The 144,179-nt window shown below is 46.7% G+C and overlaps 1 protein-coding gene and 1 pseudogene across 1 annotated transcript; both read right to left on the bottom strand.

Moving 5' to 3' along the window:
- Positions 1-28,699: 28,699 nt before the first annotated feature.
- ANKRD55 (ankyrin repeat domain 55) lies at positions 28,700-115,436 on the bottom strand. Its single transcript, XM_062212081.1, has 10 exons — positions 115,316-115,436; positions 99,266-99,396; positions 94,043-94,152; positions 84,907-84,967; positions 71,494-71,622; positions 53,067-53,251; positions 45,531-45,698; positions 40,339-41,003; positions 31,154-31,246; positions 28,700-28,821 (listed from the first exon to the last, which is right to left on the bottom strand). Exons 1-10 carry the CDS (start codon positions 115,407-115,409, stop codon positions 28,700-28,702), a joined length of 1,758 nt encoding a protein of 585 aa, XP_062068065.1. The 5' UTR covers positions 115,410-115,436.
- On the bottom strand, positions 36,754-37,748 carry LOC133774156 (small ribosomal subunit protein uS2B-like; annotated as a pseudogene).
- Positions 115,437-144,179: the final 28,743 nt, after the last annotated feature.

Consider the following 144,179-nt stretch of genomic DNA (forward strand, 5'->3'; position numbering starts at 1 on the left):
TAAGTGCAGGTCCTCCTGATGCACACTCGGTCTGAGTTACATGCGCTTACAGAGGTGCCATGGTCTTCCAGGTGGACCCCCCGCCCCCCTGTAGAGCCACAGGGGCATGTGCGTCTGCGAAATAACTTTAGCCTTCTGGGAAGGTGTTATGACGCCAGCTAAGTAACAAGAAATAATCACTTGGGCTTCTAAGATTCTTGAAATCGGTGAATATAGAAACTGGTATAAAGAATCCTAAGAAAATTAAGAGACAGAAAGAGTGGAGAGAAAGAGAGAGAGACAGAGAGACAGAGAGAACTAGTTGTTACGCTCAGGTTCTGGTTAACGGGCTGCGGCATGGACTGTAGGACGCTGACTGATAGACTGGGATGGATGGCACTGGCTCTTTCTGGACTTGTACTGTTAGGTTCTTTTTTTTTCTTTCCTTTTTCTTCATTTCCGCCTCTCTGACACCTGCATCCACTTCTTCAATGATCCTTTCCTGGGCTTCAGAAAACTTCTTTTACTGTCCTTCCCCTGGCTTTTCAGTAAATAACAACTCACTGAGCACCCAGGAGTCATGCCTGTGCTCGCAGGTGGCACCCAACTTGCACCCACAGCTGTGGCAATCCCCGTCCTGCTCACTGGACCGCCGCAAAAGCACCTTCTGGGGCCACAGTGCGGGGCCAGGAGTTAAGCCCCACCTGCTACAGGAAGGAAAGACAATGCTCTAATGACAAGTTCTGATTCTACTCATGAGTGAAACCATAATAATCATTTCAAAATGTGTGGTTGTCAAGTTGGTGCCTATACTTAAACAACAACAACAACAACAACAGTCTTCCGCTAGGAAATTCTTCCTGTACTTTATAAGAGAAAATAAAAGCCACCAAGTAGGAACTCTGTTAAATTCTTGCCAACAGAGGTATTTCTTCCTCTTCCTTCTTAGCAGCCGCAGCCGTTGCTCACTGAGAAGGCTGGTTACCAGGCTCTAACTCCCTCTTGCAGTCGAGTCTTTGCTCTACTGTAGGCTCCTTCATTTGTCCGCTCCTTCCCTTGCTACGATGTCTTCCCCATCCGCATTGGGAGAAGCCCAAGTTTCTTCCACCCATAACATGCTTGCTTTCCCATGCCTCTCCACGGACTCCTTATCTGACTTGTTTTGGCTACAGTCAGGTTTATGACACAGATGTCTAACTCACCGCACAGCCGCCTGTCTCTCACTTTAAAATGCTTTCCGAAGCCTGGCGGCTACCCAAGTATTCGTCTGACACTGTCCCTGCCAAGATCATTAATAATCTTGTTGCTAAATTTTAGGGCTGGTTTCCCAGCATTATCTGATTTGAGGTCAAAGTAGCATCTGATACTGGTGATGATGGGCTTCTAGAAACCATCTTCCTCTGATGCAGTAGCATCTATCTCTTCACCACAAATTCATAGAATCCCGTGTGTGTGTGTGTGTGTGTGTTGTTAATATGTTGATTGTTAAGTCCATAGAAAATTGAATAGTTCATCAACACCATATAGAAACCTTGCCAGTATTTAGAATAGGCACACCCTAAATTTAACTCATCATCTCCATGCCCAAGCCTCCTCCCCAACTGTAAGTACTTTCTCAGTGAACGATGCATCAAATCTTGAGTTGCTTTGTTGGGCCCCTCAGTAGTAGAGATGCCCACTTGCTCGAGAGGACGCCCAAAAACCCAGACTCCAAACCAGCTGATGCAAAAAGCATGAGGTATTTATTGTACGTTTGCGCAAACGGGCCCCTCACCTCAGGCAGTGAGGAGCCCCGAGCGGCAGTTTTACACAGGTTATATAGGCAACGAATTAGCATATTCCTAACGCATGTATAGGATTGGTCAGTTCAGAGGGACCGTTAGCATATGGGAGAATGCTGGCGAAGAATGCTGGTGGAGAGTGCTGGTATAAAATGCAGAGGTGGCACGGGATTGGTTGGTTCGGAGGGACAATTAGCATACCGGAGAATGCTGAGGGAGAGTGCTAAGGTGTTACAGGATTGGCCGGTCGCAGTGACATCATAAGTGTGCGCCTAGAGACCCTCCGAAGGGAGGGGCAGCTCTGCTCTGGGGCGCGCCCAGAGGTTTCCTGGAGGGGAGGGGCAGTTCTGCTCTGGGTAGCATCTAACCTCTTAAGAAGCCCCTGATATTTGCCCAGGCCTAGTTTCCTGTCCCTCTTCCCCATAAGGGTCCTTTATTCCCTCCTTTTCTCTTTGCACAGATTTTAATCCTAAAATCTATTGGACCTCGGAGATCTTTGAAGCTTGACACTGGTACTGTTGAGTCAGCACCCGGGTTTGGAGTTAAACTTGCCAAGCTAGGCGAAAGGGTGGCTGGCAAAAGGGGTGGTCTGGGGAGAGCCTGCCTCACTGGAGGGAGGGAACTCTGTTCTTGCTGGACTGGGTTGAGTCCCACTGACTGGGGACTGGGAGCCATACACGCCCCAATAGTTAAGACTATTTTTAGGGATTTTTGTCAAATTATTTTGGTCAGGTACATCCCAGGTATCTAACCCAGTAACCAGTTGACATACGTTCGGGTATAAGGTGGGCCACCATGCCCTGGGGGTATGTAACCACTAACAGACCAGGCCACCCGTCCTGTGGGGGAAATTACTTCCCACGTTAACAATTGTGGAGCATGGGGATTGGAAAAACAATGGGGAAAGGCCAGGAACATCACAAATATTAAACAGTTTTTGAAAGTCTTAGCTTGAGCGGGTTCTGAGTGCGCTGGAGCTTCCATTTGGCTGGTCTATCCGGATCCTCGGGGCCCTGGGGAGGTGGTGCTCGCTTCACGTGTGAGGCGTGGACCCACGCAGCGATTCCGTCGACCTTGAGAGCGGTGGGAGTTGTCAACAGCACAGTGAAAGGGCCTTGCCACCGGGGCTCTAGAGTTTTAGATTCGGACATACACGGCATCACCGATTTGGAAAGGATGTGGGATAGTTGTCGTCTTGGTTTGGTAGGCTGCTGCAAGAGGTTTCCAGACCTGGTTCTGGATGATCTGGAGCGCTCTCATCCGGGCCTGTAACCTAGGGGCATCGGCAACGGAGTCACTGGCAAGGTCAAGCAAGCCTGCTATTGGTGGGGGCCCTCCACAAAGGACCTCGCATGGTGTCAGTCCGCAATGAGAGGGCGTGTTTCGGACCCGGAACAACACCATAGGGAGGAGTTGGACCCAGTCTTTAACGCCAGTCTCCAACGCTAATTTGGTCAAGGCGCCAGATGTTGGGTCTTAGTCCACCCGTACAAGGATGGACTGGGTCCGAGGAAAGGTAAGCGCGCCGCTCGCCCGTTCCCCAGCCTCCTGGTCCCGGAGACCATTAGACGCAGTGGGGAGCCAAGTCTAGTAAGGACTCAGTCACCTTCTGCATAATAGTACCTTTTATAACACAAAACTGCAGAGTCATTGGGGCAGGGCTAAGGACCAACCAATTACTTAAAAAACACCTTGGGGGGGGGGATTTCTATAGGACTAGCCCTATGTTTATACACTTGTTACTAGTTTTGTTACCTCCCTTGTTGTTATGCAGCCACTTAGTTTTAGTGGTAAACAACTTTGGATTCCGCCCATCTTACTTGGCTCCAGCTCAGGCGGGGGCACCCGGGCCTGGCCTGGCCTGGCCAGGCTCATGCCCCACAGATTCCCCCTTTTTGTTTTAGCACGCGATCCCTGTCTTAGGTTGCCCCCAGCCGTCCTTGCCCTTACCCGTCATTGGTAACCCAGGCAGCTTGGCCATGAGCCCTGTCTTAGGTTGGTGCAGGACGCTGGGTGCTTTACCCGTCTTGGGGTGTCGCGTGACTTGTAATTATGGGGGCGTGGTGAGCTTTCTCCACCGCCTGTCTTAGGTTGTTCCGGTCCATCCGGAATCTTACCCGTCATTGGCAATGTGGAGAGCACCGGGGGCGCTTCCCCAGCTCAGGGGATCATAGCCCTCTGTGGCTAGCAGCCTCTGGTAATGAACCTCAACCTGTCTTACCCTAGTTGCCTCTATGTGCTGTTGTATAAACTGTATAAGCCTATTCGTTATGCATGGGCCAATGGCAAGGATTAAAAGCAGGGCAAGAAGCAGTCCAAGAAGAGAGAAGAGGTAGGGAAAGAGTCCATTAAGGCTCATCCAAAAGAGGCTTTTTTGGAGTACACACTAGATTACCTTGGAAACCAGAAATAAACACCTTGAACATAAGAGTTAGCACACAAAATCCGCACATAACTTAGAACTATTTAACAGAGCTAAAAAGAGCTTACATGACCTAACTTTAGAAATGGCAGAGTAACCCACTAAGCAGACACTGTTAAAAAGAGACACTATAGTTTTTGCAAAAGCAGATCTGTAAAAGAAACAAGTTTAAAGCATATTAAGGACATATAAAAACTTGTAAGACCACCTTAGCTGGAAAGCAAAAACACGAATACAACATAGGTCCGACATCATTTACAATATTTTAATACATTTTACATAATCTGAATTGACTTAAGCAGCTGTTACTTTAACAAATTTTAGAGTCTCATCCTTTGAGAGTTCCAGGGATCCGACTGGAAGCCCAAAGTTGGAAGACTCGGTTTAGAATTTAAGCTGTCAGAGTCAAGCGGTTTAGCCAACAACTAGTACGTATAACCTGAGTATTTTAACCAAAGCTGTGGGGTAGATCTGATCAGAGTTAGGTAATCACTCAAACATTAAAGACAGACAAATCCAATAAAACACGAAACCCTCAAGACATGTGCAAACTCTTAGATAAGTTAACTACAGCAGCACAGAAAAGAGCTGGTCATCAGCATGGGAGCCCATTGCTTAGAACAGGGAAACACATCTGAAACAAAGCGGCAGGAAATGAGAGGCTTCCGTAGTGCTGGAGAAAAAGTTTTATTAACTGCAAATAAAGACTCATTAAGTTGGAAAGGGTTAATGGATGAAGGTTTTTGTTTCTTTAGGTAAGGCCAGTGGTAGCCAAAGGCATTTTTTCTTCCCCCTCCTAGTGAGGACAGCATTGAATTGTAAATGGAGAGGAAAAAAGCAGCCCAAGGACTAGTCTCCCTAGAGTATCTGGCTGTGGCCTGCAAGGGTGCAACAGGCTACACTGACTGGAAGAGAATGCAGAGAAAGGCCATGGTCCCCCATTTACAGGGAAGACTGTGCACGCCGGGGCCTAGCAGGACTGGCCATGGGGTTGGGTAGGCACGCTGTTTACAAGATGGCGGCGGGCGATTTAAGGGAGGGGAATAACCAAAAAGGGGTGGCCACATGGGCGGAATTGGAGGCGCAGTGCCTTGAGGCAGTGTTGGGCTTTTAGGGGTTGCTGCCACACCTGAAGGCTCCACCTTAGTTTTAACTGCCTCTGGGGATTTACGAGCCTCCCTCAGGCCAGTGCAGGCCTTCCCTTTCCTCCTGCTCCTTGTGGATCCTTTTTGTTGTAAATCCTTTTTGTCTCCTTTATTAAATCTTGTATAGTATATCCCTGAAGCCCCTCTAGCCGCTGCAATTTATTGCGGATGTCCGGCGCTGACTGTCCTATAAAGGACATGATTACATCTCCCTGCCGGTCCTCTGCCAGGGGGTCAAACGGGGTGTACATACGGTAGGCTTCCATTAATCTTTTTAGGAAGCCTGCCGGCGTTTCCTCAGCCCCCTGCACTACTGCACGTACCTTGGCCAAATTGGTGGGGCGCTTTCCAGCCCCTCTGAGACCCGCAAGGAGAACCTGGCGGTAAAGACGAAGTCGCTCCCTACCAGCAACGGTGGTGTAGTCCCAATCAGGACGGGTTAAGGGAAACGCCTCCTCGATTTCGTTTGGCAGTAGGGTCGGTCGGCCATCTGCTCCAGGGACGTTTTTCCGTGCCTCGAGGTAGACGCGCTGCTTTTCCTCAGTAGTGAGGAGGGTCTGCAGAAGCTGCTGACAATCATCCCAGGTGGGCTGATGAGTCAATAAAATTGACTCGATCAGCCCAGTCAGAGCCTAGGGGTCTTGAGAGAAAGAGGGGTTATGGGTTTTCCAATTGTAAAGATCGGAAGCAGAGAATGGCCAGTACTGCATCTGGCCAGCCACCGAGCGAAGAGGAAAAGCCTGCGAAGTCCAGACGCTTCCCGAGCCCCCTGCCTGCCCCCGACGGAGGCGCAGGCGGCTGGAGGGCGGGGAAGGCGCTGAGGCTTCTTCCCCTGCCCTCGTGGAATCGCGCGCGTTCTCGAACGTCCTTCCAGTGATCTAGAGTGAGACTTAAAGGGGTGGTTATTTGTTGACCCATGGGTGCAAAGATTTCAGCCCAAACAAAAAGAACAGCCAATGCACAGACATATACAGTAAGCAAGACAAAACACATGGCTAGGACAAATCGAACGCTATTGCGCTATTTTTGGGAGCGGCTGCCTGACCAGCCCTCCCCGGGAAGGAGGGAGACTTAGTCTCCGACCCACCTCCAGACCACCCCGAGTGCGTCTTCCGGGGGAACAGACCGAGGGTTTCCCCTCATAACCCGGAGCGTCCTCCGGGTAACGGGCCAGGGGTTGCTGGGCACGCCTGCCTCCCCCACTGGTCCCACAGAGTCAGGTCAGATACTGGCCAGTCAGAATACTCAAGACGAAGACAACAACAGACAGAAAACACTTAATTATACCTCCAACTGGTCCGCAGAGAATGGGTCTGAGGGCGACCTCGAGCCCCACGTTGGGCGCCAAATGTTGGGCCCCTCAGTAGTAGAGATGCCCACTTGCTCGAGAGGACGCCCAAAAACCCAGACTCCAAACCAGCTGATGCAAAAAGCATGAGGTATTTATTGTACGTTTGCGCAAACGGGCCCCTCACCTCAGGCAGTGAGGAGCCCCGAGCGGCAGTTTTACACAGGTTATATAGGCAACGAATTAGCATATTCCTAACGCATGTATAGGATTGGTCAGTTCAGAGGGACCGTTAGCATATGGGAGAATGCTGGCGAAGAATGCTGGTGGAGAGTGCTGGTATAAAATGCAGAGGTGGCACGGGATTGGTTGGTTCGGAGGGACAATTAGCATACCGGAGAATGCTGAGGGAGAGTGCTAAGGTGTTACAGGATTGGCCGGTCGCAGTGACATCATAAGTGTGCGCCTAGAGACCCTCCGAAGGGAGGGGCAGCTCTGCTCTGGGGCGCGCCCAGAGGTTTCCTGGAGGGGAGGGGCAGTTCTGCTCTGGGTAGCATCTAACCTCTTAAGAAGCCCCTGATATTTGCCCAGGCCTAGTTTCCTGTCCCTCTTCCCCATAAGGGTCCTTTAGCTTAAGTCAAGGATCCTGACATCTCCCTGAACCATGAGGGAGACCCGGCAGAAGCTCCTGGCTCCTGGCTTGAGATCTGCCCAGTTCTGGCCGTTGTGGCCATTTGGGGAGTGAACTGGCGAACAGAAGATCTCTCGCTCTGTCTCTCCCTCTTTGTAACTCTGCCTCTCAAATAAATAAATTTTTTTTTTTTAAATTTTTGACAGGTAGAGTGGATAGTCAGAGAGGGAGAGAAAGAGAAAAGTCTTTCTTTGCCGTTGGTTCACCCTCCAATGGCCGCTGCAGCTGGCGCACTGCGCTGATCCGAAGCCAGGAGCCAGGTGCTTCTCCTGGTCTCCCATGGGGTGCAGGGCCCAAGGACTTGGGCCATCCTCCACTGCCTTCCCGGGCCATAGCAGAGAGCTGGCCTGGAAGAGGGGCAACCGGGACAGAATCCGGCGCCCCAACCGGGACTAGAACCCGGTGTGCCGGCGCCGCTAGACGGAGGATTAGCCTGTTAAGCCGGCCAAATAAATAAAATCTTAAAAAAAAAATCCTGACATCATGCTTGACATCTCCCTCTGCCATGTTCCTCCTCGTGTCCAGCCAACAGCAAAGGCCCATTTGAATCTCTCCAAACCCCTTTACCTTTTCCCATTCCCATTGCCCCTGGGTTGGTCCAGTTCTTGTCTCTCTTCACTGAGCTGATGCACCAATCTCCTAATCAGTCTTGCTGAGCCCACCTCTCCCCTTCCATTCATTGTCTCAGCCAGTGTATTTGCTAATCTTTCCCATTTGAGCACATCACAGCATCCACCCCTCATTTACATAAACCCTTGATGGAGGGCAGCTCTCGGGACAAAGTCTAAATTTCTCAACATGGTTTTCAAAGATCTCCATTGTGTGTGCTTCTTTGTCTCATTTGTCTTTTCTGCGTTAGCCTCATTGCGCCCGGTTCAGCCCGACTGAACTGTTTCCAGTAGGCCGAACATCCTTTCTCATTCCCAGCCTTTGTATGGAGGATTTCTGAAATTTTTCTGTATTAATTTTCCCAGCTAACCCAAACTTCTCTCTTGGATCCCTGGTTAGAGAAAAGCCTTTCCTGAGTCATGGGAGCTCCCGCAGCCAGTGGGGCACGCCCACAGAAGTCTCACCACACTCTATCCTTTGTTTCCCCGGCAGTTGTAAGCACCGCAACCTTCCCCCTTCCACGTTGACTTGTTCCACTTCCACACACTGCACAGTGCTGCCACAAATACTTGTGGATTCCAACCGGTGCTTGTGAGCAAAAGCCGTGCAGGGACGTGTGGCTTGTTCTGAGAACACGAAAGTGTCTGTGCCTGTGCGCCTTTCCCCATCAAGAATACTATTCACTGAGCACTGGCTGGGGGTCACGCTGTTTCCCAGGGGCAGGGAAAGCAGCCAAACCACTTCCTTGATTTCTCCCGTTGAAATGGTATGTAAATAAAGTCACTTTCTTTGTGTTTACTTTTATTTCAGTGGTGATTACAACTGAGATCACTCTCCTACTAAGGTGGAAGCCTAAACGCCCCCAGGACTAATCACTGACATTAAGCGACAGGGTCCTCAGGGCAATAGACTTCCTGGTCACTCTTGATGTCTGTTGACCAATTGAGCCATTCAGTAGCTGTGCAGAAGAGTTAAGGCCCAGTTAACACCACTGAGCAGGGTGCTTGTTTCTGGATTGTTTTTTAAACTTGTGGAGCTGGACCACTTGTTGCCCATTTCTAATAATTCAATGACTAATCGAGCCATGAGCTGTCCTTTGTTTTGCTTCTAGGAATGCAATTGCTGATATGTCCTGGGTAAAAGGAGGTCATTGTGAGGGCCAGTGAAGTCATTATTTGTGAGTTAATGGAGTTTTTGATGGCTTCCCAGAACAAATAGGCATTTACACGGTGGAGATTTGGAGCATATCTGGGGGCTGTAACTAATAGTGCATCTTACTTAGCTGTTTTTCAGTCGCCGTTTTGGATGCGCCTTCCCCATTTGTCACAGGACAGTTCGCAGAGACTTAACAGGAACAGGAAGGCTTCCCGGATTAAGTCGCTCTGTATCCGAACTTCACGGAGAGAAAACTGTCCCAATTACGGCTTCTTTAAGCCGCCACTCAGAGCAGCAAAAGTGTCAACAAGGACAGTGCTATATCAGGACCTGAACTGAACCAGGAACTAGAAGCTGGCTCACCAAGATTAATTTCCAGAGCCGACTCAAAATGTTATTTTTGTTATGTTTTCTTTCACTAGATCTTGGTCACATTTTAATTCTTCAACCAAAAAAAAAAAAAAAAAAATGGAATGGTGGGGTAGACTCAGAATTGAATTGTTAAGCTTATTTTTCCCTGTAAATGTTTGAATTGGAATAAAATTGAAATATTCAGATGTTTCTCAAATAGAGCTGGAGCCTGAGAGTTGTTTTGTGTGAAAGCTAGGTTATTACTGAAGACAAGTGATGCTTTAGGAATGGTAATAGCCTCTAATGCTCACCAGCCTGTGAATTTGGCCAAGAACAGAAGAGTGGGTGTTGAAGTGACAGCCTGACCGTAGGGACTCCATTTTAGAGCATCTGAGACTTTATCTTGAGAAAACACGCTCACCATGAAACTATAGTCTGAAACTATCGTCTAAAACTAAGACAACAGCAGTACACCTCATCCTGCTCGGCAAAACATAGAAGTCCCCTAGCATGGGCGCTCAAGCTTAAAACAGATAGGCTGCACCTGGCTTAGTGTCAAGATCGTAACTGGTGTTGTCGAGATTGTAATTGATATTAGTTTTACATATGCAGTAGGTCAGCTTGACCCTAGTAATCACGAATTCCCCTGAGCCTAGCAACCGTGTGTTCTCCCTCCCCTCCTGATGGTTTTTGCCTTTATAAACCCTGTTGCTATGAGCTTCGGGGTTGAGTGTTCTTCATTCTAAATTCTCATTGTGTGGCGTTTCTCTGTGACTTGCTTTGGTTACAACAGTGTCAACTGTCCCCTCACCCAAAATTGAGGTGTGGGAGCCCCCAGGTAGGATGTTCTAGGAGTTGTGGACTGATTTGGACAGAATTATCCCTTCAGGGCTTCCCAGGAATGGGTTGCGAGGTTAGAAAGTTGGAATTCTTACAGCTGGAGAGAACACCCTTGGAGAACGTTGTGTTGCTGAGGGCTCCTCCCCTTCTCTCCATGAAGAAGACTGGGAAGTGCCTCCCTTGACCTCAAGAAGCAAGAAAAAGCATCCAAAGACCTGCAAACAACAAACAAACAAAATCGAATATTCCAACGGGAAAGACCAGCTCGTGTGCAAAGATGGTGTCTTAACACGGTGACACAGCAACCAGTATCATCATTTTTTTTTTTTTAAGATTTATTTACTTATTTGAGAGGTAGAGTTACAGACAGGGAGAGGGAGAGACAGAGAGAAAGGTCTTTCATCTGTTGGTTCACTCCCCCAAATGGCCACAATAGCCAGAGCTGGGCCGATCGGAAGCCAGGAGCCAGGAGCTTCATCTGGGTCTCCCAAGTGAGTGCAGGGGCCCAAGCACTTGGGCCATCTTCCACTGCTTTCCCAGGCCATAGCAGAGAGCTGGATCGGAAGTGGAGTAGCCAGGACACCAACCGGTGCACATATGGGATGCCAGCACTGCAGGTGGAGGCTTAGCCTATGACACCACAGCGCCGGCCCCACCAGTATCATCTTGATGCAGATCTTGCCCAGGAGAACTTCCTAAACCAGAGAAGGGCCCTTGGGGAAGGGGCCATGGGAGACCCAGGCAAAATGGAGGAAGCGTCCCCAGGGAGGGAGACTGAGATGATCTTTAGGAAGTCCGCTTGGAGGACTTCCCAGCTGGCGCCTGGAGGGCACTGAGGCCAGAAGCCAGCTTTCCCAGCCTTGCAAGACCACCTTTGTCCCTCAGGCTCTCTTGTCCTGGGCTGGTCCTGAGTGGACTGAAACATTTGCTATAGATAAAGGAGGAGGGAAGCCAAAGACATTCATTCCTCCACTGTGGGTTCCAATCCCAAACAGACCCAAGCTACAAGTGCAGTCAAGAATAAGGTTGGAGTTTTCATAGAAATTCTTCTGAACTTTTAAAAGGAGAAGCACTTCTGGGGCCTAGAAAAGCTAAGGGACCAGCCTGAGACTTTAGCCTGGAAAAACAGTCCCCACAGTGAGCTTCCCATGGAAGGGTAGGCAAGATTAAAACTACTTTTATACTTATACGCTGCTGGGACTAACTTCAACAAATGGATCACATATATACTTTGGAATGTTTACTTTTTTAAATAAATGTTTAAAATTTTCTATTTTTTTCTTTTTCTTTTCTTTTTTTTTTTTTTTACTTTTTGACAGGCAGAGTGGCTAGTGAGAGAGAGAGGCAGAGAGAAAGGTCTTCCTTTTGCCATTGGTTCACCCTCCAATGGCCGCCGCGGTTGGCGCGCTGCTGCCGGTGCACCGCGCTGTTCCGAAGGCAGGATTCAGTTGCTTCTCCTGGTCTCCCATGGGGTGCAGGACCCAACCACTTGGGCCATCCTCCACTGCACTCCTGGGCCACAGCAGAGAGCTGGCCTGGAAGAGTGGCAACCGGGACAGAATCCGGCGCCCCAACCGGGACTAGAACCCGGTGTGCCGGCGCCACTAGGCGGAGGATTAGCCTGTTTAGCCACGGCAACGGCCTAAAATTGATTTTCATCTATTTGAAAGGCAGAGTGACACACACACAGAACAGGGATCTTCCATCCATTGGTTCATTTCCCAAATGCCTGCAATTGCCAAGTCTGTGTCAGGCTGAAGTGGGTCTCCCACATGAGTGGCAGGGACCCAAGCACTTGGACCATCTTCTGCTGCTTCCCAGGGTGCATAGCAGGGAGCTGGATCAGAAGTGACGTGGGGTAGCCAGGACTCAAAGCGGCACTCTGATATGGGATGCGGGTGTCCCAGGCTACTGCTTAACCCACTGCGTTAAGAATGTTCACTTCAGAAGCAGTGCGGCTTGATACTTTATGGTTTCTTTTTCTGCACATTATGTGTCATGTGCACGCACAGGTGCTCATATCATGTATACACGATCAGAGACTTTTACAGCTGGAGGGATATTTGGAGATGTTCTAGTCCAACATTCATTTTGTAAATGAGGAAAGTGAGGCTTCATTGGCTCTGAGTTCTAAAGCTCTATGATTTTATAGTATTGATAGTATTGATAAAGCTACTCACAGAGGATATTAAAATAATCATACTTTTTCTCCTGCGGGTGAACGTTAAACCATCTGAAAACAGAGCCAAGAAACCCTGCTGCCAAGGAAGCTTGAGTTTTGCTGGGCACACATGGAAAACTGCCCTTTAAAAAACTGGCTTGGGGACCTGCCAGTCTAAATAACGGCAGGGCTTGACCAAGAGCCAAGCCTGGGAGGCTAAACACAGAGAGTTCAAAGATTGCCCTCACTGCAGACAAGATCATTTCTATTCACCTTCAGAGAACACTTGGGTCCTGTCCTGTGCTGGGACTGAAGCTCGCTGGCTTCTAAGATCTCAGTCTTCTCACAGAGATCTTTCAAGGTTTTTCGGGCAGGAGAATGGAGGATTATTGGCCACATTCCATTCATCTCCTCTCCTCCTTCTTCTTCTTTCTCAAAGTTATATATATTTATTTAAGGGGCACTGAGATGGGAAGAGGGATCTCCACACACTGGTTCATTCCACAAATGCCCACAATGGCAGGGGCTGGGCCAGGTGGAAGCCATGAGTCAGGAACTCAGTCCAGGTCTCCCATGTGGGAGGCAGGACCCCAATTACTTGAGCCACTACTACGGCCTCCCAGGGTCTGCATTAGCAGGGAGCTGGAGCCAGGAGCTGGACCTGGCTATCTGATATGGGAAGTGAGTATCTTAACTGCTAAGCCAAACGCCTGCCTTTCTCTTTTCCTTCTGAGCTCTCCATTTAATATCACCCAGTTGCCTTTCCTTTACAACCCACAAGTCAAATAGCACATAAAGGATGGTGACCAAGGGGTGGGAAGAAGGGGCTCTCTCCCAGAGCATCAGAGCAAGCAGTCCATGGCGGATGGGGCACCAAAGACCTTAATGAGGCCTGATCCCACATCTCTCCCCTTCCTATGCCTCCCACGGCCACGGCCCTCGGGAGCAGCAGTGGCTGAGTGGTTCAAATATCAAAGTAAACAGGCAATTGTCTGGGGCGGCGAGCGTGCCAGGGCCGGGGATATTCCAGCAAGCACTGCGAGCCTTGAGGAGTGTGTGGAACTTGGCCTGAGAACTCTCTTGGGCAATATGCACAGATAGGGCCTGGGAGTCCTGCCTCGGCCTGACCCCTCTGCACCATGGAGACTGAGGAGAAGGCGGGATCACAGAGATGTCTGTTTCAGCCCGGGGGAGTCCAGGGGAGCCCCCAGCACACTTCCAGGTTGACTGTTGACTCACCCTCGGGCCGACCCTGGGTCAGTCTCTGCAGTCTTCAGGGGTGTGCAGGTGGCTGCTCCCCAGGTGTGCTGAGCAAATGTTAGCTCCGCAGCCACAGCCACAGGTACCGGCCCTCAGCTGTGCTCTGAGAGTCTCCTACACCCTCCCAGATGACTGCGGCGTAGTGGGCTAAGCCTCTGCCTGCAGTGCCGGCATCCCATACGGGTGCTCCATTTCCGACCCAGCTCTCTGCTACCGCCTGGGAAAGCAGCGGAAGGTGGCCCAAGTGCTTGGGCCCCTGCACCTGCACGGGAGACCTGGAAGCAGCTCCTGGCTCCTGGCTTCGGATCGGCGCAGCTCCGGCCATTGCGGCCAATTGGGGAGTGAACCAGCGGGTAGAAGACCGTTCTCTCGGTCTCTCCCTCTCTGTCTATAACTCTGCCTCTGAAATAAATAAATAAATAAAATCTTTATTTTTTTTTTAAATGGAGCTTTTCCAGGAAAAATAAAAAAGGAAGTCTTAACAGCAGGCGAATCCTCTGCTCAGGATGTGACAGGATGCAATGATGACATGCGACAGTGACACCTGGGTGCCCTTTTTCACGGCACTCTGATCATCTCCCGTTTTAACTCTTATTCCTTGCCTTCTTTTGCTTTAAAGCCTGTGAGCAAAAATCACCTTTTAATAGAACTGCTATCGACTTTAGTTACTCATTGGTCAGGCAAATGAAAACTACTGTAATAAGTCCCAAGTCTCAGTGGTTACATTCTCAGTTCACTTGCTATTTATTTGACAGGTAGATAGAGGGACAGAGAGCTCCTATCCACTGGTTCCAGGGCTGTGCTAAGCCAAAGTCAGGAGCCCGGATCCAGTTCAGGTCTCCCCTGGGAGTGTTAGGAACCCAAGTACTTGGGCCATCACCTGCTGCCTCCCGGGGAGGGGGCTGTGAATTAGCAGGAAGCTGGAACTGGGAGCAGAGCTGGGACTGGAACTTAGGCACTCCAGCATAGGATGCAGGCACCCCAATTGGTGTCTTAATGCTTACCCTGCATCCCTACCTTTAAAAATTTTCTTATTTAATGGTTTAATAGTAGACAAGCTATTATTGGAAGTGATGAAGTTCAAGTGGGCTGGACTCCCACAGCACCAGTGTAGTAGCTCTGCCCTCCCCTAGGGTCTCAGAATCCCCCACTGGCTCTCTGTGTCTGCCTCCTGGCCATGGCTGGGAGGTGAGCACATCACAGCCTCACTCATTCAGAATCAGCCCAGGACCCATCTCATAGCAAGGGGCCAGGAGACACAGCGCTGCCACAGGAGGCTCCCGCAGTGTGGGAGAAATGGCTGTGATGGAGGCAGGTTGTGTAGGGATTCCAAGAGCAGGGTCTAGAGCCAGACTACCGGAACTGGCATGCTGGCCCTGCCCTGTGCTAGCGGTGGGCACAGCACTACTCTTGTAGGGTTATTGGGAGGGTCCAACAGGGTCCAACACTGCTGTAAGCCCTGGCCTGGTAACCGTGGCTGCACGTATGAAACTCCTGAGAGTCCCCGTTTGTGATGCGCTGAGATAGGTCTGACCCAGGACAACATCAGCCACTATGGTCACTTCTTCCCTTATCTATGACTCCAACTAAAGTGGTCAGGGGCTGGCCTGCGAAGCCTGTGTCCCATATGAGCTCCTGTTGGAGTCCCAGCTGTTCTGCTTCCTATCCAACTCCCTGCTAATGCACCTGGGGAAGCAGCAGAAGATGGCTCAACTGCTTGAGCCCCTGCCTCCCACCTGTAAGACCAGGATGGAGCTCCTGGCCCCTGGCTTTAGGCAGGCCAGCAGAGTGAACCAGGATGGAAGATCTCTCTCTCTCTCTCTCTCTCTCTCTCTCTCTCTCTCTCTCTCTCTCTCTCCCTCCTCTCTGTAAGTCTGCCTTTCAAATAAATAAATAAATCTTTAAAGAAAAACAAAGTAAAAATGTTCTTTCCTAGTGTTCAAAGTCCTCCAGCGGTTTCCATCTGCTTCTCCTCTCTTTCCTGTTCTGGTCTTTGTTGCCAGTTTGGATGTCTGTTTCCGTTCCTGATTTTTATTTCTCTCTTCTCCATCGCACAGCTGCTGGCTCTAAAATCTCCTGTGTTCACGCTCTACCCTGTGGCCTCCAGTTTCCTCCCCTCCCTCAAATACCTCCTGAAAACCTCCTCTTAATAAAACCTCTGCTCAGTGCATATTGAAAGAACCTTTCTAAATGAAATGGACCACTTCCCTCTGATTTTCTACTTTTCCCGGTACACTGCATGAATTCTCCGAGGACATAAAACCCAGAGGGAATCGGGACTACGAGCAGCAGCAGCAACAATCCTGGTCATTGGGAATTGGATTTTATAGAATTGCTGCGGTACTGAACCCAAGACAATGAACAGTTTTTATAATTACTCTCTCTGTACAAATGCAAGCTGGGGAATTTTGGTTGGCATCCTCATAGACAAGGAACATTAGCAGAGCACACACTTTTGTTTTATTCATAACTCTAGTTACCACACCTAGAACAGTGTGCATAAGAGATGTTTACAACTTTTAAATTTTTAAAGATTGTTTAGTTTATTTTTATTTATTTGGAAGGCAGAGTCAGAGAAGAGCAGGTATCTTCCATCTGCTGGTTCACTCCAGAAATGCTCCTAGCAGCTAGGGCTGGGCCTGGAAGAAGGCAGCAGGCAGGAGCGGGAAACTCCATCCTGGTCTCTCACGTCAGTGGCAAGGGACCCGAGCGCTTGAGTCACCTGCTGCCTCCAAGGATGCATTAGCAGGAAGCTGGATCTGAAGAGCGGCTGGGTCCCCAACGGGCACTATGACGTGGGATGCAGGAGTCCAAGCTGCAGCTTAACCTGCTGTGCCAAAATGCTTGTCCCACAACTGTTTTCCTGAATAATTAAAATTCACTTGGAGAAAGGAGAATTAGCAACAGAAGGGACTGGAAAATGAGAACAGGTTTACTAAAGATAGCTTAAATAGTTGCTTATGATATCTTCCACCACTTCTTTTTATTGTATTTTTAATTCAAGGACCAGAGTCATCATTTTAAGTATTTTTCCTTACAAAGACACTAGCCGTGTTGAAAGAGCTGGCAGATCTTATCAAAACATTTGCCTGCAGTATCTAAATGGTCATTCGTCTTTACATTATTCATTTCACTCTTTAAAAGTTGTCAAGAGGACACATTTTCCCAATTAGGTTTAATTGAGTAATGGCAATTAGTCATATGTTCATGTTGGTGAGATATTAAATTTACAAGGGAAAGAGCAAAGCATTACTTCTTTTCAATCAATTCTGATTTTAAAATGGTCTGTAAAATTCATCTGCAAATGTTGAAGATAGCACATCAAAGGAGAACGCTTGAAAAGCTTGAAAAGCTGTGTATGCTGCTTCTCTTATCCGAACTGGAATTCCACTGAGGACACAGCAAGAGAGGGATCGTTTCTACTGATGCCCCCACGTCTCTGTGAACACGTGAATTCCAGTCCGGGCCACACACAGCCCATTCAGCATCAGCAGGGGCTGCTCTCCCAAGCCTCTCCCTCCTTCTGCCCTGCCAGCGTCCATGAGCACACACACCCACAGGATGGGCGAATCATACAGAAAGATGAGGACATCAAAATCAGTTCGTGTTGGGCTGGGCTTTGTTGTCGCAGTGCCTGCGACACTGGCATCCCATATCGGACCCCTGGCCCGAGTTCCAGTCCAGCTCCCTGCTCATGGGCCTGGGAAGGCAACGGAAGATGACCCACGTACTTGGACTCCTGCACCTACATGGGAAACCTGGGTGGACTTCCAGGCTCCTGGCTTCAGCGTGGCCCAGCTCTGACAGTCACAGCCATGTGGGGAGTGAACCAGTGGATGGAAGATCTCTCACTCTCTCTGTTTTCCTCTCTCTCTTTGTCACTCTGTGTTTCAAATAAATAAAATAAACCTTTTTTAAAAACCAATCCTGTGAGCAGTTGTGTTAAAAAAGTTTGAGTGAACAGAGGGAGAAAGTGATGGATAATCCAATGAAGAGCTGTGCCTCAGAAATCCCTACATGCCTCTATATCTGCTTGGGTGACTGCCATAAAGGAGAGCTGAGATCCTCACGCCCTGCCTCTCCCCCCAAGGAAAACTCACCTGTGCTCCTGGGCTGTGCCGAGAACAGCTCTGCCCAGGCCTGGGAGCGGCTGGTGAAAGGATTGGCCCCTGAGGAGCCCCGTTCTCCTCCTACAGAGTCTCTGAGATCTATGGGGAGGAAATGAGGGCAGGTGAGCGTGACCTATCATTTCGAGAAAGAAACTGTCAGGGTGACAACTCTCAGGAGATGAGGTTGACAAATATGTTAAGATTTCTGTCTAACCAGTGAGGACCAGGACCGAGAGCATCATACTCTGAACTTAGACCAGTTACAAAAAGACTCTTTGAGCTTGAAGACCACAAGGAGGTACAATGTCAACACTTTGGATTATGTTTTCAGTTTTTTAAAGTTCTACTTATTTACTTTTATTGTTTGAAAGTCAGAGACAGAGAGAGATCTTTTTTAAAATTTGTAAATTATTTATTTATTTGAAAGGCAGAGTTACAGAGGGAGAGGAAGAGATAGAGAGAGATCTTCCATCTGTTAGTTCACTCCTCAAATGGCCACAAGCCAGGAGCCTGGAGCTTCATCCAGGACTCTTGTGTGGATAGAGGGGCCTAAGCACTTGGGCCATCTTCTGCTGCTTTCCCAGGCTGTTAGCAGGGAGCTAGATCGGAAGTAGAGCAGGCAGGACTTGAACTAGTGCCCATAAAGGATGCCAGCACTGCAGGTGGAGGCTTACCCACTGGGCCATACCACCGGCCCCAAGAAAGATCTCTTCCAGCTTGTTCACTCTCCGAATGCTCCAATGGCTGGGGCTGGGCCAGGCTGAAGCCAGGAGTTAGCAACTAAATCCGAGTCTCCCACATGGGTAGCAGGGACCAAGGACTTGAGCCGTCACTGCTGCCCCCCAGGGTGCACATTAGTAGGAAGCTGGAATTGGAAGAGGGGCTGGGAATCGAACTTAGGCACTTTGATATGGATGTGGGCTTCCCAAGCAGCATTGTAACCACTGCACTAGATGTCCACTGCTATCATTTCATTTTTATTCAAGTTTGCTCATATTTGGAGTCTTTAAAATATTTTTAAGGTTCTGAGACTGTGACTCTGGTACCATAGTTTTGAGTAGAAGAATAAAAGCAGAGAAATAATTCTGAGACTTCATACTTTTTATAGAGGATAACTTGTTGGCTTCAGAGTTTAAACAAAGCACCTAAACAGAGGATATACAGTTCAAATAATGACTTTATTTTCTAGTACGTCTAGGAAAATCCTCATCACTTGACCTCATATAAATTTGCTTTATCTTCTGTCTATAGTCTCCCTATAGAACCCACCACAGCACAGTCAGTAACTATTGGTTGAAAGAATGAATGAACGTATAATTATCCATGTGAGCCCAGATTATCTAGATCAAGAGCAGAGAATCGGTGGTGGAGAAGGAGGGAATTCCAGATCTCCATACTCTGGCTCCTCGCCAGCCCGTCCTGCCCGACTCAGCAACGCCATGTGATGTGCACTAGCTTTTCTCTTTGCCAACAAATGGAGACGGGGTCACCAAGTAGCCCAGGAGTCTGGAGCCCACATACATCTTCTTTCTGCACTAAAGAGCTGTGCTTTGCTCGGCTGTCCATCTCTTGCTGATCCCCTTCTTTCTAGAAGAGCCGGCTGAAGGAACAGCACCCATTTCCTGCAGACTTGAGCTCCTTACCAGGGTTGCCATTTATTTCTTAGCCACAAGGAGAGTTGAAGGGGGCTCACAGGCAGACCCTGCAGGTTCATAGGGTGTGGGGGTGGTAACAAGATCAGATGGGGGCCGGCGCCACGGCTCAATAGGCTAATCCTCTGCCCTGCGGCGCCGGCACACCAGGTTCTAGTCCTGGTTGGGGTGCCGGATTCTGTCCCGGTTGCCCCTCTTCCAGGCCAGCTCTCTGCTATGGCCCGGGAAGGCAGTGGAGGATGGCCCAGGTCCTTGGGTCCTGTACCCGCAAGGGAGACCAGGAGAAGCTCCTGGCTCCTGGCTTCGGATCAGTGAGATGCGCCGGCCGCAGCGGCCATTGGAGGGTGAACCAGTGGCAAAAAGGAAGACCTTTCTCTCTGTCTCTCTCTCTCTCTCTCACTATTCACTCTGTCAAAAAAAAAAAAAAAAAAAAAAATCAGATGGGAACCCACAGAAAGTGCTGCCTTCTTAAGTATTTTAAAAATTATTTTTACAAAGATGTACTTATTTGTTTGATAGAGTTGTGACCGGGCTACCTACCTTGCCAGCAAAACAGACAAAAGTGAGCTGCTGACGGTAACAGGCTCACAAGGTACCAGGGACAAGCAGTGGTCTCACGTGAGCGCTCAGGAAGGTTGACTGGGCCCGTGAGGAGCTCTGAGGGGAAATCCCAGCTTGGGTGCAGCGCTGACTCACACATGCATACATTATATGGGTTTCAGGGTTTCAGGAGCTCTCAGTCTGGAGACCGGGCCTGAGTCCTGTTCTCCAACATCACCGTAACTTTAAAAGAATTATTAAGTGTTCTTAATTCAGAAAGATCCTCCCCCCCCAAATTATACCCAATAATCTACCTGATCTTTTTTTTTTTTTTTTTTTTTGACAGGCAGAGTGGACAGTGAGAGAGAGAGAGACAGAGAGAAAGGTCTTCCTTTGCCGTTGGTTCACCCTCCAATGGCCGCCGCGGTAGGCGCGCTGCGGTCGGTACACCACGCTGATATGAAGGCGGGATCCAGGTGCTTCTCCTGGTCTCCCATGGGGTGCAGGGCCCAAGGACTTGGGCCATCCTCCACTGCACTCCCGGGCCACAGCAGAGAGCTGGCCTGGAAGAGGGGCAACCAGGACAGAATCCGGTGCCCCAACCGGGACTAGAACCCGGTGTGCCAGCACTGCAAGGCGGAGGATTAGCCTATTGAGCCACGGTGCCGGCCCTACTGGATCTTAAGGAAGGAAGGAAGGAAAGTAGAGAGGGAGGAAAAAAAAAGAAAAAAGAAGAAAGTGTCCTGTTTGCTGATTGCCATGGGGTAAATTTTCCCATAATGGCTGATTTCAAGCTACTAATGATGAGACAACAAGTTCACAAAATTCCTGAATATTGAGATCCCAGTGGAAAGAACGGGGCCGTCAAAGAAGGAGGTACCCTTCTCCGAAGGGGGGAGAGAACCTCCACTTTGAGTATGACCCTATCGGAATAAGATCAAAGTCAGGGAACTCTAAAGGCTTCCATAGCCCTGGCAACTCATGACTAGAGCCTAGGGAGATTACTGACGCCATGAACAGGAGTGTCAAATTGTTAAGTCAGCAACAGGAGTCACTGTGTACTTACACCCCATGTGGGATCTGTCCCTAATGTGTCGTCTAAAGCCAAGTGATGTTATGACTGGTACTGAAACAGTATTTTTATACTTTGCGTTTCTGTGAGGGCACAGACTGATGAGGTCTTTGCTAATTATATACTGAATTGATCTACTGTATATAAAGAGAATTGGAAATGAAAAAAAAAAAAACAACCTGGTGTTAAAATGGAAATGGCATAGAAAATTAATTAATTTGAAAAAAAATTATGTAGGATCTCTGTCTTTAATGTGCTGTACATTGCTATTCAATGCTATAATTAGTAATCCAATGGTAGTTTTTTCACTCGATGTTGCTTTATGGGCAAAATGTTGAAATCTTTACCTAATATACACGAAACTGATCTTCTGTAAAAAAAAAAAAATTCCTGAATATTGGGTTTAATAATCAGCTCTTAAAAGCTGCTAAGAGCTGACTTCTGCATATATCTGGTATGACACAGAAGGCTTTATTGCTTTTTTTTTTTTTAAGACTTATTTATTTGCGAGGCAGATTACAGAGACAGAGAGAGAGAGGGAAAGAGAGATCTTGCATCCACTACATGCTCCAGATGGCTGCAATAGCTATGGCTGGGTCAGGCTGAAGCTAGAGTCTCCCATGTGTGCGGCTGGGGCTTGAGTACTTGGGCCATCTTCTGCTGCTTTCCCAGGTGCATTAGCAGCTAGATGGATGGGAAGTGGAGCAGCTGGGACTCCAAGCAGTGTTCATCTGGGATGCAGGCGTTGCAGGTGGCGTCATGACCTGCTGCGCCACACAACCTGTGTGCCCCTACCCGGAGGGTTTCTGATGGGCACAGGGGAAGCGGTGCTGGGGCAACACTCCCTACCAAGGCGATTTCATGGTGACTCTCAGGGGCTAGAGATTCAAGGGAGGAGAGATTCCTTGTGCCTTTTCAATTTGTTTTCTCTTTCTTTCTCCCCCAAAATTGCTTGTGCAGAGAAAATTGGCATAGGTTCCTAAAGCGAGCTACCTAGACTCATGAGAGCATTGCCTTGGTTTATGGCTTTTCTTAAATCTAAAAGCTCACTTGGCTTTGTCATGGATAGCTGAGAAAACTCCCCCAGTGGCTTCACTCTAACTGTAAAATAGAATGCTGGTTGGCCTCACCTCCTGCTCTTGGTTATTTCCCTACATTCTTCCAGAATCCCTGCTTTTCTCATCTGGCTTAGAAGCTTAAGTGTTTTCAAAAACAGTTAGCGTAGGGCCCAGTCGTAATGCATCTAAAGTTCATTTTGAGGGTCTTGAGCTTCTTTTAAAATTTTTTCTTCATGTGTTTAGCATATGTGCTGCCGAAGTGAGCACTCTTCATGTTTTTGAAAGGCAGAGAGATAGAGAGATAAGCGGGGGGGGGGGGGGGGGGGGAGGGGGGAGGGGGAGATCTCCCATCTACCAGTTTACTACTTAAGTGCTCATAAGTCAGGACTGGGCCAGGCCAAAGCCAGGAGCCTGGAATTCAATCCCAGTCTCCCATGTGGGCAGCAGAGACCCAAGTACACTTGGATCATCACGCGCTGCCTTCCAGGGTGTGCATTAGCAGGAAGTTGGATCGGAAGCAAAGGAGCTGGCACTCAAGCCAGGCACTGTGATATGGGGTACAGCATTTCAAGTAGCATCCCCACTGCTGTTAGGCCAAATGCCTGTGTCTGGAGCTTCTTCAACCTAATGTAGGAGGAGCCCAGTACTTGTGGCCCTGTATCTCACTGATGGGTGGCTTTGGCTTCAACCTCACTATGAAGTCTCTGAAGCACGCAAGCTGCCGTGGGTGTCTCCTAGAAGGTCTGTGAGTGAGGTCTTGAGTATGGGTCAGGGGAAAAGGCAGCTCCTCCTTCCAGGGCAGAGGCCAGGCCTGGGCTTACTCATGGCAGGGAGTGATTCTCTGCTATGATGGGGCTTTGCTCCCTCCTAACCTGTCTTTTTATTATCAGGGCCTAAATCAGCAGTAAGTGCAAGTGGCTTCTCTTCAAAGCCTTTCCGGGATCATTTCATGTCAGAAGAATAGAGGCATTGGAGATGATAATTTCCTTCCTTCAATCTTGATGTCATTTACTATGATGTCTCTGGCCCAAGTTCAGTTTCAGTGCACCAAAGGTGGTGTTTATGGTCCTCTGCTTGTATCTGGGTTCCATCCCAGAAGCCATTCTCACTGGGGCCAGTTAGAGTTTCCCCCAATCCTCCATGCCACCTTCCCACCCTACAGCAAGCCCAGACCTCCAAAAACTTCAGTTTCCTATGTTTAATGTCAACCAGTGTCTGCCTTGTCCTCCTTGGGGAACTGACAGCTTTTTTTTTTCTCTCCTGGTCTGTAGACCATTAGCGATTGAAAGGTATTTTACCCTTCACCATTAATAACAATTTTAGGACAGACTTAATAAGCAACAAGTCATTTCCTGTTTTTCACGCATCCATGTGAAAACTACCTTTATACCTCTCGTGACAGTCGTGCTAGAGTAACCTGCTGCCCGGAAACTCTTCAGCTTTCAATAACATTTACTCACTGACTGCTCAGATCTGACCTCGGGACTGTTTTGGAACTTGTTCAGCTGCCCCCCCCCCCCACCCCCTGAATCAGGATTGGACTATAACAGATGGGAGAACAGGAAAGTATTTGTTTTGAAAGACTATAATTTTTTATTGATTTATTTTGAATTTATTTGAAAAGGAGAGAGAGAGAGAGATCTTCCATCTGATGGTTTCCTCTCCAAATGCCCTCAACAGCTTGGGTTGAGCCAAACAAAACCCTAGAGCCCAGAACTTAACCCAAGTCTCCCACATGGGTGGCAGGAGCCCAATTACTTGAGCCATCAACTGCTGAAGCTGGAATGGACAATGGGCTATGACTTGAGCGCAGGCATTCTGATATAGGATGTGGGCATCCAACGTGGTGACCTGACCTCTGTGCCAAATGCTTGCCTGTGAAAATGTCTAGTTTTGATAGAAATATCTAATTGGTTGACAGTCTCCATCTACCAGTATTAACATTTCCAAAGTCTAGGAAAATGTGATTCAATTTTCCGCTGAAGGCATTAGAAGAGAACTGTTGTTATGGCCCTCTATTAATTTAATTTTTGGCTTGGATACTATATTTTATGCTAAGGTCAAACATTAGCTACCCCACTTAAACCTACGGTGGATTCCAAAGGGTTGTTTTTAGAAGATTTCCTTTAAAGTGCCAGAATGCATTTGCTTAGTGAAATACATTGGTAGATTTGAAAGAATAGGGGCAAAAGCAAAACTGATGGGTATACTTGTCTTTCTGGAAGGCACTGCGTTTCCAGTCAGTCGCTTGGTGGGGCTTTCTAAAATCATATTGAGTGTCAAGCTGTGCTCTGATGGTGTTGGAAGGAATAATAAACCAGAGTCTCAGAAATCTGTTTATCTTGGCTTCATTCCAGGAAGATGAGAGCGCTGGAGTTAAGTGTTTACAGGAAAAAAATAACACCTGTGTTAAACCAGGTGATTACAGAAGGAACAAAAAAAAAGGGGGGTGGGGTGGGAATCAACACCCCTGACTTCTAATTGGTTTAGCCCAGAGTACTGAGTTGGTGGGCACTTTCCACAACGAGTAACAACTCTAATTCGCTTGTATCAATGTATACATCAGTTCTGAAAGCAAGCTTTGCCAAAGGTACTTGACACTGTGACATTCGAATGAATTTTCTGGAATAAAAAGTGAGCATGGAGGATTATGCATAGGGAATATGGGAATAGAGAGGCCTCCCTTCTAAGCTGTCTCTGCTGTTCTTTAGCTGTGTGGTTGGGGGCAAATTGCTTCTCTCTCTGCCTCGGGTTGCTTATCTGCAGGCGGAGAGCGCCAGGGCCTGTCTCAGCAGTTGACGTAAGGCAGGCAGAAGCTATGACTTCTATGTGTGTGTGAAGACGTGACCTACCTTAGCAGTGAAGGGAATGTAAGAGATAAAACGAGAAAAACTTCTTTTAGAAGGAAAAGTTGCGCCGGCGCCGTGGCTTAACAGGTTAATCCTCCGCCTTGCGGCACCGGCACACCGGGTTCTAGTCCCGGTTGGGGCGCCGGATTCTATCCCGGTTGCCCCTCTTCCAGGCCAGCTCTCTGCTATGGCCCGGGAAGGCAGTGGAGGATGGCCCAGGTCCTTGGGCCCTGCACCCCATGGGTAGACCAGGAAAAGAACCTGACTCCTGGCTTCGGATCAGCGAGATGCGCCTGCCGCAGCGGCCATTGGAGAGTGAACCAACGGAAAAAGGAAGACCTTCCTCTCTCTCTCTCTCTCTCTCACTATCCACTCTGCCTGTCAAAAAAAAAAAAAAAAAAAAAAAGGAAAAGTTGCTTGGAAGTTTTGAACATTCAGCTCTAATTGGTGAATGTTTTTTCCCCACTAGAAACCTTTTGTTTAAGGAATACAAACTTCATGCATTTCATAGGTTCAACTTGAGGAACATAGTGGTTCTTCCCACTGTACCCACCTTCCCGCCCCCACTCCCACCCTTCTTCCTCCTCCCTCTCCTATTCCCATTCTTATTTTTACCAAGATCTATTTTCACTTGACTTTATACACATACAATTAATTCTATACTAAGTAAATAGTTTAACAAATAGTATATTTTAAAAAAAAAACTATTACTCAACAGTCAAGACAAGGGCTGTTCAAAGTCATTGCTTCTCGAAGTGTCAGTTTCACTGGTGAATACTTAAAACCTGATTTGGTCAGGAAAACATTGGCCAAGGGTGAATCAACTCTAAATAATCAATTTTACCTGGTGGCAAAAGGACAGCTGCTCTACTTAAAGAGATATAGTGAGCAGCATATGACTTCTTAATAACTAACAAAAATATTTCTAAAAATAATTGAATGGTTGGGGCTGGCATTGTGTGGTGTAACAGGTTAACCTGTGGTGCTGTCATTTCAAATAGGTGCCAGTTTGAGTCCTGGCTGCTCAATTTCCAATCCAGCTCCCTGCGAATATGCCTGGGAGAGCGGCAGAAGATGGCCCAAGTGCTTGGGCCCCTGCACTCACGTGAGAGACCTGGAGGAAGCTCCTGGCTCTTGGCTTTGAATCGGCCCGGCCTCTGTCATTGCTGTCATTTGGGGAGTGAACCAGCAGATGGAAGATCTCTGTCTCTCTGTCTCTCCCTCTCTCTCACTCTGTAACTCTGCCTTTAAATAAATGAATAAATAAATCTTTTTAAAAATTGAATGGAAAAGCTCAACATCAACAAATCCTTCCTGTGTATATAAGTAAGTGCAGGCAATAGGGGAGGCTGACATTACTCCTACTTGTATAAAAGACTGTTTAGTTTCTTGTTGCACTAGTCTCATAGTTATCTTACTGGAAAGGTGTTCCAGTGTCCTAATGGCCATCGAGGGCCTGAACTTTGGCTATGATGGTAACTTTGTGGATAATTCATAAATACTGCAATTTTCTCCTCTCTAGAAGAATTGCATTTCCCCACCCCCTATCGAGCTAGGCACGTCAGGCATGGCTGCAGGATTCTATGCATCAAATGCAACGGGAGGAGAAGCGATTAGACTCACCTCTCATTTCCTCCACGCGGTCTCCCAGGAAGCACACGCGGAAAGGGAATCTCCGTCAGCCGGTTCTGCCAGATGGTGTGGGACTTGAGCGTGAACGAGAAAAACAGTGTTACTCCCCGGGGGACCTGGGGCTTGTTCACGAAAGCAGAGGCTGGCCTTGTGATGGCCAACCTAGGCGGCTGTAGGGCCAGCTAGCTATTTGTGGAGTCAGAAGTAGCCAGGTGGCACAACTCAACAGCTTCCCAGCCTGAGGCTCACAAGGAATGGTTCTTCAAAGGCGGAAAGCAGCCCCCCTACAAAACCCAACCCAGCAGGAACCCCTCAGAGGCTGTGTCCTGAGAGGTCACCGGTGGGTAGCAGGATCAGCCAGCGTCCTGGCTCTGGCCCAGCTTGGGGGGGATCCACGCACGTTCTCTGCTGTAATCTAAGATTCAGACATGGCCATGGTCAGAATGGGCTCTTTCAGGACCGCTTCCCACATCGCCCTCCCTTGCCAACTCCATCCTTGTCTCTCTACTTCCTTCCCAAACAACATTAAACAATTAAGTGCCTACTGTGTGCCAGGCCCTGGGTAGTTTCTAGAAGTGCAAGCCAAAATTCTGTGATCTGGGGGGACCGGAGGAGCCTCTATGGAGTTGACGGCAGTCTAACCTCTCTGATCTGAATTAGCCGTGGATGGTCAGGGAAGTACAAGGCTCTAAACAAGCGCCAAGCATCTGGACTCTGCTCGTTATAGGACGTAGTAAATTTATACTCGAGATAAGTATAAAATAATAACAGGCTGGCTCAGAAATGACCATCATCGTAAGAGGTTCAGCCTTGAACTTCATACAGGTCTTTGGCCAAAATTAATACAAACCACATACAAACATCTTAGTAAAGCTAGCTGAAGTTCACAGTAGTCTTCCAAAATGTTGTTAAGTCTTAACTTTGGGAAGCTCATGAGTAGGTAGAGACCATTATTTTGGAATGAAACGAAAAGACTTTGTAAATATGTCGAGTATTTGAGGAACGCGTGGGAGATGCCAGTTCCATTCTGTTAGGCCAGGATGCAGCTCTTTCCAGTTCACATGACCTCCTCGCTGTTGGAACCATCAATCACAGTTGCAAACAACAGCAGTTGGAAGTCGTCACAGAACAAAGGGACATAAACATTGTCAAGTGACTTGGGTTGTAGCCAGGACCTGATAAGGCTAGAAAATATTTTCTCAAAGATTGTTCTTTTAAAAGCCATAAAGTATGACTGATTACAGGAACTGATCACTTTGATTTTAATTAAGTTTTGTTAGTCCCAAGTGGAATCTCAATGAACGTGAAGGACAAATCCGAGATGTGTCTTTTAGTTCAGTTATTTTTTATTCAGCAAAGTATACATTTTTTAAAAAACATAAAATCATTCACCAAATAAACCAAACATCAAACACGCCACAAAGCAAATCAAATATAGCTAAGCCTTCCTATTAGCAGGTATATGAATATATTTAATTTAAAAAGTTTATTTGAGAGCCAGAGAGACAATGTAGAGAGGGACAGATACAGCGAGAGGGACTGAGGGAGGGAAAGAGAGGGGAAAAAGAGAAAGAGAAGGGGGAAGAGTGAGAGCAAGATCTCATTTGCTGGATCTCTCCCCTAATGCCTGCACTGACCACGGCAATGAACACAATCCAGGTCTCTCACATGGGCGGCAGGAATCCAATTACTTATGCCATCACTGGTGAACTCCCAGGGTCTGCATTAGCAGAGAGCTGGAGTCAGGAGCCAGAGGTGGGAACTGAACCCAGGTACTCTGTTGTGGGACATGGGTGTGTTACCTGTTAATCTTAACACTGCTCCCATAGTCTGTTAATCTGGGAAGCTAGGGGTCACAGGAACTCACAGACTTACAACACATGCACATTCAGAGCTCCTAAGTGCCTATTTAGACAGTATCTTTATTTGGAAATAAAGAATTCTGAGTTAGAAAACTCTGAGTGGCTTGAAGAACACAGCTTAGTAAATTAGTCTCTGTTCTTACAAACTAGAATAATCTCATCCTTCAGGAGTTGGGAAAAATATATAAATATCTATCTCTCTATCTCTATATATATACTCTACACTTCAGTTGGTTGCCCGGGTTAGTTTCCATCGTTGGTGAGACTGTCAGGGTGCTCACTCTCTCCAGCGCGTGTGCCGTGTCCCCGGTGACTTGGAATAGCAGGAAGCACTCGGTTTGTCCGGAGCGGTTCTCCAGATAGAACTGGGGAGAAAGAACGGAAAGTGAAAGTCTCAAGGTCTGCCTCTCACAGAGCCTCAGGAGAAATGGTGCCAAGTCCCCTGTGCTAGTTCTAACCCTAAAGTGCTTGTCTTGGTGACAGCAGGGCTCTGGAGGGAACCTGTGGAGACAGATCTGCTCGGGCTTAACCCATGCAGACCGGAATCTCAAGGACCTATAAGCACAAGATTGCATCAGGTTGGATCGCAAGGTGACTGGGCTGCGCAGGCCTGGCAGAGTAGCTGGAGATGGGTCAAGTCAGCACAAGGCTCTACACAAGCCCCAAGGCATTCGTTCTGGGCTTTGATGCAAAAGGAAAAGCACTGTGTGGTCTCGGATTGCTTTTAAGTAGGGCTGTGTTGATCAAAGATCCTTATCTTCCCTTCTCTCCCGGAAGGCAATGTCATCAGGAAAAGCAAAGCTCCCAGGCTGTGCCAGAGAAAAGTGTCCTTGGCTTCTCCAAGCCTCACCAAGATGCGAGACCGGGTGACTCTGTCCTTAACCACATGCCTTTGTGGCTACAGTTCTGCTTAAGCACAGAGTCAGGCTTGAATCTGATTCACTGAGAAAAAGGGATGCCGTCCAAAACTGTCACTTCACACAAGTCAGCGAGTGCAGAGGGACTTTTCCGTCCAGGAAGAGGTGTAGGTTTCTGGCACTGTTGTTGGACAAATCATCCCACTGTAGTTTTCTATATGCAAAAAGACTCCACAGTTCCAGAATTTTCTCTCAGTACCCTTCCAACTCTAAGCTAGGAGAGAACAGATATATAGGCCATGTACCCTGCCCAAATACCATGCACAGTGTTTTATGCGTGTGCTCTCATGGAATTCTCTCAATCATATTGGGCTGGCACTACCGTAATAGCCAAAGTGAAGGAAATAACACACAAACAGAAAGGTGAAGGAGCTCATCAGAAATAGTTAGGTCAGCTCCCAGATCAGCAGGGTGGGTGGAATAGGAAGAAAAAGGAGGCAGGAAATGACAATCCAGCTTGTTTTAGGAGGCAGCGGACTCAGTATCCTATACTTTTTTCCCTGGCTCTGCTACTTACTAGCCAAGTAAGGTTGTAGAAGTCATGTAACCTTTTCTGAACTCAGTTTTCCCATCTGTACAATGGGAATAATAGCAATAGTCATAGACCTTGCCTCAGTGAGAATATATGACTTTAGAATCTCAGGGTATTGGGCCCAAAAATACTTGTAACAAGCACCCCAGGTAATACTTGTGGCCATTCAATTTGAAGATCACTGGCCCAACAGAATATATGAATATTATGATTATGAGAGGTTTTTTGTATAAAATAGTATGAAGTAAATCAATAATATCAAAAGTACTCCTGAGGAACAGCATCTCCTTCCTGCTCAGGAAGGCCTGCACATGAGCACAGAGAAAGTGCACATTTCTGACTGTCCCACAGAGCAAGGAAACCAGGCAAGAGGCCAGGCTTAGGAGAACTGTTCTTTTCATTTTTATAAAATTTTAGGGGCTGGCGCTGTGGCATAGCCAGCATCCCATATGGGCACTGGTTCAAGTCCCAGCTGCTCCACTTCCAATCCTGCTCTGCTGTGGCCTGGGAAAGCAGTAGAAGATGGCCCAAGTCCTTGAGCCCCTGCACCCACGTGGGAGACCCAGAATAAGCTCCTGGCTCCTGGCTTTGGATCTGCACAGCTCTGGCCATTGTGATCATATGGGGAGTGAACCAGCGGATGGAAGATTCTCTCTCTCCCTCTCTCTCTCTCTCCTTCTGCCACTCTGTAACTCTGCCTTTCAAATAAAAATAATATTTAAAAAATAATAAAAATAATAATTTATTTGAGAGGCAGGCAGAGACGGCTCATCCAAATGACTGCAGTAGCTGGGGCTCCAAATCGAGGTCTCCCATGTGGGTGGCAGAAACCCAACAAGTTGTGCCATTGCTGCGGGAAGCTGGAGTCTGAAGCCAGAGCTGGGAATCAAAAGCAGGATCTCTGATGTGGGATGCAGGTGTCTTAATCTGTAAGCTAAAAAAAAACTTGCTCCTGCGGGAAGAATTTTTAAGACACCCTCTTAAAGTTATTAAATAATACATAGAGAAATAAACTGTTATTTTTTAATAGTTCAAACACAAAAAATCTGACCAGAGTATTCTTTTTTTTTTTTTATAAGCATTGCCAAATTGTATAACAATTTAAAGGTTGTCTCTATTTTCCTACAATTTCCAAGTTTTGGTGCCTTACAATCTCTTGAAAAGTGAAAGTAATATGAAATAACATTTAGTTGCATCTAGGGGTATTAACATTGGTAAAGAAAGCTGAAGCCGACTCATAGCACTTACATTTTTGGTCTGGTAGAGGAGCCAGGTTGTTCCGAGTGAAGGGAAGCTCCCTGATTTTGGGTTGGTTTGGGGAGAGATGCTGAAAGTTTTGTCCTGGAAGAGGACATGTTTTCATTATTTATTTGAGACTCAAACAAGAACAAACCATAAAATGCAATGGATAACAGAATCATACAGATTGTTAGGACTACATTTAAGGTGCTAACAATAGCAACGATTTTTACTGCTAAAAATGAAAAGGACAAAGTACCAGAAATCGCTTGTGAACAAACCAGTTTCAATAAAATTTTATAGTTTGTCATGTCATAAAAGTTGCAGAGATAAAATATACATATTCATCAAATCTGATGAATGAATGGACCGTGAATAGGATCTCTGTGTCTAGAGCAGTGTTTCTGAATCCTAAATCCCAGAGGAAGTATGTGTGCTTTCAGGTAATTGCTTCTGCCCTGGGCACACCCTGATCAATGGGATCAGAATCTCTAGGGGGCAGGGTGAGGCGCACAATTGTATCCATTCCCAGGTCCTTCACATGCGCAGTCAGGATAGACGCTGGCTGCCCGCCCTCAGGGGAAATCCTCGGGGGATTTCATTCTGTATGCACTGTAAGCAGTGGTGTCCTACAGCTGGGCCTGCTCTTGTGAGCTGAAGATCCCATTTAGGGAATTTCGTGAATTGGTGGGCATCACCCTGGTGTTTCGAAATTGCCCACGGTGGAAGCGTTTATACCATGGAAATCAGCAAGCACCAATTTTTTTCAAGCCTTCATCAACACACTACCCATTACAGGAGACACGTTTCAGATCTCTGAAGATAGGAGGGAGGATAGGAAGGTAATTGAAGTCCATTCCACAGGTTGGCTGAATGACATAATGAGTAGGAGTTTGGGTTCTGGGGTGAGAAGGATTAATCTTGCTTCTCTGTGTCCTCCCCCTTTTTTTGTTAGCTGTCTGACCTTGGGCACATGCTAGCACCTCTCTAAGCCTCAATGTCTTCCTATATAAAAAGGTGAAGGTAATTCAGTCTTTTCTAGTTATGAAGAAGATTAAGTTGGAGGATGAGTGGAAAGCATTTAACTTATAGGGTGAAACACTCAACAAACATTCGTAAAATAGAGACTTTAATTTTTTGCCTGATGGTCTCCTGAGAAAGTGTTCAAGTCACTACAGCAATGCTCATGGACTTTAAGAGACTTCGCTTTGGACAATGCAGTCCTTAGTGCAACGGGTTGGGAGAGGCAAAAATCAATGAGCCAGTCAACCAAAGCACTTGCCAAGATCTACCTGGTTTCTATTTAGGTAAATCGAGGGCAGCCATCTAGGCAGTGGTGTTTGATGGAGCTTCAGCAACGTTTGCAGCCTCCCTCGTAGACATTTCCGCATGTTTTTTAACTTCAGGAGCCATTATTTATAATGAAAGCATTCTGGATAGAATTACATGAAAACTCACAAGAACACTGGAGCAGAATTTCGTAAAAACCAGGAGATGAGATAATGGTAATTGCAGATAATGTTTATTGAGCACTTACTATTGTTAGGGCCTGGGCCAAATGCTGCAGGCATATTCTCATTCAACCCTGAACACCCCCTTCCTTTGTGAGACAGCTACTGTTATCTTCCTCCTTTTATAAAGAAGGGTCCTGTGGCTTGGAGGAGTTCTTCAATGTGTTCAAGGTCACATGTTGGAAATTTCCAGAGCCTACATTCCAACCCGTGCTATCGTGTCTGACCCAAACTATTGTGCTTCTCTAGTAGTCAAAGCAATACTGGTCGATGGGAGAAGTGGGCAGAGAAGGTGGGAAGTGACTTCAGAGATGGCGTGAAGGTTCAAGTTCACTCCACAGTGCCATTTCCCTTGGTTTGTGAGGGACAGGGTGGAGTTGGGCACAGCCCAAAGCTCTCTTATTTTTGCTGCAGGTACCAACAGGGAGCCTCCAGCCTCCAGCAACAGGGTTGGGGACCACTGTCCTAAAATAAAAGGGCAGGAAAGATTTTCACAGTTACATGAAGGAACCAGCATTCAACAAAAATTAATACCAGTAATAAATAGCGATCTTTGGCAATCATCTATTGGGCACCTGCTGTATTCCAGACTCTAGGGCTCACAGACAGAGAGATGGCAAGGGCTTCCAGTGTATGTGGGATGAGAGACAGGTAAACTTGCAATTTTACATTCATGAGTAGTGATGCGGGAGTAGGTGAGGCCATTGAAGAGGACTGAGGTATCCCCAGATGTAGAGGTGTTCTCGAATCACATTGACCTTGCTTACAAGTTGGCTCGGCTGATTCCTCGCTAGCTTGGTGAACTTAAGTTTCCATTTCTTCATCTGCAAAATGGAAATAAAAAGTCCTCTCCTGCATTGTTGTGGAAAGGGAAGTGCACACCAGGTGAGCGACTGAGAGACTCAGGGGAATTTCAAGTTAGTTCTTAAAAGATTACAGGAATCTGTCACGCAGGCACGTAGCACAGAGAAGCTAAAACAATAACACGGGCAAAGAAGTCAGACAGTGAGAGGGGATCAGGTTTTCAAGGAACTGAAAGAAATTCAAGGAATGGTGAAGGAGAGTGGGGGGGGGTGGGCTTTTGAGAGGGAAGACACAGAAGCTAAGAATGGGAAGTGAGGCCAGGTCCAGGCCTAAGGGCTTTGGGTTCCCAGTTAAGGAATTTGGCTTTTGAAAAATGCAAAGCCCCTGCTGGGTGTGAGAGAGGAGTCACGGACCAACCGGACCTAGCAGCCTGTCTGGGAGGATCAAGTGGAGTCTCAGGGGTGCAGGACCCTGACAAGGGAGGTCCCTCCACAGGCTCATTCACAGCCAAACCATTCAACTGCGGTGCATCCACCACTGAATTTTTGGGCTGAGATTTTTTTTTTTAAGGTTAATTAAGTTTTTTTTTTTTTTAATTTTATTTTTTTATTTTTTTGACAGGCAGAGTGGACAGTGAGAGAGAGAGACAGAGAGGAAGGTCTTCCTTTTTTCCATTGGTTTGCCCCCCCAATGGCCGCTGCTGATCCGAAGCCAGGAGCCAGGTGCTTCTCCTGGTCTCCCATGTGGGTGCAGGGCCCAAGCACTTGGGTCATCCTCCACTGCCTTCCCAGGCCACAGCAGAGAGCTGGACAGGAAGAGGAGCGACCCAGAATTCGGAGCCCCGACCGGGACTAGAACCTTGTGTGTTGGCGCCGCAGGTGGAGGATTAGCCTATTGAGCCACGGCGCTGGCCTAATTAAGTTATTTTAAAGGCAGAGTTGCAGAGAGAGAGAGATCAGGAGAGACAAAGAGATCTTCCATCTGCCTGTTCACTCCCCAAATGGCTGTAATAGCTGGGGCTGAGCCAGGCTAAAACCAGGAGCCTAGAACTCCATCCAGGTCTCCCACGTGGGTGCAGGGGTCCAAGCACTTGGGCCATCTTCCATTGCTTTCCCAGGCACATCAGCAGGTAGCTGGATCAGAAGTGGAGAAGCTGGAAGCTGAATAGGTACTCATTTGGGACACAGGTGTTGCAGCCAGAGCTTAACCTTCTGTGCCACAACTCCAGCCCAAGAGCTGAGAGGTTGAACTGAGACATGTACACACACCTATCTGAATAGCAATTTCTGAAATTGAAAATGGGTGAACTTCAATTTCTGGAATTAAATTCACTAGTTTTTTCTTTTTTTTAAACAGGTCAGGAGTCTTCTCCCTTGCTTGCAGAGACTGTCCGATCCCTTCCTTGTAAACTCTTGCCACATGAATCACAACTTTTTGAGAAACAGATGCAATTAACACCCTCCTTGGAGCTGATTTCATGGAGACAGCCACCATCTTGTAGATCCTCAGAGCACCCATTCAAGATGACTTGACTTTCTTGTCTCTGGATTGCGATCCCAGTAAGTCCCAAATACCTGTTGTTCTTCTTCATTCTCAACCAGGTTGATTTGATCTCTGAAGACAGACCACAGAGTGCATTGTTGCTGGGATGGCTGAGAATACTCTGAAGAAGGAAGTTCTCTCTTAAAGGGGAAAGGAAGTGAGCACTTTTTTTTTTTTCTTGCGACGGCTTATAAATAACCAGGCTAGCAGAAAACACCACAAGGCTTTCTGTTCCATTTTCTCTGAAAGCTTGCTTGCAATGAATTAAGCTGATGTGCTCCAAATTCCAACTCATTAGGATAAGTGCCTCATTCCCCATCTCTCTACATCTAGCCCACTGACAGGTCTCAATAAATGTTAAGCAGTAATCACTACAGCTAAATGCTCAGGGAGGGTTGCTGATGTCAGCAGAGGATAGTGGATGCCCGGAATTCACAGTAGTGCCGCTAGCCAATATCATTTCTACTCATCGTGGGGCAGGAAAAGAGACAATCCAAAGAGAAAGGGACTATCCAAGTTCAGGGCAGTAGCACAGAGGTGTGATTTATAGTATCCAATTGCTTTCCTACTTTAAGCTTTCACAGGAAAGTTACGGATGCTCAGAGGAGACATCCCCTAGGTGTGACCATCTTAGACCAGCAATCTAAACCAAATAAGCGAAGTGTAGTGAACTAGTTCCAAAACAGCATATCAAATTGGGTTAAAAATGTCACAAATAAAGATCGTAAGGCAGAGACATGTTTTTATCTGGGGGGGGGGGGAGGATGTAATTTATAAGAAAATGGCATCATAGATAACTGGCAATCATATTGACAAATAGGACTCAGAGGTTTTTAAAGATAGAAACACGCTACATGGTGATGGCTTCCTATCGAGGAAATCTGGGTTCAAGTTCTGAATATTCACTAATTACCTGTAAGACTAGGCAAATCAGTTAGCTTTTCCAGCCCCAAAGAATTGTAACTGGAAAGGGCCCCATCAGACAATACGGTCCCAGTCTCCGGAGGCACAGTGTAAGGACACTGTGGCCCACAAAGCCCGTGTTTCTTGTTTTGTCTGTCAGAGTTCATTTGGGGAGACAGGGGACTCTCTAGGTCACTCCTGCAGAGGGGACTCCATGCAGAAACCAGGTTTTACTGATGAAGGAAAATCTGAGAACTCAAAGAAAGCACAAGGTGAATGAACAATCCAGAGACGAGCCATGGCAGACAGAGGCGGCCACCCCTAGGCTGGGAGGATAATGGGAGGAGCTGGCATTGCCAAAGCCCAGACACTAATGGGAGCCAGTGCCACAGAGGGAGGGGCTGTGTGGAGGGCGCTGGGAGGAGAGAGGGCCTGTTGCCGAAGCTATAGGAAACTGGAGCATTGTGGAGGACTGCTCTTTTGCCCGTTTGTCCAGCTTCTAAACTTCTGTCCCCTACTAGCCAAAAGGCCCATGGCAAAGGAGCCTGGGAAGTGTAGTTCTCAGCTAGAGTGGAGCCCGAGGGAGGAGAGAGGCAGCCGATCGACACACTTACTTAAACTTTCTTTAAAGTAAAGGCCGCCTGCCTGCAGATTTCTCTCTATGATACAGTGCTTAGCCTATGATCAGACAATAGGAAAAAAAAATGTGTGTGCACAGGAGTAAATAACACTATGTGTAAGTTGCCGTCCTCCCAACTCCTTTGATGTTAACAGTTAATGTGCAACCCTATGAATTAAGTATTTCTTTCTAAGTATTTCTTTCTTTCTTTCTTTTTTTTTTGTCTGTAGAAACTGGTGTTTATTTTCCGTCAACCTCATTTCCATGACAAGCAGCCTAAGACCACTCCGTGGTTGTTCCCACCCACTCGGTGGCCTGAGCAGTGGGCGCCGCAGACCAGTCTTCAGTGGCGGGCCGAGCACTCCAGTCCTCAGTGGGGAACTGCTGAATGGGCACAGAGGGCACCTGCACGCCTTCAGACAGTCAGCAACCTCAGGCTGGGTAGCAGTGAACTCAGGCGCTGGGGCCGTCCATTCACCCTGAAACTCCTCCTTGGTCACAGCTTTTTCAGCGGCGGCCTGCTCTTCTTTTTCAATCTCTTCAGGATCTCTGTAGAAGTAGAGATCAGGCATGACCTCCCAGGGGTGTTCACGGGAGATGGTACCACGCATGCGCAGAACCTCCCGGGCCAGCATCCACCACATCAGACCCACTGAGTGGGCTCCCTTGTTGTTGCACGGGATGGCAATGTCCACGTAGTGCAGAGGAGAGTCTGTGTTACACAGAGCAATGGTAGGCAGGTTCACATAAGAGGCCTCCCCGTGAGAGGCTGGTGGTCAGCCCAAGGATCAGTAACCACCAGAAGCCGTGGTTCCCAGAAGGCTGCCTGGATCTGGTTAGTGAAGGTTCCAGGTGTGAAGCGGCCAGCAATGGGAGTAGCTCAGGTGGCAGCAGCAAACTTCAGCACAGCTCTCTGGCCAGTGTTCCTGGAGGACATCACACTGACATCAGCAGGGTTTTCAATGGCCACAATAGCACGGGCCACCAACAGAAGCTTCTCCCAGGTCCTCTTCAGATTGATGATGTAGATGCCATCACTTTTCCTTTTGTAGATGTACTGTTCCATCTGGAAGTCAAGGTTGGTGCCACCTAGGTGGGTTCCTGCTGCAAGGAACCTGAGGACGTCCTCCTCCTTCATTTGCAGGACATCAAGGGCTCCGGACATTGTGACAGCTTCCCCTTAAGTTACGCCGGGAACCAAGAACAACGCCATATGGACCCCTCGCCGGGTAGCGCGGAAAGTGAATTAAGTATTTCATCCCTCCCCCCCCCCCCCTTTTTTCTTTTTCAAGATGAGGCTCCAAGAGATGAAATGACTGGGAGGAAATAGCAGAGCCAGCTTTCAATCCAGACAGTACAACTTTAGAATCCCTCACTTAACTGTTGATGCACACTATGTCGTGACAAATTATACGATACACACTCAATCATCATTTAATGAGTGGTTGTCAGACAAAGGTCTTTCCATCTGAAAATCTATTCAATTTGTATCTAAACATGAGGATAATGTCAACTAAAAGTCATTTTAGAAAATCTATATCCCTTAACCATCATTATAGGCTGATGAGTCATGGGAGATTTATTGTGTCAGGATTCAGTTGTCTAGAATGGCTCCTGCTTTAATAAGCACTCAAAAATATTAATTGAATGAAAAAAAATGCTTTGGCGTAGGCATAGCTAATTTCTCAAGATTTTCTTGGAGAGTTTCCCTTCTTTTTTGCTGTTTGGTTGGGTACTGAACAAATCCCCAAACCACATTTATAGTCTTTCCTTTTATTTCCAATAATGCAGACATTTTTGGAAGGCACCGCGGCAGACTCTACTTGCTCTATACTATCTACTTTCTCTTCTCCCTTGGAAACAGAAATCCAACTTTGGGTGGACAGCAATGTGCCCGCCTAAAAGACTATAATTCCCAAGCTCTTTCAAGGATAGGATTAACGTGTGGGACAAGGGCAGATGACTTCTTAATGGGAGCAGATTCTACTGTCTACTTCCTTTTTCCCATTCCATCAGCCACTGAACGTGAAGTGACCTGGAGGATTGAAGGCACGTGTTGGGCTGTGGCGCACACAGGTGGGAGGAGCCCATTTCCTTGGTGGTCTTGAAGGTACCAAGTGTCTGGGAAGTTCCTACTTCAGGATTCTTTCCTAAGAAAGCAATAAACTTCTGTTACTTAAGCCACTGTGGTTTCTATTACAGGCAGTGGAACCCAATCCTAACCGATACAAAAGAGACATCCCAAGGTTATCCTTGGTACAGAAGAACAATGTTTTCAAATGTTCCAAAGAATTTTCTAAAAAAAGACATATGCTTGGCCAAGACAGGACTAACTGCAGAGAGCAAGCCGAATTGAGGCCCTGGAGACCACGACATTGTCAAAAGGTGGCAGACCCGAGTGTTGCCTTCCTTAGGCTCATGCAGGAGAAATGCAGAGACATTAGTAGCCAGATGCTCCAGTGGCGCTTTCTTCAGATACCAGGAAATAGCCTCAGTGTGCTTATCTGTTTTTGTCTGAGCTTCCCAGCTGTCATTGCCCACCAGCAGAGCCATATCCTGCCTCCAGGGCTTCAGGCAACATCGCATGTCAAAGAGAGCAGAGAGCATCCCAAACCTGAAAGACCACTCTGCCTTCCGAAAGATAGGTGCCTCTTCCCTACTTGTTGAAAACCACACTCCCCTCTTGGGTCTTGCATTTTGCCTGCTTTTGATAGACATGAAGATTGAAGAAATACATATTTCTTCTCTTTATCCTACCAACAGCAAAAACAGCAACGGAGACAGTGGTTAGGGAGATCTGATTCTGCGCAGTGCAATGCCAAGAAGTGCTGTGGTCTCCATGAACCTGGGCTCTGTGGCTTCCACCTGGCGTCCAGCAGGACAGCAGCCACTCGGATCCAGCCCATTCATGCCTCATGGGTTTTTGGGTTTGATGGTCCCAGATTTTTCAATTTCTGAAGAGCTGCTAACATTTTAGATTTTTACAAAAAACGTTGTGATTTTTAAATGCCGCCAATCCACCTACAAACAAACAAAGGTAATGTGGTCCTGAACACACGCTGGGAGCTGTATTTCAGTCTTTGCTTTAGAGCAATGATTCTTAATCTTTGGCGTGCATCAGGATGACCCAAGGGCTGTTCAGGAAAAATAAACTCTTTAGTGGGACAACTTTTTATACATGGCGGGGAGGGGAATCTATACGTATTTCATGTATATAAATGTAGACACAGGGATATATTGTGTAAAACATCTCTGGAAGGATTAGAAACAGACACGAAGGATGCTGGTGGCTTTGGGTGAGGGAGGCTGGGTAGGTGGGGGAAAGACTAGGCAGGAGGGAGACTCACTATGTAACCCTTTGCTTAGGGTGTTGAGACTTGAGACATCTTTCTACATAGACACAAACACCACGTTCCCATCTCCCCGCCTCCCTCCTCAGGAGATGTAGGGTAGAGATTGAATGCCTGCTTTCAAAATAGATAATCACCGGGGAAAAAAATCATTTGCCCCGCCGTTAAGAATCGGGGCCCCTGGGAATACTAACATTCCTGCTGCGGGCTAGCAGACGGCCCAGGTTTTTGCTAGAAGGGATGGGAAGGCACATTCTTTCACTTGATGACCGCTCTTGGGGTGGGCAAAGAGAATACTTCCGGAGCTTGGAAATCTCCATGGGGGAAAGGAGGCCCCAGTCCCCCCATGTGAATCTCACCTTGCCCTCTGGGCTGCTGTGCCTCAAGCTCCTAGCCTAGAATGGCAGGAATCATTTCCTGTGCAGAGCCTGCCGGGAGTGGAGGAGGGGAGACCGCTGACATTACCTGCTGTCGGACTGGGTCGATGTGGAAGATGTGGTGGCCCCGAGCCCTCCTGGTGACCAGGCCTGGCTGTGAGCAGTCTGTCTAGCAGCTTATCTGAAGAAGATAGGGTCCAAGCTTTGCAGGAGAATGCCTGATTAGCATCACCACCCCACAGGCCATCCTGCAATGCCTGGCAGCCGGTTCTGTTATTTAGTAGGTCCTGTTCGCTTCGGCTTTTCTGAGATCTCTGGGCTGTCGACTGAGTGCCTGAGCTCAGGCCAGCGTGGGACGTGGCCCCATGGGAGGCAGTCAGGAAGTTATTGCCCAGGGTGATGGGTGGGAGACTCTGTGTTCTGATTGGCGGCAGCCCCTTGCAGGCCAGAGGTTTCTTTTCCGGCAAGAGATATTTTGAATTCTCAGAGGTCCTCTTCTTAAAGTCGACCACAGCCACCTGATCGCCAGGCTGCCCTGGGCAGTTGGTATCCACGACGCTGTCGAAGGTGGTGATGATGTCATCGACTTCCGAAGAGTCCTCTCCCCTGTGCCGGTCCCGGCCCTGCTCCTTGGGGGGCGCTCTGTGCTCTTCTTTCTTGTTTTTGCAGAAGATTTGGTTGAGCACGCCGAGACGTCCCTCCTTCTTCTGTGGCCTGCTGTTCTGGGGGGGCAGGGGTTGTGGGGGCTCTGCTCTGTGGGAACAGAAAAGCACAAGAGGAGTACGTGAGGATGGGAAGTGGAGCCCACAGCACAGACCAAAAGAGCAGCCCCCCCCTCCCTGCCAATTCCAGCCGCTTGATGGCCGTGTCTGAGATCCAGCAGAGATGCTTCCGAAGCCCGCTCACATCCAAGGTGCTGGTCCCAGAATTCCCAGCGCCCTGTGCTCTCCTCCTCCAGAAGTGCTTCCGTACCATGGTCCATTCTCTGCCCAGCTACCACATTGCTTAGATTCTTCCCGCTCCCTCGGGGACCCCCCCCTTTCAAAATGTGCCCCTAGATCATCTATTTTCATCAAGGGATAAACTAGGCTGAAACTAGCCTAAAGTGTTACTGTTCTGTCTTCCGTAGGACTGGCAGTGTAAGTGCGTGCTCTGAGTAGGGAGATGTGAAAGACTTAGGAGGTGGCAGAGCATGGCTCAAAGCTTTCTCTGCAAGTGACCCCACGAATCTGGTCAGAGCACGAGCAGCATCCAGTCTCGGCTGGGCTTTTTTCTTTCTTTCTTTTGCTGTTTATGAGTTGTTTTCTTTCAGTGTTTTACTCAATTTCCTGTTGAAAAATACTTTTTTAAGCAGTCTACTAAAGGAAATCAAGGAAAGAGGCTTTGGGGTGGGCGCTAGCAGAGAAGAGGAAGTGTGCACACCAGAGGCTGGGTGTGGCCACGGAAGACAAGCGAGCAATGCCCAGCGGGCAGGCAAATTCTACAGGAAGGAGGCTGGCTGGGGCAGGCTGGCTCTGCTTAGGTGGAGAGTTTTCCTGAGGCCCTATTCTGTTTTTGTTCCTTGGAAAATTCTGTTATTCTCTTTTGAAGCCACAGTGGACTTAAAGCTTTCTGTGGTATGAATTAACAATGAAACCTGACCCGTGTGCAGGCCCCAAAGAATCAGATTGCAACATGACGCTGGAGAGTGACATAGAATCTGTGATTTGAAAAACATCACTGCTTATTTTGGATGCATATAATGAATGTCTTGTCTGCAGGGCACACAGTGCATAAATGAACCTTTATTTACATGGTGGGTTTTTATCTTTTTATTCTTTGACCTTCCAACAGACTTTGAAAAATTCTTTTAAATTTACTCAGTTTTGTTTCATTTGAGAGAGAGAGAGAGAGAGAGAGAGAGACAGAGAGATCTTCCATCTGTGGGTTCATTCCCCAAATGCCCACAACTAGCCATGGCTGAGTATGTTGGAGCCAGGAGCCAGGAACTCCATCTTGGTCTCCCACTTGGATGGCAGGAACCCAAGTACTGAAACCATCAAATGTTGCCTCAAAGGGTGCACATTAGTGGGAACCTAGATCAGAAATGCAGTAGCTGGGGTCGTAGGAGGTGTGTGTGTGTGTGTGTGTGTTTGGGGAGGGGCAGCATTGTGGCATAGCAGCTAAAGCTGCCACCTCCAATGCCAGCATCCTGTATGGGTGCCTTTGCATCTCTGTGGCTCCACTTTTGATCCAGCTCCCTGCTAATGCACCTGGGAAAGCAGCAGAGGATGGCCTAGGTACTTGGGCCCCTGCCACCCAGCTGGGAGGTCCAGAGAGAGTTCCAGGCTCCTAGCTTCCACCCTGGCTGTTATGGCCATTTGGGGAGTGAGCCAGCAGATGGAAGATCTCTGTCTCTTTCTCTGTCTCTTCCTTCTTTCTAACTCTGCCTTTCAAATAACTAATTAACCAACTAACTAACGAAATAGATCTTAAAAGAAAGGAAGGGAAGAAAGAAGGAAGGAAGGGAGTGAAGCCGCCGGGATTCAAACCAGGCACCTGGCATGGGTTGCAGGGCATCTCAAGTGGTGATTTATTGTCCACACCAGATGCCAGCCTGCCCCACAGGCTTTTAGCAATATTGGCACTGCTTCTGGACTTCTGATACTACTAGGGAGAACCCCAGGGAGTCCCCATCATGCTGTCTGCTTTCCCTACAGAATGTGCCCTGTGTGGATTACTGCTATTCTGGAATCTTCTACAATCCATCTGTTCCTTCAGTTACAGGCTGCGATCTAGGCCAGTGGGTCTCCAAGTGGGGTCCCCAAGATGCCTCCAGGGATTTCATGAGTTTAAAACTGTATTCATGGCTGGCGCCGCGGCTCAATAGGCTAATCCTCTGCCTTGTGGCGCCGGCACTCCGGGTTCTAGTCCTAGTCAGGGAGCCAGATTCTGTCCCAGTTGCCCTTCTTCCAGGCCAGCTCTCTGCTATGGCCCGGGAAGGCAGTGGAGGATGGCCCAAATGCTAGGGCCCTGCACCCCATGGGAGACCAAGAGAAGCACCTGGCTCCTGGCTTCGGATCAGCGCGGTGTGCCGGCCGCGGCGGCCATTGGAGGGTGAACCAACGGTAAAGGAAGACCTTTCTCTCTCTCGCTCTCTCTCTCTCACTGTCCACTCTGTCAAAAAAAAACAAAAACAACTGTATTCATAATAATGCCAAGAAGTCACTTGTCTTTTTCCCTGTGCCACGTTTGCACTGATGGAGCAATGGAGGCAGCGGGTACACCTGTGGGCCCCTTAGCACACATCAGGACAACACAGGCAACAGTGCAGTTGTAGTTAAAAAAAAAAAAGTCATTTATGCGGCTAGTGCTGTGGTGTAGTGGGTAAGGCTGCTCTCTGATGCTGGCATCCTGATGGATGCTGGTTTGTGTCACGGCTGCTCCACTTTCTATCCAGCTGCCTGGTAATGGCCTGGGAAAGCAGCAAAGGATGGCCCAAGTGCTTGGGCTCCTGCACCCACGTGGGTGATCTGTTAGAAGCTCTGAGCTCCTGGCTTCAGCCTGGACCAGGCCTGGCTGTTGTGGCCATTTGGGGTTGATCCAGCAGATGGAAGAACCGTCTTTCTGTTCCTCCCTCTTATTGTAACTCTGCCTTTCAAATAAATAATTTTTTAAAGATTTATTTATTTATTTGAAAGAGTTCCACACAGAGAGAGAGAGAGAGAGAGAGAGAGAGAGAGAGGTCTTCCATCTGCTGGTTCACTCCCCAGTTGGCTGCACCACCGAGAGCTGCGCCAATCCGAAGCCAGGAGCCAGGAGCTTCTTCCAGGTCTGCCACATGGGTGCAGGGGCCCAAGCACTTGGGCCATCTTCTACAGCTTTCCCAGGTCATAGCAGAGAGCTGGATCGGAAGTGGAGCAGCCGGGACTCGAACTGGCACCCATATGGGATGCCAGCACTGCCGACTGCAGCTTTACCTGCTACGCCACAGCGCTGGCCCCTAAATAATTTTTTTTTTAAAAAGATTATTTAACTTGGTAATGTCCTTGTTAAGGCAACAAGAGTTATGAATTTGGTTAAATACATATGCATTTTTTCCATTTTAAGCAGTTCTGCCCCATACTGAGATATGATGACTACCCTGTGGTAAAGGCACTTGGGCAATTGTTTGAATTGCCAGTTGAACTTGACCCTCTTGTGATGGAACGTTTTTGTGACTTACAGATAGACTATGATTATGCAGGGTCAGATATCTGTAGACATTTTCTCAAAAAATAAAGTGAAATGCACAGAAACAGAGTAGAATGGCGGTTATGAGGGGGACGGGGGGTGTGGGGGGTGTGGGGAATGGAGATGGAGATCAAAGGGCGCAGAGGTGCAGTTCTCTAAGTCCAGAGACCCAAAGTCCAACCTGAGCGCTGTAGTGTGCACAGCTGTGCTGAGAGAGCAGATTTCAGGGGTTCTTACCACACACAGACAGCTGTAACTCACAAAAACAAACGCTCAGTCTTTTTTTTTTTTTTTTGACAGGCAGAGTGAATAGTGAGAGAGAGAGACAGAGAGAAAGGTCTTCCTTTTTGCCGTTGGTTCACCCTCCAATGGCCGCTGCGGCCGGTGCATCTCGCTGATCCGAAGCCAGGAGCCAGGTGCTTCTCCTGGTCTCCCATGGGGTGCAGGGTCCAAGCAGTTGGGCCATCCTCCACTGCCTTCCCGGGCCATAGCAGAGAGCTGGCCTGGAAGAGGGGCAACCGGGATAGAATCCAGCGCCCCAACTGGGACTAGAACCCGGTGTGCCGGTGCCGCAAGGTGGAGGATTAGCCTGTTAAGCCACGGCGCCGGCAACGCTCAGTCATTTTTGAGGATGTGAAATGGTCCTGAAAACAAAAAGTTCGGGGAGCACTGATTTAGGCAAAAGGAGGACGAGGAGGACGAGGCCCGCAGGGAAGAGCAGAGGGCGGAAAAGAAGTCAAGTTCAGTGACTCCCAGGCTGCCGGTGAGGCCTGCTGCTGTCGTCCCACTCCCCCAGTGAAGGGCATTTCACTCTGATACGCAATAGCAAACATATGAATTGCATAAATTATTGTTATAAATTATGGTTAAAACCACTCCTATAATTCTTTATCTCTTTATAATTTATATGAATGTATAATTATCTACATCACAGGTATGGTAACTATAGAACGAGTCAATGTTGATTACAAAGTTATTGATTTTGCACATTAGCAGTTTTAAAAATGTCATGCAAATTGATAGATGCTTGAGAGGAAGATAGGAAATGACGCCTGGTGGCGCCCTCACCTGCTGTCGTGGGAGAGGAGTCTGACGCAGGCCGAGTGGCCGCAGTACAGGGCATAGGCCAGGGGCGTGCTCTCGTTGATGTCCCGCAGGCTGCTGTCCATGCCCAGCTCCAGCAGGGACTGGACACACTCCGCCTTCCCTGCAGCCGCAGCCCAGTGCAGAGGCGTCCTGGAGAAGCGACATGGGAAAAGCACGCGTGTCCGAGGCCGGCCGTGGGACAGCTCGCGCAGCCAGCCACAGCTCCTGCCAGCTCAGAGCTGGCTCGTGGCAGGACAATCTCCTCGCTATTTACGATACGGAAATGGTGCATGGCAGACAGGGCTCACGGATGATGGTGTATGAGGGTCCGGGCCTCTCCTCTAGCCCTAAGAATTTCTTTGCTTTCACCTGGCCCGGACTTTCTGAGAATTTCCTGGAAGAGGAAGCAGTAGGTCAAAGGGTATGGTGGGTTGTTTAGGCTCTCCGGAGCGCCTGTGTGTGTTCCAGGAGGACTGACTCAGTTTCTCCTCCCGCCAGTTGTGTGCCTGTTGCTTCCCCAATGCCGAGGACCGCCACCATCTTTAAAAGATTGGCCCCAGTTTGATTTGCAAAATGATGTCTTGCTGTTATTTTTCTTTTGCATTTCTTTCATAGTAAGTTCCAGCTTCGACATGTTTGCTTGCCATTTGAGTTTCTCCGTTGAAATGACTCATTCTGCCCTTTTCCTTTTCCTAGTAGGTGTTAGTGTTTTTCTCACTACCTTGAATGAGCTTTCTATATATTAAAAGGAACAATCTCTTATGGATTCTCGTAATACAAACACTTTTTCCAATTCATTATTTGACTTAATTTTTAGTGATTGTTTCATAAAAAGATTTTTAAAATATTCACATATAATTCCTCATCACTTTTTTTCATGTTATGCTTAGAAAATCATTTTTTAAAAAAGATGTATTGATTTACTTATTTATTTGAAAGTCAGGGGGCTGACATGGTGGAGTTGCAGGTTAAACTTCCACCTACGACACTGGCATCCCATATGGGTGCTTGTTCAAGACCCATTTACTCCACTTCTGATCCAGTTCTCTGCTAATGTGCCTAGGAAAACAGCAGAAGATAACCCAAGTGCTTGGGCCCCTGCACCCACGTGGGAGACTGGGAAGAAGCTCCAGGCTCCTGGCTTTGGCCTGGCCCATACTGGGCTGTTGCAGCCATTTTGGGAGTGAACCAGCTAGTAGTTGGTTCTCTTTCCCTTTCTCTGTCTCTCCTCCCTCTATAACTCTACTTTTCAAATCAATTTAAAACATAAAATAAATCTTTAAAAAGAAAGACTATCAGAGTTGCAGAGAGAGAGGGAGAGACAAAGAGAGAGAGGTCTTCCAAATGGCCACAATGGCCTGGCCGGGCCAGGCTGAAGCCAGGAGCCAGGAATTTCTTCTGGGTCTCCCATGTGGATGGCAGGGGCCCAAGCACTTGGGCCATCTTCTTCTGCTTTCCTGGGCCATTAGCAGGGAGCTGGATTAGCAGTGGGGCAGCCAGAATACAGACCGGTACCCATAGGGCTGTACCTGCTACGCTACCACACCAATCCCAGAAAGTCAGTTTTTTTAAAGGCCAGAAGATAGACAAGTATTTCTGACTATTTAAACCTTTACTAAATTATAAAACAGTATTTTCTTAAGAAAATGATAAAGAAAGAGTCAGACACTGGGAAAAAGTATCTGCAAATCACATGTCCAACAGAAGGCCTATAACAATTACACATAAAGCCTGGGCTGGGGTTGTGCTTAAGCTGCCATCTGTGATGCCGTCCTCCCTTCTGGGCGCCGGTTCAAGGCCTGGCTGCTCCACTTGCAACCCAGCTCCCCGCTAATGCACCTGGGAAAGCCATCGCTGCTGCCTCCCCAGGCACACTCGCGGGAAGCTGAGTCGGTCACGGAACCAGGAATTGAACCCAAGTTCTCCAGCGTGGGACATGAGAGTCCTAAGCACTTGGCCAAACACATACCCTACTATTTTTTTTCTCCAAAACTCTTGAGTAGAAATGAGAATTTGCATGATTCATTTAAGCAGTGTCTGCTAGTTTCTACCTTCTAGAAGGCAAAGGCTTGGGTTTCTCTTCGATGAAGGACTCTGTGTTTGGCAACCTGTCCCAGGGGGGTTTTAAGTGTTCCTGATGTATAGAACACAGTTTCATCTGAAACAGAAGTTTGAGAAGCTGCAGGTTATGCGAAGCAGAGAAAAAGCTTGCTACAGGAATCAGTTACACCTCCGCAGATATTTACCCTAAAGAAACGTGTCTTTTCCGAGTATAGGTTGACGCCGCCCTATGCTTCTTTCTCATTATGGACTGTGGACTTGCCACCAGGAGTCCAGAGGAGAGCCTGGAATTGGCTGAAGGATGACTTCTCCTGGCTCGCAGCAATCCTGGAAGAAGGGACCAGGCCATCCTACGTGTGTTTTATTTGACGTAATAAACCACGTTTTGGATGATGTACTTATGTGACACTACTTTGCAGTGATTTCTCCCTGGGGGCGGAGAGTGGGGGGAAGGGTACAAAGGGTCAGAGGACATTCCTAAGTGTGGGGGTCTCTCATGAAAAGAATGGCTACTCCTTCTGTCAGTCACTGTGGAAGTGGGCCAATCCCGGGGCAAGAAAGGAGGGCGTTGATGGTCTCTCCCCTGTTTTGTGTTGGGCATAAAGCCTGGGCAGAAGGGTACTCCTGAAAGAGCCAAGAGGTCCCCAAGGCAAGGAGGCATTCTGGGAGAGGGGGACAGAGAAGGGCTATCTGATATGTGGGGTTATCTGTGAAGGGGCTGGCACCGGAGTCTTTGGAGAGCATCCACGTAGACCGTGTGGCCTAGAGTTCCCACCGTGCCCTTTGTCAGTTAAATATCCTCCTCTTCATGTTGTGCTATGGGCAGAAATCTTAGAGCACTTACTAAGGATGTGTGTGTGTGTGTGTGTATTTCAATTCAGCAATTAATCAGACCATGCGTTTGAACGTGACAGATAAGATTTGCTGTATTCAGTGTGAGAGAGGTCTCCAGACAACATTCATTTTGAAATGTGATGAGGTCCCAGCAGATTACGGCCTCCCATTTAGAGACTGCACTGCAATAAATTTAGCAGATGGAGGGCTGGACATTGATCTAGTTGGGCTTACTAACGCGCAACAGTTCACTTAGAAACTTTTCGAAACATCCTTTTACACCAATTGCTAAGACCAACCTTTTTTTTTTTTTTTTTTTTTTTTTGACAGGCAGAGTGGACAGTGAAAGAGAGAGAGACAGAGAGAAAGGTCTTCCCTTTTGCCGTTGGTTCACCCTCCAATGGCCGCTGCGGCCGGCTCACCGCTCTGATCCGAAGCCAGGAGCCAGGTGCTTCTCCTGGTCTCCCATGGGGTGCAGGGCCCAAGGACCTGGGCCATCCTCCACTGCCTTCCTGGGCCACAGCAGAGAGCTGGCCTGGAAGAGGGGCAACCGGGATAGAATTCGGTGCCCAAACCGGGACTAGAACGTGGTGTGCTGGCGCCGCAAGGCGGAGGATTAGCCTGTTAAGCCACGGCACCGGCCAAGACCAACCATTTTAATCCCTCCGACCATCAACATGGAAGAGGTCCAGAAGAATAGGGGGAAGACTTCTATTGTTCTGCTTTGAAATGAGGGGAGGGGAGCAGAGATGCCCTCTGACTAACACACCCAGAGCATCTGGGGCCGATCGGTCACAAGCTTCATGTTGATCTAAGCTACAGTTCCTTGCTTCTGTCCATGATCCAGGACAGTCCAGCAAACATCACAGACTGTTCTCAGCTGTCACAGTGGGGTGAGGAGGGTCAGGGCCCATGAGGAGATAAATTCAGCCAAGACCAGCAGTGGGCTGATGTGGTAGCAGGAGATGATGGGGACAAGACGCAGCGCTCGTTGGGGTATCGGCAGCCAGGGAGTGATTAACAGATGTATAAACATTCCCCAGAGAGTTCCCAGAAATATGCAGCGAGGAGAACTTGATAAAAGACTGTCCTCCCTAAAGAGGAATGGGCTGTGCATGAAAGCAAAGTGTGACCTCATAAACGCATGAAACTTGGGCCATTGAAACCATGCATGCCGCTGCTGGGTCATGCGGTCTGTGCCACTGCTCTTAGGTCAGTCCTACAGCATCTTAAATATCATGGATTTATGATGAGTGTTAACATCTAGGAGGATTTGTTCTGTATCCCCCCTCCCCCATCTGCTTATTTTATTTATTGCTATTTTATTTTTCTTCCCTTTCCACACAAATTTTCTCTAGGAAAACCTTTCACTAGGAAAGAGAAGGAAGAAAGGGAAGTCACAGGGACTGCACATGCTTCAAGTGCTGAAGGCCAAGGAAATTCTGAGAAACTCAGCCGTAACAGACACTGACTCGTCGACGTGAATGCACAGGTACATGTTGGAAACAAGACGGAGGGCACCACTTGCCCAGCACTTGAGGCCCTGGAGGTGAGTGCGGGGGCGGGAGTGACTTCCCTCTGCACTCTCCTAGGACCCTGTGCTTTTCCTCCTCCACTTGGCGTCCTTTCTTCCTTGAGGCCTGGGGAACTGGACTGTCTTTGGTAAGCATGTGGTGTCATAAATGGGAAAGTTTTATTCAGAGTTGGAGTGTTGTTTTATTCAGAGTTGGAGTGTGCCAAGCTGAAACCAGGAGTTGGCGCTCAATCAGGTCTCCCGTGTGGATGTCAGGGGTCCAAATCCTTGCGCCATCTCCTCTTGGCTCCCAGGGTGTGCATTAGCAGGAAGCTGGAAATCTATTGGGAACAGAGCCAAGACTCGAACCCAGGTCCTTCCATGTGGGATGTAGCTGTCCCACACGGCATTTTTAAATTTTTTTTTTTTATTTGACAGGTAGAGTTATAGACAGTGAGAGAGAAAGACAGAGAGAAAGGTCTTCTTCCCATTGGTTCACCCCCCAAATGGCCGCTACGGCCGGCGTGCTGTGCCGATCCAAAGCCAGGAGCCAGGTACTTTCTCCTGGTCTCCCATGGGGTGCAGGGCCCAAGCACTTGGGCCATCCTCCACTGCCTTCCCGGGCCATAGCAGAGAGCTGGCCTGGAAGAGGGGCAACCGGGATAGAATCCAGCGCCCCAACCGGGACTAGAACCTGGTGTGCTGGCGCCGCAAGACTGAGGATTAGCCTAGTGAGCCGCGGCGCCGGCCCCCCACATGGCATCTTAACCATTGTGCTGAACCCCCCTCTCCCTGCCAGGAAGATCGCGAAGTGGGTAAGATTTCTTTCAGCCCTCCTTTTGGAAACATTCTTTTCTTTTTTTTATGACTCATTCACCTCATTTCACATCTGCTTCTACTTTCTTACCTGCTCAGGGTCAATGCCTGCTCTTGGGAAAAAGTCTTGTTTCAATGATTTATGCTTTAATTTTAACTAAAGTCATGTTAACCACCTCCGGATTCCAAGAACCATGTGGAACCCAAAAATTCTTTCCCTGTGTTATAAGAATTTCAGGTATCAACGTGTAGCAGGTATTTTCTTGGGATACATAGGTGGCTAATTTTGTACTTTTACTGAAGAGGATTTAAAAAAAAGCATAATATGCAAGCCCCACACGGGTAGCCCTCTGTATCCATGAGTTTTGCATCCACAGATTCAACCGAGCATGAATCAAAAAATTTTGAGGGACTGGTGCAGTGGTGCAGCAGGTTAGACCCCCAGCCTGCAGTGCTGGCATCTCAGTCAGGTTTGAGTCCTGGCTGCTCCACTTCAGATCTAGCTCCCTGCTAATGTACCTGGGAAAGCAGGGGAAGATGGCCCGAGTCCTTGAGCCCCTGCATGCATGTGGGAGACCCAGAAGAAGCTCCTGGCTCCTGGCTTTGGACCAGCTCAGCTCTGGCCATTTGTGGCTATTTGGGAAATGAACCAGTGGATGCAAGACCTCTCTCTCCCTCTTTCTCTTTCTCTCTCTCTCTCTTTCTGTTTCTACCTCTCTCTGTAACTCTTTCAAATAAATAAAATAAATCTTTAAAAAAATATTTGGAAAGAAACTGCCCCTGTACTAAACACAACATCATTCCCCAGGCAATATGGTATAGCAACTATTTACATAACATTTATACTGATTTAGGAATTATAAGTAATCTGGAGATGATTTAAAGTATATGATAGGATATGAATGTTTTTAAATACCATACGATTTCATATAAAGGACTTGATATCTAAGAAGGTGTAGGTGGGGATAGGACAGGGAGTTCCTGGAACCAGTCCCCCCACTCCAGACACTGAGCTATGACTATACTTATTTTCAGTAGTCTTGTTATTATATTTTTCTTATATTTCCATTGACTCAGTGCCTATCCAAAACAAAAGTTATGCATTGTAGGTGAAAGCTCTAAGTCTGGAAGAAGATACAAATCTTCCTTTAGGGGCCAGCATTGTGGTACAGGGCGTTATCTGCCACCTGCAGCACTGGAATCTCATGTCTGAGTACTGGTTGGAGTCCCAGCTGCTCCACTTCTGATCCAGCTCCCTGCTAATGAGCCAGGGAAAGCAGCGGAGAATGGCCCAAGTGTGTGGGCCCCTGTACCCATGTGGGAGACCTGGATGGAGTTCCAGGCTCCTGGCTTTGGCCTGGTCCAAACCTGGCTATTGTCATTTGGTGATGGAAGATCTCTCTCTATCTCTCCCTCTTTCTCTCTCTGTGTGCCAACTTTCAAATGAATAAAGAAATCTTTTTTTAAAATGTTCTTTAGTTGCTAACTAGCTCTGAGACAAGTCTTGTCACCTTTGAGGACCTGGCTTTCTCTTTCAGATTAAAGATTTATTTTATTTATTTGAAAGACAGAGTTACAGAGAGAGGTAGAGACAGAGAGAGAGGTCTTCCATCTGCTGGTTCACTCCCCAGATGGCCTCAACGGCCAGAGCTGCACTGATCTGAAGCCAGGAGCCAGGAGCTTTCTCCAGGTCTCCCTTGTGGGTGCAGGGGCCCAAGCACTTGGGCCATCCTCCACTGCTTTCCCAGGCCATAGCAGAGAGCTGGACTGGAAGAGGAGCAGGCGGGACTAGAACCGGTGCCCATATGGGACAGACAATACATCTTTAATGATGGAAAGAAAGCACAAGAAAAACTGTTAAGGCCCCGTCTAAATCTTTGAGCCCCATAGTTTCGAATGCTCAGCCTGTGTGATTGTCTTCTCTGGGCAATAAGGTCTTGTTGACTTTACGACATGATCCGGGAATTAAGAAAGAAATGAATATCCACCATGAAGAATAGAAAGGGCACGTAGCTGGCAGCTGATTTTCAGGAAGCCGTGTGAGAACACTGCAGACAGCAAACAGTGGAAAATCTGACAGCGTTGCTCAGTTGCTGCGACTCTCTCCATAACAATGATTTCCCCCTTGCGTCACCAAGATACATCGGGCTATGCTGATGGTCGTAAGCCCACATGTATTACTGGAAGTAAGGAGACAGTTGGATAGGCTAACCCCTGAAGCATCTGCATTTCGAGACCAACATGTGGAAAAGGGGACCGGCAGTGCCGTGCACTTCCAGGGTTGCCATGGCTACCTGTCATCCACATCCAGAGCCTGCAGGTTGCACTCGGGGACCCTCGCCAGCTCGCTGATAATGTCGCTGAAGCCTGCGGCCGCCGCGATGTGCACACAGGTTTTCCCACTCTCGTCATCATGGTTGACGATGGACGGGCCCTGGGGGTGGCTCAGAATGATGGAACACAGAATCCTGTTTCCACTCTGGAAGGCAACGGCACAGAAAGCGCATTATGATAAAATCCACCATTCCTGCCTGTCTATGCACAATTAGGTAAAGTGCAAAATTGAAATAAATAAATAAATAAATAAATAAAGCCAAGAGAAAGGAAAAAAAAGAAACAAGAAAATACATTTTATACAATGGACTGCAAATATAGTTCCTGCGGTAAGTTTTCCCTTGTGTCAAATCCTGCAGGGATGTTGGGTCTCCCGCCAGAGCTCAAGTGTCTCTCACAGTTAGCAGAGGAAGGGGTGGGGGGGTTTAAATGAAGAAGACGTGCAGGTATGATCGACTGACACCAGGGCAGGCGCGGGGCACGGGGCCCCCTCCACGACACCTTGCGCAGCGAGTCTGCTCACTTGGCTCTGGTTTCGCTGTTGAGGCTGACTATGGAGAAACCGAGTTAACGTAAATGAAACGACAGAGATGAGTCCTGGCTTCTTCCTTTCCTCCAGGTGTCTCTCTCCACTGCTCATGGCGATTTTTATTTTAATAAATACCGTGGTGATTGGTGTTTAGTGTCCTGTTGGCTTGAGTGGATTTCTCTGGGTGGGGTTGGGGGTGGGGCCTACCTTGTGATTGGCACATGCTTGACCCTAATCTTCCCCGAGTCTGTGCCCAGCCCTGCCAGGTGCGGAGGGTGGCAACAAAGGGGCCGGGCAGCAGATCCCTGAGACTCTGTCCCAGGGAGCCAGGGAGGTGGAACTGTGAGCACTGCGGGGCACCGTGGACCCATCAGACTTCCCCAACAAATCAAATTCAAAGGTAAAGTGAATTTCCAGAGGGCAGCCGCAGAATGGTTTGTGGCTGCCCGGATCACAACCCCCAAAAGTGGTTCTTTTCTTTCTCTTCCTCGTGCATCCTCATCCTCCCTCAGTCCTGTGGTCCAACACCGACTTTTAAATAAGCCAAGGTCAGTGGTTTAAGTCCTCTGGCCTGCCCGGCATCAGGAGTCTGCTACACGACTACACTGAAGCTTCCAGGCCCACTGGATCAATCTTCCAAGGTCCTTTCACCTGATGCCGGGTGTGGAAGACATTCTCCATAGTCAGGAGACACTCTTCCTGAAAAGCCCTAGTCATCCCAGGAGGCCAGCAGAGGCCAGCGGCCTCAGCTCAACCGAGCTGCCTTTTTGTTTACAGTTTCCTGGAAGAGCAAAGGAGTTCAGGTTGCCAAGGTGATTCCAAAGGTAAACGCTCGCTCACAGCTTCCCCTCTGCCTGGAAGAGGAAACGTGAAACAGCGATGGCCAAAACAAAGCCTCGCTCTTCTCGCTCTCTTCTTCCTCCCTGCCTGACCCTCGGGAATTGGACAACTGAGGTCAGGGCAGCCGTCCAGCACCACAGCCCGCAGGGATCCTGCTCGCCCAGGCCCAGGTAGCAGACCTCTTGGGAGCTGTAAAACTGTAGACGGCTTCTCTGGATCGATGAAGAAAGACGCCACCCCCACCCCCACCCCAGCTTGACACCTTTCCCCCAGAATACCCTTTCAAAAAAACCCATTTTAAAATGTTCTTTCTAAAAAATTTGAGTGGGCTGCAAGACAGATTGATTGACTGATTGTCCACCTGCTGGTTTACTCCCCAAATGCTGGAACTGGGCCAGGCTGACACTGGGAGCCAGAAACTCCATCAATCCAGGCCTCCCGTGTGGATGGCAGCCATGCAGCTACTAGAGCCATCACCTGTTATCTCCCAGCGCCCACGTTCGCAGGAAGCTGGAATCAGTAGCAGAGCTGGGACTTGAACCCTGGCACTCTCGAATGACGTCATCCAAAACAGGATCATAAGTATTTGGCTAAATGCTTGCTCGGCCAATGCTGATTGTTCTGTTTGTTGGTTAATTCCTGTGCCTCTCTATCTGGATCTCACTTGTGACGTTATCACTTGAATTCTTCTTCTAAATAAGATACGGCTGGGAATAAGGGCGATAGTTACAATGCCAAGTAAAGATCTGTGTTCTGTACCTTTCCAAGCTGTTCCATGTAATAACAGTCCTGACAACAATCTCACACGTAGGCACTATTATTGCCCCTGTATTGTAGAGGTTAGAAAATGCAGGCACAGAGGGACTAAGTAACCTGCCCAAGGTCACTGCTAAGAATGAGCAGGGCCAGGCTCCACAGTTCCTGTCTGTGCACTTTGGTCAATGGAGTGGTCTGTGTATTTGCCACCTATGTGCTCATGCTGGGGGAATTCAAGTGAACACTGCTGTTCTAGACCTGGGATCTCCATGACTGTGTTGCTTGCTTTGCAAACTCAGGCAGTATTTATTTATTTATTTATTTATTTTTTAAGGGAAAGGGTTTATTGGGGAACACCCTACAGACCAGAGTGAAGGGGCGGCGAAGGAAAAAGAGAAGGAGACTGTAAGAGAGACAGAGAGGAGGGAGAAGAGAGACAACAGGAGGAGAGAAGCCAAGAGAGCACGTATTCAGGAACGGGCCCTTTTAAAAACTTTGCCTGAGGGCTGGCAGGGAAGCAGGAGCAGCGAATCCCATTAGGATGGGGGTGGAGCCTGGCTCAGGTAGCTGGGCCATGCGGCCACCTGGCTAAAACTGCGCCAGTTTCCTAACATTCTCCCCTTTTGTTTTTTATAAAGCAGGATTTGTATGGGATTATATTAGTCCCAAAAGTCCAGGAGGGGTAGAGGGACCATGATCTGTCTTCATAGCTACTTCCTGCTGACACAGGGCGATGACGTACTCTTTGCTGGCATGGGGTGATGTCTCAAGTCGCTGTCTCCTGGGTGGGGAGCCAAGTAAATCCTTGTAGCAGCATTTGGTGGACTACCTGGTTGTTGAAGGCCTTTGTTCCTTCCATTATCACCTGCTGTAAACACTTAAACAGACACTGTAGTATAAGAGACAGGGTTGAGAATAGTAACCAATGATCCTAAGAGTAGCATTAACCATTTCATAGAGGAGAGGAAATGGGGGGGGGTCTCTGGACCCTTGTGGGGAGAGTTTGATGGATGTGGCTTAAAGCTGGTCCCAGCCAAGACTGGGAGAAAAGGCCACTTAGCTTTTGCAGGTAGCTGGGCTTGTCTGTAGAGAAATTCTGAACAATCATACAGCATTAAGTGGGGGAGAGGACCATCAGTACACACAGGTTGGGAGTAGAGCCGTTGGTGGTAGAGTAGAGGCTATGGTTACAAAGGAATGAGGCTCAAGTGGGCTAGACAGGGTCTAGAACAAAGGACAGAGTCATTATTAGAGGAGCTATGAAAGGTGCTAAGCTACAGATAAGTTCTTTGATAGAGAGGCAGATAGAACCTGACTGAGGGGCTTGATAATAATCAGGTGGGCTTTAAAGCCTTGTAAATTATGAGGCTCAGACTCATCTATCTCTTCATATAGCCTGCATCCTAAGGGAGGTGAGAATCTCCTTGGGGAAGGCACCCTGTTGACTTCCATTACCTACCTGGCCTGGGAGGAGAGCTGGCCAGGTAAAGGCAGGGGGCAACTCCAGCAGGAAATATACAGTTCTGCCTGCAAAGTTACTGACCCTATTTGGCTATTTCCTCAGTTGCAGTGGTCACTTTGGAAGCTGGGCTGAGTGAAGGGCTTTTCAGCTTAGAGCCAATAAGATCTGTGGCTCTGACCTGGGAGTCCTTCCACTCCAGGGCAGGTCCATTTCCAGTGATCCAACTCGGCAGAGCTGCCAGGGCTCTCCACAAGCTGACTTCTGCTGAAGCCCAGGCTTGCCACATTGAAGGCCACTGCAGTGGACTAGCCTGTTGGGTCTCCTTGAGGGCAGATCACTGTGCAGATCAGCCATTAATAGGCCTGCCACCCATTGCTTCTGATGCCTAGCTTTCTTTTCCTCCTGGTTTTTGTTAAAGCAGACCAGAGGATGCAAGTCCCATCTCTAATCTTCGGTGGCCTAAACTAGAAGTCTGTGTCTTTATTTTTAAATGGATTCTTTTCTTTTTTCTAAAGATTTATCATTTGAAAGGCAGAGTTACAGAGAAGCAGAGAGAGAGAGAGAGAGAAAGAGAGAGAGAGAAAGAGAGAGAGAGAAAGAGAGAGCTGCGGCTGAAACCAGGAGCCAGGTGCTTCCTCCTGGTCTCCCATGTGGTTGCAGGGGCCCAAGGACTTGGGCCATGTCCTACTGCTTTCCCAGGCCACAGCAGAGAGCTGGATTAGAAGTAGAGCAGCCAGGACTAGAACCAGCACCCATATGGGATGCTGGCACTGTAGGCGGCAGTTAACCTGCTATACCATAGCGCCAGCTCCTCAGGCAGTCTTTAGAGTTACATATTAAGTACCTTACTTAAAATTTTTAAAAAAATTAAAATTAAAACAAGTTTTTTTCAGGTTTATTTATTTCTTTGAAAGCCAGAGTTATATAGAGGAAGGGAGAAAAGTGGGGAGAGAGAGGGAGAGAGAAAGAGATTGATCGATCTTCCATCTAGTGCTTCACTTCCCAAATAGCTGTAATGGCCTGGCCAGGCTGAACACAGGGGCCTGGAACTCTATCCAGGTCTCCCATGTGGGTGCAGGGGCCCAAGCACTCGGGTCATCTTCTGCTGCTTTCTCAGGAGCGTTAGTGGGGAGCTGGATTGGAAGTGGAGTTGCAGGGATTCAAACTGGCACCCATGTGGAATGCCATTGTTATGGGCAGTGGTTTAACACACCAAGCCACAATGCTGCTCCATACTTTATTTTTAGTCTATCTGAAAGACAGAATTACACACACACACACACACACACAGAATGAGAGAGAGAGAGCGAGCGAGCGAGCACTAATTGATCTGTTGGTTTACTCTCCAAATACCTACAATAACCAGGGATGGGCCAGGCCAAAGCAAGGAGCCCAAAACTCCATCTGGGTCTCCCACATGGGTGCCAGGGGCCCAAGCACTCAGGCTGTCTTCCACTGCCTTCTCAGGTGCACTAGCAGGGAGCTGTGTTGGAAGTGGAGCAACTGGAACTTGAACTGGTGCTCCTGTATGGGCTGTGGGTGTCCCAAGCAGCAGCTTCACCCCCAGTGCCATGATGCCTGCCCCAGAATTTGGTACTTTAAAAGTCTCCCCAAGGAAGGCTGCTGTGGTGCATCCTCATGAGAATCTGGGGGAGCCCCACAGAGCCCTGGCCAGTGATCTCCTGGTGACGATATTCCCTTCTTAGCAGTTGGGACTGAGAGAGGCTCACAGCTGGGAGGCCGGGGGCGGGTCACAGAAACCAGCGAGCCCCAGCAGGGAAGACCTGGGCTTGTTGTCCAGATAGGACCTGGGAAGAATGGAGCGTGGGGCTGTGCTTGGTGGGAACACCAGGAACAGGGAGCTCCAGAATCCTGCGCTGCAGCTGCTGGATGAGGACTTCGGACTTACTTGTTCTTGCAGGATGTATTTGTTTAGCTTTCGTTCGCAGGTAATCTGTAACTCTCTGCCCGTGTTCTCTGAAAGCTGTCAGCAACTGAGTTCTGCTTGTTTTCTCATGAGGAGGAGAGCCGGGAAGCCTGACTCACAGAAAGCCTTGCCAAGAGTAGAGCTGAATTAATGTGTAATAATGGAGCTGCAGGCACTTGATCAACACGAGACTCCAATATCCGGGTTACGAACCCAGTTTCTTCTAGGCGACCTTTGAAGGAGTCTGGGGGGAGGGGGAGGACCAGTTGGTCTACTGCTGACATGTCTGGGGCGTTAGCTCTGTGGTGGCTTTTTAGAGGATCTCCCGTCTCCTTCCTTCTCTTGAATGCCAAGCTATGTCTGCAGTATGCTGTGGTTTGAGTAGTTGTCCCCCAGAATCAGGGGTTTGGTCTCCAAAGACTTATTTAATGGCACTAAGGTTGTGGAAACTTAATGCAATTATACTGGTTAGAGATGTGATTAGATTGGATTAAGTCACTGGGGGTGGACTCCCCATGATTGAATCCTGATGGCTTTCCAAGGAAAGAGAGAGAGAGAGACAACATATATAGGGACTTGTAGGCAGACACACACTCCCTGCCTCTGGCCAGGTGATCCTCTGTGGCATCTTGGGACTTGGCCACAAGAATGCCATCACCAGACACCAAAGCAATGGTGCCTACCTAATCTTGGACTTGAACCTCTAGAACTTAAACAAAAATAAATCTCTTTTCTGTATTTTCTACTTGTTGGAGAGGTAGCTAGAGCCCACTCTTCTGCTGGTTGATTCTCTGAGAGCTTGCCATGGCTGAGGCTGGGTCAGGTGGAAGCCAGGACCTGGGAACTCAATCCAGGCTTCTCATGTGGGTGTCAGGAATTCAAACTCTTAACCCATCACTGCTGCCTCCCAGGGCATGCATTGGCAGGAAGCTGGAATCGGGCACAGGAGCTGGGAATGGAAACCAGGTACTCCAACATGAACGTGGACATTTTAACCACTGGGCTAAATGCCAACCTGCTCATTTTTCTTTTCTAAATAAAGGAGTCTGTCTCAGGTATTTTGTTATAGTAACAAAAAGCTGACTCATCTACATTGCTGTCTTGTGACAGTGACCTTATAAAAGCAGATGCTAATGTTTTTTAGCCTCTGTGTTTTGGTGACAGCTTGCTGTTAAAGCACTGAGTGGTTTTGTCATGTGCGAAGACCAGGCTGGTCCATCAGTTACGCTGGAGCTAGACCTTTTAGATTAGAATGAAGATAGCAGCAGGAAGATCGGTGAGTCTGCGCAGCATAATCACTTGAGATGGAGGGTTTGGGGTTCACCAGCAAGAGAAAGGTGCACAATATCCTTGGTTTAGCGTCATGATCATCCAACCACCTGGCTAGCCCTTTTGGACCCAGGCTTTTTGCCTGGCCTGGACCCAAGACCCAACTCCCGCAGAGAAAGTAGGAGATAGAAATGGTGGGAGGGGGTGGGGCACAGTGAGCTTCAGTTGCTGATACTTCATTCATAGATACACTAATACTTATTATGGGGGGTGGGTGGGGAATCTCCTTTCTTGCTGTGTTAGTGCACAAAAAGGGTCTAGCCTCTGCTTCCAGTTGCCTTGTAAGATGAAATGTCTAGGCTAGCCCTGAGCTGTCCCAGCTTAAATCTGTGACTGGGAATCTTTGTGTTGCAATGGAGGCCAGTGAAGGGCAGCTCTCAAGGAATATTTGCTGAGCAATGACTAAATCAACGCATGAGTGCAACAAACCACACAAACCATGGACAACGCCTTTTGCTCATCCGCGTAGGCTCCTCTCTTCTCATTACCACCCTCCCTGACTCCCTCCCTGTCTTCTCTTCTTTCTCTGCTCCTATGCTCGCCTGGGTGAGTCCCTCTTCTCCCACGCCTTTCATCTCTGCCGCTGAGCTTCAGGGAGTGGACACAGGAGACTCCTTTAACTTGGGTGACACCTCGAGGCGCCAGCTTCCTAACCAGTTCAGAGTACTTACTCCCAGGGAATGGGGCTTGATTCTGTAAACTTGACTTTTTCTTTGTTGACTCTGAACTTAGGTGACCATTGAATTGCACTCTTATCAAGCACTGGGTCACATGGCCTGGGTGCCTGTGTGGGCACTGGGTGGGCATGGGAGAGTGACCGCCTCCCTGTGTACTAGTTGCCCTACTTGGGAACTGACGTTTGGGCGCAGTGGCCTGTGTGGTCCCTTGTCCCTCTAAGGTTCTCTCACCTTATGAACTGGATGCACTGGGGAAGGCATTTGTAATTATGCTTTGGCATTTATTTGGTATATTTACGGGATTTTGACACAGTTCAAAGATTACCACAGGTCAACTGTGTGTGTGTGTGTGTGTGTGTGTAAGTCTTGGCCACCACAGGAAAGAGAAGGATTTCATACTGGACCAATCCAGTCTCAGGCATTAAGGGCACAAATCTATAATTAAGATCTTCAAAGGGTTGCATGCCTGCGTGTGTCTAATTTCCTTAAACACATACTGCATGCACGAACGGGAACGATTTGTTTTATATTAGTGCAGTTCTTTCTATTTTCCTTGGAAAGTGTGCTAAAAGAAAAGTGCTGTTGAGGAAGAGCCCACGTGGGAGGAGCTAGTGGTGGGGTTTGGGGGACAGTGGCTACACTGTCCCTCTCACTGACCGACCGTGAGGCCCAGAATTCCTATTGCCAGACCACTTCCTTGGTTGCAAGGTGTTGTGCTTCTGGAAGGCTGGGTTATGCTGACCATGTTATTCCTGAACTCTTCTTAGACCCTGAGAGAAATGAGGTCCCAGGGCAAACCGCTACCCTCAACACTGGAGAGAAAGACAGGCAGGCCAGGGAAGGGCAACATACGGAGCAGGGAGCCGTGCACGAGCCAGCGCTGGGGCAGGAAAACCTCAACTGGACTCGAAGTGCTGGTGGGCGGGTGTGGACAAGCCTGAGAGGGGACCCCGAGAGCATGCCTTTGGGAGTTTCACCTCAGGTTCTCACAGCAAATATCAGAGAAAAGCTCCCTCCTGCTCCCAGCAGGGTGAGGAGAAAAGGACCCACTTTGCAACATACCAGAGTACTCTGCCCTCAGGGGAGCCCAAGCTGCTGGAGTTTTGTCAGGGCCTAACTGACCTTGGAGATGAAAAATAGTAAACTCTACTAAAGTTCTGTTTATGCAGGTTCCTCTTACTACATCCTATCAGCCTATCAGGAAAAATTACAAGGCACGCTAAAATGCAAAAACCAAAACCAAAACACAGTTTGAAGGGACAAGAGTGAGCATCAGAATCAGATATGATGGGGTTGTTAGAATCATCAGATTGGGAACTTACTAGAGCTATAATCAAAATACTAAGGGCTCTAATATATAAAGTGGACGCTACACAAAAACACACAGAAAATGCAGCAATGAATTGGGAACCCTAACAAAGAAGCAAAAAGGAATGTTAAAGCTCAAATCAGGAGAGCAGAAATGAAAAAAGCTTTTGATGAGCTTATTAGTAGACTGGACAGAGCTGAGTAAAACATCTGTGAACTCGAGGATAGATCATCAGAAAGTGCCAAACTGGAGAGAAAAATTGAGAATGAACAAAGTTTGAAAAAAATCCAGAACAGGTGACCCAAGAATGGTATGACAAACTACTAGAGTATAACAGTGGGAATACCAGAAAGAGAAGAGTGGAAGAAAGGAAGAAAAGAAATATTTGAGTATTTGAATAAGGACTGAGAATTTTTCCAAATTAATTTTAGACACCAAGGCTCAGGAGACCCTAAGTAGGACAAACACCAGAAAAACTAAACCTAGGCATGTCATTTTCAAACTATAGAAAACCAAGATACAGAAAATGGCATAAATGAAGCTAGAAGGGAAAACTATCTTATATACAGAAGAGCAAAAGTAATAATTATATCCGACTTCTTAAAAACTACGCAAGTAATGGCTGGCGCCGCGGCTCAATAGGCTAATCCTCTGCCTGCGACGCCAGCACACTGGGTTCTAGTCCCGGTCAGGGTAGCAGATTCTGTCCTGGTTGCCCCTCTTCCAGGCCAGCTCTCTACTATGGCTCGGGAGTGCAGTGGAGGATGGCCCAAGTGCTTGGGCCCTGCACCTGAATGGGAGACCAGGAGAAGCATCTGGCTCCTGGCTTCGGATCAGCGTGATGCACTGGCCGCAGCGTGCCAGCCGCGGTGGCCATTGGAGGGTGAACCAATGGCAAAGGAAGACCTTTCTCTCTGTCTCTCTCTCTCACTGTCTACTCTGCCTGTCAAAAAAAAAAACAAAAAAACAAAAAACAAACAAACAAACCAAAAAAACTATGCAAGCAAGAAGAATGGAGTAAAACAGACAGGGTTGAGAAAAAAACACATCAACCTATGTAAGGGTACTTCAAAAAGTCTGTAGGAATGTTGAATTGATAAATGAAATTAAAAATCATGTTTGCATAATATACCCATATCCTACATCACAGTGCGTGGGTTGGATCCACAGGAAATTCAGCTTCTGATTCCAGCTTCCTGCCAATGCCTGGGAGGCAATGACAACGGCTCAAGTCATTGGGTTCCTGCTACCCACATGAGAGACCTGGAAGTGCTGTCTCTCTCTCACTTTTACTTAATGAGGTATACAAAGAGAAGTTTATTTTAGTGTAAAAAAAGACCTGAAATCCATGCATAGTTTTTCATTATACATATCTTCCAAGAACTTTCTGAAGACTGCTTGTAATTCTGTACCTTATGAGATTATTATTCAAAAGAGAAGGAGAAATAAATTCTTTTTCAGACAGATCCAGACTGTGTGGTATTGAAAAAGGAATAAACAAATGGAGTAATGGAGCAGAATAGATAGTCTAGAAATAGACCCACATATATATATATCAACTGAGCTTTACTAAGGAGTACAGGCAATAGAGTAAAATCATTTCAGCAAATGGTGCTGGAGTAACTGGACATCCATATGCCAAAAAAAAGAAAAAGAAAGAAACGAAACGAAACCAGACACAGACCTTATAACTTCACACAAATTGGCTAAAGATGGATTACAGACATAAATGTAAAACAAACAAACAAAAAACATAAAATTCCCAGAAGATAAGATGGGACAAAATCCGGGCGACCTTGAACTTGGCAATGACTTTTAAAATATGACTCTAAAGGCATGAGCTGTGAAAGAAATTATTAATGGACTTAGTGGATTTCATTAAGAAAGACTTCTTCTCTGTGAAAGACAGTGTCAAGAGAATGAAGACAAACCACAGACAGGCAAAACATGTTTGCAAAAGGTATATGAAACAATGAACTATTATTCGAAATATGCAGAGCTCTTTATTTGAAAGAGTTACTTACTTATTGGAAAGGCAGAGTTACAGAGAAGAAGAGAGAGCAAGAGAGACAGAAAGATCTTCCAATCATTAGTTCACTCCCTAAATGATCACAACAGCCAGGGCTGGGCCAGGCTGAAGCCAGGAGACAGGAGTTTCATCCAGGTCTTCAATATGAGTGGAAGGGGCCCACATGCTTGGGCTATCTTCTGCTGCTTTCCCAGGTGAATTGGGAGGGAGTTGGATTAGAAGTGGAGCAGCCAGGAGCAGTGCTCATGAGATGCCAGTGTTGCAGGTAGCTACTTAACCCCCTGTGCCACAATGCTGGCCCCTACAAAGAACTCTTAATAATAAGAAAGCTAGGGCTGGCACTGTGGCACAGTAGGTTAATCCTCCACCTGCGGCGCCAGCATCCCATATGGGCGCCGGTTCTAGTCCCGGCTGCTCCTCTTCCAGTCCTGCTCTCTGGTATGGCCTGGGAAAGCAGTAGAAGATGGCCCAAGTCCTTGGGCCCCTGCACCCGCATGGGAGACCAGGAAGAAGCACCTGGCTCCTGGCTTTGGATCTGCGCAGCTCCGGCTGTTGCAGCCATCTGGGGAGTGAACCAACGCAAGGAAGACCTTTCTCTCTGTCTCTCCCTCTCACTGTAACTCTACCTCTCAAATAAGTAAATAACATCTTAAAAAAAAAAAAAAAGGAAGCTAACAATTCAATAAAAAAGTCAGCCAAGAATGCTGACACCTCACCAAAGAAAATATACAGGTGGCAAATAAGGAAATGAAAAGATGCCCCATATCATATATCATAAGGGAAGTTAAAACTAAAACAAGATACCACTACACATGTACTCAGATGGGTGACATTTAGTTGGGCTTTGAGGAATAAGACAGAAAAAGCAGAAATTCTCCAGACAGAAGGGTAGATATGGGACATGCAAGAAGAAAGGGACATTTCACCCAAATGGAAAAGCATGATCCACAGGGAGACAACAAATCTGAATGATGTTTGGTGGGCTCACTGACATTCCCCTGTGACCGGGGCAAGACTGCATGTGCTGAGGCGGAAAGGTCAAGGTGTAGGGTGAGGTTGGGTGGGGACTGGTTATTCACACGGTTAGTGCCAGCTTGGAGAGTTTACTGTAAAATGGAACCCACTGAAGGTATTTGAGCCAAGGCCAACAGCAACCATAGTTGTTTTGGTATAATAACAGCAATGCTAATTTCTGTCCATGTGATTTGTTGGAAGAACACACGGTCTCAACATGGGAATAGATTGGAGGGGGAAAGGCTGAAAGTAGGAGTACCAGCTACAACCACAACCAGGAAGGTGAGGTGGTGCGAACTTGATTGAAAGAAGTGATGGGAGGGGGGCTACCTTGTCTCCAAGGTAGCCTCTTTTCTTATCCTGCTCTTTACCATCAGCTTAAGATGTAGCACATCAATGGGGCTATTTAGTCCTTTGGCTCTGGTTGGGTCTGGCCAATGCATGGCAATGACAAGAGGAAGAGAGAGAGATTAAATCTTGCCCTCGGTCACTCCCTCCCCAGTTTCAATTTGTTATTCTACCAAAGGCTAGAGTTTTCATCCTAAGTTTTTTTTTTTTTTTTCATCCACAGCTTTTGCTGTGTCTTAGTGCGATGAGAATGTATCCCCCAAAATTATGTTAGCAACTTACTCTCCAAGCCGTGTTGAGAGTTGGACATTTAAGAAGCAAAGCCCCCATGAATAGATGGATGCAGTTATTATTGTGGGAGTGGTATCCTTGTAAAGAGCAAATCTGACCTCTTTCCCTCTTGATCGCTCCTCCATGTGCTCTCTCGTCCTTCTGCCTTCCGTCACGGGGTGATGGAACACAGAGGCCCTCACCAGATGCCATCCCTTTGACTGTGAACTTTCTGGTCTCCAGAAGTGTGAGAAACAAATTTCTTTCTCTTTAAAAATAACCCAGTCTCTGATATTCTATTAGAGCTGCACAAAGTGGTCTAGGTGATCACTTCCTCCCATGGCTTTTAGGACAGGAATGTTTTGATGGCAACCTGCTGTGGCCAGCCCTGGGATTGGGTGTAAATAGCCTCTCTATGACTCTCTCCTCAATCACTCCCATGTACGCCGTTCTGTTTCCTGTTGGGACCCTGATGGTGGCGATAGAAAGGAGGGAAAAAGATGAGAGGCCTGTGGAGGTGGACCTGCGGGTCTTGATCACTAACTGGACATGAGAGGGGAACAAAGCCTTCCCCAAGAACATATGGGAGTCCATGGCTCGGTCTACTGGGAAGATGGGGATGTGATGGGGAGCAGAGAGCATCAATTCAATTTGGTCACGTTGTGCTTGAAGAGTATGAAAAATTGTGGGGAGAGGCTTGGAATAGCAGCGAATGAGGGTCTAGAGTTGAAAAGAGAGGTCGGAGCTATAGTTCTTGTAGTGAGAAACTTCTGCATTGGGAGCTAGCTGAAGCTGTCTGAGCCAATTGGCAGAAGAGAGAAGGAGAAAAGGACTGGAAACTGAACTTGTATTGCATTGAGGAGTACAAGGGAGATGAGGCAGAGAGAGATCTTTGTAGGGTCCTGATCGGTTGCTGTCATTACAGGTAGTCAAGAACATGACCCTAAGGGATTGGGATGGGGACTAGGGCTCTGCTCAGTGTTAGTCCAGATACAGCCAAGCAGTGGGGTCTTCTGGGAAGACAGGGGAGCATTAACGAGGGCAATGGGCTCGTTGGAGGGGCCGCCAGTTACCGAGTGACCTGAGGAATGAGAGCAGATGTCAAGCTTGGTGACTTCGTGGGCCTGATGTTTCAAATCTATATTGCTTTGGTTATCCAGGTCAAGTACAAAGGCCTGATTATTTCAAAGGACTTTAGTTTTAAATGTGATCTCATTGTATGGTCCAAGAGAAAAGCAGGAAGGCCATAAATGACAACAGGAATAGGTTCATTCACATGGAAAAATTAAGAGGAGCACAATGTTGGTTCAGTGTTAAAAATGGACAAAACAGCCAAAGAAGGCAAGGACAACAATGACTTCAGCTGACATTTGGAATTACCCCCAGTCTGCGTAGTGTAAAGGGCAGAAGACACCACTTCTGGGTTGTACCGCCGACCACAGGGAAGAGAGAGGGTGCACACTTCCTGTAGAGCTGTGATTCCGAATCTTTTGGAGGTAGTCGCAGGTCCTCACTGAGGAACCGAAGAAAGTTGTGGACTCCTTTCTCAGACATGAAAGCAAACATCCCCACCCCAGCTGTGCACAATTGTAAGGGTTCTAGAAGGCACCTACCTTATAATCATTCTGCCTCCAATGCCAGACACATGGTAGGTGCTCAAAAACTATTTGCAAGGCAATCGAGTAAATAAAAGAATGAAGCGTTACGCTGCACAACCATGGACAAAAGGCAAACATTGTAGGCAGGAGTAGGTAAGGTACCGACATTCATTGCTATGAATTCATTTATCAGAGTGGCTTTCAATCCTGGTTGAGCATTATAACCTCCTGGGGGGAAGAAGGAGCTTTAAAACTATTGATGCTCTGGTCCCACCCCTGAGTAACTGAATGAAAGTCTAAGAATTGGGGCCTGGGATCAGCACTGGTTAAAACCTTTTCACATGGTTCTCATTTGCAGATAATAGCCAAGTTAACATAGCAAGTTAAACCAATATCAAGGGGAGCAGCAGTTATGATACTACTTGGGATGCTGTGTCCCATATCAGAGTGCCTGGGTTGGAGTTCTGCCTCTGATTCCAGCTTCCTGCTAATGCATGTTCTGGGAGGCAGCAAGTGATGCTCAAGTAATTGGGTTACTGTCATCTACATGGGAGACCCTCACTGAGTTCCTGGCTCCTGGCTTGATAAAAAAATTATATTAGCAGTAAGCATGCTAGCAAGTGTAGTGAAAGGAATATAGACCAGATGGACATCGCAACAAGGAACCGAGAGCCTAGTCCACATTCAGACTGGAGGATTTAAAAAATTTTTTTTCTTCCTTTTTTTTTTGATTATTTATTCGAAAGAGATAGAGAGATCTTCCATCCACTGGTTCACTCCCCAAATGGCCGCAACTGCCAGGGCTTAGCCAGGCTGAAGCCAGGAGCCAGGAGCCTCCTCGGGGTCTCCCACATGGGTGTGGGGTCCAAGTGCTTGGATCACCTTCTGCTACTTTCCCAGGCCACAGCAGAGAGCTGGATCAGAAGTGGAGCAGCTAGGACTCGAACCGATGCCTATATGGGATGCTGCCACTGCAGACGGTGGCTTAATCTACTATGCCACAGTGTAGGTCCTCAGCTTGGAGATTTTATAGATATGAGTGTGGGTCCACTATTTCTCACCCCCACAATCCCCCTGCCATTCTGGGATATCATGGAGTGGAGGGCTTTCTGGGTGTGGTAGAAAGGTTCCTGGCCTTGACTTGGCCCATATCTGGCTGCTGGGTGGGAATTTGGGGGCATAGAAGAGCAGAAAGAAGGTCTCTCTCTTTCTCTCTGACTTTCAAACAAATAAAACACAAACAAACAAACAATCTCATCTAGTTGAAAGGAAGAAACGTAAGCATAGGTAGTAAGTGTTTTTGTGGGGGAAATCAGGAACCTTAATAACAATGTCTCGTTCAATTCCATAGCACATATCACTGTCACATGCATCATCTTTTCATGCCCCAAAGACACACTCACAGGTGAGCCAAGCATTCTACTGGTTTACTCCTCAGTTGGCTACAACAGCCCGGGCTAAGCTAGACTGAAGCCAGGAGCCAGGAACTCCAGCAGGGTCTCCCACATAAGTGGCAGGGAACCAAGTAGACAGCCATCATCTGCTGCTTCCCAAGGTGCATTATCAGGAAGCTGGATTGAGAATGGAGCAGCCAGGTGCACTGTGGTGTAGTAGGTTAAGCCTCCACCTGTGGTGCTGGCATCCCATATGGGCATGTCCCAGCTGCCCCTCTTCCAATCCAGCTCTCTGCTTGTGGCCTGGGAAAGTAATAGAAGATGGTCCAAGTCCTTGGGTCCCCGCACCCACGTGGGAGACCTGGAAGAAGCTCCTGGCTCCTCAATTCAGATTGGTGCAGCTCCGGCCGTTGAGGCCATTTGGGGAGTGAACCAGTGGATGGAGGACCTCTCTCCCCATTCCCCCCTCCAAGTCTACTTCTCAAATAAAAAAAAAAAAAAAAAAGCAAGCAAGCAGAGTAGCCAGGGCTCAGCCTAGCACACTGGTAGGGGATATGGGCACCACAAGCAGTGGCTCAACCTGCTGTAACATGATGCCTTTCTCTACGTACTCTAACCTTGGGTGAGTTCCTTCAAATGGAACCCAGGTCAGTGAAGGCAATCTCCTAAGTTGAGTATATGTTCTTATAATTTTACCAAACTGCTTCTTACATGACAAAACAGGAGCTCCCACCTCCTGAGGACCCCCCCCCCCGCCCCCAACCAAAGGTCTGGGAACCTGCTGTTTCACAAGCACTGCTGGTGATTCCATTGCAAGGTCAAGTCTAGGACGCAGCTCTAACTTGGGCTGGGTGGAGGAAGGGTCCAAGGTACCTGGGTGAGTTTTCAAAATGCATACACAACACACCTGGATGAAGAGAATCCGAGCGCAAGGGCACCCAGGGGGACTCCTGAAAATGCTGACGTCATTCTCACGTTAGCAGAGCACCAATGCGTGCGGCACATTTCGGGGAACCCAGCCAGATTCCCCTGAGGCCCCTGCTAGAGTAGGGACCCCTAACCCACTGGAGGGCCAGTCAGGGGGCCTGGGCCCTGGGCAGAGACTGGCAGTGCAGGGGGAGGATGGGTGAGTAGATACCGAAAGTCCGAGGGAGGGTCCTGGGGCAGGTGGAGGTGGCATAAACAAGCTGTGCTCCCTGTGGTTCTCCCAGAGTTGGCCCTGCCACGGAGTCCCTGACGCAAATCACATCTGCTTTCTTCTCACATCAAGCACAAGGGGCAGGCCTGAAAGTCCCAGGTGCCACCTCTGCTGTGCTTGGCACAGGAAAGCACTTAGCGAAACCCCCGTTGGGCCAGCGGAAGCTGCTCTCCTGGGTGGGCGGCAGCAGCTCCCCAAGGGTGCTGCTCAAGACCCAGAGCAGGCCAGCGAGTTTGTTGAAAGGCTGCCTGGGACTGCTCTCCTTGAAGGAGGGGACAGATAACTCCCTCCGTCCTGCCCCTCACACATGCAAAGCACTTGAGTTAGCTGGTGTCTCTCTTTCACCCGATTCTCCACGTTAGCATCTGTGGCCGGTACATTTCTTGGGCCTGCTCTGATTTCTTTGGCTCTTTGTACTGATGTGGACTCTCTTCGGTGAGAGCCGTGCAGGGGCGCGAGTCTCTATTCTCCTTGTCCAGCAGGGGATTTGGGATCACCTGGAATGACGCTGCTGGGGAGGATTTGGAAGGGAGATGAGAGAGTCGAGGATTTCCCTAGTAATCCTTTGAAGGTTTACAATGGAATAGAGCAGCAGGCATCGAGATGGAGAGAGAAAGAGGGTGAGAATGAGGGTGTGTGTGTGTGCACGTGTGCACACATAAGTGTGTGCGTGCACCAGGACAGGTTCTGCTTGTTAGTCCATAACTACCTCCCTGTGCATCCTGGCAGGCTTTCTTCTCAACAACTGATGCAAAATCTCAAAGCCACAGGGTTGCTGCTGCCCCCTCTGGACACGAAGGGCAGCGAGGGGGCAGGAGTGTGGTGCAGCAGTTAAGTCACCACTTGGGGAGTGAGTGCTGTGGTGCAGCGCGTTAGGTCACTGCCTGGGATGCCTGCATCCCACATCAGAGTGCTTGGTTTGAGTCCTGGCTACTCTGTTTCTGATTCAGCTTCCTGCTAATGTGCCCGAGAGCCAACAGAGGATGGCTCGAGTACTTGAGTCCCTTCATCCATGTGGGAGACTTGGATGGAATTTGTGGCTCCTGGCTTTGGCCTGGCCCAGCCCCAGTTGTCGTGTCTGGGAAGTGACCCAACAGATGGACGACTTCTCTGTTTCTCTCCCTCTCTCTTTTTGCTGCTCTGTCTTTCCAATAAATAAATAGCTAGGTAAATAAATAAATACATCTTTCAAAAATAAAGATACCACTTGGGAGCCCCTCATCCTATACCAGAGTGCCTGGGTTGGAGTCCTGGCTTTGCTTCTGATTCCCGCTAATGCATTCCCTGAGAGGGAGTGTGATGGCTCGAGGACTGGGGTCCCTGCCTCCCACGGGGAGACCCCGATGAGTTTCCAGCTCCTGCCTTTGAGTGGCCTGGCCCTCACTGTTGCATGTGAGGAATGAATGCCAGTTGAGAGATTTGTCCTTCGTTGTCTGTTTCTCTCTCTCTCTCTCTCTCTGCTTTTCAAATAAAACAAATACATTTTTTTTTTCAGTTGAACAAACTGAAAAAAATCAAGTCTTCTGAACAAAAGGCAGGGAGAAGGGTAGAGAGCAGTCTCACTGGCTCTATCACAGGTGTCAGTGTACTAGCAGTACCAGGGCTTTCCCTGTGACCAGTCCATCCCTCATGCTTGACACACTCAGAAACTTGTTCCCACTACGTTACACCGTCTAAACTTGAGACGAGCCCCTGGCCCCTTCTCACCTGGACCGCCCAGTGCAGAGCAGTTTTGAAGTCTTTGTCCACGAGCGTGGGGTCTGCCCCCTTCTTCAACAACAGCTGCGTGTGTTGAGGTCGGTTGTGGAAGGCTGCCCAGTGGAGCGGGGTCATTCCCTACAAGACAACAGGCACAGGGCTGGGGGTGAGCATAGGCTACCAGGAAGAGCACGGGAGCTCACACGTTCTCGCCAGGCCTGGGGGCCCGCACAAGAGTCTTAGTCCATCCATCCATTCATTCATCCATGCATTCAACAGCTATTCATGGAGCACGTAGGAGTCGAGGATACAAGAATGGATGAGGTAAACACGCACCTGACCCCAGTGGGCCTTGTGTGCGTGGTAGAGGAAGGCACACAGAAGAGCCACAGCGTGCTCCAGGTTGATAAACGCCATGAAGAATAGACAGGGTGCTGTGATGGGGTGACCAAGAAGGTGGCACTGCTCTAGGCTGGCGCTTCTGAGAACAGAAGGAGTAGAGCAGCCAGCACCAAACCTCGGAGGTGGAGTACGAGTGAAGGTTCCAAGTCACCCAGGAACACGAGGGCAGGGCATGGACTGCTGGGTACCCAGTGCACAGTACAGACGCCGTGTCAATGGCTGCCGGCTGGGTGCATGAAGGAGAGGAGAGTGACTCGAGCTGAGATTGGAGAGGGAGGCAGGGCTGATCTGAGGAGGGTACTGACCCTGCGTAACACATTCAGATGTATTTTTTAAAAGTAGAGACAAAGAAAAATGGGTCACATGGGGTTTTCCCCTCCTTACGTGAGAGGCAGAGACAGACAGACAAACTTCAATGGCTCATTCAACAAATATCTGACCAGAGCTGGTCCAGGAACACAGTTCGAGCCCCCCATAGGGGTGGCAGGAATCTGATGACTTGAGCCATCACCACTGCCTCCCAGGGTCCGCATCAGCAGGAAACGGGAGTCCCAGTGCTCTGCTGTGAGATGCCAGGGTCAGCCCAATAGGCCAAACACCCGCCCAAGGCCTTCAAACTTCATCCTAAATTCAATGGAGGGACAGCGAAGGATCCCAAGCAGGTGTTGGCATGAGCTGATGGCTACTGTTTAGGAGAACTTAATCTGCGGCAGCTTGGAGAGTGGGGCTGAGTGAGTGAGCTGGTGAGCTCCGGCTTCCCTCACAGTCGCAGTCATGTGGTTTAGGGGCAGTTGAATAGTAAATGAGCTACCGCTGGGACACATGAGAACTCCCATTATTTGGGGGTGTGTTGGAGAAGGCAGTGCCCCCCCCCCCACATTGCAATCACAGGAGATGGGACAAGAACGAATTGTGATGAAGGTGCCCGGTGGAGGGGGCAAGGGTGAGTGCCAGGTTGAAGCTTCTCTTTTCATGGTCCTCTCTTCAGGTGACAGGAAGACAGGTGACACCAGCGTGGCTTTCTCTGCTCCACCCAGGGAGGACGAGGTGAGCGGAGGAGAGGGGCCCTGGCCCAGACCTAGGGACCCCGAGGGGTTCTCCTATGTGTTATGGCCATCCCCCAGACAGTGTTATTCTGTTGTCCTGCAGTGGCCACGGTCCGACTACGTCCCCAGGCTCTTGCAGATAGAAGCAGCCGTGTGACTGAGCCCCGACTGTGGGACGGGAACTGTACAGAGAGCGCGGAAACCCCCTCCAGCGCTGGCCTAGAAAACAAAACCCAGGCGACCATCCTCACCTTCTCGTTCCTCATCTTGAATTAGAGGAAGATGAGGATCTAAAAGATACAGGCACCAAGCGCACAGGCTTGGTTCCTGCAGGGCTGAGGGAGAACAGGGCCACCCTGCCAGCCAGCACTGGCCTGCGACGCAAGCAGGAAATGAGCTTCAGCATGTCAAAGCCCCAGCGCCTCTGTGTTGTTTGCTACAGCGGTTAACCAAGCAAGGCAGGTGCGATTGTTCTCGGGTTATCGAAGCAGAAGAAGCTGGGGTCCAGAGAAGCCCTAAAGGCTTCTGTGCAGCCCTGGAGCTGAGACCTGAGGCTTGTGGGGCCTGGAGATCAGAATACTCAATCTCCTCAACCAGTTCTACATTTTAAATCCTGAAATTCCGAAGTCTCGGGTTTCAAGTGTCCTGTAACCCTGAGCCTCCAGGGAGCCTCTTGAGTGTATTTCAAGAAATTGGTTCCATGTGGAAGGGAAGGCTGGTCTAAAAGCAGAGGAATGTCTTGCTCTCAGAATAGGTCAGTTTCACTGGGGCCCTTTCGTTTCTAATTGGGCTCACTGGGATTAGCCATCTGAACTCCAGGGAACCAAATCCTTTCCATTCTGCACGGACTTCCCCTTTCCCACTTCCGAGTGCCTCAGAATCCTGGGCTTCATCGGGAAATGCCAGCCATATTCATAGACACTGAATTGCTTTTCAAGATACTGAAGTAGCAGCTTCGTGGAGCCTGGGTCCTCGCCTGCCCGTCTGCCCCTGCTAGAGCCTAGAACAGCGCCAGGTGCACTGTCTGCGCGAAGTAAATACTCAGGCGTGGCCGTACACAGACGTATGATTTGGTGATGTGCTAATTCAGGGAGAACGTGGATTACACTGCAGTTACATAATGATATTTTTTGATTCATAAACACAGTTGCTAGGCTTTAAGAATTAATCACTTTAAGCAGCAAGAAAACTCCCTGAAACCCAACTCCTATATTTTTGGTTAAAGAGTGGCGTGGGAGGAGCACTACTGTATTTTGTACATTGGATGCCAAGAGCTTTATATATGTTCTCACTAAATCTTAATGACAATCCTAAGTGGTAGCCAGGCTTAAGGCACATCTTACAGGTAAAGAAACTGGAAACACAAGGTTAAGTAAGTTGCCTAGTGGCCGTTGATCGGGTCCATGACAGAGCTGGGACACAAGTCCAGGTTCTTGGACTCTGGAGAGAAACATTGTCACACAGCATGCTGGTGGCCTTTCGTTTTGGAAATGAGCTCGGGTGCTGGACAACTCTTTCCTTTGTAATGTTTAGCTGGATTCAAGGTCTTCTGACCCTCTGGGATGCGGGTTCCCCCAAGGACAAGGTCGCCACCATATATGATTATTTGGTGCATTTGGCGTTGCCCTTTAGGCTCTTCCTAAAACAGCTGGCAAATCTTTCGTTTTGTTCAGATGTGTATTTATGTGATGTTACTTCTCCCCTCAGCCCACCCCACCCTGCCATTTGGGAGCACCTGTAGAAATAACTGGCAGTCCTCTGAATGGACCCAATGCAAGACTTGAGCTATTTCCTTACTTCTCTAATTACTGTTACAATATAAATAGTTTGTGAACATTCAGTCAAGGGACATTTCCTTTTTTTTTTTTTTTTTTTTTTTTTTTCAGTTGAGCTAATGAGAAATAAAAATAAACCCTCTTAGAGGATATACTATGAAAACCAAAACTTTCAAAAGCAGCTGCAGGGCAGAGGGTGGTATTGCCCAACCCTCTTTGTTTAGGAACCTTTTCTTACAACTGCCTCCTCCTCCGCCCTTTAGCTTCCGCTGAGCCTGTAGGCATTGCGGCGCTACAGGATTCTCTGAGCATTGGCGGTAAGAGGTAAGCTAGCACGTGCGTAAGGGCAGACACTGAGATCCGCTCGCGCCCGCCGGGGGCTGCCCACTGCACGGACCTCAGAGGAAGCATGCAGGAAATAGTTCCTGCAAGGATTAACTAGTGAATTGCAGGTTACCCAGGATCCCTGGGAGTATAAAATCTGAGTCTGTTGGGTACCAGGCACCCCGCTGTGTTCAGACTGTGGACACCTTGCCAAGCAGCTGCTCCCTGCAGTCTCACTGGGGACACAGTGCACCTTGGAAGAATCTAGGAACTGAACATTTAGGAGTCACTCGCAGTCACCTTGCAACAAACACTCAGATGGCCCTGGGGACAGAGTCCATTAAAAACAAAGAAAAAGCAACCCAATCCTATTAAAAATATAAGCTCTCCAGATGGTTTTGAAGTGAATGTTAAGTTTCAGTTGCCCTAGGGTTGGTCTTTAGAAGCTGATAGCCCTGAGCTTGCGCTGTAACTATCTGGGTGCACAGTAGGGCTGCTGTGGAGCAGTGGTTTTGTGCAGGGAGTCCTTCGTGCCTGCAGCCTGTGCTGTTGCAATTTCAGTTAAGGGCTTATAAGTCCCATCAGCTTCTCAAAACTTTTTTTCCTAAAACCACTGTGACTTTTGTGTTTTCTGAACCAGAAATCTGATTAAGTGCTTAGCAGGTTTCATGTTTCAGAGCTACAGTTTTAGATGGGCTGTCAACAACACTGAGCAGTACACTGAGAGAAATGCTGATGTGGCTGGGTGCTTGGTGCAGCCCGTGCCTCTGTACACTGGGGAACCGAACAATGAAAGGCAGCCAAGAGGTCAACAAAAGCGTTCTAGGTTCTCCAAGGAGCTAGAGTTTCACAGAAGTCTCGTGTGGCTCTGTTGATATTTGAAAATTCACATACTTTTAATTTCCCAACCACATATGACCATCCCCCACAAAAGTTATAGAAGGTCTCATTTAGATAAAACAGTTGGGATGAGTGATGTCTTTTAAAAGATTTTTAAAAAACTAGATAGGGTTACAAGTATAGTGATGAAGTCCATTTTATTTCATTTTTTTTCCTTGGGAAAAGTCTTATAGTCATAAATCAGAATGATTAGTAAATAGATTCATTTTTTGAGCTTTGTAATCTCGATAAACAGTGACCATCACAATAGCCAAAGACTAGGACTGAAGGGGCCAGCATTGTGGTAGAGTGGGTTAAGCCACTGCCTACAACACCAGCATCCCATACAATCACTGGTTCACGTCCTGGCTGCTCCACTTCCATCACACTCATCTGGAGAGTGAACCATTTGATGAAAGAGTTCTCTTTCTGTAACTCTGCCTTTCAAATAAATAATTTAAAAATCTTAAAAAAAGATTATGACTGAAGATCAAACATAATCTGATGTCAGATTTTTAGGGCACCAGGAAAATCTATGAATAATGACGTGCTTTAGTAAGCCTCACTTTCTTCCTACAAAAATAACAAAACCACATATCTGATATTTTAAAAAGTCTGTAGAATGGAGATTTCCATAATTTGAATAAGATACTAGTGCAAGGAAAATAATAAAATGGGTTTAGGTCATGGACACACTGGAGCAAATTCTAACAAGAACAAACTTAAAAAATAAAAATTAAAGCCTTTAACATAGAAGTGTAATTTGTTATATTGATTTTTCAATGAAACAGAGCACCTACATTCTTATGCACAAAATTATTAAGTCTCAGGCAATAGCTGAAGCCTACATGAGACATGATAGGCAATGGACATGTATTTCTGTATGAATAGAGTAACCATTTTCTGGTTTCAAGTAGTTCTCCTTGGAAGGCTGCACAATTATTCCACTCATTGCTCAAAATATTTTTGGAAGATTGTGTTTTAAATTTCAGCAAGTCAGGAGTCCTATCCATCAATAGAAATAAGCTTTGATGTGAGCGTGCAACAGAAAAATAAACTACATATTTATTTCCCTACTTCTAATTGAAATTTAGCATATTCTTATGAAATAGGCCACAATCCACAGTGCGTTAAGTGCACTTGTCACTTCGTCATCAGTATAAATTGTAGATACTTTTGTATCACAGTAACTATTACAGATATTTCAAAATATTATATAGGAGTGGGGATTTAGCCCAGCAATTAAGACACCTGTGTCCCACATTGGAGCACCAGAGTTGTTTCTGGGCATGGCTCCTCCATGGCAGTGGTGGTAGGTCAAGTCATTGGGTTTCTGCCATGCTTATGGGAGACTTGGGTTGTGTTCTGGCTCTTGGCTCTAGCCCTGACTCAGTCCTAGCCAAGGCAGACATTTGAAGGATGAATCAGCAGATGGGAATTCTCTCTCTCTGTGTCTCTGATTTTTAGTTAAATAAAAATATATATATTTACATGGAACACTAGTATAAAATTAGTTTTTAGTCCCAATACCAAATCTTAATGCATTAATAAAATAGATATAGTACTATATTATTTGAAATATTCAGAGAACTAGTTCAACACAATTATTTGTAATCATATGTATCTTATTTTATGCAATCTCTGATCTTTTTCTGATAAGGGGTCCATAAGCTTCAGTAGCACATGGAAAGTGTCCACGTACAAAAACAGGTAAAGACACCTGCTCTAGAATCTACAGGACATTTTTTCAAAAAAGATTTGTGTACTTATTTATTATTTGAAATGCAGAGTAACAGAGAGAGAGGAAGAGAGAGAAAGAGAGAGTTCTTCCATCCACTGGTTCAATTCCCAAATGGCTGCAACACTAGGCCAAAACCAAGAGCTAGGAACCCCATCCTGGTCTCCCATAAGGAAGGCAGGGGCCCAAGTTCCTGGACCACTATACTCTGCCTTCCCAAGTATATTAGCAGGAAGTTGGATCAGAAGCAGAGCAGCTGAGACTTGAACCAGCACTCCAATGTGGAATGCCTGCACTGCAAACAGCGGTTCAATCTGCTGCACAACAATGCCAGCCCCTATAGGATTTTTTTGAGGCTTCTAATTGATGTAAAATCTTATTTTTTAACTGAAGGTTTATTTATTTTACTTGAAAGGGAATTAAAGAGAGAGAGAGAAATTTTTCCATCCACCAGTTCATTCCCAAATGGCTTCAACAGCTGGAACTGGGCTAGGTTGAAGCTAGGAGCCAGGAACTCCATCTGTGTCTCCCTTGTGGGTGCCATTCTCAGAAGCCTTCCCAAGTGCACTAGCAGGGAACTGGATTGGAAGTGGAGCAGCCAGGAATTGAACCAGCCCCACATGGATGCCCACACCACAGGCTGCTGCTTAACCCACTGTGCCACAGTACCAGCCCCAAATCTTATTTTGTTTAGAAGTAAATTTTGGAGGCTGGCGCTGTGGTGCAGCAGGTTAACACCCTGGCCTGAAGCGCCAGCATCCTAATGGGCACTGGTTTGAGGCCTGGATGCTCCACTTCTGATACAGCTCTCTGCTATGGCCTGGGAAGGCAGTAGAAGATGGCTCAAGTGCTTGGGCCTCTGCACCTGCATGGGAGACCCAGAAGAAGCTCCTGGCTCCTGGCTTCAGATTGGCACAGCTCTGGCCATTGAGGCCAGCTGGGGAGTGAACCAGCAGATTAAGGACCTCTCTCTCTCTCTCTGCCTCTCCTCTCTCTGTGTAGCTCTGACTTTCAAATAAATAAATACATCTTTTTTTTAAAAAATTAAATTTTGGAAATAACTGAAAGTCACCAGGAGTTGTCTGCCAAGTGAAATGGGTAACTGGAACTGAGTCAACAAAACAAAGGGAGAGAGGATTGTAGCGTGAAGTAATACGGCTTTTTTCTTGAATTTTCTCTGTTTCCCTATAGACTTTATTTGAATTTTACTACATGAAAGTTACTGAGTTAGATTCTGGGAATATGGGGATGAGAAGGACACGGTGTCCCTCTAGACCATGGGGTCGGGAGTTGGCGGGAGAGGGTGGAGAGGACTCCTAGGTAGTGGTGATGCTACTCCATTTTTTAAAGGTGTCCATTTTGTGATAAAGATTGTAATGCATTGTTAGAAGTTTGCTTTATTAATTTTGCCCTTTCCTAGCTAAAGTTAAAAGAGTTCTAGTCTGAAGGACTATTGCTTCTGATTTTGCCTTTAGCACACACAATCTGCTTATGGTTAGATCTTAGGAATGTGGTAAGTGGGCTCAGTGCTAAGAATTATATCCAAACTTCACATCTGTTTTTGCAACTTGGGTTTATTTTCTCAGAGTGCTATTATAATTGAAGTTTGGGTTGTCAGACTGCTGAGAAAAACGTATTTACAGACAAATGTACATTGAAGACAAGACTGGTAATACATCTTGAATACTATGGGTAATGGTTTCTCTGGATAAATGCATTAAACCTTCCAACCCGGATGCCAAGAGCTCACTGCCCCTCTTGATAGGATGGTCTTTCTGTGCACGCTGGGATCTGGAAAGTTAGTTTCTAGCTGTTAGGCAGCTTGTTAATTCCTTGTAGCTGTAATAGACAGGCCTCTAAGTCAAGGGGTCCTTTGAGAACTTGACTTGAAGAGCAAAATCACAAAGGACAATCCCACCAACCTCGCCTTTTCGACAGTGTTAAAGTCTGCAGTATGGAAAGCTTCTAAAGAATTCACTTTGTAATTAAGCAATGCACTTAATGAAATGGAAAGCAAACTGATCCTTGGAACAGAACAAAGAGTTCAGAAATGAAACCACATATTAAAAAAAACAAAAACCTTGAGACATATCTCGTCACAAAAGAAAACTTGGCACAATGAAATCAAGTTCTTGGGGTAGGGTAGCTCTTTAAAAAGGACACCAAGAGCAAAAGCAGTAACAGACAAGAATGATCATTTTGGTTTTATATTTTAAAATTTCTTTACAAGAAAAGACACTCTGAAGAGTTCTAAAATAAGCAACAGATTGTGAAAAAAATTTTTAGTCCACCAAAAGACAAAAAACAAAGGATTAATATTAATTAATATTCTATAAACTTTCGAGTCCATAAGAAAACAAGTTACCTAACAAATCAATGGACAAAAGATGAAACAGGCAAGTCTACAAAAGAAAATGTGAAAAAGGACCATTACATCTATGAAATGATGCCCAAGCTTGATCATCAAAAATAAGAAGAAAATCCAGCAACAACTGGAAAATTGCACGCTTCCACCACTGGCCAAGCTGGACACCAACACTGCTATTCTTGGGGAACAACAAGGAGGTTCATATTCAAAATGCAAATGTGTGTTCTCGTTACTCAAGAACTCTTCTGGAGAAATGCTTGCCTAAAGTACTCAAGGAAGCTTATACAAGAACATTCTGTAGGCTGATGTTTAGGATGATGAAAAATCGAGACAACCTAAATTTCCATTCACAGGGAATGGATAAATAGACAGAGATATTTTCACAGCCTGGCACACTCTGAAGCTGTTGAAAGGGGTGAGCCAGATGGAACTCTGAGACCTAGTCCTGAGAAAACACAAAGTTGCAGAGCGACAAGGGGAGAAATTCCTTTTATGTAACACCTCCCAGTTTCCATGAATATGTGCTTATCTAAAGACTGAAAAAGAGAAGCTGGAAGTTGTCAAGGACTTCCTAGTATTATTTGTAATATTTATTTAATGTGAGAGGCAGGGAATGGGAGGGAGATCCCGTCGCTAGTTCACTCCCCAAATGCCCAAAACAGCCAGGGCTGGGCTAGATCAAATCTTGGAGCTGGGAATGCAATCCAGGTCTCCCATGTGGGTGACAGGGACCTAACTACTCCCGCCAAAACCTGTTGCCTCGTAGGGTATGTATTAACAGGAAGCTGGAATGGGGAGTGGATCCGGGATTCAAACCCAGGCACTCTGATGTGGCATGCAGGAATCCCAGCTGCTAGCACAAACGCCTACCCCCTGCTTGTAATATTTAAATTGGTAAAAAGCAAATGTGTTCCACGTATTGATTATGTACATAGAAAACCAAGAGTACAAAAAGTTATCTTAAGTCATCGGGTTCAGTTCAGGGCAACCTTCAAGTGCTATTCACCTCCCTGATGTAAAACAGAACTGGGCTTGCTTTGAGCAGTTAGTTATGCACTGGCTTCAGGTGGATTTTCTTCTTCTCAACTCCATCTCTCCATTCCTTAGTTTTTGTCTTCAATCAATGTATCTATTAATGAAATCTGGTTTCTACTAATTGATTCTTTTTAACCATTATTGTGATAAGTTTGGGACTCCTTCAGTTATTCCTGGAAGATAATTCTAGTCCATTGTGCAGGGTACACCTTGCTCTGTCTTCTTGTCATTAGGCAACCATAATGCTTCACTATCTCAAACTCACCGTTCCCCTCATTGTGTTTAGCTTTTCTGCTCTTGCTTCTTGGTAGTTAGCAGGTGTAGGGTGTGTGTGTCTGTCCGTTGTAACTGTTGCTCTCCAGCCCGCTGTACAGTGGAGGCTACACTATGCTTAAGCTATTGAACAATGATTGAGAGAAGGGGACAGGAGGAGACTGTTCAAAACATCAAGGAGCCAAGTGCAGGGACTCCACCCCAGTGACCAAAGCAAGCCTAAGCTGTCTCCTTTTCGTTTCAGAGTTGTCTTTATTTCTCAGTTAGCTCATGCCAGCAGGGAATATGTTGATACATACATTGTGTATGTGTGTGTATATGAGGAGTCGCCACAAAGATCATGAGAAAATGGAATTAAAATATAAAATTTATTTTGGCATAAAATTTCAAAATCCATATTTTTTCTATAATATGCATTTTCCATGAACATGTTGAGGACCCCTCACATACACAGATATTGTATGAAAATACATATTTGTAAGTATTGATATATTTAAAATATATGCAGCATATATTACGTAACAGGGTGTATAAAAAGATAGGCAAGCATTAACAGCTGGTTTTAGATTTCAGATATGCTATAGCATGGACTGAAGGAAGAGGAAGTTGTGACGGTGGACGGGAACTGTCTCTTTTGAAAATGTATCTGGGGCCGGTGCTGTGGTGTAGTTAGGCTAGGCCTCTGCTTGTGATGCCAGCATCCTATATGGGCGCCAGTCCAAGTCCCTGCTGCTCCTCTGCTGATCCAGCTCTCTGCTGTGGCCTGGGAAAGCAGTAGAAGATGGCCCAAGTGCTTGGGCCCCTGCGTGGCAGACCCAGAAGTCCTAACCCTTGGCTTTGGATCTGCCCAGCTCCGGCCATTGTGGCCATTTAGGCAGTGAACCAGAAGATGGAGGACCTCTCTCTGTATGTCTCTCCCTCTCCCTGTCTCTCCCTCTGTCTATAAATCTACCTCTCAAATAAATAAAATCTTTAAAAAATATCTATTTTTTTACTAAATTTATTTATTTAAGTTTATTTGAAAGGCAGAGAGACAGAGAAAGAAAGAGATTGATTGATTCCATTCATTGATTTACTCTCCAAATGCATGCTACAGTCAGGGATTGGCCAGGTTGAAGCCAGGAATTCAATCCAGGTCCCTTATATAGGTGACAGGGTCCCAGGTATGTGGGCCGTCACTATTGCCTCTCAAGTGCACATTAACAGGAAGCTTGAATGGAGAGCTAACAAGGACTTTAACTCCAGCATCCATTATGGGATGCGAGCCTCTTAACCACGGTGCCAAATGCCTGCCCCAGAAGTGTCTGTTCATGGCCGCTGCTCTGCTGAGCCTGCTCTCTTGGAAGAAGCTGGTTTAAGAGCAGGAGGAGTCGTCTTCGAGACATCACTGTGTGTGAGACGGAACCAGGGACTTTTCCAGAGTTTACCGCATATCATCTGCAAGGTGTTGCAATGACTGCTCTTAGAAAGACTGTGACTACTCCATTGTCTCCACCAGCCTGGGGCCTCCCAGGGTGGGGGAAATGGGGAACCATGGCTTTGCTGGGGGATGTTGGTTCAGCTGAGGGCTGGATGGAGTTTGAAGTCTGCCAATGGAATTCAGCTGCAGGCAATGAATGACTGACGTTGCCACCTTTCTACATAAGACCCGTGTTTTTTTTTTGTTTTTTTTTTTTTTTTTTTAGAGAGGGTGAGTGCTGGGGTTGGAGGTGGTGGTGGGCATGATTGGCACCTTGCCCAACACCTTGAGGTTCACAATCTGCTGACACAAAAGGCAGCCGCTCAAGTTCCCTGCTTTCGCACATGGGCAGTGAGTGATCGGAGTGCATTCTCATCTCTGTTGCTCGTTTTTAAAGCAGAAGTTAAAGTGGTGCAAGCATCTCTCCTCTGGGGATTGCCCTCAAGGCACTGAAGATTCGGGGACTGGAGGCCGCGTGTGATCCCCAGAGGAGGAGGCGCCCAACTCAGGCCAGGCTGCAACAGTGGGGTGGGGGGAGGGGGAGGAAGGGGGGGGGTGGGAGCTTTTTGGTGTGGTGGTGAAAGTCTTCAGGAGGGGCCCTTTAGTCCGAAGCTCTCGAGGACCACTGTGGGGAGGGGCAGCCAGGAGAAAGCCATTAGGGGCTTAGCCCCTCCCCTTGTGTTTGCTATGGCCAGCAGGCCTCCTTGGAAATAGTGTCATATGGTGTCTTTTGTATGGGCACTTTTAATGTTAGGCTTTCTTAATATCAGATGTTCTTAGTGACATGCAGCCAAACCAAGTGCATATCCATTAAAAATTCCATTAAAAAACTGGTATTCAAATAGGTTTTAATAAGCTTGCTAAAGCAAACAGGCTGGCTAATGAAAATCAGTACTGCTTTTTAAAAAAGCTGAGGAAGGGCCAGCGCCATGGCTTAATTGGCTAATCCTCCGCCTGCGGCGCCGGCACACCAGGTTCTAGTCCCGGTCAGGGCGCCGGATTCTGTCCCAGTTGCCCCTCTTCCAGTCCAGCTCTCTGCTGTGGCCCGGGAGTGCAGCGGAGGATGGCCCAAGTGCTTGGGCCCTGCACCCCATGGGAGACCGGGAGAAGCACCTGGCTCCTGCCTTCGGATCAGTGTGGTGCACTGGCCACGGCGGCCATTGGAGGGTGAACCAACGGCAAAGGAAGACCTTTCTCTCTGTCTCTCTCTCTCACTGTCCACTCTGCCTGTCTAAATAAATAAATAAAAAAGCTGAGGAGGTATAACATGACCCCAGCTACTAGGAAGCAGGCCTCTCACTGATTCTGTCCTCCTTAAGAACTTGGCTCGAGTCGAATTGGAGCAGAGGGTTCGCCTAGCAGTTAAGACACCCATGTCCCATGTTTGGGTGCCAGGGTTTGACTCCCTGCTCTGGCTCCTGACTCCAGCTCCCTGCTAACACAGAGCCTGGGAGGTAGCAGATGGTGACTTCAGTAACTGGGTTCTTACTATACATGTGGGAGACCTGGATTGAGTTCCTGGCTCTGACTCTGACCTTGGAGCAGTCCCAGGTGTTGTGGGTATCTGGGGAGTGAACCACATGAGCAGATGGGTGCTTTCTCTCTCTGCCTCTCAAATAAGAAAGAGCATTGGACTATCTTTTTGAGTGCCTTCCACAATGGTGCCTGTGCAACACGCAGGAAAAAGCAAGTGCCATCTCTGTGTTAACATGAGCTTTGGAGCAGGTGCACTGGGATTAGGATTGCTGTCATCTTTCACTTAGAGCATGTCTGGAGCCACTGCTTGCCAGCTAAGCCTCTGGGACTTGAGAAGACAGGAGAGAGCAATATTGATTTCTCAATGTCCAGAGGGAAATTACAAAATTTCAGCAGTGTGATAAATGCTTAAGTACTTAATGCAATAAAGCCCTTCCCTGTTAGACGCTGCCCACACCCACGGCAGAGATACACTTCTGCCTGAGGACTGGCCTGCAGACACAGGCTTCCCTTTCAGAGCAGGAACACAGACACACATTGCATCCCCTCCTTGGACCTTTGCAGAGGAGACGCTGTGATTAGGAAAAGCCTCTCCCTCCACCTCCCGTGCCAGAAGCCGCCCTCTGCTCCAGCCAGCGTGGACTCACCTCATTGTCCTGGTGGTTGATCTCACTGAGGCTTGACTGCTGCAACAGGACCGTGAGGAGCCTGGAAGGAACAGTCACATAAGTATTTGAAATACGGTCAGGTGAAGGCCTCCGGGTGAAGATGGGCGCTTCCCACTGATCGGAAAGTGATCCTTGGAAAATGAGCTGATGCGATACAGATGGCACCTGCGATGGATATGCCTTCCTGCCCCCACTGCCTTGCCATCCTAGGGCTCCTGGAGGGGTTGAGGGGAAGTGAGGGAGGAACCTGGAACTCCATTCAGGTCTCCCATGTGGGTAGGAGGGACTCAAGGACTTGGGCCATCCTCTGCCGCTTTCCCAGGCTCATTAGCAGGGGGCTGGATTGGAAGTGGAGCAGCCAGGACTTGGCAATGTCGGCCCTTGTCATATCTTTTAAATAGATGGATTATACAAGGAGGTAGTCAGCATTTACAACTTTGCTTATTCTTTACAAACGATACAAATATCAAAGCATAAGGGGTGGGTGTTGTGGCACTGGAGGTTAGGCTGCTGCATCCCATAACGAAGTGCTAGTTCGAGTCCTGCTACATCCACTTCCAATCCAGATTCCTGTTGGTGCATTCTGGGAGGCAGTAGATGCAAATTCAAGTGCTTGGGCCCCTGTTACCCTTGTGGGAGATCCAGATGGAGTTCCTAGCTCCTGGCTTTGGCCTGGTTCAGCCTTGGCTGTTGTGGGTATTTGCAGGGAGTAAATCCAGGCTGTATACTCCAAGTCTCTAACTCAGTAGCAGGAGCCCAGCTTCTAGGGTTTAAACACTCTGCTCAGGGGCTCAGTGCTGTGATGCAGCAGGGGAAGTTTGTTGCTTGCAGTGCTGGCGTCTCCTATCAGAGCATCCGTCTGAATCCCAGCTAATCAGCTATCTATCCATTTCCCTGCTAACGCACCTGTGGAAGCTGTGGAAGGCAGTCCAAGTACTTGAGCCCCTGGCACCATGTGGATGGAGTTCTAGGCTCCTGGCTTTGGTCTAGGCCAGCTGAGGCCATTGCAATCATTTGGGAAGTGAACCAGCATATAGAAGATTTCTCCTCTTGTCTCTGCCTCTCTAACTCAGAGAGTTGCAGAGTTAATAAATAAATCTTAAAGAAAAATTTTCATTCATTATCTCTCAGCATAGATGACATCTAAGGCCCTAAATAGTCAATGGCTGCTGAGCTGACAGTAGAGAATAGGTCAATGTGCTGCCTGGGTAGGAGGAGGGACGCTGGGAGGCCTGCAGAGGGGAAGGACTTCTGTGGGGGTGAGGCAACCAGCCAGCCCTGGGGTTGACATCTAGCCTTGCAGTCTTCTGGGGTTTACCTCTGGTCTTGACCAATGTCTTTTCTGGGGAGCCAGGATAATGCTGAGACTTAATTCTAGCATTTCATGGTAGCCCCCAAGCTTCTGAAGCCTTGAGGATCTACTAGGGGCAAGAATGGCGGTGGTGTTGGGGATCAGATGACACAGCAGGTGGAGAGCTCTCTGCATAGGGTCTAAAGGAACAGTGGCTGTGACCCTGAGTCACACGCCTCCTTTGTGCTCTCGGGATTCTAGAACCATCCTCAGTCTGCTAGGAAGATGCAAGAAAAATAGTTGCCAGTGGGCGACACTGTTTGTCTTTGTGATTGTATGTCACCACTGGGTGGAGTTTTCCTTATGACTGCTCTGTGGAGGGGTAGGCTTCGCTGTGCCTGTTCTCTTTCCTTTTCCCCGTCTTCCTCCTCCTCCCCACATCCTGCCCTCCTTATTGGCCATTGTCTAATCTCTGGGGTCCATTGGTCTGAAGTGCCGGAAGACAGTGGGAGGGGAAGGTTGAGGTCAGTGGTCCAGTGTGGTTATCCTTGGTTAACCCTGAGCAGAGTTCATCTGTAGCCAGACTGGATCTTTGAAGGAAGGATGGCTCTGTCCAGATAGATTAGGGATGGGAGAGCAAGATCTCTTGTTACATCTCAGTGGGATGCCAAAGGTTGCAGGATGACCTTGCACCTGGATATTTCTGTCTGCTCTCAAACCCAAACCCTTCTTTGCAGTGTCTTGATCACAGGCTGATTTCAAAGGACAGCGTCACCAGGCTCCTTTGCCCTCTGACTTCCCACTGGGTTTGGCCCATGGGACAACTGGCAGGAAGAGAGGGGAAGCCAGCCTCTTTCTGGCAAGGATTGCCTTCCTCTCCCATGGCCTGGGCTCCCGCCAGGGGCAGAGGCCACCCCAGCTCTCAGAGGCACCGCGCCCTTCCTTGCCTTTTGGCCTCGGGCATGGTAACACTTTCCAGCTCTTTTGGAGGAGGTGGGGTGGGAGGTAGATCAGCGTCTCTCGCAGGTTAACTTTCACTGTTGCTCCCTTTTGACAGCCCGTGTTTTCCCCGTCATGGTCCTGATTGATTCATGCCAATCTATGTTGCCTGACTTCATGGATTGCTGTCTGTAAGGCTAAGACTCATTGAGCTCCAGAGCTGGACACATATTTCAGATAAAGTCTCTCTCTCTCTCTCTCTCTCTCTCTCTCTCTCTCTCTCTCTCTCTCTCTCCTAAGGCCCTGCATTGTTTGCCGAAGCTGCAGTGATGCAGCCTGAAAGCAGGTGTCTGGTTTCCAGCCCCGGGCTCCCGAGGGCTCTGTGGCGTACAGGTGATCCACAGGTAAGCCTCATTACCAGGCGACCTGCAACCCTCTTTGATTCCTTTTCTGAGGGCTCTGGTCTTGTGCTAGGGTGGCCACAACCCCTTGCCCACCCCTGTTCTAGGTCCTCCCTATTCTCATTTCTCCCAGGCAGTAGCTGGAGGCCCACTTCATCCCAGATCCCAGGGCAGCAGGCCAGGGTCCCCAGCAAGAGCCTTCACAGGCAGTGTGTGAGTGACAAGAGCTCAGAGGCGGGGCCAAACTACCTATGCTACAATACCCCCAACCCCCAACCCCCAATAACCCTGGACACACACCTGTGCCTACAGGTTCATAAAATAGTAATAAAAACTACTTCCTAAAGATCTGTTGGGACTTTAAATGAGGCAACATATACAAAGCACATAGAATAGCCCTTCTGTGCCATTACACGTTCTATATAACACTTATTTTTGGAAAAAAAAAAGGCTACCTTATATTTTTTGGGACTCCTCTGATCACCATTAGGTAATAGGTGTGTGTGTGAGACATATATATATATATATATATATATAGAGAGAGAGAGAGAGAGAGAGAGAGAGAGAGAAAGAGAGAGAGAGAGAGAGAGAAGCTACAAGCATCTTAGAAGCAACCTATTTCTGTGCACTTTTCTGTCTTGCTGGGCCCATGGGCTGCTCCCAGCCCTGGGCAACTCAGCCATGGTGGGGAAAAATGATCCCAAAGCTGGCGCCATAGCACAATAGGTTAATCCTCCACCTGTGGCACCGGCATCCCATATAGGCGCCAGTTCTAGTCCCGGCTTCCCCTCTTCCCATCCAGCTCTCCGCTATGACCTGGGAAAGCAGTAGAAGATGGCCCAAGTGCTTGGGCCCCTGCACCTGCGTGGGAGATTGGGAAGCTCCGGCTGTTGTGGCTATTTGGGGAGTGAACCAACAGAAGGAACACCTTTCCCTCTGTCTCTCCGTCTCACTGTCTGTAACTTTACCTCTCAAATAAATAAATAAATAAAATCTTTAAAAAAGAAGGAAAGAAAGAAAAATGATCCCCAAGCCAGCTCTCTTTCCCATTCCTGAAGCTGCCTGGGTGTGAGTGTTCCATAGTGAAACACCAGCGGCCGCAGGTTAGAACACATTAGAACACATCACTTGCTAACTGGAGAACGGGCCCCCAAGGCAATGGTTTCCTTCCTCCCTCTGGCTGTAGTCAAGAGCGATGAAAAGCGCCAGGGTGCTGGTGCTCTGGCAGGAGGGGAAAACTCTCTTGGTAACCATGGAGACCATGAAAAAGACCTGCACAGAGCCCCTTGGCTGCTTTCAGAGGAAACTGCTGCTTGCCTTCCAACACGAGCATGCGCAGCGTCGCACACATACAACTCTCCTCTTTGGAGCTTTGTCTTAGTGACCATGCCCCTCCTCTCACAGGGCACCCCTCTGAATGTCCCCACCTCGGGAGCGAGAAAAGCCCTGGGGAGCAGGAAGGACGAGAACCTGGAGAAGCAGAGGGATCAAGGCAGGGAGGGGGCCCCCGGGATGCAGCCTGTGTGCCTCTGCTTTTGTCAACCCAACGTGCCTCCGTGTCCAGAATTACCAACACTTACCCCTGCATCTGCTTGCAGCCCTGCCGAGTAGGGCTTGAGCCAAGGATGGAGCTGGGGCTTGATCAGTTTCCTAGGGAGCTGAACCCATCAGAGGACCAAGATTCCCCCTGGAGAAAAAGGGTGAACTGGGGCGTCCTCCTGGCTTGTGTATAAGCAGCTTCGGTTCGAGGCTTCCCTCTTAATAATCTCCAGCGAGCACCACTCGGAAGGAGCTTGCTGTCTGGAACTCTGAGGAGCAGCAGGTTTTCAAATCATCTGAATATCTGGGCACAAGGCCACGACGTGAGCTGCAGATACTGTTTATGATTAGGAGGAAAATAGAGGTGTATCTGCACCGGCGAAGGCAGTGGCCAGGCAGGTGGCTGAATTGATTGCAGTCTGTGTCCTGGGGTCCACACAATAGGAGCGCCATTCATTCCCGGATGTCCTTTGCAGTAAACATGCATAGCTGTGGGCTGCGTCTACACAGACTGATGAGTGTACACGTACTCTGTGTGGACCAGTGTGTGTCCAGGAGAAGTGGGCCAGGGTGGGAGCTGGGGTGGCCGTAGCACGGTTTTGTTCTTTAGCACTGATCTACAGCTTTTATTTCTATCAGTCTTCCATGGTGATCATTATCATCATTAATATCACCCTCACCATCAGCACCGACACCTACTGAACAGACAACGTACGAGGCATTGTGTTCAGTATGTTCCATACATCTCCCTGTTCACTTCTGCTGCCTTACCTGTGGCTGCTAGTGGGGGACTGGATCCAGGACCCCCTGGGGGGACTCAGCTCCACAGATGCTCACGTCCCTTTTATAAAATGGCATCGTATTTGCACAGAATCTACACACATCCTCCCTTAGAACTTTAAATCATCTCCCAATTACTGATAATACCTAATACAATGTACATGTGACATAAATAGTTGTTATTCTGTATTAACTAGGGGTTAATGACAAGAAAAACATCTGTACATGTTCAATATGGATGCAATTAAAAATGTTCCTGACCCTTGGTGTGTTCAGTGTGCAGATGCAGAACCTGTGGCTGTGTAAAGCCCTCTCTTCTATATTCCTCCACTTTCTAGAAGAGAACAGCCAGGCGACTCGTGGCATGCCAACTTGCCCAAGATCATTCCCTCCAGATTCAAACTCGGACTGACTCTGGCCTGCCCTTTGGCTCCTTTGGCAAGGATTCTAGGTGGTTTCGGCTACAGGGAGTCAAACAAGGTAACAAATGAAGAAACTAGACAAAGAGAAAACAAGGGCAGGGTAAAGAGAGTGTCATCTAGTGTCTTAGAGGTGTGCCAGGGGTGGCGTGGAAATTGAGTTCTAATTTTCTAAACATGTGAAGAAAGACATATGATCAGAAGCTCCAGTGTAGACATGTTAAAACTTCAAAAAAAAATATTTCTTAAGAGAAGCACAGCAATTCCTCCTTTGACAGAAATTTTTCTTGTGGTTTCACATATGGGAGTTTTTGGATGCTGTGTATCCTGACCATGAGCCGATAGGTTATGTAAGGCTAGTTTCTTAGAAGGCCTCTCAAGATGAGTCAAGGACTTGATGACAAAATACAGCCATTACACACAGTCGTGGCTCTCAGAAGCACTGCAGACCCACTGGGCAGCTTAACTTCACGCGTGCGGTGAGCATTAAATGGCTCTCCCGTGCCTCAGTTTCCACATCTGTGAAATGAGGCTGGAAATGTTACCCGCTACATAGAGATGTGGTAAGGAGTAGATGAGCTGGGATATGCAGAGCACTTGGAACGTGGCTTGGAGCATGGCAAATTATCACTGTTGTGATCATCTTCCTCATCCTCACCACAGGGGATGTGCAGGCCCACACGTGGCCAGTCAAGCTGACCTAAGGTGATGTCCACTTAGGCAAACTGAGTGGTCAAATGGATTCATATGGCCCTAATAGGAGGTCACTGTCTTTCCCCGTTATGGTTGTAAGGCTTAGGAAGCACCCAGAAACCAGACCAAGTTTTTGTTTTTCTCAGAAAAGTAATTTGGGTTCATGCTGACCCACAAACAAAAGGGAGACTGAAGCCGACTTCTCTGGGATGAAAAATCTGCTATCAAACAATTTTATGCCATGGCCATAAAATTTCTCCATAAAACAGCCATAAAATACTTAATTTTTAACGATGTAATTCCATAGGGATTCCTTTAGAGCAAAGTAGATTCCAACTGTTTGGTAGGTATCCAAACTAAACAATTTGCCATATGGGTTGCTGGGGTTTAAAGCAATTATTTTTTGGAGAACATTTACTAGAAATAATGATTTGCTTTTGGAATAATCTTAACCCTTGGGCTTTATTACTTAAATAACTAGCATTACCATAACTAAAGCAGAATTTTATCTTTTCCAATCAGCTAAGTGCCCACTTAGGACGATAAAACTATATCATCAACTCACCCAAGGGTAGTGGCTGGGCCATTAATTACAATTTCAAGAGAAAGAGAAACCACAAGTTTGTGCTTTTCCAGGTACTGCAATGACATGTAGATCCTGAGAAGCCCAGGCCCACTGCTGGGCTTTGATACCAAAGACATACAAGTCCACACAAGAAGATGCACAGTTGGGTTGGCTTTCGGTTGATTATTGAAGTGACTTCAGAGGATGGCCCTGATGGATCAGGAATGTAACTTCTGCTAAGAAGGTTTGGTTTACCCCTCATGGGCAACGGGTTGATGGCAGAGACAGCTAAGCTTCTCACCAATATCCGTGTACCTTTTCTGTGGGTAGGAGTTGCTGCTGACAGGTAGATTCTGGGCTAGGAAGTATATGCCCCAGAGCACCTGGACTCAGACATAGTCAAATGACTGGTCATCATGGATGGAATGTGTGCAGAATGAATGGTGTCCCCTGCAAGCTGAGGACTTAAAAAATGACTGAGGCTGGGGCTGGCGCTGTGGTGCAGCAGGTTAATGCCCTGGCCTGAAGCTCCGGCATACCATATGGGTGCCGGTTCTAGTCCCAGCTGCTCCACTTCCAATCCAGCTCTCTGCTGTGGCCTGGGAGAGCAGAAGATGGCCCAAGTCCTTGGACCCCTGCACCCGTGTGGGAGACCCGGAAGAAGCTCCTAGCTCCTGCCTTCGGCTCAGCGCAGTTCCAGCCGTTGCGGCCAACTAGGGGGTGAACCATCGGATGGAAGACACCCCCCCTCCTTTTTCTGCCTCTCCTCTCTCTGTGTAACTCTGACTTTCAAATAAATAATAAATCTTTAAAAACAAAAAAAATGAGTGAGGCTTCCCTGTATTCTTCTGTCCCCATCTATAGGCTGAACGAAGGGCATTCGGTGATCCAGGGACTCATGGAGACACAAAGTGGAAGCAGCTCGGGTCCCTGAATCACCCGTGCAGGGACGTCATCCACCACCAGGATCACCTACACTGGCAGCTTACACGGCAGAGAAGTACATTTCTGTTGTGTTAAGTCACTGAAGCTTTGGGTTCTGTTATAACAGCTGTAACTACCATCACTTGAGTAGGCTTTTATCTTTCAGAATCCTTAGAAGATTTTAAAATGACTTCTCCAAAATGAGGCAGGTAAAAGCAATTAAGGTAGAAGAAATCCAGGCAGAATCATCTTAAAAGCTACATTTTAAATTCGTTGTCTAAAACTCAGCCCTGGGAAAACAGTACGATTTTATGACTAAATATTTTAGTGGTTGTCTAGAAAAGCCATTCTTTTTTTATCCCCCTAATTCTTCAAAAGGGCAAAAGGGAGTTTGATGTCTATTGACTGTTAGCTGTCTGGGCTTGCTACTGCTTTTCTAAACTTCCTTGTTTTGTTGGGCTTTGGGTACGTTCTCGTTTTCTGTTAGTTCTGGATCCAGTCCAAGATAAGAAGAAACTAGCCTTGGGAATAGTTCTGGAATTTCCCAAGGCCATTGATTTTCCTGTAAAAGAGACTGCAACGAGGAGATCTTGTTATCCCTCACCCTAGAAGATAACGGCCTTGCTTCCTCTGCCCCCACGGAGCTCTGGGCTCTGGGTCTGGGCACAGCTGCTGAGGGTGAGGCACAGTGCAGGTACAACCTGTGCTGCTGGCCTGGGCAAGGCTCACGTCCTGCACAGTGGAGGCTAAGGAGGTCCCCCCGCAGTGCAGGTTCCATGGCAGGAAATGCTGGTATCTGTTAGTGGTGCATGGAAGCCGGGTGGGTGCTTTCACAAGAATGGAGACCAAGGCCATCTGGAGCAGAGGAATGAGGAAGTCAGTCTTAGTCTGGGCAGAGCATTTCTCCTTGTTGCTCAACTGTATTACAGAAACGTGATCGTGGTCATCTACCTTATGTGAAGATCTGTCTTCACATGGTTCCAGGAGCGCACACTCCTGGTTTTCCCTCTAACCCACTGGCCTTCCCTCCTCAGGTCCTTGGTCTACTCCCAACTCAACACTGGCCTGACCTTGGAGTGAAGATACTAACTTTTCTGTCCAGTCACGGCTCTTTTACCTTGTTTGATTTTCTTCATCACTCTCATCATCCTTGGAAATTACCATTTGTTTGTTAATTAAGCCATTAGAATGTGAGCTCTGTGACGTTAGAGACCATCTCACTTACTACAGAACGGTGAGGGACTATAAACCATGTTTGGTCCACATATGCCCTTAATAAGCAGTTACTGAATTAATAATTAACTGACTGAATGAACGAATAGGCATTCCGATGATGACAGACAGCACTTCTTAAAGACTAGGAGAAAAAGGTTTTTTCAACACAGAAGGGCAGTGGGATTAACGTTCAAGACTCATGTATTGTGTTGTGATCCCGCTCACTGGGACTTCAAAGGAACAATGGATGCCTTTTTTTCTGATCGGCCACAGAGTGGAGGATTAGATGACCTTCTAACACAGGTTGCCTTCCTCCCAATCTGAGCGCCCTAGGAACCTGGCTACTCACCTCACGTCGGGCTCGGCGGTGGCGGCGTGCAGTGGCAGGCGCCCGTTCTTGTCCGGGATGTTGTGCTTGGCACCATTCCTGAGCAGACTCACACAGCCTTCCAGCCAACCCTGAAACGCAGGAGCAACACGAGCTGGCATAACGCAGACCAACATGCTTTCTCTAGTTTTTCTTCTTCTCTGGTTTGGCTAAAAGCAGGGTTCTATTGGCACTGAAATGGTGACGAGCCTTGGCTGTGACCTAGACTCCTCAGCACAGGGTGGAAGGTCTGGGGGTGCAGATTTCCCACCCATGTCCTCAGAGGAACTTCACCCCATCACAGGCAGACTGACTCCATGTTCTCCTGCCTCCCTCACCCGTTTCTAGGGCCACTCACTGGTATTCCCCGTTCATGATGAGACTTCACCAGCTCCTCAGGCCAAGGTGGCATTGGGGGTGATTAACCATTCTGTGGGCTTAGCTCCAAATCACGCTTGTCAATAGTCTGCCTTGGATGTCTTGATCAGTTCTAAACATCAGGGTCTTTTGTCATTTCTGGGTCTCAGGCTCCACAGTGTACCTCAGTTTAACTATGTCTGATAAGTAGGCCTTGGACTTCTAGTTCAAGTTGCTTTGCTAGTAGCAAAGACCAGCATCCTGCTTATTCTAGACAGTTCCCATCCTGATGCCTTCAATCCTGATCTGAGTCCCCCTCCAATGGCTGGGACCCTGCTAGTTGGTAGACCAATCTTTCTGATGTTGATAGCCTGAACTTCTAAGTATGGGGCCATCACCAGCACCCTCCAAAGGTTCTCCATTGCTGTGTTTTACCCACCTACGAATTCCCTAAGAAGCTTTGTTATGAACTGCTGGCTGTCTGCTAATTGTCCAGATTGGGAGCCGATATTGCCACATCCCATGCTGGTGCCCCATTGGTCAACATGTACAACTGGGTCAGTTTCCCACCACCTCTCCCATGTTCAGAGGCCAGGCGTGATCTGTGGCTCTCTATCCATATTACTTTAACTGACCCAAGTCTGCTGATAGCCGAGTTTGTCTCACATACTGACGACAATGCCACCAAGATACACCTAGAACCTCTTGGGTTACTCACTCAGTGGTAAGCAGACTTGCAAACTCACAGAGCTATTCTTACAAAGCAGAATGGGAACTCTGTTTTGGTCATAAGCACACTCTTTGCCTTCCCCAGTCATGTGTAGTTAAGCCTCAAGATTACCTAGTAAGAGGACTCAGACGACTAAAGATTTCCCCCTCCTGATCTGACAATATTGGAAGCAAGAAAAAGCAAAATGTTAATAAATGCATGCAGAAGAAGGAAGGCAATGATAAGAAGTCTGGGGAAATAATCCGTCAAGAGAAACACGTCAAAATCTATAGATTAAAACATTGAATATGCATTGCATAATTGACCAATAATATGAGGATACTTCCAAAAATGAGGAAAAGTGGAACTAAAAGGTACATAATAGTCACTTTCCATGAATTTTTTTCTGAAAATCCCTCATATGCCTTGTTTTCAAGATTTTTTAAAACTCCCAAATAAACTTACCTTTTAATTCCATTTTCCACAAACTTTTTTTTTTTTTTTTGACAGGCAGAGTGGACAGTGAGGGAGAGAGACAGAGAGAAAGGTCTTCCTTTTGCCGTTGGTTCACCCTCCAATGGCCGCTGCGGTAGCGCGCTGCGGCCGGCGCACCGCGCTGATCCGATGGCAGGAGCCAGGTGCTTCTCCTGGTCTCCCATGGGGTGCAGGGCCCAAGGGCTTGGGCCATCCTCCACTGCACTCCCTGGCCACAGCAGAGAGCTGGCCTGGAAGAGGGGCAACCGGGACAGGATCGGTGCCCCGACCGGGACTAGAACCGGGTGTGCCGGCGCCGCAAGGCGGAGGATTAGCCTACTGAGCCGCGGCGCCGGCCTCCACAAACTTTTTGAATGCCCTTGCATGTAAGTCTTAAGTAGAACATTTTTTTTTTTTTTTTGGCATTGTCAGTCTTGATTTGTAGTTCACTAATGTATTAAATCCATTTTTAGTTGCAAATGTCTGAGTCATCAAATTCCTTGATTAAAAGGAGAAAATACAACCAGGACACCCAAAGGAAAGGCACGCAGGACAAACTGTAGAGTCACCAAAGATTTACATCGTTGGGAGAGCAGATCATTTCTTGAAGGGATGTTTGAAATACTGTCCCACTTTTAGTCATTTTGCAACATTTCCTGGAACTCTGTGTGTACATGTGCTATTTTTTTTTCTTTAGAGAAAAATATCAAAAAAGCCATTGAATACAGTCACCGTCCAGAAGCTACAAATGGGTTTTGGACCTGTTAGCTGCTGCTGATTCCACGTGCATTGCTCCTCCAGTTGGGATGAACTGAGGGTATTATCTTTATGACTCCTTACAGGTGAGGACAGGCACACGTGGTGACGTGACCTGCCCCCGCTCACGCACCCATGACACATCTGTCTGTCTACTGAATTTGGAGCTGCGAGACCTCAGATTCCAAGTACCCCTTTTGCTAAGTTTTTGTTTAACACTTGAAGGCACACATTGCCAGGAGGGATTGGGGGGCTTCACAGTACAATTCTCTAGGATCCTCCTTGCCAGGGAGCCTCAGGGGGGCTTGGAGGGGACCCGCCTTAGGGAGCCACGCAGACGTGGAAACATGGTGACGAAGCTGGCACCCCGAGGTGTCCCGCAGGCTCCTCCTCTCACACAGAGCCTTGGAACACATTCCTAGTGGGTTGTTCCCAAAGTGTCACCTCCCTAGGCTCCAAGGATGTCCTTCCTAAGTCCCTGTGGCCTAGAGGAATGCTTCTTCCGGTGCCTTGCATAGCTGCCCTGTGTGAGAAATCTGAAATGATGAGTTTTAGGATTCTGAAGCCAGCACAGGGACAGTCAACTTTAGGAACTACTCCTTCCCTTTTTTCCACCCCTTGATCCAAACGTTCTCTTTTCCTTAGCTCAGATACCAAAGGAGTCCCTGGCAAGAATAGTCACTGAGGGGCTGGCGCTGTGGCACAGCTGGTTAAAAATCCCGGCATGCAGTGCCAGCATCCCATATGTAGAAAGCTGTAGAAAATGGCCAAAGTCCTTGGGCTCTTGTACCCACATGGGAGATCCGGAAGGAGCTCCTGGCTTCAGATTAGCTCAGTTCTGGCCATTGCGGTCATTTGAGGAGTGAACCAGTGAATCGAAGACCTTCTCTCTTTCTCTCTCTGTGGCTCTACCTCTCTCTGTAACTCTGCCTTTCAAATAAATAAAAGAAATCTTAAAAGAAAATAAAAAGAGTAGTCACTGGGGCATGTGCTGGAAGGGAGGCATCGGGAGGTCGGTCCCATGTCTATCTGGGACGTGGCCTCAGTTAGAATGAACAGACCAGTGGTTTTCAGTCTCTACCACTACCCAGTCCTCCTGGACTATCTGACTCGGGAGGCCGAGGGTGTACCCCAAAACCTGTATTTGAAACAAACACTCTTAGGGATGTTGACACAAAAGAACTGTGGACCACCCTTTGAAAAAGTCTCACCCAAGATTTGTGTCTAAGTCCTAGAGCAAAAAGGCATGCAGGGCCAGCGCCGTGGCTTAACAGGCTAATCCTCTGCCTTGCGGCGCTGGCACACCGGGTTCTAGTCCCAGTTGGGGTGCCAGATTCTATCCTGGTTGCCCCTCTTCCAGGCCAGCTCTCTGCTATGGCCTGGGAAGGCAGTGGAGGATGGCCCAGGTCCTTGGGCCCTGCACCCACATGGGAGACCAGGAGAAGCACCTGGCTCCCGGCTTCGGATCAGCGAGATGTGCCAGCCGCAGTGGCCATTGGAGGGTGAACCAAGGGCAAAAAGGAAGACCTTTCTCTCTGTCTCTCTCTCTCTCACTATCCACTCTGCCTGTCCAAAAAAAAAAAAAAAAAAAAAAGGCACGCAGACAATAAACAGAACAGTATGGGGAGCGTGTGAGGGGCCCACGTCTCATTGCAGAGGGCCTGGATTTGAGTCCTGGCTCTGCTGTTGGTTCCAGCTTTTTCTAACGTGCACCATGGAAGGCAGCAGGGATGGTTCAAGTACTTGGGTGCTTACCACCCATGTGGGAGACCTGAATTGCATTCTGGGCTCTCAGTTTTGGTTTGGCCCAGTCCTGGCAGTTGCTGGCATGTTGTGAGAGGGAGCCAGTAGATGAAAGCTCACTCTCTCTCTCTCTCTCTTTAATTGCTCTTTCAAATGAAAACAAAGATAAATAAAAAAAGAAAAAGTGAAAAAGCATGTTCGAGAGAGACTCTGCGGGAGCTGGACAATGCCTCTCTGCAGTCCATGCTAGACCACGGCCGGAAAGGGTGGTTTTGGGGAAGACAAGTGCTTCCCTCCAGCAGGGCCCTTTTCGAGGGGGTGGTCCAGGGTGAGCCCACCCTGCCAAAGGTCCGTGGGCACTAAGGCAAAGAGCAGCCAATGCAAGGAGCTGCACTGGCCGCAGTGGTGGTCCTGGGGAAGATAGCTGGGCGCCTCGTTGTCAGGAAAGAATCCTAAGTCTCGTGTTATGGTTAAGATTTATTTGCCATGGACTCAAGGCAGCCCTGGGGTCTCCTAGAACAACCACAGGGAGGATTTGAGAAGAGGATTTTCAGCAAGGTTGAAGCAAGTGAACTGTCAAGCTGGACAATGCTGAGCCGAGATCTGTCATGGCAAGGACCGGCACGACACAGCTTTAAAACTGAGCGCTCGATGTGGGCTGAGTCCTACGCTAGGTGTTGTCCCTTGGGTGCCATCCACTCCCACCACCCCCTACTCTTCCCAGGCCCTATCCTTCCTTCCCACATTCTTCAACTTCCACTAATTCTTCACCCAACTAATTCTACCCCACAGTTGTTAACTGGATCGTACAAGCGTGACCACTCTCTCAGAGTTATTTATGGAAGGCATTCTTAGAGGTAGTAGCAAGGGTGTCTGGAAATGTCCCCAGGGACATTCTGATGTTGTTAAGATAGAAAAGAATATTTCTCTAGTGGCAATATCAGCTTGATCTCAGAGGATTGTTAGGAAGATCCCAAATGACTTAAAGCCATGAAACCAACTGTACGTGGCGATGGAAATGTTGAAGATGATTGGAAAAATCTTTCGATCCTATTTCCACTGGCCAGCTGCAATGACCCCAAGACCACCCTTCTGCAGGTGGGACCCCATAACGACACCTTTAGCACAACCTGCTCCTTAGCCCCTTGACAGACACTAGTCGGTACCAGGTACGTTGCGAGACATAAGCTTGTGCGGCCGTAAGCGTCCTGTGTGTTAATGTTGGCTCCCATCTTCAACAGCAGCTTCACTGTGTCCACCTGACGTCCAGAAACCGCATGCATCAAGGGCGTGCACCCTGGAATGAGACATACCAACAGCCTTTAAAAAATGTTGCACTTAGGAACTTTGCGAGCCAACTTTATTTGCCTCTTCATTGGCTCTGCCTCCTGGAACACAAACCCAGCTGGTGAACTGCAAGGGACTAGGGTGAGCAGATGATAATTTCTATACTTAGCTCAATGATGTGATTTTTTTTCCCTGGCCCTTGTCCAATCTTCTGTAATTTTTGCAATAATTAGTTGTTAAAACTTTCTGGGCAGATGACAAAATTTGCTTATTACTGCCTTGGGGACCAGCACAATTTGGGACAGAACAGGCAATTTTGTCTTGCCTTGGCTTGAACAATGCAGAATCTGCAAGTGTCTTCAGAAAGTAACCCCAGCAGGAAGACAGGTCCAACACATTTCTAGCAGAGCTTGTGGCTGGTGGAGGGCAGTGATGGTAGCCTAGCCTTAGAGTGCACAAATTCTTGCCTCAAGGAGCAGCCTGTACTGAAACACTTTTCTGTTTTTGAAATAAATATAGAACAAGCCATTTGTTTATTTTATTTTTTTAAAATTTTTTTGACAGGCAGAGTTAGACAGTGAGAGAGAGAGCGAGACAGAAAGGTCTTCCTTTTTCTGTTGGTTCACCCCCCAAGTGGCCATTATGGCCAGCGTGTTGCTGCCGGTGCACTGTGCCAATCCAAAGCCAGGAGCCAGGTGCTTCCTCCTGGTCTCCCATGCGGGTGCAGGGCCCAAGGACCTGGGCCATCCTCCACTGCCTTCCCGGGCCATAGCAGAGAGCCGGACTGGAAGAGGAGCAACTGGGACAGAACTGGCGCCCCAACTGGGACTAGAACCTGGGGTGTCAGCACTGCAGGCAGAGGATTAGCCTATTGAGCTGCGGTGCCCGCCCCATTTGTTTCTTTTAAATGTGTTTGCTTCCTGAAAAAAAAAAATCGAGATGACCAATCTGATTAACGGGGCAGGGATGTTGTGACAAGTGTCTTGTGAAGCACAATACAAGGGCTTCACACTCCCAGCCATGGCTCCTCGCCCGACCGAGACTTGTTTAGCCGTCTTGATGGGAGAGTCACGTGGTTCTTTTCCACAAGGACTCCAAGCTAGGAGCCTCAGAAATCCCCAAGGATGGGCAAGTACCAGGACTGCTATTGTCACTGAAAGACGGCCGCTGGAATCTTCAACTGTTTTCCAAGTCTCTCCCTTGCAATACGCCTTCCTGTGTCTGTACTAAAGCTGCCATGAAGTGTCATATCTTAAAATAGTGGAAAATTTGCCTCCCTCCCTCCCTCCCTCTCTCCCTTCCTTCCTTCCATCATCCTCCTAACTACTGGGATAAAGTACAGGCTGCAAAAGGCAATTATTGAAGCAATCTGTGAATCTGAAATGTTCAGTAAATAAAGCTAAAGAACTTCTAGCTATGATTTTCATAAAAGTGCGTGCTAATTGATGTTCATCTTCAGATCCTAGGGAGAGGTAACATACTCCATATAGATCAGAGACCAGCTATGAAAAGAAAAATTAAAAAATTTTCAAAAGAAAATAGAGAAAAATATTGTTATAACTTTAAGGTTGGTAAATCCTTACTGAAAAAGGCATAAAAACTGTAAACTATGAAAAAAAATTTTATTAAAGTATACTGAAATTAAAATTGATATACTATATACACTACCATAAAAAAAAATGAAAAGGCCAGCCACAGACTGAGAGACATTATTTAATCCATTAAACTAAGAAAAGATTATTGGTTAAACTAAAGAACAATTCAACAACTCAACCAGAGAGAAATAAATAGCCTAAGAGAAAAAATGGACATAGGTGTATAAGAAATTAAAAAAGAGAGAGAGAAAATACAAACTGGTAAACATATAAAAGCTCATCTCAGAAATGATCAGGGAGTGATTATGTAGAGTGATATTGAAAATTTGACATTAGAAACCAGTTTGTAAATATTGGATTAGTAAGATTAGTAATTGTAAGACGTCTGAAAGGCCATGTTTTGTCAAGGATTTGGGAAGCTACTACATACTGTTGGTTGAATTGTAAACCAAGACGACCATTTTGGAGATGAATTTGGTAACATTTAATACAATCAAAGCTTCTCATAACTTATGGCTCAGGAATCTGACTTCTAAGTATATTTCATGAGAGAACGTTCATATTGAGGAACAAAAGGAAATAATTAAGGATGACCAATAAGAGAAATGGCATTAACACTAACAGAGAAATGCATAAATTATTATTTATAAAGGAATGCCACAGAACAGTTAAAACATACAAGCTAAATTAACCTGAATCAATTCACTTGAATAAATCTTAAAAACATTAAGAAAACAAATTGAAAAAAGATACAATATATATAAAATTTTGTAAATCAAAATACTAGAACAAAAGTGTTGTCAATCCATGTAAATATAGTTAAACCAGAAACACAGGAAAAGAAAAGCTACACAACAGCGGCTGACATTGTGGCATAGCAGCTAAAGCTACCGCTTGCATTGCTGGCATAACATATAAGTCCTGGCTGTTCCACTTCAGATCCAGCTCCCCGTTAATGCACCTGGGAAATCAGTGGCAGATGGCCCAAGTGCTTGGGCCCCTGCACCCATGGGGGAGACCCAGAAGAAGCTCCTGGCTCCAGGCTTCAGCCTGGCCTAGCGCTGGCCGTTGTGGCCATCTAGGGAGTGAACCAATGGAAGGAAGATCTCTGTCTCTCTTTCCATCTCTCCCTCTCTGTAACTCTGCCTTTCAAATAAAATAAATCTTAAAAATAAAAAAAAGGAATGATATACATCAACTTCAGGATCCTTTTAGAGGAGTGAAGGAGGAAGAATAAAAAAGGCCTTCAACTACTCTTTATCTTTATTTCTTAAAAAAAAAAATCCAAAGAAAAAATTGCCAACTATAAAGCTTATAACTATAAATTATATTTATAAAATTAGAAATTCTAGATGATATGTTATTCTCTGCACTTGGCCATATGTTTGTAATATTTTACATTTGAAATGAAATACACAAAGGATGGAGAAACTGGGTCAGGTATGCTGTGCATGAAGATAGCCTTAGCATCTGACACCTGCAAGTGCTCCTGAGCTTCAAGACCTCTCCATTATGAGACAAGGAACAGAAAGAGCACAGGCTGAAAAAAGAACACAGTGGGATCTTAATAGCTCTGGAATTTTGAGACTCATTGCCTTGTCCTGGGTAGTTGCAAGGCAGTTATGCTATGGTTATGCAATTCCAAAAGCAACATGAATTGCTAATATTTATTGAGTGCTTGTTACGTGCCAGGCATAACTCTAAGCACTCCAGATGGATTAACACATCTAATTCTCATTAAAAAAAAAAAACAAAAAAAACAAAAACAAAAACCAAATCCTGTGAGTTACTCTATCCTCATTTTATAGATGAGGAAACTGAGACCAGGAGGTCAGTAAGGCACTGATGCTTGTTCTGTTAATAATGAGGGTGAATTAGCATCATTGTACCAGTCTAAGGAGCACTGACTCTGAAAACATTCTGTCTTTGTGGGATACAGGATTTGCAAATATTTTCTTCCACTCTGGAGCTTGTCTTGGGGTCCTCTCAATAGAGGGGCAAATGTTTTTAATTTTTGGTGAGTCTGTATTTATCAATTTTTCCTTTTATGGACTGTGCTTTTTGTGTTAAGTCTAAGAAGAGTTTACTTAGCCCCACATCCTTAAGATTTTCTTTTATGCTTTTTTTCCTAAAAATTTTATGTTTTCATGTTTTACATTTTAGTCCACGGTCCATATTGAGTTAATTTTTGTAAAATGTGTTAGTGTACCTCCTTAGTTTACTCTTCTCCCCCTTGTCCTCCCTCTTCTCTCCCATCCTCCCCATCCTTCCTTCTCTCCTTCTTCTTTTCTGAATTACTCCAGCAACAGGTCTTCCATCTGCTGGTTCACTCTCTAAATGGCCACAATGGCTGGAGCTGGGCCAATCCAAAACCAGGAGCCAGGAACTTTTTCCAGGTCTCCCACATGGATGCAGGGGCCCAAGGAATTGGGCCATCTTTGATTGCTTTCCCAGGCCATAGCAGAGAGCTGGATCAGAAGAGGAGCAGCCAGAACATGAACTGGTGCCCATATGGGATGCCAGCACTGCAGGCGGAGGCTTAGGCTACTGTGCCACAGTGCCAGCTTGACACAGCCACACAGTCTTGATTTATGTAGCTATGTAATAAGTCTTGAAGTTGAGTACACTGATTTCTCTACTTTATTCTTTTTCAAAATTGTTTAAGCCATCCTAGTTCCTTTGCATTTTTATTTTAGATAATCTTATCAATGTCTATAAAAAGTGTGGGGGTTTGGAAAAAAATTATAGTCTCTATTCTATACTAAACTGTGTTTTTTTGGAAGTTGCATTGTACCTGTATGCAAATTTGGAGAACATTGCATATTGGCTACAATGTTTTCTAATCCATGAACATGGTATGTCTATTTATTTAGATCTTCTTTGATTTAGTTCAACAGAATTTTACAGTTTTCAGAATATAAGTTTTGCACATATTTTATTTTTAAAAAAGATTTATTTATTTATTTACTTGAAAGTCAGAGTTATACACAGAGAGAAGGAGAGGCAGAGGGAGAGAGAGAGAGAGGTCTTCTGTTGGCTGATTCACACTCCAATTGGCTGCAATGGCTGGAGCTGTGCCAATCCAAAGCCAGGAGCTAGGAGCTTCCTCTGGGTCTTCCCATGCGAGTGCAGGGGCCCAAGGGCTTGGGCCATCTTCTACTGCTTTCCCAGGCCATAATAGCTGAAAGCTGGATCAGAAGTGGAGCAGCCAGGACCTGAACCTGTGCCCATATGGGATGCTGGCACTACAGGTGGCGGCTTTACTTTACCAGGTGGCTTTACCCACTATGCTGCAGACCCCACATATTTTATTTATACTGAAGTATTTCTTTTTTTTATTGAGTGATTTTTAAAAGGCATTTTATAATAAATTTTGGTGTCCATGTGTTCATTGTAGAAGAGAGAATACAGTTTATGTTTGTATATTAATTTTGTATCCTGTGACCTTGCTGAACTTATTTATTAGTTGCAGGAATGTTTTGGTAGATTTCTTACAATTTTCTATGAAAACAATCAAGTTGTGCAGAAAAGGGATAGTTTCATGTTTTTCTTTTTCAATATTTCTATTCAATGTTTGCTTTTAATTTCCATTTCTTGCTTTTTGTGATGACCTTTAGCACTCATATTGCAGAATGCTAAATATGAATGGTGATGAGAATGAACATTCATCCCATGCTTCTAACTTAAAGGCAGAAAATTTGGTATTTTATCCTTAAGTAAAATATTATCCTTTATTTCATTTTCCTAAGACTTTTTGTCATTAATGTACTTTACATTTTGTCAAGGGTTGACAAAATGTTGATATGAAAATGTTATTTTTCTTTTTTTTAAATTTATCTTATTTATTCTAAAGACAGAGTTGGAGAGAGAGAGGGAGAGACAGATCTTCTATCCCCTGGTTCACTCTCTAAATGTCCACAATGGCTGGGGCTGGGCCGGACTGAAGCCAGTAACCTGTAACTCCATGAAGGTCTCCCAATTGCTGATAGGGATTCAGGTACTTGGGCCATCTTCGGCTACTTTACCAGGCACATTAGCTGACAGTTGGATAGGAAGAGGGACAGTCTGGACTGAAACCAGTGCTAATAAGGAATGCTGGCATAGCTGGTGGCAGTTTAACCCACTGTACCATAACACTGGCTCCAATTTTTCTTCTTCAGCTGGTTAATTCAGTAGATTACATTGGCTTTCTTTTTTTTTATTTTTTTATTTTTGACAGGCAGAGTGGACAGTGAGAGAGAGAGACAGAGAGAAAGGTCTTCCTTTGCTGTTGGTTCACCCTCCAATGGCCGCCACGGCCGGCACGCTGCGGCCAGCACACCACGCTGATTCCAAGGCAGGAGCCAGGTGCTTCTCCTGGTCTCCCATGGGGTGCAGGGCCCAAGGACTTGGGCCATCCTCCACTGCACTCCCTGGCCACAGCAGAGAGCTAGCCTGGAAGAGGGGCAACCAGGACAGGATCCGGCGCCCCGACCGGGACTAGAACCCGGTGTGCTGGCACCGCAAGGCGGAGGATTAGCCTGTTGAGCCACGGCACTGGCCCTACATTGGCTTTCAAAGACTGAACCAGACTTAGATCCCTAGAACAAGTCTTACTTGGTCATGGTTTATACTTCCTTTAATATATTACTTAATTTTATATGTTAGTATTTTGTGAGGAATTTTTATATCTACGTTCTTGAGGAATATTATTCAATAGGCTTTTTTAAAATTTATTTTTGTCTGGCTTTGATATTAAGGTAATACTAGTTCTTATTTTAAAGGTATTTATTTTATTTATTTAAAAGGCAGAGTTAGAGAAAGAGAGAGGTCTCCCATCTGCTGGTTCATTCTTCAAATTGTTGCAATAGCCCAGGGCTGGGCCAGGCTGAAGCCAGAAGCCAGGAACCAGGAGCTCCAGGTCTTCCCACGTGGGTTCAGGGGCCCAAGCACTGGGGCCATCTTCTGCTGCTTTCTCAGGTGCATTAGCAGGGAGCTGTATTGAAAGTATGGCAGCCAGGACTTGAACCGGTGTCCAGATGGGATGCCGGTGCTGTAGGTAGTGGCTTAACCACTACACCACAGCACCAGCCCAGGTAATGCTAGTTCTTACACATGACTGAGAGGTATTTCCTCTTTCTGTTTTCTGGAAAAGCTTATGTAGAATTCATGCTAATTATTCTTTACACATTTGTAGAAATCTCTAGCAAAACAACCTAGGCTTAGAATATCCTTTTTTTAATTTAAAAATTGTGAATTCAATTTCTTAAATATTACAGGGTTATTCAAGTCATCTACTTACTATTTGATAAACTGTGGTAGCTTCTTTTTTTAGAAATTCATCCATTTCACCTAAATTATCAAATTTTTGTGTATAGAGTTATTTGTATCATCTTGTTATCATCCTTTAGATGTCTGTAAGGTCTATATCATCATTATCATTTGATTGTGACATGGGCTAGGCAGGCAGCTAGGCAGGTCTGGTAAGCTGGAGATACCTTCAAGCCACAACCCTGCCTGTATAATTCTTGTTCCTACTTGTCAATCAAAATGCCTCTTTTCCCAGGATACATCTGCTTCATTCAGGACCTGGAGGGGAAGACACCATGAAAATATGGATATTGAGCTCCACACAGAACTTGTGGAGCTGCCATATAATTCCCAGGTGACTTCACACCTGAAGGTACCTCCTTCTCCTTTGGGGCAAATCTTTTGGCCCACTGTCCACTCATGATGGGTGTTTCTGTGTGTGAATGTGTGTGTGTGTTTTCTCACCTTTTGAATAAAATTTATCTTATATATGTACATACTTAGGATTCTTGTCTTGAGCATGACATGGACTTGGAGTAAAAAATAAATACTTTGCTCACTCACACCAACAGTGGTAATTTGTGTCTTCTTCATTTTTTCCTTGTTATTATTACTAAAAGTTCGTCTACTTTATTGATGTTTTCAAAGAATATGTTCCCTGTTTCACTGATTTTTCTGTTTTATTCCTTTTTTCCAACATTTTATTTTAGAATAGTTTTAAATTTACAAAACAAAAACTACAAGGTGGTAATACAGAGTTCCCATACGTTTCTCACCAGATTTCCATGCTTAGCATCTCATAGTAGCATCCTTGCCACAACTAATGAAACACACAGCTGCCCCTATTTTTTTTAATCCAAACTCATTTTATCCCTCCCACCCCTTCAATTTTTTTTTTCTGTTTTAAATTTTATTTCTTTTCTTTATTCTTTTTCTTCCTTGAGATTGCTTTGTTACTTTGCTCTTCTTTTTCCTGATTTTTGAGTTGAGAACTTTGATTAATGATAGAGATTTCTGCCCTTCCCTAAGCTATGCGTTTAGTGTTATGAAGTTCCTCCTAGCATTGCTTTAGCTCTGACTCACAGATTTGGATGCACTGCATCTTCATTTCCTTTCACAGGCAGTCAGTACAAGCTAGGAATGGGCCCAATTAACCTGCCTCTTGCACTTACCATAGAAATGTTTCTAACTGTTGACTTCTGTCATCTCCCACTTTCAGTCCCATTGAAGATGTTCAGATGAGTGTGCTTTAAAAACAAAAGAAAAAGAAACATAGCCTGCCTCCCGCTCCCCAAGAAAAATTACCGTGGGGGAATTACAGAGCAACCTCTCTAAAGAGCAGTTTGTTGCCATTGTAAAGGAATTCCAAGCTCTTCCTGGGACAGGAGGAATAAAAATCATTAAGAATTCCTAGAAAACACAGGAACAGGAAAAAATAAGATAGATCTTTTGTTATAGTCCCATAGATTCCTGAGGCTATTTATTTATTTAGCTATTTTATTTCAGATGTTCAGATTATTCTTTAGAAGTTGGTAGAGAGGCCAACTGCTGTGGCACAGCAGGTTAAAGCCTTGGCCTGAAGCACCAGCACCCTATATGAGCGTCGGTTCTAGTCCCGGCTGCTCCTCCTCCAATCCAGCTCTCTGCTGGGGAAGCAGTAGAAGATGGCCCAAGTCCTTGGGGCCTGCACCCACGTGGGAGACCCAGAAGAAGAAGCTCCTGACTCCTGGCTTCGGATTGGCACAGCTCCGGCTGCTGTGGCCAATTGGGGAGTGAATCAGATGATGGAAGACCTCTCTCTCTGTCTCTACTTCTCTCTGTAGCTCTGTCTTTCAAATAAATAAAATAAATCTTTAAAAAAAAAGTTGGTAGAAATGTTCCATGAAATTGTATAAAGCCCAAAGACTTCTTTTTTGGAGAATGTTTAATTTATAAATTCAATTTCCTTAATAGTTATAGGGTTATTCAAATGATCTATTTCTTATTGATATTTACTGTAATTTTTTTTTCAAGTTAATTGACTTCTGGTTTCTTTCTGCTGAATTAATCCATTGAGGTTTTAATGGTGATCATTATATTTTTCAAGTTTAAAATTCTATTTAGTTGTTCTTCATATCTTTTATTTATTTGCTGAGACATTCCAGTGTGTGTGTGTGTTTTCATTTTATTTGAAAGATAGAGAGATTGAGAGAGATCTTCAACCCCTGGTTTGCTCTCCAAAAGCCTTTAACAAAAGGGTAGCCACTAGTTTGAAGCCAGGAGCCTGGAACTCAATCCAGGTCTTCCATATGGGTGGCAGGAACCCAAGTACTTAAGCCATTTTCTACTGCCCCCTAGGATGCACATTATCAGGAAGCTAGATTAGAAGCAGCGGAGCTGGGATTCAAACAAGTACTCCATGGAGGAACACAGGCATCCCAAGTGGTATCTTAACTGCTGTGCCAAACACCCACCCGTGTTTTTTCTATTTGTTTCAAGGATATTTGCTTCGTGGAAGCATTTTTGTCATGGCTACTTGAAAATCCTTGTCTGATAAGTCTATATCTCTGTTATCTTGGTGTTGGTATCTATTGAGTCTGTTGCTTCATTCATTTTGAGAACTTCTTGTTTCTTGGTATAAGTAATTTTCCTGTTGATACCTGGACAGGTTGGGTATTATGAGACTCCTGATCTTACTTAAACCTTCTATTTTGACACTGCTGTGATCGGGAAGTAAAGGGGTGGGGGGTGTCATCTCATTATTGTGAGATGGGACTGGAAGTCCAGGTGCCCTAGCTGGTTTCCATTAACACCTGGGAGACAAGACTCTTCATTACAACTGGGTAGGGGTGAAAGTCCTCTTAATGTGGCTCTGACAATGATGGAGTGTAGGCAGCCCATAAACAAGTCATAGACAAGTCAAGGTCAGTCTTGGCTTGTGGAATTCCTAGGAGGAAAAAAAGTCACCTATTCCCATGCTCCAGGAGAATGATCAAACAAGAACACTCTGCTAAAATTAACTATGTTATGATTGTGTTGCAGAAAGCCTGATAACTTGCTTGCCTGTGTTGTTCACTTCTGTGTTGCCTTGAGCTGCAGCTGGTTATGTATAAAATATCACTGAGACGCTGGAATAAATGAGCCTTGATCAGACTTTTGTCTTGGCTCCATTCTCTGCGCCCTTGTCCCTCTTTTCATTCCCACTCCCTCCTTCAGGTTCTGTTCGACAGGTGCGGCTGGCCCGCATCAGGTGGCGCCCGAACAGGGACCTGAATACGAGGGACAGAAGTTAGGAACCCCGCCAGAAAGGCTGCAGCGACAACACAATAATGAGAGGAAGACGGTAAGGACCCAATACCGCTTGCCTCCGGATAGGTGTGAAAGGGGCAATTATGGGACAAGCACAAGGTAAGCAGGCCGTGATAGAGGCTATAAAGACTCCATTACAGACGCAGGGAATAGGGTTAAAAAAGGCGAGCCATAGAACAGTTCATTAATGCTTTTTCAGTCCTTGGTTCGCAGAAGAAGGAGTCGTGGATGAGCAACATTGGGATTTGCTCGGAAAAGATTTAAATGCGCATTTAAAGAAACAAAGCAAGCCGTGACAAAGGCTGTGAAAACTTTCTTGCAGATGTAGAGAATAGGGTTAAAGAAACAAACCATAGAGTAATTTATCAGTGCTATTGAAAAAATTAGTCCTTGGTTTGTTGAAGAGGGTGTTGTGGATAAGAAACACTGGAAGTAAAAAATATAGATCAGTGTACACTGGACACCCCCCACCCTGCATTTGAATATTTCATTTGAAGTAAATGTTATCTGTTATAAAGTTAATATTACTATGTGAAATGAGGAATTGTGGTGGCAAAGTGTCCGGACTACCCATTCTGTTTTTGTATTATTACTAACTCTACCCTATTATTGATAGGAATGCTTGGACAGATTATGCTTGGTTTGCTTTACAAAATAATGTAAATCAAAATATGCCACAAATAGTTAAGATTACACAAACTTGCAAAAATGCAACAATTACAGATAATAAGAGGCTAATTCCCTTAGATATGTTCCAATTTATCCTTAAAACACGTTAAATATTATTGTGTTTGATTGCTGGATGTATGCTTGTATGAAAAATTTGTATTGTATTCTTATGATGTGTTAATTATGTCTACCTCTCAATGCAACCCTAGAGCCAAATGTAAGGACAGATTTTTGGGATGGAGAGGCTTGTATCTAGGTTTGGCTCTGGTAGACAAGTAACTTTGCTGCCAGATGACCTTCTGCTCCTTGGGAGCCTGGCCAGTTCCCGAGGAGGGGGATAAAGGAATGTTTCTAATAAACAGGTGGGCATGCTTCATGTCTCGGCTCTCTGGCCAAGATCCGGGACCGGATGCACTGCTTGCCTAAAATCTCAGCAATGAGCCACCCTTGTCCTTGGGGGCTTTAAGACGGAGCCGGAGCAAGCCTCTGCTGCTGCTGTTTCATCCTGGGGGAACACGCAGTCAAGCTGAACGTTAAACGTGCCCGTGATGATTACTAATGATGTTTAATTCTCAGTATGGATTCTTTTCCGGTGCTGTGTGAAGATTGCCTAGTGATGACCACAGTACTGTAAATTCTACAAAACATAAGTACAATGTGAACATAAATCGATTGGCTATTGTGGCTAAGGTGTTCTGTGACAGTTCCTTTGATGAGGGATTAGCAAAACGGATTCACTTAAAAACAGGACATTCAGGACCTGCCGTTCTACATGGTATGTCATTATAAAAATAATCAAGGAGGGCTATGCCCAAGAAATAAGGGTGCTATAAATGTGGGCAGTACAAAAAATTGTCCAAAAGTCAAAAATCAAAATAAGGCTCCTCCTGGGATTTGCCCCCGGTGCTAAAGGGGAAGGCATTGGGCCAAAAATGTCACTCCAAAACTGATAAAGAAGGTAATTCATTAAAAAACAGAGTTCAGGAAACTGGAAGTGGGGCCAGCCTCAGGCCCTTCCTACAGGGATCAGTGGACCGTCTTGCTATAGTATCATTAAAGCAATGGAGCCGTGTTTATTACAACATTCTGTTAATCTATGCTCCTTTACCATCTTTCCTCTAAATAATTTTAGTGTGCACTACAAGGCTTGCAGCGTATATTCTTGCAGATTAAACTAAAAGTAACTAAGTCTGTGCACAGCAGACAGCTGAAAAATAATTTGCTGTCACAAATTGGCAAAGTTGGCAGGATCTGCAAGTATACAAAGCAATGCCTTTCTTTAAAAAGAAAACTGAAGTTACATGTGTAACCTGTGATGTTCCTGGCTGGAAAGACCCTCAGTTGGCCTCTTTGGCAAAGGAATGGGCTCTCTGCTCAGGATTGAGTGAGAATTGGAATGGCAAGTTACGGAATGCACAGCCTCCACAAGTTATTGAGGTTTGCAATTGGTACCAGTAGAAAAGGAGAATGAACTATAGGCTTTGGGAAGGTGAGGATGGACTTTGTTATCTGCATACTGATGCATGTGCAAACAATTAAAAAAGCAGTACAGGATAAATGTAAATTGGGAAAAAGAAAATGCTGCCCTTTGGAGTCAAACCGCTAGGTAGTGGTAAGAAAACTATATCAAGCCCCTGTACCGCTGCCAGGGCTAACTAAGGTTATTCAGTGTAAACAATACAGAATTCCAGGTGGACATGAGAAAACATCTAAAACAGTAAAAAATTATATTAATGCTGGAGTGATGATTTCCATAACCACTAAAAGGAATAATCCAATTTGGCCTGTTAAGAAATCAGATGAAACCTGGAAAATGACTGTGGATTACAGGAAATTGAACAAAGTTACTCTCCCATTGACTGCTGCAGTCCCAGATACCATCATTTTGATGTAAAAGGTCAGAAGTATAAAAGCGTGTTCTTAATAAGGAAAGTTAAAAGGAAAATAGATTTTTAAATAAAGGAAGGACATGGTTTGTAAAAATTGTTTATCTTAATGGCTAGTTTACTCTATACTGGAATAAAAAAAGAAAGGTTTGAGTAAGTTACAGAAGGTGTGAGAAAGTTGCAAAATGTTATAGGAAGAAGACATTTTTGGTTATAAAACTATTGGAGGGTGAACCAACGGCAAAAGGAAGACCTTTCTCTCTGTCTCTCTCTCTCACTGTCCACTCTGCCTGTCAGAAAAAAAAAAAAAAACTATTAGTCTATTTTCTTTGACATAAAATCAAAATCTGATCCTCTGTTAAAGCAATGAGTTAAAGTAATCTATTATGTTCTCTTGATGTCTCTGTTAAATTCCAACTGTTTAAAAATAGCTGCGAAAAGAGCAATGGTGAAATGGAGGGATCCTATCACCAATCAATGGAATGGACCTGATCCAGTACTAGAATGGGACGCGGGCTCCTAAGGGATGGGTTTTTCTATGCAGCCAATATGCCTTCACATCGTTAGCCTCTGATAACTTCTGCAATTTCTCCCTGGGCCGTGTGGCCCCGATGCTGACATCTGTATTTACAGCGGCGGACAGAGCGCGTCGGCGGCGTGCTTCACCTGAAGACTGTAATGGCAACGTCATCCTAATAGGCGAGGACACTGCCCTTGCCATGGTTGTACCAGTAGTAAGTGTTCCTGGACTGGCCTTTGGAAATAACCGTGGACTGCGAAGGCTTGCATGTTTAGTGACCAAAACAATTAATCTTACTGCTACTGGACTGTCCAATATAGTCGAAGAGTTGGATCAGGTTTGCTCAGGAGTGCTTTTAGACTGTGCAGCTATCAATTATTTGCTGTTAAAAAATCATATAAGCTGTAAATCTGTACCTGGGGGATGTTGTTTTAACATTACTAACAATGTGTCATATATAGAGTCTGTTATTGATACACTTAAGAGTGAAATGCAACATATGTTTATTACTAACCCCCTAACTTTTGGAGGGTTTCAATGGATTCATTGGTTATTAATGCTGACTGGACCACTACTGCTTTTCCTACTTTGTATGGGATGTTTTCTGTGTGTTCTGCATTTTATGCTGACTTCGCTACAGTCTGTATGGACTGACATTCATTACTTAAAACTTCATACCAAACCTCCTTTGTAATCAAAAATAATTGATATTTGGCTGTATGTTTCATCTCTCACCTAATGTTGGGCTGGAATGGTACTCAGAGACGGGTAAGACGCTCAGCATCCTGTACCAACCTAAGACAGGGCTCTAGGCCAAGCTGCCAGAGTTACCGATGACGGGTAAGGACAGAGATGACTGAGGGCAACCTAAGACAGAGGCCATTCTCAATTAAATAAAAAGGGGGGAGATGTAGGCAGCCCATAAACAAGTCATAGACAAGTCAAGGTCAGTCTTGGCTTGTGGAATTCCTAGGAGGAAAAAAAGTCACCTATTCCCATGCTCCAGGAGAATGATCAAACAAGAACACTCTGCTAAAATTAACTATGTTATGATTGTGTTGCAGAAAGCCTGATAACTTGCTTGCCTGTGTTGTTCACTTCTGTGTTGCCTTGAGCTGCAGCTGGTTATGTATAAAATATCACTGAGACGCTGGAATAAATGAGCCTTGATCAGACTTTTGTCTTGGCTCCATTCTCTGCGCCCTTGTCCCTCTTTTCATTCCCACTCCCTCCTTCAGGTTCTGTTCGACAGGTGCGGCTGGCCCGCATCAATGGAGCAAGAACAAAATTTTAGACTGATTTCAGTTTCCTGCCTACGTGACCCCAGACCCTGCTCCATGAGGACACTTAACCCTGTCATCCTCTTCAACTAGTTCAACCCCACGCCCTGCATTCCTCAGGCTCCTCCCTTGTTATCCCCGCCAGCCAGCTCAGTCAGCTTACGTGGCTGAGGAATCCCCACAGAGATGCCCTCCAGCTGTCTTCCTCAAACACCAGCGTACAGGACTGGTGCAGACTTCAGCTTCGGCCTCACTGAGATATTCTTCTCCCATCATCTTCTTCAAATACCTTCAACTCACTCTCTCCTGCATCCCACTTTTTCCTTCACCAATCTCAACTTGACCTCCAGAGAAAAAAGCCTGCACAAGCCAGCTCAGCAATGCCCTCCCTGTCAAGGTGTCAAGGTGCTCAGCTAGTTTCTGCTATATAAACATAGCCCAAAACTGAAGTCTTGTTTTCTGTCACATGTTCACCTTATGTACCCACCGGCAGTGAGTCCCTCTCAGGTTTACCTTCCCTTTTGAATAAACCTGCTCCGCCTGTGAATTTGTCTCTTGCCTCCTCCCTGTCCTGCTCTTATTTTCTTATAGCCAATACCCACAGGTAGGGGGTGGGGAGCTCATTACCACCCGGTGAAGGTGAAGATTCAGGCTCCTTACTTGGTCTTTGCTGGATTAGGCTGGGGGCCACAGTTGTTTGGTGTTTGGCTGTAGTACAGCCATTGTTTTCTCAACAGTTTTGAGAGGCTATTCCTCTCTCGCTACTTTGGGTAGAGAATGTGGGCTTCTGTTGTCTGTGCCTGTTGATTTTTCTGGGTTGCCAGCTTCTGTTCTGCTCCAGCTCTGGGGTAGATGGCACAAAAACACAGCTCACCACCATGCTATTCACTGGGTCTCGAGATCCTGGTCAACCTCTTATTTTCTTTCCATTTTCCAGAGTCTTTTTATGTTTACTTTGTACATAATCCCCAGGCTTTTAGTTGCATTTAGCAGAAGAATGGGAGTGGGCAAGAAGGGGGAGGACATCAACCCATCTTCCCAGAAGCAGATTCTTTGTCACTTGACGGGAAACAGTAACATGTTCCCAGCATCCATTGCTACCAAAATTACTTGCTCTTTCCATAGTCCTGTTTCAACTACTTGGCATGTCTACTTTGGTCATTCATTCGAAGACGCTGGGAACAAACTCAGACCATCTGACTTCATTGTAAGAGGTGATGTAAAAGATTCTGAAGCTTTGTGTTCAACACCCTTATTTAAAGAAATACAGAGGTGTCTGCACAAAGCCACAGGCAGGGAATTTCTTGTCCCTGCAGGATAAGAGGGACCAGCAGATGTGATTTTATATCTAGAAGGATCGAGCAGAGCCTTCTGGACTCAAAAAAATGAGTCAATGTCTCACCTTCGCTGTCACAACACTCTAGGATGGAAGGGTCTTCTCGAATCACTGCAGTCAGAGCGTTGACATCTCCGTGTGACGCTGCCTGATAAACCATGGTCAGGTCAACTTCCTCGGATGAGTCACCTTTAGGAAGCAAACAGACACGCTGTGAGTGTGTGAGCGAGTTCACATGAAGAACAACACCACCCGAATCATCATCACCCACACAAGTGATTCACTGAAACCTCTCTAGGGAATCTAGGCAGATGGCTGAGTCATCCCAATGACATGCACCCTCACCACTTCTGAAGACAGGTAGACCACCATGGGCCATTTGCAATGCTGCTGTGTGCTGGGTGGGAGCTCAAGGGAGTAGTTGTCCTTTGAGGTTTTATGACTCTCTCCAGGAATTCAGGCTTCTTTTGAAATCAGTGAGGTCAGAGTTGGAAGGCGGGGGGGGGGGGGGTTTGTCTTGGTTCTGAGTCCTCTGCTCCCTTTTTAAAATGCTTTTCACTGTACTTAAAATGCAGATATATATATATATGTGTGTGTGTGTGTGTGTATATATATATATATAGAGAGAGAGAGAGAGACAGACAGACAGAGAGACACACACACAGAGAGAGATCTTCCATCCACTCGTTCATTCCCCAAATGTCCACCACAGCAAGGGGCTGGGTCAGGCTCAAGAGAAGAGTCCAGAACCCAGTCTGGGCCTCCTGTGTAGCCCAAGTTCTTGAGCTACCATATGCTGCCTCCCAGGGTGCACATCAGAAAAGAACTGGAATCAGAGGCAGTGTCAGAAGTCCAATTTTGTACTCCAGCGTGGGATGGATATGGGAGTCCCAAGCAGTGCCCTAACCACTAAGCCAAGAGTTGGCCTGAGTTTCCCATTTGAACCAGAAATGTGAAACTTTCCCTTTCAGTTACTTGGCTCAGCCACTTTAGAAAGAGGCACTGTTTTCCTCATCTTCTGTCCTCCATGAGCATTCACCACCCTTCCCTCCAGCTCTGTCCTGAGGGTTGACCTCTGCTGACGGCATTTGCAGGCTCCCTCGCCCTAGCATTTGTTCCTAGGAGGCACTGGCTTGAGGCAGGAGGGGAGGAGAGATGGGCACGTTTCCCCTGCCCTCCCTGGTGCAGCTTCTAGCAGGAGGCTGTTCTGCAGAGCCAGCTTCCCCAGGGCTCCCCATAACGGACCCCTCCTAGTCTCCTTCAGCTGCAAGGGACAGGGGTGATGGCCAGTCCCTAGCGATTCTAATCCCCGTTGTTCTTTGAATCCTACCTCATCTCTGGGAGTTGTTCCTTCCTGAAAGCCCCCCCTGGGGTTTCCTGAGAGTGGATTTCATTTCCAGAAACAGAGTTGTGTGTAGCTCCTCTGAACCCCACCTGTATCATGCCTTTGTGTATGATCCAACCAAGCAACAGTACTGCCAAAGCTGACAATGGACCTGCGGTCAAGTGGCTTCAGGGGAGCACAGGAAGGGCTGGGAGGCAGATTCTGCCTGTGCAGAGACCCCTGGTGAGACACCTGCTGAGCTCCTCTCACCAGACCTACCCCCTCTGCCTTAAGTATAGACGTTGTTTAGGGCAAAAATAAGTGCATAAGTAAAACTTCTTTTTTTAAAAGATTTATTTTATTTATTTGAAAGAGTTACAGAGAGAGGAAGAGAGAGAGAGGAGAGAGAGATTTTCCATCCACTGGTTTACTCCTCCAAATGGCCACATCACCCAGGGTTGGGCCAGATTGAAGCCAGGAGCCAGGAGCTTCCTCAGGGTCTCCCATGTGGGTGCAGGGGCCCAAGCACTTGGGTCATCTTCTGCTGCTTTGCCAGTGCATTATTAGGGAACTGGATCAGAAGTAGAGCAGCTGGGACTCAAACCTGCCCTCATATAGGAAGGCAGCATCACAGGTGTCGGCTGTACCTGCTATGCTATAACACTATCCCCGAAGTTTCTTAAAACTGCATTTTTCTACTAACGTGGATGTTATCCAGGATTATGTCTCAGTTCTGATTCATGTTTAGTTGACCAATCCATTGGTTGGTTTTTCTGTCCCAGCATTTCTATGCTGTCATTAATGACTTGAAACCAGTTGATGTCACAGGAGAAATTTGGTATTGACAATGAGTCACAAGACAGTAGACTGTTTCGTAAAGTGAGTGGCTGATCCCTAATTTATCCAGGGTAGTTTTTGGTTTGTTTTAAGCAGTCTTGTCTGCACATTTGCTGGAGAGGTGGAAATGAGAGGTGAGGAGTATCAAAGTCCAATGCCATTTCTGTGTTAGGTGCAAGGCTTTTGGAGAGAGATTATTAGGATGTACATACTGCTTATTCTAAATTTGGGTCAGTTCCCTCTTTGGGTTTAATTTCTTTGCCTTTAAATGCAAATGATAATGATGATGATGGTAATGATGATGATAATTGCAACAGCCACCTGTCTCACAAATTTCTTGTGTGGAAAAATTGAGTTAATGTCTAATTCTATGAGCTTTTAGAACAGTGTCTGGTGTAAACATTGTATATAGTATGCTACTGTTATGGCTACTCTGGTTACTACTTTATATATATATTATATATGCATATATATATAATATATATATATATAGAGAGAGAGAGTATTCTAAATCTGGGACTCAGAGAAAATGTCTCTTAGTGATATCTAGAAAAAGAAATGATATGTAGAGTAGGACATTAACTATCTACTCAAAACCCTCCCAAGGAGTCTATACTGTAAGTTTGATTTGCTCACTCTCTCATTGGGCACAAGAAGTAGAGCTCAGACTTAAGGACAAAGATGGGGCTGGATCCAAAAGTGCTGTTGGTATCATCTGAGAAGGAGATCCTGGGGATGGGGCCCTGTGTTGACAGCCTTATATAACACATACACGTGTACTTACAATCTCTTCATCACTGAGTGCAATAAGATATGTAAGGCACATGCACCACACTGTGGAGCAGCGAAACAATGAGTGCACCATCTTGTAGATTTAGGATCCCTAAGCTACCCTGCCAGAAAATTCCCAATAAGATCATATGTAACAAGGATAAACACAGGGCACCATATCTTAGTCCACAGAATACCCAGTTGAACTAGCTGAAGAGTGGTTGAAGCTGTTGTTTTTGTTGTTCAATCTCCCCTCACCCTGCTGGTAACCTTAACCTGATTAGTCTCTGGGGAACACATTCTCTCCACGTTCAGCCCACATGCTGACTCCATGGAATTAACTGCATCTTAGGGCAGAACATATGACCTAGAAGTGAGCTCTCAGCACTCACATTATGCTGGCCACAGAGACTGAATTCAGAGATGCGACACAAGAAAAGCATGTGAGAGCAATGATCCATTGACTGGGATCGTTAGGAACAATGCCCACGAACCTGGGTGACATCTTATGGGTGGACAGTTGTCTAAGAAGGATGAAGACAACACAAGGAGGACAGGAGAACCACAGAGCTGCTAGGTCAAGAGAAGGAAAGAGCAGTAGTTGAGACCTGGGAGCATGACTTGACACCTACATCAAGCTGTTCCTTAATATCTTCCTTTTTTGGATAAGTTAACTTGCATAGATGTTGTGTGTTTATTGATTTTGATTTTCTTTAATTACCGAATGAGTTCCAACTGACAAAAGGCTTTAGCGGTAGCACTTTAGAATGTGCCAGTTGAGCAGTTAGCTCTATAAGTAGCAGTGGTTTAATAAACAAGTAAGGCTCTGGTTGCATTGTTGATAGCCTAGTACCCATGTTGAGGGGGGTGATGGGCCTTTTCCATTCTTAACTGGCCAGTCCTGTTGAGGCCCACAGCCTGTGGATTGAACAAAGAAACATAGTCTGGAATGGCCAGAATGAGGTATGCAGGAACTTAATTCATGTCACACAAAAATAGTTGAAGGAAATAGATATGTTTAATCCAGAGATTACTCCACAGTATCCTAATAGGAGGCTGCCCATGTTTGAAGAACTTTTGTAAAATTAAAAATAGTAAAATATATATAACATAAAATGTATCATTATAACCAAAGTGATCAGTTTAGTGACATTATAAATATACTCATTGTTAATGATGCAATCATCATTGTCCATCTCCAGAACTGTTTTCATCTTACCAAACTCTATACCCAATTTTTAGTAACTCCCCATTCTCCCCTGCCTCGAGCTCCTGGAAACCACCGTCAAACTTTATGTCTCTCTGAATTTGGCTACTCTAGGTACCTCATAAACATGAAATCTACCACATTTGACCTTTTGTGACTGTCTTATATAATTCAGCTTATTGTCCATAAGGCTCTTCCATGTTGTAAAGTGTATCAGAAACTCCTTCCATTTTAACGACTATATAGTGTTCCATTGTATGGCTATATCACATCTTGTTTAGTCACTCATCTGCCATGGACATTTGGTTTGCTTCCACCTTTTGGCAATTGTGAATAATGCTGTCACAAACACGAGTATATACATCTCTTTGAGACCCTTCTTTCAATGCTGTTGGGTATACATTCAAATGTAGACTTGCTGGATCATGTCATAATTCTATTTAAAAAGTCTTAGGAATTGCCAATACTCTCTTCCATGGTGGCCATACCATTTTCTTTTCCCACTGACAGTGCACAAGGGTTACAATTTCTACACATCTTTGCCAACACTTACTCATTTTTAAAAATTTTTACTTATTTATGTGAAAGGTAGGGATAGAGGGAGGGAGGGAGGAAGGGAGTAAGTGAGGGAGGAACAGGGAGAGTGGGAGAGGGGAGATAGATATGGGCAAATAGACATAGAGATCTCCCATTCACTGGTTCACTGCCCAAATACCTACAACCTCTCAGGTTGTGGGTCAGCCAAAGCCAGGAGCTGATACCTCAGAGTGTCCCACTTGTGTGGCAGGAACCAAATTACTTGAGCTATCACCTGCTGCCTCCCAGGGTTCACATTAGCAGGAAGCTGGAATTGGAAGCATGGTTGGGACTAGAACCCAGGTACTCTGATATGGGATGCAGGTGTTCCAAGTAGTGTACTAACAGATACTTTGCCAAGTATCTGTTCCTACTTATTTAATAATAGCTAACCTAGTTAATGGGAATTGACATTTTACTGTGATTTTTATTTGCATTTCCCTAATGATTAGTGATGTTGGACATCTTTTCAAGTACCTATTGGTTATTTGTTTATCTTCTTGGAGAAATGCCTATTCAAATCTGTTGCCCATTTTTGAATTGAGATGTTTGGTTTCTGTTGTTGAATTGTTAAGGTTCTTTATATATTCTGGACATTAAGCCCTTTTCAGATATATACTTTGGAAATATCTTCTTCCATTTTATGTGTTATTTTTTCGCTCTGTTGCCAGTGTCCTTTCTTACACAAAAGCATTTATTTCTGATGTATTCCAATTTGCCAACTTTTCCTCTTGTTGCCCGCATTTTTAATGTCATATCCAAGATATCACTGTCAAATTCAATATCACAAAGCTTTCTCCCTATGCTTCCTTCTAACAGTTACATAGTTTTAGGTCTTATGTTTGGGGTTTTGATACATTTTGAGCTTATTTTACTTATGTATAAGGGAAGGGTCCATCTGTGTTCTTTTCCATGTGGCTATCCAGTTGTTCAAGAACCATTTTGAAAAGTCTTTTTTTCTATTGGTTTTGGTACTAGTGTAGAAAACCATATATATATTCATTAATCATATTCATAAATAATATATATTAATTTCCCAGGATTCCACCTTTTGATATTCTCTATAGATAGATAGATACAGTTTTCCTAGATTTTCAGTTCTAGTCTACTGATCTAAATGTTAAGCTTTATGTCAGCTCATACTGTTTGCCTTACATAGCTTTGTACTAACTTATGAAAACAGGAAGTGTAAGGCCTCAATCTTTGTTCTTTGTAAGATCATTTTGGCTATTTGGGGTCCCTTGAGACTCCATATGAATTTTATAATAATTTTTTTGTTTCTAAAAATGCTTAGATTTTGATAGAGGCATATTGAATCCATAGATTTTTGGGCGGTAGTATTAAGCATTTAACAATACTAAATCTTCTAACTAATGGGCATTGGATGTCTATCCATTTGTTCATTTCTTTAATTTCTTGCAGCAATGCTTTGTAGTTTTCAAGCATACAGTCTTTTACCTCCTTGGGTAATTCCATCCCTAAGTATTTGATCTTTTTGATGCTATTGTAAATATGATTGTATTCCAAGTACTTTACACAGAAAATGTTATGCTTTGTACTTCCATGAACCTCCAATACTTAGCAATAGCAGTGAGTGAGGGTGACAGAAAGACAGGTATTTCAGTTGTTAAGAGCTTTGTAAAAGTGTTCCGGGTCTCCTCGAGGTAGTGAGCTTCCTGTCATTGAGGATGGTCAACCTTGGCTTGTTGCACACCAAGGAGGCATTTATTTGGAGGAATTCAGATACAGAGTGAGGCTCAAGGGTTGGGGAAGGGCAGCCATGTGAGGCAGAACAGAATGTTCTGCAGTGTTCCTTCCAGCCCTGAGGTGTGGTACAAAACTGCCAAGTGGTTGGAAAAAAGGAAATGAAGGAGCTTCCTTAGAGACCGTATAGAAGCAGCCCATCTAAATGGTGGTGAATACAAATAATTAGACCTCAGCTTGGGCCCTGTACAAAGAGTTTCCAGAAATGAGGAAGGGTAACTTAGGAATAACAGGTAGAAAGTGAAGAATGACTTGTGGTTCTTATGGAATCTAAAATTGGGGCAGGAAATTTTTTTCTACTGAAGGTCACAAACTCACTTAGCATAGCCAAGAAAGCTACATGAACAGAAAGCACATCAATCCTTCCTAACCCATCTATCTATCATCTATCTACCGACTATCTGTTCATCATTTATTTTTATTCCTATGCAGTTAAGAAAGTAGTATGTTTTGTATGGCTCATGTTTCTGTAATTGTGCAAGAACTAAATAGAGAAATTGATGTACAGATGCATGAAGAGAGATGCCCATGGAGAAAAAAATCAAAAGTAAAAAAAATGGATGAGAAGAAATTGGAAAAAAGACACAGGTGCAGAGAGGTAGGTTATATTTTATAAAATTTATTTACATATGTGAGATATGTAAAAAGATTGGCATCAAAAGGCCAATGGAGATCATCTCTTAGATATCCTTCAGAACTTCCTATATTCTCCAACCTCTCCATAATGAATTTATGTTTTTTTTCTACTCAGCAAAGTAAGCCAAGCTTGTTTTTTTTTTTCTTAAATGGGGAGAGAGGAGTGTGGTTTCTAGATTTAAATTTGTATGAGACTACTAAAAGTGCACACAGAGCCTAGTGCATCCATATCCAAGGAAACAAATGCTTGATAATTGATGATGTCCTAAAAAAAAAAAAGAAAAACATCCTGTTTTGCAAATTCTGTTCTTACCCTAGTAATCGTTTGAAAATTAAAAAAATATTTTTATATAAAAATGGAATTGGTAGGTATTCTTGAAATCATCTTTTTGCTGCATTTTTTCTCGATTTCTGGATGCACCATACATTATCTAGCTAATCCCCAGGGCCCAGCATGATGCTACAGGGATTTCAAATGCACGACAGGCCTGGACATGAGAAATGCTTGGGATCTGAGGACCTTCCTCAGAGCTGCTCAGATTTCGCACAAAAGGAAGCGGCTCTGCCGGTGGTTACCGTGGGACAGCTCTGGACTGTATCAGTTGCAGGAGCCATTTTGCTGAAATTACATAGAGACCACCTTGGCACTTGCTCTGTGCAAACTGTGCCCCTGTGTGGATGGGCCAGGCCAGTGTGAGAGCGGATTGAGTATGGATCACCGTTTAAAGAGCGTGGACCAGGCTTAAAGAGTGAGGACCCACCCAATGCACCAACCACATCCAGATCCACTTGGGAACAACTACAGAGGATCCCGATAAGCTTTTTTGGTCTGAAATTGCCTCTGGGGAACTGCAAAGTATTCATTTACCCAATTATCAACATCTACAACCGGCTGTTAAGGCTGTGGAGACAAAGGTGGTGGAATCTGTCTCCAGGACAGACACGACCTGTGGGGAACATTGATCTTACAATTGAGACACGTCCCTGGGGAGATGGCAGGACAAGGGAAGAATCCCATAATTGATAGTGTTCCCCTCTCTTCCTGCGGGAGGATCCTGGATGCTTCTGGAAGAAGGCTGCATCCTTGGGGTCACCCAGAATCAGCCACCCATAAGGTGGCGAGGCTTTTCCAGCTTCTGGGGAGGGTGCCAGGCCTCCATTGCACCCTGATGGCTCCATGTGACAACATCGCCACCCACTGGTGATTAACAGCCTCTGTGGGCCTTGACCTGGCCCTGGGCCAGGCTGCTGCCAGTTCTGCTAGGTAGAATTACCAGTCAGTTTGGAACTCCCTGGCCATGCTGGAACCAGTTTAAGGTCATTGGTACAGCTGAATGGCTTTGAAACAAAATGAGTCTCATGTGACTCTCATCAGAGATACCGTGTGACACACTGCATGGAGGCGCTACAGAGGAAAGGTGGGAGCTAGGCTCTGGGACCTAACCTCCAGCATTTGAGTCCTGGTGCTGCCACCTACCTCCTAGGTATGTGATCCGAGGTGAGTTGCTTAGTCTCTCCCTGCCTAGTCTTCACTTGTCAAATGGGATTAGAACCGTGCCTATCTTGCAGGGCTGTTAGGAGAGCTAAAGGAATACATTCCCATGCAATCTCACACAGAGGAAGTCTCCCAGGCGTCTCAATGGATATTATCCACATTTCTACGCTGACATGGGTAGGCACCCCGTCTCCTTTCCCCTTAATGAGACCCTGTGCCTAAGCAGCCAACTGCAGAGGGTTTATAAGCTGGAAGATTTTGCTCTCTCGAGTTTTCTGCCCAAGTCCCTCAGGGTATATCGCCTCAGACTTTAAGAACGCTATATAAAGTGCCAGTAACATGGAAAGCAAAGAGTTTCTTTCTAACGTTTTAAAGAGAAAAGTGGCTCCAAGCTTTCTGCAGGTAACAGTGGAGAGAACCAATACTCAATACTTCATTCTGCGTGGAGGAAGTCTTGCAACAGAACTATCTCAAGGGAAGCTGTCTGGGCACAACCATAACCAGATTTGTGATGCAACGCATGCATTTCTTTGAATCTCAGCATCCCTGTTCCTGGGGTTGCTTCTTCTGAGCTGTGAATGCTAGTCCATGGTTAGCATCTCTCCTAGATGCAGGGGGCCTGGGAAATGGGATTTTCCATTTTAAGAAGCATGTCTGTGATGAACTTTGGTAAAGATGCCTCTCTACAATGTGCCCTCATAGAATCCACTTTCATTCTGATGCTAGTAATCCTTAGAAAAGTCTCAAGCTTTAATGTACATGGACTTGGAGCGCAGGCACTAAATGGATTTATTGATCAATTTAGTGTGCATAAAGATATGGAGTTTCTCATCCACTGGGGTTTCATAGGAATCATTCCGATGTTGAAGTGTTGCGTCAAGAAGTTCTTTGCCAATCAGGCAGGGATAAATCTTAAATTACAAGTGAGCGTTTAGTCTAGAGGTCGAGATATCCATACCCAGTATCAGAGTACCTGGGTTCAATTCTTAGCTCTCACTCCTAATTCCAGCTTCCTGCAAATGCAGACCCTGGCAGGCAGAGGTGATGTGCCTCTTGTGATTGGATTCCCACCACCCATGTGACAGAACTGGACTGAGTTCCCAACTCCTGGCATTAGCCTGGCACAGTCCTGGCTGTTAAGGGCATTTGGGAAGGCAAGCAATGGATGGGAATTCACTTGCTGTCTCTCCATCTCAAATGATTCTTTTTTTACAAAAAAAAAAAAAAGAAAAAAAAAAAAGCTTAATCTTGTAGAGGATTATGTTAGCCTACCTGGCTTTAGGAAGTTAAAAGGTAAGTCAAATGCTATTTTGAATACACTTCCTCCAATCTCTCTTCCCTTTTTCCTGAACCACCTCCTCTTCCTAGAAATGGCAGGTGTTGGAGTGACAGTTTTACTTTGGAACTCTGGAAGGTGAGGAGTGAACGAGGGAGCAGGCTCTGTTTGGTTTGGACAAGAACAGACTTGGCTGGACATGACAGCTATTTTCAGCTACGGAAAATGCAAGGAAAGAGAGTTTAAGATTATCTTCTGCAGATCCAGCGCAGTTGTGGTGGGTACAGGTTGGAATCAGTGGGACTTTTGGGTCTCTGGAACTGTTGAGTGGTAGATGGGATTACCTTGGGAGCTGGTGTACCCCTCATCACCCCCAGGTGGGACCAAACATTCCTCGGGGATGATATTGAGGGGACAGCTGTGAGGCGTACAAGGCTGACCTCTAAGTTTCCTTCAAGATTCACGTTCCACGTGTCTCACGTTTGTAGAGAAATAAACAACAAATTGCCGATTGTTGCAAGAAAAACAGCTATTGGGCTGGGAGTGATTTGGAGAAGGGGGTCTTGTCCTGTGGCCATGTGTGAAACGGCCCCTAGTGTCTTGCTCTCTGGGAAATAGTTTCAGAAAACAAATGTAGTTTGGGCAGCCGGCCCAGTGCCAGCGATTGGACAAGTCTAATTAGTGTGCAGCTCTCCAGCTTTGCACGTTCCGGAAGCCCTGCCGTGGCTGCTTTCTGTCGTCTGGCTCTCCATGAATGCGCTCATTGTCTTGACTCTGCTTCCTCCCTCTTTGTCAATGGTGCATTCTCAGATCGGACAGGACTCTTCCTTCTTTAAGTTTTCTTTAAAATTTCGCTGACCCTTTGAAGTGCCCCAGTGTACTTTCCGCCCACAGTCACAGACCAACAGCAGTTTCTGGGTGATTGTAATGAGGGTTCCTAGAAATTTATACAAACAATAGAAATACAACGTGTTCTCCTGACAATGGGGTCATTGCTGGGTACCTTGCTTGGATGTGTAGTTGTTTTATAAAAGGAAGAGGATAAAACCCAATTTGTTGAGTGGCTGTCCATCTTCTCACCTCTCTAGAATTGAATTTATGCCTACATTGACTGTTTCCTTTTGCCTTAATTACAGAAGCAAAAAATCCCAAACTTAAGACAGTACAAGCAAGAGCAATGTTGAATGTGTTATAGATCCTCGGTAAATAAGTGCTTATTGATTTATTAGTGCATTTTCTCCCAATTGGCAAATCGAAGAGGAGGTGACTATAAGAAATAAAGGCCCGAGGCTGGCGCTGTGGTGTAGGGGGCTAAGCCTCCACCAGCGGTGCCTGCATCCCTTGTGGGCACCAGTTTGAGTCCCAGCTGTTCCTCTTCCGATCCAGCTCTCTGCTATGGTCTGGGAAAGCAGTAGAAGAGGACCCAAGTGCTTGGGCCTCTGCACCCTCATGGGAGACCTGGAAGAAGCTCCTGGATTTGGATTGGCACAGCTCTGGCCATTGTGACCATTTGAGGAGTGAAACAGCAGATGGAAGACCTCTCTCTGTCTCTCCCTCTCTGTAACTCTACCTCTCAAATAAATAAATAAAAATCTTAAAAAAAGAAAAAGGCCCATTCTTCATAACCGTTGGCCGTAGAATTAGGAAAATGATGGCAGAAGGAATTTCTGTCCTTTCACAATATTTATAAGGCAGGCTACTAGTCTTGGAAGCAGAGTTGAGCTCAAGGAACAGGATCCTCAACCTTTGGACACATGGACATGTGCTGTAAGTACAACTGGTTCCTGCAGTATCATCAGAGCTGTGAGTAGCTAATTTCATGTCACTAAAAAAGTGACAAAAGAAATGACGACTTCTCACTAAATAAGATTGGATTTCTCAGTTACACCTGGATCAAACATCTTAGCCAAGTGCTGGTGTGAACTACTACTCTGGGCACAGGTATCTGTTTTGTAAAATGAGAGTGGACTACACCTCTGGATCTAACATTGACTGTATAATAGAATCAGTTTGGGAGCTTTAAAACAAACAAAAGCTGATGCCTGAGTCCAATAACCAGATATCTGAATTTGATTGAGTTGCCATTGTGCATATTGCTTTATTTATAATATATTTTTTGGATTACAAGAATTATGAAAACACAGATAAGCACAAGAAAATAGGGGTGGGTATTTGGTGTAGTGGTTAAGGTGTCACTCAAGACATCTGCATCCCATACTGCAGTGCCTGGCTTCCAGCTTCCTGCTAATGCACACCCTGGGGCGCAGCAAGTACTTGGGTCCCTGCCATCCGCATGGGAGACCTGGATAGAGTTCCACTGGCTTTGGCCTGGCCTAACTCTGGCTGTTTGGGAAGTTTGGGGAGTGGAAGATTTCTCTCTCTCTCTACCTTCTAGGTAAAATGAAAATAAATTTTCTTTTAAAAGAGAACAAAAAAATCACATATACTCAAAGCTCATCACTGTTGATGTCCTGGAGTGTTGTATGGACCTGACTCATGTGGCTGGATGGGTCTCATCCTGCCCCACCTCTGTTCTGGGACCCTCCCTCACTTCGTAGCCTCCATAACGTCATGCAGGAGGCAGAGCTTGGAAACCCAAAGGATCTGGCCTTTCTGAGGGCCATCCTGAGCCTCCGCTCTCTCCATCTATCTCTCCTGCTGCATCTGAATGGTCTCTTGCCCCCCCCCCCCCAGTCCTACATCCACAATGGACAAGTCTAAAAAAACAGCGGTAATGCAATCCAAAGGCCATGAACACAACAAGGCGAGCAGAAGGGAGACAGTTACAAGGAGCGGCGAGCCCTTAGGGATCAGGACAGTGGGCTCCTGCCTGTGGCTGAAGCCTGGGGGTGGTGTGTGCTGGTTGGACAGGGCTGGACCAGGCTGGTGATGCAAATCCCTAATCCCCCACACCGTGATCTTTCTGTGGATTGGAACCCAATAAAACTTGAAAAAAAAATGGCTGACATCCTCTGAGATCTTGCCGAGTTTGCCTCACTCCAAAGCTATTATTTTGCTCCCTTATTAAGCACATTTCTCCTTTTCCCGGCTCCCTATCTCTTGCCAAAGAATTCCCTTCGATGATAAGGGCCCAGGTCAAGGGTGATATTTAGAGTATGTGACAGCTGGCCTGGTAGGGCCCACCACCAAGAGAGAAGGCAGGCCTACCTGCCGGAGCAGGGTCAACAGCTGTTCACTTGCTGGGTCATGGGGCTGTGTGTGCTCCTCGGAAACGGCTAGAGCAGCCAGGATGGTACAGTCTCCATTGATCCAAGAGGCCTAGAAATAGTGTAGCATTGTCACAACCTGTAAGGAACAGTCCATAGCCTAGTGCTGGAGTTACACACCTGTATTCTTTCTTTACAAAAATACAATCATGCTTTGTATCTAGTTTTGGTTTCTGCTCTTTTTCACTTAGCATCAGATCATAAATGTTTTCCCCTGTCTTAAGATGAGATTTGGAAAGTTTGGTCTGTGGAATGTGGCATAAAATCCCATTGACTGGACTTAACACCGTCAACCTAATAATTTTATTATTATTGGACATTTAAATACTTTCATTTTTTGTGATTATATAAATTCTGTTGCTACTATGAATAATGTTATAACATTCTCACATCATGTCTATCTTCAAATACATTTTTTTTTTTGACAGGCAGAGTGGACAGTGAGAGAGAGACAGAGAGAAAGGTCTTCCTTTTGCCGTTGGTTCACCCTCCAATGGCCACCACGGCTGGCACGCTGTGGCCAGTGCACCGCGCTGATCCGATGGCAGGAGCCAGGTGCTTCTCCTGGTCTCCCATGGGGTGCAGGGCCCAAGCACTTGGGCCATCCTCCACTGCACTCCCTGGCCATAGCAGAGAGCTGGCCTGGAAGAGGGGCAACCGGGACAGGATCGGTGCCCCGACCGGGACTAGAACCTGGTGTGCCGGCGCCGCAAGGCGGAGGATTAGCCTAGTGAGCCGCGGCGCCGGCCTCTCATACATATTTTTAATGATTATTTACTTGTTTATTTTTTTTTCTTTTTTTTTTAACTTTTATTTAATGAATATAAATTTCCAGTGTACAGCTTATGGATTACAATGGCTTCCCCCTCCCATAACTTCCCTCCCACCCACAACCCTCCCCTCTCCCGCTCCCTCTCCCCTCCATTCACATCAAGATTCATTTTATTTACTTGTTTATTTGAAAGCACAGTGACAGAGAGAGGGGGAGAAATAGAGTGAGAGAAAGTGAGAGAGAGAGAAAGAGATCTTCCATCTGCTGGTTCACTTCCCAAATGGCCACAACAGCTGGGTCCAGGCCATGCCCGAACCAGGAGCCGGGAACTCCTACATGGGTGTCAGGGACCCAAGTACTAGGGTCATTTTCTGTTGCCTTCCCAGGAGCGTTAGCAAGAAGATGAATCAGGCACAGAGCAGCTGGGACTCAAAATGGTGCTCCCACATGACGTGCTGGCATTGCAAGTGGTGGCTTAACCTGCTGCGCCACAGTGCCAGCCTTCTTCTTTGATTTTTTTCCGGTGCCTCCTTCTTTGATTTTTTTTCCTCCAGACACATTCCTAAAAGCGAACGGAGGACTCAGTGGATGTGATACTTCATCAAGTTGCCCTTGGAAAGTTGGGCCAACACCTGCGCTCCAGGCAGAGCCCGTGAGCCAACGTTGCAGTCACCCTCAATGCCACCCCACAGTGCTGTTCGTAAAAAATTAATGCTGATGTAAAGGAAAGAGAACAGTCTATCATTCCGCCTATTCTTTTATTGTTCCCAAGGGAGAACTTTTTAATGTTTATGGCCATATTGTGAATTATCTGTTGGTGTTCTTTCTAATTATTTCAGGGGATTCGTCTTTAATGGATCTGAAGGCGATCTATTACCTGGTAAAGATCTTCCACCTGCTGTCCCTGCGCAGTTACCTTTCTCTGTTTGCCACTGAACTGCCGCAATGGCTTCTGAAAGGCACATGTCCAGCACTTCGCCAGCAGTCTGTGAATACCGCATTTTAAACCTGATTCCAGTGCTTTTGGGATTAGAAAAGCCACCCTTGTGGAAGCTTACTTATCTGTTAGCGTAGCGGGCCATTTCAAACTTTGTTTTTGTGCTCTGTAATTCGTCTCTTCCAGATAATGAAGTACTGGGTACACCTCCCTTTCCCTGCTCATCTGTGATGTCATTCTTATCACATACTGAGTCATCACTAACACATTACAAGGGCTCCTCCCGTCGCCTGCTCCCTGGAACTGTGGCTTGGAGGGCAGGGGCCCCCCAGAGCGGCCCTCTCTGCAGTGGTGTCTGCCTGAACCTGGGGACGCGGCCAACGTGCGCCTCAGTCACATTCCAGAGAGGCTTGTGGTCAGGGCACAGACAAGGTTCTTAGCAGAGGTTTGAATCCTAGAGTTGCTGGTAGCCCATGTGAAGGAATGAAAGAATCAGTGAAAAATGCTGCACGGTCACTTCTACAGAACAGTGTTGTCCCTGCTCACACTCACTGTGATGGCATTGCCCAGGGGGTCTTTGGCACCCTGGCACTGTCTGAATCACATTCAATGCTTACGCAGGACAGCAACCTTGCTAAGCACCTTCTGTGAACCACTTGCTTAATTCTTTTGAAAACTACAATTATTCCCATTTTGTGGATGAGGACACTGAGGCACAGAACAGGAAGGGGTGTGTGTGTGTGTGTGTGTGGTGAAACTCCAGACACAACTGCAGGCTTCCATCCTCTGGGCACCAGGCCCTGTTGTCTGTAACTGTCTGTTCCCTCCCAGGCAAAGCCGCCGTGTATTCTGGTGAACTTGTGACCCATTTGGTGCTGGCTAGACGTTCGGCATTCCCACATTCCAGCCTCTCCCACTCACTGCAGCCCAGTTCCGCCCGAGCCCAGTTGCACAAGCTGCATGGCTCCGCGGCCTGCCTGGCAGTCACCACGCTGCCGGAGTTTATACTCACTGGAGCAAAAATAAACTTTCCACATTAACCAAAGATTGGAAGCACAACTGTGAAGAGCTGCTTGTACACCAGGGAGGGAATTAGAGCCAGTGTTAATAGCATCAAGGTCTAGAGCAGGATCCAGCGAACGGTTTCCAAAGGCTAAGAGAAATGGCAGACGACCAAGGGCCAAATAATTCTCTTCCTGAAAAAGGGGAGAAGACTGACATTTTGCTAATTTCTTTTCTAAGGTTAGCCTAAACTGGTAAAGACACACACACACACACACAGAGGCTGTTAGAGACCAATTCCATGTAGGAATACAAAATACAAAATACAAAAAAGTTTTAAACTGAGTTCTACTGGATCAAATTCAGTTGGGTATTGAAAGAGTGCTACATCATGGCCAAATATAGTTCATTCTAGAATGTAAAGATTTTCTGATTTGGGGCTGGCGTAGCACAGTAGGTTATGCCGCCACCTGTCACACTGACATCCCATATTGGAGTGCTAGTCTGAGTTTGGGCTGCTCGACTTCCAATTCAACTCACGGCTAATGTACCTGGGAAAGAAGTAGAAGATGGCCCAAGTGCTTGGGCTCCTGCCACACATGTTGGAGACCTAGAAGGAATTCCTGGGTGCTGGCTTCACCCTGGCCCAGCCCTGGGTATTGCAGCCATCTGGGGAGTGAACCAGCAGATGGAAGATCTCTCTTTCACTCTCTGTCACACTGGGTTTCAAATAAATAAATAAATCTTAAAACAGATACTTTGACTTAAGGATATCTATTGATAAAATGTCACAACAATAGAACAATGGGAGGGGCTGGCACCGTGGCTCACTTGGTTAATCCTCCACCTGCGGCACTGGAATCCCATATGGGTGCCGGGTTCTAGTCCTGGCTGCGCCTCTTCCAGTCCAACTCTCTGCTGTGGCCCGGGAAGGCAGTGGAGGATGGCCCAAGTGCTTGGGCCCTGCACTCGTATGGGAGACCAGGAGGAAGCACCCGGCTCCTGGCTTCGAATCGGCGTAGCTCCAGCTGTGGCAGCCATTTGGGGAGTGAACCAATGGAAAGAAGACCATTCTCTCTGTCTCTCTCTCTCACTGTTTAACTCTATCTGTCAAATAAATTTAAAAAAATAGAACAATGGGAAAGTACATTATTACATGAGCAAGGGACAGAAAGGTGTCTGTTATCTGCTCCTAAAAAAAAAAAAACAAAAAATCTTGGCAGATTACATTATCAATATGATTAAGAACATTGATTTCAAACTGATTGCCAACATCATACCTAACTGAAAGAACATAGATGGAAAGATGTAAGAGAAACTCTATAGTACAATAAAATATGAAGCGAAAAAAATGAGATATTATTTTTTTACTACTATTAATTGTTATTATTTTATTATTTTATTTTTATTTTTTATTTTTGACAGGCAGAGTGGACAGAGAGAGAGATAGAGAGAAAGGTCTTCCTTTTTGCCGTTGGTTCACCCTCCAATGGCCGCCGCGGTAGCGCGCTGCGGCTGGCGCACCGCGTTAATCCGATGGCAGGAGCCAGATGCTTCTCCTGGTCTCCCATGGGGTGCAGGGCCCAAGGACTTGGGCCATCCTCCACTGCACTCCCTGGCCACAGCAGAGAGCTGGCCTGGAAGAGGGGCAACTGGGACAGGATCGGTGCCCCGACCGGGACTAGAACCTGGTGTGCCGGTGCCGCAAGGCGGAGGATTAGCCTAGTGAGCTGCGGCGCCGGCTAAAAAATGAGATATTATTATTATAAAGGCACAAGAAAATAATCATAAGAACAGCAAATATAGTTGACCTATACTCCGAGCACCATCTTAACAGTTTCACTTGAATTGGGCCAATTATTCATTTCAGCAACTTTACGAGGTCAGTGGTATCTGTAGTCCATTTCTGGATGAAGAAATTGAAGCCCAGACAGGTTTGATAATTTTCCTGAGATTGTACAGCCATGAAGTGGGCAGAGTAGCATTTGAAATCAGTTCATCTAACCTGGCGCCGGCAGCCTTAACCCCTGGGAGGCGTTGCCCCTCATCACTGAAAGGAATTAATGATCCGGATGCACAAGAGAATTAACCACAGGACGAGCGGAATTGATGATCTGAGGCAGCCAGTCAGATTTTAAAATAGTGTAATACTAGAAGTTCTTTGGTAAATCATAGAAAGAGAAGAATACTGTTGGCCGGCGCCGTGGCTTAACAGGCTAATCCTCCACCTTGCGGCGCCGGCACACCGGGTTCTAGTCCCGGTTGGGGTGCCGGATTCTATCCCGGTTGCCCCTCTTCCAAGCCAGCTCTCTACTATGGCCCGAGAAGGCAGTGGAGGATGGCCCAAGTGCTTGGGCCCTGCACCCGCATGGGAGACCAGGAGAAGCACCTGGCTCCTAGCTTCGGATCAGCGAGATGTGCCGGCCGCAGCGGCCATTGGAGGGTGAACCAACGGCAAAGGAAGACCTTTCTCTCTGTCTCTCTCACTATCCACCACTCTGCCTGTCAAAAAAAAAAAAAAAAAAAAAAAAAGAATACTGTTGAGGAGCAGTGGTTTTCCTACTTTCTACTTGTTGAATTCTTCATTAGGTGGAGGGTGAAGCTTGTGATTATAAAGACAATGGCAAGTATGTCACTATAAAAATTAAAAGAAAAATAAGAAAAGGAGGGAGTGGGAGTGAGGGAAGGAGTGTGAGAAGAATCACTGTGCTCCTAACACTGTATCTGTGAAATACAGGAAATTTGTTGCCTTTTGATAAATTAAAAAGGAAATTTAAAAAAAGAGAGAGAATAACCATCACAATGAAAATACAGAAGATCCAGGAATAAAAATCACCAAAATACTCTTACTCTAAACAGAACTTCGCCGACTGATCTCAGAGGAGAGTGAATGTTAAAGAAACACACGTCATGTTCCTAGATGGGAAGACTAAGTAGCACAAGCAATTGTCATTGTTACCAGACTTAGGTTTAATGTCATCTTGATCAAAGTGCCAACAATGCTTTGGGAGGAGAGGTCAAAGAGCACATGTATTAGCTTTCATTAATAAAAATAAATGGGTAACTGGATGCTTTAAGAAGGAAAAATACAAATATTTTAGAATTTGCTTATCAATGCATAAAATCCCCCTGGAAGAGTACACGCGAAACTGGTTACATTGTTTTGCTTCCAGGGAGGGAACTTGGGTGGCTTCAGGGAGGGGACGGGTGGATTATTCATTGTACATTTTTTATCACTTGATCGTCTATAATGGGGCTGGTGTTGTGACACAGCGGGTTAAGCTACCACTTGCAATGCTGTTCTGGCCAAGGAGTTCTGGCCTGTTGTTTGGAATAGGTGGGTGCCTGTTTGAGTCCCAGCTGCCCCACTTCCAATCCAGCTCTCTGCTATGGTCTCGGAAAGCAGCGGAGGATGGCCCAAGTGCTTGGGCCCCTGCACCCACGTGGGAGACCTGGAGGAAGCTCCTGGCTCCTGGCTTCAGCCTGGCCCAGCCCCAACTGATGTGGCCATTTGAGGAGTGAACAAGTAGATGGAAGATCTCTCATGGGTCTCGCCCTCTCTCTGTTGCTCTGCCTTTCAAATAAATAAATGAATCTTTAAAAAAAAAAACCTGCAAAATTTAGGGGTTGGGCAGGGTCAGCCCTGATGCCCGAGTGTTAAACTCTATGGTCCTGGGTAGAATCCTTGAGACTCCTCATGTTGCCTTAACCCTTTAGGGTATCAATACTTGCCTTTCCCGTCTCCTGAAAGTGCAAAAATTTTTGAAATCCGTGTATAGGTTTGTTTTTTTGTTTTTTTGTTTTTTTTTTTTTTGACAGGCAGAGTGGACAGTGAGAGAGAGACAGAGACAAAGGTCTTCCTTTTTGCCGTTGGTTCACCCTCCAATGGCCGCCGCAGCTGGCGTGCTGCGGCCGGCGCACCGCGCTGATCCGATGGCAGGAGCCAGGTGCTTCTCCTGGTCTCCCATGGGGTGCAGGGCCCAAGGACTTGGGCCATCCTCCACTGCACTCTCTGGCCACAGCAGAGAGCTGGCCTGGAAGAGGGGCAACCGGGACAGGATCGGTGCCCCGACCGGGACTAGAACCTGGTGTGCCGGCGCCGCAAAGCGGAGGATTAGCCTAGTGAGCTGCGGCGCCGGCCTCGTGTATAGGTTTTTATAATACACATTTTACATGAACTTTTTGAAGACCCTTCACATGCATGGATTTCAAAATTTTTTCACTCCAAAATAAATTTATCTTATTCCTCTTTCTCAAGAACATTTTGAAGTGCCTTCCAATTCTAAAAGTGCTACTATTCTAAGGGAAAATGCCTGCAGGTTCTATCCTTAATCTGGCTTCTGCTCTGGCCACCTGAAATAAGCCCATCTCAGTTCCTCTCATACTCAGTGGTCCATGTTGTGTCAGCCTGGCTGTGGCCGAAACTCTAGGACCCCACTTTTAATAACATTAATGGTAGCTTTGGGATCCGCATGGAGGGAAGGCCTATACTTCCGGGAATGGAGAGTCCCTACCTGTACTTCCGGGGAAGAAAAGTCCTTGTCAAGGTCCCTGTGGGTGCCTAAAGATCAACCAATGAGGATCAGACCCGCCTCAACCTTTAACCCCCATGCCCTGAATCTATAAAAGGAGCTCTCCCAAACCTCTGACAAGTGACTTCCCGGCCCCCACTCTGTTGTGACTGGGGAACCTCGCCCGGGAGCAGACCCCAATAAAAGCCTGTGAATTAATTGATTTGTCTGCCTGGAAAGATTTGTTACGCGCCAGACACCTTGCAATCAAGTGGTCAGAAGGCTAACAGTATGAATTCACATGAATTCCAGGTGCCTGTCTCATGGTTTTAGCAATGACAAACTGTGTCTTCGGCTACTGTGGTAATCCAAAGATCCAAGACGTGGTTTTAAGGGTAAAGTGGGTGGAACCATGACCACAGTGCAGGAAGGCAAGGATGAAAGAATGCCTGGATTTTTTTTTTTTTTTAAAGTCAGAGTTACACAGAGAGAAGAGAGGCAGAGAGAAAGAGAGAGGTCTTCCATCTGATGGTTCACTCCCCAGATGGCTGCAATGGCCGGAGCTGCACTGATCTGAAGCCTGAAGCCAGGAGCCAGGAGCCAGGAGCCAGGAGCTTCTTCTGGGTCTCCCATGCAGGTGCAGGGGCCCAAGGACCTGGGCCATCTTCTACTGCTTTCCCAGGCTATAGCAGAGAGCTAGATCGGAAGTGGAGCAGCCGGGTCTTGAACCAGTGCCCATATGGGATGCTGGCGCTTCGGGCCAGGGTATTAACCCACTGTACCACAGTGGCAACCCCTCCCCCCCTTTTTTAATCAACTGCTGTTTACATGTGACCTTGGTTGCAGGGTTGGGGCTCTCTGAACTGTGTATCAGAGAAACGCTGACTTAATGGGCAGAACGGACGGGCTGAGTAGGAGAATGAAAATGATCACTCTGCCTTCAGAGGTCTCTGAGATAGAAGCTAAGCCCTAGCCTTGCCACCCCTGGCTCCTAACACATTAGCTGCACGGGTCACAGTCCAGTGTAATCACATCCTTTCAACTGTCACTCCCTCGGCCTCCTTCTGGGATGCTGGGATCATTCTCTGCCCCAGAGGCAGGTTGCTATGGAGACTGGCTCCCCTCCCACCCTGGTGCACTGGGTGGAGGTCTCAGGCAGAACTCTTCACAAAGGGGAGCCTAGCTCTGGGGAGAAGACAGCTGGCCCAATGTAAACAAAGCAGAGAGGGTCTCGAGGGCTCACCAGCAGCTCTGGTCACCGTCACCTTTCTTCCATCCTCATGCTAGGTGTCACAAAGGGGTTGATGGAGTGGGTCTCCATTCCAGAAGGCATATCTTGGTGTGAAGGGGAATATGAGGAGGGTCTTGTGGGGATGGGGGCGGCAGAAGTCTGAGATAAAATGGTAGCTTTGTCCTTTGTCCTGTGTGAACTTGGGCAAGTCAGGTAAACCATACTAAAAATAGAATCTGTCTCAGAAACTGTGGCTAGGATTAAGTGAGACATCAGGGATCAAGACTTGAGCACTGTGCTGTCACATGGGAGGGGGCTTAACAAACCAGGGTGGCTGCTGTTCCCCTAACAGTGGACATTGATTAACACTCTAGGCCTGGTTCCCATTGTTTTTCATAAGTCACTCAGCCAGCCCAGAGCATGAGTTGCCATGGATTTGTCTTGGGGAACAGGCGGGGACTAGGAGACCCTGAGGAATACCGTTTGCCAGTTCTATGCATACATGTTGTATGTCTGAATGTTTTACATTGCTTAATTTTTTTTGGAAGAAGCTAGCATTAATTTCACAATTAGGAAAAAATAGCATTTTAAACTCTGTTAGAACCAGTTGACATCTAGTACTTATAACACCTCGACCCCCAAATGATCACTACAAAGGATTAAAGCAATACTAGGATAACTGAAGGCAAGCACAACCTCCTCTCTACAGTGTTCTGGCTGTGAACGTATAAGCTACATTGAATTGTGAGGAAGCCACTGCCAGACATGAACAAAAGGAACTTGGTATTTAACACGAGAGACATTTTCCAAAATGTCAGTGTCAGACAGAGAGGAGTTCCAAGATGGCGGAGTAGGGAGGGAGTTTTCTCTCTTACTAGAGAGTCCAGGAGAAGATAGTTTAAAAAAAGTGGATAGAATGCAGTTTCAGGGAAGAGTTTTGGAGAAAACAGCAGAGGAAACTATGCAGATTAGAGGGACAGAGTGGACCCACGTGGAGGGCATGGACGTGTACAACTCAGGACTCCAGTGGCCAAGAGTGTATGCACCAGTGTTGGTAAGTGAGGTGAGACCAGACCGCAGCAGCCCAAGCCGCTGGTGGTAAAGCTGCAGGAAGAGCCTAGAGGGAACCCGGCTTGGAGCTCTGTGGGGCACAGTGTACCTGCCAAACAAGAGGAGAAAAAGAACAAAAAGGAAGTACATGTTTCTTTCTCCCTGATCACTTTACAAGCCGATAGAGCAGATGCCATTCTGGACATAAGTAACAGCTGTGCCAGTTTGTGTTCATTCCCAGCAACCAGCCAAGTGGAGACTCCTGACTCTGGTGAGGTGAACTAACGGGGGTTGGGAGCTCATGACAGTGGGAAGCTCTGTGCTGGGGCTGAGAAAAAAAGCTGAGGCTGTGTGGGAGGACTCACAGTGTGGCTGGGACTTTGGGCAGTCACTGAGAGAGATTCCACACGCTCAGGGGTTCCCAGACACCTGGTAAGGGATTTTCTGGGGCATCTGAACTTACACAGAAGACTGCACAGATACTTTTTGTGGTCCTTGGGGCAGAGCAGATGAATATCCACTGGGGCTAGCACTCAGGCACTGGTCTCCTTTGAGGAGAGGAGCTGAGCTGAGCAGAATACACTTCCCTTCTAATTAAAAAAATAAAAGAGGAGATTTACCACATCAAACCTGAGTGTGTCACCTTAGACATGCCATTTCCTCTAGAGAACTGAACAGGCCACACCCACCACAAGCCTCTAGATATTCACTGAAAGCAGACACTCCACATATCTACAGAGGCATAGTACAAAGATAAAAGCCGCCACAGCAAAAGAAGAAGAAGAAGAAGAAGAAGAAGAAGAAGAAGAAGAAGAAGAAGAAGAAGAAGAAGAAGAAGAAGAAACCAATGAGTGTTTCCACAAATGCCAAACAACAAATGTACCAATTCAAGTTAACTGTAAAACCAGTTCTCAGTTGTGTGTGTGTGTGTGTGTGCAAACTGTTGAAATCTTTGCTTAGTATAGAGTTGGTCTTCTATGTATAAAGTTAATTGAAAATGAGTCCTAATGGAGAATGGAACTGGGAAGGGAAAAGGGAGGAGGTAGTGGGGTGGGAGTGTGGTGGGGAGGGCGGGTATGGTGGGAAGAATAACTGTATTTCTAAGTTGAACTTATGAAATTTGTATTCCTTAAAAATAAATTTAAAAAAATAAAAATAATCAACAAACTATATATATAGTTATATATATACATATATAGTTATATATACATATATATACAGTTATATATATATGTACACACACATATATATATATAATATATATATGTCAAAGAAGTCTTGCTGAGTTGTTCTAGATTGGAGGAGACCAAAGAGATGTGCTAAATGCAATAGCCATGTGGCAATGGATTCTGTGTAGGCAGTGGTGGGGAGGTGGGGAGATGGTACTCAAACATATGATTGGGTCAGCAGACAAGACTGTAATGCAGACAGCTGATTAAATGAAAATGCACACACACACACCGAGGAAAAAGAGAACAGAAAGAGCAAAGGATAAACAGTGAGGGGGGGGTATCATGTCAACATAAGTGAATCTGGGTAAAATATACACAAGTATTCTTTGTATTATTTTTGTTCTTGCACCATTTTTATAAGTACAAAATTATTTTCAAACAAAAAGTTAAGAAAGGATTAGAACATTATTAAATACCACGTGCAGCTGTTTGTATGGTCTAAGGACACATTTAGAAATGGGAATATCTCCTGTGTGGACTGCAATGTCTTCCTTTCTCTCCCTCCCCCAAGATGGCCAAAGAAAGTAAGCATTGCCTCATTAGAAAGCAAGTGCCATTCTCAAGTTTTACAAAGAGAACAGGAAAGTATGTGTTAGTTCAAAGTTAATACTAGGCAGAAAATGTGAGATGCAGATCACGCATGATGTAAGGGGATCCTCTGGATTGGCCAACACCACGCTGGATACCCACGGCCTTCCTGAGAGTTACAAGTGTGCCCACCCTCCACTCCTTGTCAGATGGGGTCTTTCTGAAACATGGTATCTGGCCCACCCACACCCTCTGTTTTACATCAGTCTTGGGCATCAGCATCCAGGCCCTCATCTTCTCACTTTGTCCCATATTCAGAAATGAGTGAGATGTTAATTTCATAAAAAAAACCCGGTACAAGTTTAGTGGTTTTTCTTTTAGGCTCCATTAAATTTTTTTTTTTTTTTTTGCACAAAAGTGGCAGTATCAAGGAGAAAACCTGGCTCTCAGGTACCTAACATGGCTATGAATGAATTAAAGATGGAGGGAAACCATCTGCGCTGCTGAATTCTGCACCAGAGGTTGAATAGAGGTTTAGCCTTCAAGAGCTGATCTGGTTAAGTTTTGGTTAATACTAGCAGGGTTGATCCAGGAGACGTGTTGCCATGTGGGCCTTCATTCCCTTGGAGACGACCCCTGGATCCTTGCTCTTGGAATACACACTCTGGCAAGGGGATCCCTCCCTGGGGACATGGTGAACAGTACCAAAGGTGTTTCTCCTCTTGCCTCTGATACTGAATCACTTGCGGTTTGATGCCTTTTTAGGGATGTGAATGGCATTTGTTTAGCTAAGATCCTCAGGGGCTGGCTTCCTTCCTTCCTTCTTTCTTTCTTTCTTTCCTTCCTGTTCTTTTTTAAGATTTAATTATTTATTTCAAAGTTGGAGCTACTGAGAGTCACACACACACACACACACACACAAAGATGGGGGTTGGAAGAGAGAGAGAAATCTTCCATCTGCTGGTTCACTCCTCAGATGGCCGCAATGATCAGGGCTGGGCCAGGCTGAAGCCAGGAGCATCAGCTGGGTCTTCCATAAGGGTGGGAGAAGCCCAATCCCTTGGGCTATCTTCCACTGATTTTCCTAGGTACATCAGCAGGGAGCTGGATCAGAAGTGGAGCAGCCTGGATGAACTGGCATACATATGGGAAGCTGGCATCGCAGGTAGCTGCTTTACCCGCTATGCCACAATGCTGGTCCCATCAGGGGCTTCTTTCTTTTTTTTTTTTTTAAAGATTTATTTATTTATTTGAAAGTCAGAGTTACATAGAGAGAGGAGAGACAGAGAAAGAGAGAGAGAGAGAGAGAGAGAGAGGTCTTCCATCTGATGGTTCACTCCCCAACTGGCCACAATGGCCGGAGATGTGCCAATCTGAAGCCAGGAGCCAGGAGCCTCCTCCAGGTCTCCCATGTGGGTGCAGGGTCCCAAAGACTTGGGCCATCCTCCACTGCTTTCCCAGGCCATAGCAGAGAGCTGGACTGGAAATGGAGCAGCCGGGAATCAACTGGCACCCATATGGGATGCCGGCGCTTCAGGCCAGGGCATTAACCCTCTGTGCCACAGCGCTGGCCCTGAGGGGGCTTCTTTCTATATGTTTCCATAAGAGGAGCCACTTAGGTAGAAGGTGAGAAATGCTCAGATTATTGGAGGCAGAGCATGTCGTGGTGGTAAGAGATGGGGGCCAGAGCAGACTCTCAAAGTAGGGATCTATCACAGTCTTTCCCAGTAGCTGGTGGATGGCCTTTAAGAGGGCAGCACTGAGAACGAGGCGGAGAAGGGCAGGTGCAGGCTTCCAGCAGACAGGTTCACCCAGGGCTGGTCTTGAGCGGACAAGAACATTAGAAAAAGATCCTTCTTCTATGTCTCCTGTTCCCTCTGCTCCTCTTTTCTTGAGTAAGAGAGGGAAGAAGCCAAGCATTTTCTCAGAGGCCATGGATCATCGGTGTCTGAAGCCACAGACCGGTGGTTCCCCAGCCGTCTCCCCTCCTCTGGACAGTCTGAAGGTCACACAAGTCTCTTCAGTGCTCCTGGGTTTCACTCCAGGCTCCTCTTCAAGGTATCTGAACCTAAGATCATCAACAGGGCAGGAATCACTGCCCCCTCTCTTGTCTCCTGTGCCTGCCTTTTCTGGCTCTTTCTTCAGCCCCCTTTCACAATTTGCTATTCTTTCTTTAGAGGCACCTGGTTGTCATGCCAGATTGGTAACTTTTTGTCTAGCATTTCCCTTTTAGATGAGAACTTGGGATTTAAAACCAACACATCTGTATGTGTTAGGAGTTTTAAAAATCCACAACACAATGGAATGACAGCTTGATTGTGAAAACAAATGCTCTATTTTTTTAAAAAAGATTTTTATTTATTTATTTGAAGGGCAGAGTTACAGAGTGGCAGAGGCAGAGAGAGAGAGAGAGAGTGAGAGAGAGAGGTCCTCCATCCGCTGGCTCACTCCCCAGATGGCTGCAATGGCTGGAGCTGAGCTGATCCAAAGTCAGGAGATAGGTGTTTCTTCCAGGTCTCCCACATGGGTGCAGGGGCCCAAGGATGTGGGCCATCTTCTACTGCTTTCCCAGGCCATAGCAGAGAGCTGGATTGGAAGTGGAGCAGCCAGGACTTGAACCAGCGCTCACATGGGATGCCGGCACTGTAGACTGGGGCTTCAACCCGTTGTGACACAGTGTCGACCCCAGATGCTCTAATAATTTGATCTTTTTTGCTGATATATTATTTTTTAAAATTAAATGTTAGAGTTGACCAAGGAATAGAGACACTCTTTAGTAGAAAGACCATGGACTCTGGAATCAAGTAAATTTAGACTGGGATCCCAGCTTTGCCATTTTACTTGGTGGTAATGTTGGGAGGTCACAGTCTTTTTGAATTTCCTCATTGGAAAAAGAAGGTAGTAATAGTGGGGCTGATGGGCAGAGGGTAGGACGTAGTCCATGGACGTCCTTAGCACAGAGCCTGGCTCTGCGAAGTGCTGAATGAACATGAGCTCTTCCCATTATGTAATGCATACAGTGGGCTTGCACAGTCTGCACCAAAACATGCTTCCCCCCATCTCTTTCTTATATTAACTTTCCATAGAGCTTAAATGAGAATGCATTTTTACCAAAAACCAATGCATGACTTTTTTGTAGTTCAGGCGATGGGTTGAATGGTGGCCCTAAATATATGGTCACCTCCTCCTCCCCTGCACCTATGACTACGATCTTACATGTAAACGAGCAGCCTTTACATTCTATGTGAACACATGGGATTCAGCCAAAGACCTTTCTAGGAGTAGTTTGTCCTGGATTATCTGGGTGGCCCCTAGAGGCAATCATACTTAGCAAGACTGAGGAGAGGGAGTATGAGATAGACATGCAGAGCAGAGACAACAGAGGAGAAGGTTCTGGAAGATAGAGGCTGAGACTGGAGGGACTGAGGCCCTACAGCCTCAGCCTGGGAGAGGCAAGGGAAGATTTTCCCTAAAAGCTCTGGCAGGGGGGTGCCCCCTACTGGTACCTTCAGTTCCTTCTTCTGGTCTGCAGGAGAACACATCACTAGTGTTTTAAGCCACCCAGCTTGTGGTCATTGTCACAGCAGCCCCAGGGCTCTGGGCTGCAAGACTGCCCTCGCAGCAACGCCAGGAGAGAAGGCCACAGAGGTGCACCTGCAACCCCCCCCCCCCCCTGCTCAGCTCAGCCTTGTCCAAGAACAGGGCCCCTCACCCAGACACAGAGGGGTGGGCCGGGTCCTGGGGGCCCTCCCTTGTCTCCTAGTTTCTCTCTGAGGTCCAGGAGTCTTTCATGCAGAGCAAAACCTTTCTTCCCATAAGAAGTGAGAGAGCTTCTCTCTCAAGCCTCTTCCGTTACATAACAGCTTGACTTTAGCAGGAACCTCTGCGTTCTGTAGTAAATGATTTTACTACAGTTTCTTCCTTGCGTGTGGGCTTGGAGAGGGAAGACAGCCAGGAAGAGCGCGCATGTGGGGCCGGTGCTGTTGCCATGGTGAAAGCAAAAAGCAAAGCCAGCGGCGGGGTGCTCCGAAGCCCCCTGCTTCCTCCCTCCTAATTCTACAAACAAGCTGGGGCCCAGCCCTCATCCCTGTGGCCTGCCAGATAACTTGCTCTTTAAGCCCCTAGGGTACCCTGAGAATGTGTACTGTGACCCACGTTTTATAGACAAGGAGATGCAAGCCAGGGGACATCAATCAGCTTGTCCAGCTCCATGCAGCTGTGCAGAGGGCTGAGACAGGACATGAGCAAATGTCCATCTGTCACCAAGACCCTGCCATAGAGATGTCTTGTGATCTCAAGCTGCAGAGAAATACAGACAGGACTGGCGTTGTGTGGTGCAGTGGGCTATGCGGCCACCTGCAACGCTGGCATCCCATTTCAGAGTCCCAGCTACTCTGTTTCTGACCCAGCTCCTTGCTAATGTTCCTGGGAGGACAGTGGAAGATGGTCCAAGTGCTTGGGCCCCTGCCACCCATGTGGGAGACTTAAGTGGAGTTCCTGGCTCCTGGCTTCAGCATTGCCCAGACCTGGCAGTTGTGGCCATTTGGGGAGTGA

This window comes from Lepus europaeus, chromosome 15 (genome assembly GCF_033115175.1).
Source record: "Lepus europaeus isolate LE1 chromosome 15, mLepTim1.pri, whole genome shotgun sequence".
Lineage (NCBI taxonomy): Eukaryota > Metazoa > Chordata > Mammalia > Lagomorpha > Leporidae > Lepus > Lepus europaeus.

Coding starts and splice junctions, on each gene's coding strand:
- ANKRD55 (XM_062212081.1), bottom strand. CDS start 115,409: ATGGTTTATCAGGCAGCGTCACACGGAGATGTCAACGCTCTGACTGCA. Junction 99,397..115,315: donor AGAGTGTTGTGACAGCGAAG/GTGAGACATTGA, acceptor GTCTCATTCCAG/GGTGCACGCCCTTGATGCAT. Junction 28,822..31,153: donor TCCTCTACCAGACCAAAAAT/GTAAGTGCTATG, acceptor CTTTCTCCCCAG/TTCTATCTGGAGAACCGCTC.